Source organism: Diabrotica virgifera, chromosome 8, assembly GCF_917563875.1.
Source record: "Diabrotica virgifera virgifera chromosome 8, PGI_DIABVI_V3a".
NCBI classification, from domain to species: domain Eukaryota; kingdom Metazoa; phylum Arthropoda; class Insecta; order Coleoptera; family Chrysomelidae; genus Diabrotica; species Diabrotica virgifera.
The window spans coordinates 113,508,317-113,652,495 of NC_065450.1; positions in this window are offsets into that span (position 1 = coordinate 113,508,317).

The following is a 144,179-nucleotide window of genomic DNA, read 5'->3' on the forward strand; positions in this document are numbered from 1 at the left end:
AATAGAATACAAAGTGTATTTCGATGTGGTAATTTACAAATGCTCCGAAGAGTAAGTAGCTCATTCAATGATCGTTTTTAAGCGTACATAAATGTGTTAGGAGATAATTTTGAACACCTTATGTAATTAAATATTAAAAATATTTTATTAAAAGTAGCTTCTAATTTCTTCAAACATGTTTTTTTGCAAAATGTATTACTGATAAATTATGTTTCGTTCTTTATTTGTTACATTGTTACATTTACATACAAAAGTAGTGTTTAATTGTCTTCACAAATTATTGTATTTTGTGTTTGTGTGTTTTTTTGTAAAATTTATTACTAATTTTCTTTGTTTATTTGTTGCATTTACATAAAAAGATAGTTTTTAATTGTTTCAAAAATGTTGCATGTAGTGGTTGTGATTTTTGTTTGTAAAACGTATTACTAATAAATTATTTTATTGCTTTATTTGCTACAGTGTTACATTCATTACCGGATTGATAATCGGTAATCTTTAATTGTCAATTCAGTCATGGCTTACTTAAAATTTAGATAAATTTAAACACCTAAAATAATTTGCTCTGAAAAATGAAAATATCTCGAAAACTAATAAATTTGGGCATAGGGAATATTATATAAAAATTAGAATACGTTAATGATACTTTTCAATAATGATATAAAATACAGGGTGTTCCATTTAACATTACTGAGAAAATAATGTATTTGCGTTTTGACTCACCCTGTATTTGATATAAAGAAAATTAGCAATATCAATAATTCTTAAAAATTTTGACAATAAATAAAAATATGGCATTAATAGACCATTGCTGTTTTGCTTATTTTTATTTATACAGGAGTTGAACTTGTTACGATTTTCATACAAAATTGGTTATAACTTTGTAAATACCCTGTATAGCATTACAAACCTTTATATTTTTGTGATGGAGAAGTTAACAGGATTTCGAATATAAAATAAAACATAGGGTGTTCCATTTAAAAAACATAAGTTAGGTCTGCCACTGTGTTATCGAACACCCTGTAGAATGTAGAATGTAGAATGTAGAAAATGGGGCGGCCAATAGAGCCTGATACACTGCGACCTTAGTAGATCTATTGTGTTTCCCCTTTCTTTTAAAGCACTTCATCTAGCTTAGTCCTCTTAATGAGACTTAACAGCCTTGATAGTGGCCTTTTCATGTAGCCTGGTGCTTCCGGTTTTTCCTCACCGAGTTCTAGAAACCGCACTCGTGCGAGACCTTCGCAATGACACAGAACGTGTAGAGCGGTTTCCTCTTCTTCCAGACAGAACCGACAGGTGTCCTCTTCTGTCAGGCCTATGAGACTCAAGTGTCTATTGAGTCTACAGTGTCCAGTCAGCAGACCCACTATCATTCTGACAGTGCTTCGACTGCGCGAAAGTAAGTCTGTTGTAAATTTAGCCGAATGTCCTTTGATGAACTGTTTGGCCTGCCTCTGTCCTGGGGAGTTGTTCCACCATTCAAGAGACCTCTGTTGCGCCCATTTTTGTATAGCTGCTCTTTTTATCGTATTTGCGATTCCAAAGACGGGTTCCGGACCAACCAGTGGCGTAGATGCGCCTTCTCGGGCCAATTCATCGGCCTTCTCGTTGCCACGATAACCCTTATGTCCCGGCACCCAGGCAAGTGTCAATCTGTTTCGACTTCCCACCTGAGAGAGGACACTCAAACAGTTCCATACCAGCCATGAATCGACCTGTACCGAACTGAGAGCCTTCAGAGCCGCTTGACTATCCGAATAGATAACGATGGAGTCGTTATCTAGATTCCGACTGATTAGTTCCATAGCGCACCTTTGTATAGCAGCTACTTCGGCTTGAAATACGGTCGCATATGTCCCTAGACATACCCGGACTTCCGTCCTTGGTTTTAAGCCATATATTCCAGCCCCTGTACCTATATCGGTTTTGGAGCCGTCCGTATACCATATTGAGTTTGCCGTTATCGGCGGACCAGCTTCCCAGTCCTCTCTTTTTGGTATTGTGACTTGAAAATTTTTGTTAAAGCTATACCTCGTAACCATTCGGTCTACAGGCATTCCTAGAACGGGGTCTGCCTTTATGTCCTGGTATAGCCTTAAGTTATCAGTTCCCTGCATCATACTTATTGGAGCTTGGCCCTGGATCAACCGATGTACTGTTGATCTGGCTTCACTCTGTATGTATATATGTAGAGGTGGTAGGTTTAGTATAACTTCTAGCGCGTCCGTTGGGACTGTTCTCATGGCTCCCGTAACACTCAAGCATGCAAGTCTTTGTGTGCTACTGAGCAATCGAATCGCCCCGGACTGTTGCGTTTTGTTCCACCACGCCACTGAACCGTAAGTTAGCATGGGCCTTATAACCCTTGTGTATAGCCAGAGGTTCATTTTAGGATTTAACCCCCAATTCTTGCCACACATTCGTCTACATCTGTTCAGGGCCATAATGGCCTTCTGTGTGACTTTTTGAATGTGTGCATTCCATGTCAGCCTCTGGTCGAATATTACACCTAAGTACTTGGCCTGACTTGTGAATGGGATTTCTACTCCCTTGAGCGCTAGTGGCTGTAAGCCTTGCAGTGCTCTTTTCCTGGTGAAGGGAACAACGGATGTTTTTTGAGGGTTAACCTTCAGGCCTTCTTTCTCACACCAGCTGTCCACCATCCTCAGAGCGACTTGAAGTCTCTCTGAAATTACTTTGGTAAAGCGTCCTCGAACTACAATTACCAAGTCGTCCGCATATCCCAGACAGTAAAAACCCTCCCTGGACAGCGTGTTAAGTAGGTCGTCCATAAGCGTTGCCCACAGTAATGGGGATAGAACTCCTCCTTGTGGGCAGCCGCTTACTGCCTTCGCTTCAATGGTGGCTTCACCTAACGAGGACACCATGATCCTATTTGCTAAGGTCGTCTTTGTCCACTCGCATATGAAGGCAGGAACTCCTCTCCTTTTAAGCGCTTCCGTTACAGACTCGAAGGAGACGTTATTAAATGCTCCCTCCACGTCCAGAAACGTCGCCACCGCTATCTCTGTGTCATCTAGCGACTTTGAGAGCAGTCTGTTAAGATCATCCAGTGCCAAGTCAGTTGACTTTCCTGGCTGGTATGCATATTGACGATCGCTAAGTGGTTTTTCCATCAGCACATCGTCCCTAATATACCTGTCTATCAATCTTTCCAGCGTTTTTGCTAGGAAAGAGGATAGACTTATTGGTCTGTATGACTTGGGGGTCTGGTCCATTACCCTACCAACCTTGGGGATATATGTGACTTTCACCCTTCGCCATGCAGTTGGAATATATCTCCATGCCAAACTAGCTTTAAAGATCTTTGTTAGATGCGGGATAATCACATCCTGTCCCTTCTGTAGGAAGGCTGGATAGATCCCGTCCATTCCAGGTGATTTATATGGCTGGAATTTATTGATCGCCCACCTGACTTTTTCCGGTCTCGTGATGTCGGTAGCTAATTTCCAGTCCGCCTTAGTAGGCCTTCTGGGATAAGCTAGCTCTACCGGAGGATTATTGTCAATAGATGAGCCGGGGAAATGTGCCTTGGTGAGCATTATTAAGCTTTCCTCCAGGGTTTCCACATACGTTTCGTCCTCTTTCTTCAAGAGGCCGACCTGATTCACAATACCATCCTTAGCCAGGACCTTGTGGATTCTGGAGCATGCGGGAGCCTGTTCGACTTCCTCGCAGAACTTTCGCCACGAGTCTCTTTTGGCTTTTCGGATCTCCTTATTGTATTGCGTCAGTTTTTCTCTATATATGGACCACTCCTGGTTGAATTTTGCTTTATTGAATAGCCTTCTTACATCTGCCCTAAGCTTTTGTAAGTGTTCATTCCACCAGGGTGTGTTTTTCTTTCCTTTCTTTTCTCTCTCTGGACAATTCTCCTGGTAAGAGGCCAGAACAGCTCCGCTCACCGTTTCAATTGCCAGCTCGAGATCTTCCCTATCTCTTATGGTGCCGATTCCTCCCTCGAGAGACTTCTCGAGTGAGCCTCTATAGCCTTCCCAATCCGTCTCTCTCGGGTTCCTGAATCTTGCCACCATTCGAATCGAAGTAGCTAAATCGAATCGAATGTGCCTATGATCGGAACATGAAGGTTCCTCTGACACATGCCAATTCTTTATAGTATCATACGTTTTTTCACTGCAAAGTGTTACATCTAAGACTTCTCTGCGCGTGGCCGTAACGAAGGTAGGTTTATTTCCTATATTGGCTATTTCTAAACCCATGCTTAAGATGAACTGTAGTAAAGACTCACCTCGACTATTGATGTTCGTACTCCCCCATGCCAGATGGTGGGCATTGGCATCACATCCCAGTATTAGATGAAGGTTCTCCCTTCGACTGTAGGTTATAACGTCCTCTACTATGCCTGGGCGGAAGACCTTCTCTCCAGCGAAGTAGGCAGAACAGACCAACCATCTTTTACTACCTTCCTCGGTGGAAGCGGTTAGAATACCTGTAACAAAGTCTCCGCAGCAAAGATCCGGAATCAGTGTACAGTTTACTTCGTTGCCATATACAATGCATGCTCGAGGTGTCTCTCCTTTCGCATCGTATAGTAACTTACCTTGTTGCGGCTTTAAGCCTGCAACTCTCCCTCCGTGGAGCCATGGTTCCTGCAGTAGGGCCAAGTCCAGGCCTTCCATATCAAACCTTCTGCACAAAACCGCCGACGCAGATTTGGCATGATGTAGGTTGACCTGCAGGATCTTTATTCTGCCTTCCTCTAAATTGAAGGCTATCTTTCGGGTTTTCCCGTGTCCTCTACCCCTTCCATGGGAGAGACCACACGCTCAGTGGCTTCTAGCCTTCTGGGCGGGTCTGTAGCACTCCCCTGCAAGTCGGTGCGGACTTCTTCCGGGATTTTTCCTTCTTTTGCTCCTTCCCTTGACTTATCATCCTTAGGGGGAGCCTTGCTTTTGCTCGAAGTCTTGACCTTCTTTGACGCTACTTTAGAGCTTTGCGCCTCTGAAGGTTTGACTTCTTTTCTTTTTTGCTTAGACTTAACTGCCGAGGTTGTGGCAGTTACGCCTTGCAACCCCCTTGGTCCGGCCTCTGCAACCTTCTCAATGTGCCCATCATCCTTGACACGAAATTTAATTCTTCCTATGCCAAAGTAAGGACACATTTGAAGTTTTTTGAGTTCCTCAAAGGACTCTTTGTCCATTGAGAGGACCCATACCTGCCCTTTTCCTGCAGGTGTTTTGCCCAAAACGGTCCATAAAAGAGTGTTGAGCTTTCGGTTGCTGACCCTTAATCGAGTCAGCACACTTTCCGCCTCCAACCTCTTTCCGTCCTCGTCTGGGATGTAGACAGTGCAAGAACACGGCCTCTCGACTTCACTCTCGTCCTTAGCCTGGAGGTTTGCACCTTCCCAAGGCTTTAGAGCGGGAGCAGTGTCGATGAGCCATTGTGCGCTTGCACTATCCGCGCACGTCATTACCAGGTAACCGGGTTTGAACGTGCTCTTTAGCAGCCTGATTTGCGGCCCTCCTTCTGGCGTTCTCTCCAAAGCCTCCAAGATGGATGTTTGCACTGCCTTAAGCTTTGTGGGTTCCATCTTGACTTCGGGGAAGCCATCACATACTACCGCCACCTTTGCCGAGCAAAGGGCTTGTGTAAAAGTCATTTCTGACTTTCTCGGCCTCTTTTTGACTTCCGCTGGCGGCGTGCTGTGGTCCGACCTTTGCCGTTTCTTTGTAGGCTTTTGCGTAGCCATTTCCATTTCCAGCTTTTGCTCCGCCTTCTCTTTAGACTTAGCGGCACTGCCCTCCTGTCGTCCAAAGACCTTGGTAAAATTGGCCTTGATCACCGAGCGTTTGGCTTCAATGTAATCCTGGCCTTTTCCCACCAGATCTTTTACCTTCTTCTTGGAGGCCCCAGCCAGCCTGGCCTGAATGACCTCCTCGTCTGTCATCAGATCCACCTCCTCTAAGGAGGTGACTCTGACTGCCTTCCTTGTGGTCGGTTTCGCTATCTGCGTAGTAGTGCCTTCGGGGCTTTCTACTACGGGTTGTTCGTGAATATTGGTTTCCATATTTTTGTCCATATTGTTCCCACGAGTAGCTAGGGAATTGCAGTCCACTCCACCAGAGCCCCGCATGCCGGAGTAAGGCTAATTACTGTGAGGTGTCGCCTGGTTCCTCGCAGGAATCGCTCTCGACCAACTACGCATGGCCATTCATCCTTCGCCGCGATGTCTTCCAGCTTAGATTGCGGATTTTTTTAAAGCTGATTTTCTCCATCTGGACTCTTCTGTCTGGGTTACCATTCCATAGCCAAAAGGTCCCCGTTTTGTGGCGCCGAGAATTCGCCATTCATCCCCCCTGAGGGTAAGGACTAGTCGGTGATGCATGCTGATATGCAGTTGGGCTGGTCTTCTCTTCTACTGGTATTTGTCGGAGTCCCTTATTTGGCGTCAGTGATCCCACCAGTGCCCCGCCGACAATTTCCGAGCTACGAGCTTCCTGTGGGGTATGGGGGGTGGGGGGTGGGGGTGAAGTTGGGTTGGGTGAGGCATGTCGGCTACTCCTAGATAGTGCGTCGAGAAAGACTCGAAAAAGTGTGTCGGGGGCGAGGGCGGGGGCCCGCGCACTGACAGATGCGGCCAATGCGAACACCCTGTAACATTCTAACTAATTTTGTAATGTGAAGCTCAAAGGTGGCTAAAATTTTTGTTATTAACTTTTATTGCTATTTACTACTATAGCGGAGCTATTGAGCTTTACCCTACTAATCAATCACCCTGTATAATTCAAAAAGTGGTATTTCAGAATTCGAGTACACAATTACATAGGCTTACGTTTCTGACAACAGTTCTATTATGTTTCCTAGCTAAAACAGATTAAATCCTCCAGTTTCAAACATTTGTACCGAAAGATATTAGATAACATGATTATTATGTTCGTACAAATTCAAAATAGGAAAGCGCATTAACTTACATGGGTGTCCTAATCTAAAGTTTCTTGTCCCGACTTCACAACTAGGCTAATTATCAACAGATGAGGCTCTGATTTAGATTTAATTGTTAGTTGGCAAAAGTTACATCGCGAGATTTAGTCCAGATGTTTAGATTACAATTTGGAGAACGTTAACTACACATTTCCACTTGGCTTGCTCCTATGGGTTTATGCTTACGGAGAACTGAATCGTTTTAATGACGATTTTTATAGTCACTAATTAGAAGGCCTGGATTAAAAGATTTCAGACCTAATGTGAAAATTAAAGTTTCAGGACACTAAACTAAATATACAGTATGATGCAAATGTATGGAATAAATTCATTATTTCAAAAATAAATGACTTTAAAAATATCTTAAAACACGGCAATTTTAATTTTTGAATAAATTGCTATAATATGGTTGGTCATTCTAAAGACCGGATTATATGTTTTTTGCATATCGATAACCATCAAAGATACAATCAAACGCTTCAGGATGTGGACGAATTATGAAAATTAAAGGCGTTTGACATTAATTTAATTTTACATATTTAGAATATTTTCGTTTTTTTAAGATACTTGGATGGTTTGAACATATTTTCGACCTTTTGACATATTTTGGCATTATTTTAACAAATTTTAGCGAAATTTTTGTTGATGTCACAAGAATCGTCGCAGGCGCAGGCAATGCGTATTATAGTTCCATTTATTTTACGACTATGATTTATCATAATTTATGTTATGCCGGTTATTCAAGCTTCAAGAAATATTTCCCATTCAAAAATTGTCATTATTCAGAAACATACAACAAAAATGAGGTGCTAGTTGTATTATCGAGTGATTCTTAAAAATGCCTAAAGTGAAAAACTATTTGGTGGCCTCTTGGATCAAAACCGTTCCAGAATTAGTTTTGAACGAAGAAAAAGTGTTCTGCAAAGCATGTGCTAAAACAGTAAGTTGATAATGATAATTTTACAATTTTATTTGATATTTATTTTGCTAATTCGATTAAACAAGCTATTTAAATTGCTATAGTTTATGGGGCAAATATTATTTTTATTGTCAATGAATAATATGCTGAATTTATATTAAGGTTAAAAACTTATTTATCTACAGTAAAAATCATATTTTCTGGCGGATAAAGTTTACATTATATGGTTTCCTTTTGTAGATTCCATGTGAGAAAAAATCCCAATTAATATCTTTCAACTGACTTCATAAAGGAAGATGGCAAAAAATGAAACAGTCAAATCTGGCGAAAATGTCTTTAGGTCAGGCACTAATGGCAACATCTTCATCTACAAAAAGTCAGGGTGAACAACAAGTATTCAATTTCGATTTAACCAAAGCTTTGCTTGCTGCTAATATTTCACTTAATAAATTACAAAATTCGTGTTTTAAAACGTTTTTGCAAACATATTGCAAACATACTATACCTGACGAAAGTACTTTAAGAAAAAATTATGTTACTGATGTTTATATGGACATAATTAAAGAAATTAGGCAAACTATAAATAACAATTATATATATTTGATAGTAGTGAATATAAAATAAAAATGTATTCACGTCAGTTGCAATGGTGGGGGACTAACAAATGTCGAAAATTTTTACCTGGAGTAGAGATAGCAGCCTATGCATTCTCTGAAGAGCCTCTAACAAGAGGTGAAATCGTCGATAAGATTGCTGGTTGCGCTCTCTAAACTAAGTAAAAATTAAGACAGTTTTGGCTTCGCAATGCAACTGAATAAAAATTGAATACATTTTTATAACTAATTTTAAGTTTTGAAGAAACAACTATTGGTGCGATTTCAAAATGCAAATCAATTTTAGAAAACAAGTCACTGCACAATGAGCTTTGTTTTATTAAATCGAATTATGAATTTGTTTATAAAACCATCCTCAATCTTGAAACTGAATCGCTTCCTCTACAAGAGTCTCTTAATTTAATTCAGAAATTTAAGGAAAACGTTGAGAAAGTTTCTGGAAAAATTAGACAAAAAATAGTGATTTAAAATTATTACAGGAAGCAAACAAAATTCTTTGTGGCGATTTTGATGTTAATACCAATTTAAATGCGGAGATTATTAATGTTTTAAAATTTGCACCAATCACATCAGTTGATGTTGAACGAAGCTTTTCAACATACAAATTACTACTAACGGATAGGCGACATAATTTTTCTATTGAAAATATTGAAAAATATTTGATTGTGAATTGTTTTTACAAGAAGGAATAAAAGTAGAAACGTAAGTAATAGTAATAGGTACTAGATAGGTATACATTGGTATATTATGTATGTTAATTTTGTCAATATATGTACTTATCGTTATTTAATAAAACTTTTATATATTTTTTAATGCATATTTTCTTGTTAATTTAAAATGATTTTCACCTATTCCACATATTTGGAACATATTTTAAAATTTTAGGGAATATTTTCAACATATTTTACTCATATTTCAGACATATATAATATGCACATATTTCAGTCAAAACAGGAACATATAATCCGGTCTCTAGCATTACCTCATCAGTATTGGCGTAATGACGTAATTTTTGAAGTGAAGTCGTATTGGGCGCCCTTCAAAATAGTGACGCGAGAGCGTCATTAAAAAAAAAGCGTGACGCTAGAAGTTAGCTTGCGGTATATCATAATATAGATACGTATCCATATATGTAGTTATTTAAATTGAATAAAGGAATTATATATTTATTTACACTGCGCGTAAGAGAAAATGGGCACTGCACAAAATGGGTCATTTTTGATGTCTCCAATTTCCTAAAACTGTTGTGCGATTCAAGTGATTTTTTCAATATATTATAGCCTTATTCTCTAACAATATCGCTGTAACAATATTGTTGCTAAAAAGTAAATCGTCATTGCATCGGGTCTACCAATCAAACTGTGTTTTCTCTCAAAGTTCACCACACCCTGTGGAATATTCTAGCATTAATAAAATACAGAAATTAAAACGCAACTATAGTCATTAAAAAAAAAGCGTGACGCTAGAAGTTAGCTTGCGGTATATCATAATATAGATACGTATCCATATATGTAGTTATTTAAATTGAATAAAGGAATTATATATTTATTTACACTGCGCGTCAGAGAAAATGGGCACTCCACAAAATGGGTCATTTTTGTTGTCTCCAATTTCCTAAACCTGTTGTCCGATTCAAGTGATTTTTTCAATATATTATAGCCTTATTCTCTAACAATATCGCTGTAACAATATTGTTGCTAAAAAGTAAATCGTCATTGCATCGGGTCTACCAATCAAACTGTGTTTTCTCTCAAAGTTCACCACACCCTGTGGAATGTTCTAGCATTCATAAAATACAGAAATTAAAACGCAACTATAGCCTCAGGTTTTTTAATATTTTATTTTTTGATTCATTCCCTTATGTTGGATAATAAAAAAGTTAGGTACTGTAACAACTAGCCATGTTTTTCATCAATACAGGGTGTTTCTAAATAAGCGCGACAAATTTTAAGGGCGTGAAAAAATAATGGCAGTTTGCTTTATAGACATATTATGTCCGCAAATGCTTCGTTTCCGAGATACGGGATTTTGAATTTTTTTCTCTAAAACCCGTTGAGATATTTAAATTAAATTTATTACGCTTTAAGAGGTAGTTATTGCCCATTTCTTGACATGCAATCATTTGATATTCACCATTGGCGTGCATACGGGTAATACATACATAATACATTCATACCCGTATGGTCGCCGTGAATAGGTGAATGGTGAATATAAAATTCTTAATTTTATGTCAAAAAATGCCCAATAACTACCTCTTAAAACCTACCGAATTTCATTAGTATATCTCAACCGGTTTTAGAACAATAAATAAATCGTCAGTTTGTAAGAAAAAATTCGACATTCCATATCTCGGAAATGAATCATTTGCGGACATATGTTTATAAAGCAAACCGGCATTATTTTTTCATGCAGAATTACCCCTTAAAGTTTGTCGCACTTATTTAGAAACAATCTGTATTGATGAACTGATGAAGAACATGGCTAGTTCTTAAAGTACATAACTTTTTTATTATCCAACAGAAGAGAATGAGTCAGAAGACAGAATGTTAAGAAAACCTGAGGCTATAGTTGGGTTTTAATTTCAGTATTTTATAAACGCTAGAATATTCCACAGGGTGTGGTAAACTTTGAGAAAAAAACATACTTGGATTGGTACACCCGGTATACAATGACAATTTACCTGTTTAGCAACAATTTTATTACAGCGATATTGTTAAAGAATAAGATATTAAAAAATCACTTACATCTGACAACAGGTTTAAGAAATTCGACACATCAAAAATGACCCATTTTGTGGGGTACCCGTTTTCTCTGACGCGCAGTGTATTATTTGTATTTAATCAAATTTTTTTTATTGGGACCGTGCAAGTTCTGCAAAGCGACACCTGGTTTCTACGCTCAGCAACATTATTCGCACTTTTAATTATATTGGCCATTTATATTAGTCCTGGTTACTGGATAATTGTCAAGGCCATAGTCCGAAAAAATAATAAGAAGAAATAATAAGATTCAGGTTATGTTATTAAAACGTAAACAATTGTAAGTATTAAATAAGATTAGTTAATAAAATGTAGTACTGCAATCAAAATACAATTAATTAAATTTAGCTTTATATAATAATTGCATATCATATCAATATTGTGGAGCAATATATAATTTTTCTTCTTCAATGGCATTAGGTCTGAAATATACGTCAATTTAACAATTTCAATTGACAATATGAAATGAGTGGAAGAAAATAGTAACGAAAGCCAAGTCATATAACAAACTTTGACAACATACAAGTGGAATGCGGAGTGATTCACCGCAATAAGCGAATCTGAGAGCTCTAAGTAAGAGTGGCAAACATTCCACCATGGAATGAAAAGCCCTGATGATGAATTGACAATATGAATTATTTAAGAAAGTTGCAATATTTCTCCGCTATTCTCGCACGATCGTTTCTCGTATCCCCTCAAGTAATAATAAATTATAATGTAATGTTTGTATAGTATTTTTACTACAAAAGCGATATTACGTAGGTCAAAATTTTTGACGTAACAGAACTGTCAAAACATTAGAATGTGACTTTTCATTATTGCCATGTTTATAATAAACATGGCAATAATGAAAAGTCACATTCTAATGTTTTGACAGTTCTCTTACGTCAAAAATTTTGACCTACGTAATATCGCTTTTGTAGTAAAAATGCTATATATATAACAGCATATCCGTTGTTTACGTTTGAGTTTGACAGATACGTCAGAGGAAAACTAAATTTTAATTTAATTATTAATAAATATCATTTTTCATAGTGAATTTAATTAATATAAAAAATAAATAAGATGTTTAAAAATACAATTTGAGTTTGAGTATAGTTTGAAAGGAATTTAATAACTTAGGTACGTTAAAATGATTACTTTTATAACGGCTTCCCCTTTTAACGGGAGTAATAGACTCGTCCATGTACAGTGGAACCTCGATTATCCGTCAGGGCACCGGACCAAGGGTATGACGGATTATCGAAAAGACGGTTAACAGAACATTAAAAAAAATAAAAATGCATAGTACATATAGCTCACAAATTGTATTTGTATGTTTTATTTGACAATTTTATGGATTTCAAAACGTAAAAAATATGTAGGGTATTCCATTTGAAATAAGAAAGTTCACTAGAAATCGAGTTGGTGTAGTTGGTGATAGAGAAATGGAACGTAGTAAAATTTCTAAGAACGAGTGATAGAATGTCAGTAATATTTATACTTTTTTACTTAAGATTAGAAGTTTATATTTAGACGAAGTTTTCTATATGTTATTAGGAGACATCAGTCATCCAGCCTCAAAAGTCCACTGCTGAACATAGGCCTCCTCCCCTCGTTTCCAACCCCATCTATCCTGCGCCGCTCTCATCCAGTTTTTATTTAGCTTTCTTAAGTCGCCAGTCCATCTTTTAGGCGGTCGACCGACGCTTTCTCTTGTCTTCTCTTGGTCACCATTCTAATAACCTCTTTGTCCATTGCCCATCTGTCATTCTGGCTATGTTTGCTGCCCATCTACACTTCAACCTGGCTATCTTTTCGATGACGTCAGTCACCTTTGTCCTTCTCCTGATTTCTTCGTTTTTGATTTTGTCTCGCAGAGTTATTCCTAACATTGACCGCTACATTCTTCTCTGCTTGAATATTAGTTTGGTAGCCAAGGCTTTAGTTATGGTAAGTGTTTCTGATCCGTACGTCAAGACTGGGAGGACGCACTGATCAAATACCTTTCTTTTTTCACTTTTAAAAGTTTCAGTTTTCCAAATGCTGCCCACCCAAGACCGATTCTTCTCTTCAATTCATGAGTCTGGTTATCCCTGCCAATCGTAATTTCATGTCCCAGGTATTCATATCTATCTACGAGTTCTATTTCTTTCCCACCAATACTGATGTTCTGGTTGGGTACCAAATTTGTCATTATTTTTGTTTTCGAGATATTTATATTTAAACCTATATTTTCTGTAGCCACAACGAGTTACTGTACCATGTCTCTTGCCATACCTAGATCCTCAGCTACTACGAATATATCATCGGCGAAACGTAAGTTGTTTAGGTATTCTCCATCTATTTTTATTCCCTTTGTAATCCAATCAAACTCTTGAAAGCATGTTCTAAGACCATATTAAAAAGTTTATCTGACATTGGGTCTCCTTGGCTAACCCCCCGTTCTATTTTTATGCGATTACTGTTAGTATGCAATTTGCCACTGGTTGTTGCCTGTAAGTATATTTTGTATAATAATTTTGTGTACCTATAATCTAGCCTGCATTCTTTAAGCGCCGGTAATATTTTGCTAAGCTCAACTGTGTCAAAGGTTTTGTGAAAGTCGATAAAAAACAGAACTAGAGGTTTATTGTATTCCACTACTTTCTCTATTAGGGTTTTTATACTTTGTAGATGGTCATTTGTTCCGTAACTTTTTCGGAATCCTGCCTGTTCTCTTGGTTGATAAGTCTCTAACTTTTTTCCATTCTCTTAACTATTATTCGCGTAAATAACTTATATAAGTGGCTGAGGAGGCTAATCGGTATGTAATTCTCTAAATTGGCTTTGTCTCCTGCTTTGTGTAATAGAATCATAGTAGCGTTGTTCCAGTCTGTTGGAATATTGGCGTTATGAAGGCAGATATTGAAAAGTAGTTTAATTTTTTCAAGTAGTATATTTCCTCCAATTTTTAGTGATTCTGATACTATTCCATCTTCACCTGGGGTTCGATTGTTTTTCATTTTCTTCAGAGCCTCTTTGATTTCTGATTTTGTTATATCGGGCATTAAATCTGATCCTTGATTTAATACCCCAGTTTTTACTGTAATTGGAAGTTGCGTATTGTCATCTTTTTTTCTTGATTTGTATAACTCTGTGTAGAACTCTTCGACTATTCTTAATATTTCATCTCTGTATGTAGTTTCTTCTCCAGTTCTGTTTCTTAGTTTGTTGATTTCTATTTTTCCTTTTTGTACGCTTCTCTTCAAAACTTTCATGTCTTTATTTTGCTCTATTGCTTGTTTTGTTATTTTCTACATTGTAGTTTCTTATGTCTTTTCTTATTGCCTTTGTAATCGTCTTATTTATTTGATTTAGCACTTCTTTGCTGGAACTGTTATCTCCTTTTGTCTGTCGCCTTAGTTCTATACGGGTTTTAGTAGGTTGACTTAGTTTTTTATCTTTTTGGTTTATTGGACAATATTTAGTTTGAGCCTGTTGTATTGTGGTGATTATTTGTTTGTTCAATATATTAATGTCTGTTGTTGTTGTATCTTTCAATGTTTTATTAATATATTTTTCGAACTCCTGAATATTAGTTGGTTTTGACCATTTCCTTGGGTATTTCTTATATCATTTTAAGTGTTTCCTTTTCGATCTATATCGTTATTTTAGCTCTTACTAAGCTGTGATCATTGCTTGTACTAAACTGGTTTAACGCATTTATGTCTTTAAATAATTATTTTTTGTTTGTTAAGAAATAGTCGATCTCGTTCCTTGTTTTTTCATCAGGACTTTCCCAGGTCCATCTTCTGTGTTGTTTCTTTTTACAGAAGCTGTTCATTTGATAGAGATTGTTTTCCAAAAGGAAAGTTAACAGTTGTTTGCCACTATCATTTCTGCCTTCGCTTCCAAAATTTCCCAATATTATTTTGGAGGGTCTTCCTTGGTACCTATTTTGGCGTTGAAATCACTGCCTATTATTAAGAAGTGGACAGGATTTTCCTTGATTGCGCAGGATATTTGGTCGTAGAATATTTGGACTTCTTCGTCTAAATGGCCTGTAGTAGGTGCGTACACTTGAATGAACTTTAGGATATACATATCTTGTGCTCATTTTGATGTTTAAGTAGGCGACTCTTGTTGATATTTGGTTTATTGACACAATTCGAGACACAATCCGGAGTTATTGTCAATACGAGAGTATGCGTTCAACAAGCCTTGGCCTAAACGAACTGTCGACATAAGGCAGATGTCCCCTGGTGATATGTCCACCTTCCTGGAAATGGCAGGATGGGGACAACAACCCCCTGGGAAGATGCACAATGGGTTAATTGTGGCCTAAGTGCCAAGGGACTTGACTCGCCCTCCGTACTCTACAGATACAGATAGTTATTCGGAGGGAAAAGACCGGCCCTTAGACGTTTATTCGTAGCTGACGAACACATAATGACTTCGTCTGATGAAGAAGAAGCTCTTCTGTTATTGGCACTTGCCGAAAATGAAAAAAACAATGACGTATTTTTCGACACTGTATATTGGGAGTAATATACAAGGTGCTTCATTTAAAAATAGGAAATAGATGTTATTATCTTTATTTTATAATCATTAATCAAATATAATTTTTGAGAATGGATGACGACTAGTTCATGAAAATAATGCATTCTTACTAATTTAAAATATTCATTTTAATTTAATCATTTTCTCGTAATTCTGACCCTATACTGTCCCAGATTTTATCCTTTTTTCTTACATTTTTATAATCTTCACTTAAATTATATATAATATTATAGGATGTTGTTTCACAATTTCAATAAGTTTTTCTGTAACAGCCATTTTAATTCACGCGAAACTACAACGGCAGCGGAAAAACTGTGCATGCAGCCTTTTGTAGTATAGTTGGGACAATCTATAGAAAATATGTTTTATGTGGAAAATAACGTTATCAAAATATAATATAGGGTATTAGCCCGGCACGAAGACAATGACTCCTGACCGTGAATTATAAACGTGATATTTACATATTATGTCGGGTATAAAAATGCAGTATAGGTGAATTGACGAGGAGAGTTATTATTAGATACTTGATATGTACAAATGTAGTGGTATAGGTAATGAGTTGTACTTGTAAGCAATTATGGTTGAATCACCGATAGTACAATGTAAAATATAATGTTAGTAGAACAACATACTTTTAATTAATATGGACCAGAAAGACGTTATGGAACATATTTATGACACTTTCATGAAAACAACGCTGATCTGCCGCGACCGTTGCGGATACAGCCTCAACTAGTGTGAACAGGTTCATAAGATGCCGTGCCTATCGATTCGCCGCGATTCCGAGTAGGTTGCGAAAGCGATTCCACGTCAGTGTGGGGGATCCTTAAAGGTTCATATGGTTAAAGCATATTCAAAGTCGAGATATGAAGCACCCAATTCGAAGAATTGCTAATTTGCTAGTTTCTAAGAGATGTAGGAGAGGAAGATCAAAACATCACTGACCGGAGACGCTTAACGCCGACCACTCATGGTACTGCTGTGTCGTTCGACAAAATCGTCAATGATAACAATTGTGCAGTACTGCAGCAGATAGGCCAGTCTCTCTGTGATCAAATCGTAACGATTTTGTTGGATGGACGGACACGCGATCAAAATTTTTGTCAATTAGTCGAATTCGACAAAATTAAACGACGCCGCAGTATCGTGAGTGGTCGGCTTAAGCACGACATGTCGGTGAAAGTCAATGATATCGGTATGACTTAAAATAGAAACTTATGGAACCATATAAATAGTAGATCTAATCCCGCATAGAGATAAAACTAAAGAGAATAATGATAAATAAGGGCTTGTATATAAATTATTTTTTCTACAACCGTGTTGAAATAGTTATTTATGGAACAGTTCGTGAAGTATGCTTTTTGCGAACGCACGCAATATTTAGAGCACGAGCGACAACGGAGCAAGTGCTATACATCGCGTAAGTTCGCAAAAAGTACTTCATGCACAGTTTCATACAATATTTTATCTACGATAAACAAATAAAATAACTGCAACTCTTCGTCACTGTAATTCATTTTTATTTTACAATTTTTAGAACTTTGACATTTAAAAACCCTAACTACTTTCAACCCACAAAACTGTTAAAAATTTTGTTGTCATTGCTCATATTTTCGTACCATGACAACGCGAAAGTTAAGGACATTTGATCATATGAAAGTGTGCCAAAAACCCCATTAAAAGTGTGCGAAAAAGTAAATCCCATTTAAAATACATTGTTACTTCACGCACACTTTAAACCCTTCACGCACTGCTATCTATAATGACAGTTTTCACAAACAAAAACTTATACATAATATGGTATCTACCTATGTATGTTTGTGCGTGCATAAGTATTATGTATGTACGTAATCTTATTATATTTGGAATAGTGTAGCAAACAGTAATTGCTTTAGTGCTTTAAAATTTTTAAGGCAATGCAGTTAAAAGTGAATTGTCAAATTGTGAAACGTCAAAATATTTATATTTCATTTATTAACATTAATATTAATAGTACAAATTGCGCAATTTGAAAAAGGTGGTTTAAAATGTTTTTCAAAATTTAATTTAAACTGCATTATTGCATTTTTAACACGTTTGTAGAAAAAACAATTTTATGTAACGGTAGAATATTTTCGCTAAGAATTTTTAAACATTCCCCTCGAGTGTAGACCACCAGTTTTACCTTTTACGGGTCATAGGTTTCATGGTTTCAGCAATTAACAAAAATATTTTATTTTATAAATTTATAACGTTTGTAGAAAAAATATTGCATGATATACGTGTTAAAAAGTACATTTTTAAGTCACTCATGTGAACTGCAAACTTTCACATGCGTGCCTTAAAATTGTACTTTTAACACTTATATCATAAATAATTATTAATGTGTATTTTGCGGATTCTGATTTAAAATGTGTTTATCGGTTACTGGACTAATTATCTTAATTATGTTTTATAACACAATTATGATTAACATACCATTCAAGTATAAAAATTGCTTTATAAGAAGTTTAACATCAATTATCTATTATATGTAATTTTAATTTAAAATGTATTTCATAACTTCTTCATTTAACACTTGTCAGTCTTTATGTTGAATAATAATAAAATAAATATGCTAGAAATAGCTAATCAAAACCTACGAATATTATAAGCGCAAATAATGTAAAGTTGTAAAGAGTTAATTAAAGCTTTTCAAACCGATCTAAAAGCGACGAAAAAGAATACGAATAACTATGCCGTTATTTGGAAAACTTGTAAGTTTGAGGCTAATTTACGGCTCATTTTAACAATGCATTTCGACAAATTCGAGAAATTACTTGACCACATTTTTGAACCTTTGCCAGACCCGAGACCCGAAGTAAACACAGCGATTATCCAAATACATAATATGGACGGAAAAAGAGAACTTTTACACACAAGTAGTACAATTTATAGCTGATTGTTTTATTAATTTTATATAGAACAGAAAGGCATAAAACTAAAAGATTTAAGTTAGATTTTTTAAATTGTGCTTCTCAAATATTTCTTCTTCTGTTAGTTATTCCTTTGGAATATTAGCGATCATTCTGCATAGCTGTAATAGGCCTGGACCCGCGTACCAAAAAAATTTGATTAATAGGAAGCTGAAAATTTGTTAATAGCTTAACGGTGTCTAGTCGGACAAACTTTAATGTACGGAAACACTGGAACAGGGGAAGTTTTAATTGTGGAACGTGCCATCCTGACAAGTTTATGATTGTGAAAACTAGCCGGTTGTTTTTAAGTTTATTCAATAGCAAACTTTATATTATAATATATGAAAAAATTTGTATCCGATAAATATATTGGTCGTTTTAATAAGTCCGACACGTAGAATATTTCAATTGACAGGAATTATGTTGGTGATAAATAGCAGTCTGATTTTTGCATGAGAGTTTAATGAAAGGGTAACAAATCAATTGGAAGTTCTGTCCGACAAAAGACATGGGACGTTTTCGTAGTCTGACGTTCGAAACCTGTAACCTGTTCCACAATTAAAACTTCCCCTATTCCAGTGTTTCCCTTCATCAAAGTTTGTCCGAATAGACACCGTTAAGTTATTGACAAATTTTCAGCTTGCTATTAATCAACTTTTTTTTGGTATGCCGGATCCAGGCCTATAACTGCCGAACGATATGCCAAATACCAAAACTGTGGAGGAAAGCAAACGTCATAGCTATACTAAAACCTGGGAATGTCCCAAAAACGCGAAAGATTTATAGCCCTATACCGCTTCTTTGCCAAATGTATAAGCGTATGAAAGACTTGTCCTGCACCGCATAGAGAACGTGGTTAACTCAAATATCATACCACAGCACTTTGGTTTGAGATCTAGAAGGACCTACACCAGCCAAGTTCTAGCTCTGACGGAACTCATCGAAAACTGATTTGAATAAAAAACAATTACAGGCCTAGTTCTCGTCGGCCTAAGAGCAGCGTATGACACCGTTAACCACAGAAACCTGCTGCAGAAAGTTTATACTATTCTTAAGGACTATCAACTTGTCAAAATAGTGAAATAACTACTGCAAAATAGACAATTCTTCTTGAAAATCCACTAGGAAGAATTTCCTGTAGCTGGCTGTATACCATTAATTACAAGTAAAATTTAATAAAAAATTTTGGTCTTGGTAAAAGGTATATTATTTTAGTTGCCTGTCAGCTCTTGTAACATAATGACCTAATTTGTTACCTTTGACCCACTTACAACGTGTGGGAGTCATATGTTATCCTAGGGCCATATCCTTAGGGATTATATCCATCCTTTGGAATTTGCTATGTTAGCATTTTGATGTGACTTTTAGTCCATTTTTGAAAGGCTTTGACCTTCGTATTTTTTGGTTGGCTCACCATGTTCTTGCAACACTGATGATGCTCTTTTTAGAGCGAAAACGTTCTGTTCGATGTTTGTAGCCCTATAGGGCTTTTTAAAATAATATACCTTTTACCAAGACCAAAATTTTTTATTAAATTTTACTTTTAATTCTTCTTGAGTTTCGAGGGGAAAAAGTCTTTGGTGAATTCAAACAAATGGATTGACTCAGGGTAGCGTACTAGCAAGTATACTTTTAAACCTATACACCAATGATCAACCATCGCCCACGTGTACTAGAAACTTCTAATACGCAGACGACTTAGGCATCACAGCTCAAGGTTCAAGCTTTGAAGAGCTAGAACAAAAATTGAAAGCTGCTCAGAATTATTATAGTATGTCCAATTATTATAAAGAAATTCACTAAGACCAAGTCCAACCAAAACTCAGGTCTGCGCTTGCCACCTTCAGTACCAACAGGTCAAAAGAAAACTCAACATCACCTGGAATAACCCCTTGCTAGAGCACACAGAAAAGCCCATATACTTTGGAGCCACTCTAGATCACTTATTAACATGCAGGTTCCAGTGTGAACAAGCCCCAAAAAAGTTGAAAATAATTTCTTCTTTTTAAAAAGGATCGGATGGGAAACGAATATAATAATGGCAGATTCGTGTTAGTATACAGTCGGCTCTAAAACCAATAAAGGGATTATAGAGAAGACCAAGTCTTAGTGAAGGCTAAGCTAATCACGTAATCTCTCTACGGTCTTCCAAGCAGAAATTTCTGCTATAAAAATGTGGCACAGGAACTAATAAAGGGTAATGACAGGGGCAGATCTATAAAAATTATATTGGAGAGCCAGGAGATATTAGAGAAAGTACTGGTATCGAATCGAATGTATTCCAAGTTAGTTTGGAACTGTCTTCAGAATCTTATTCGGATCGAAAAAATTAACCAAGTAAATTTACTCTGGGTACCCGGATATACTGATATTGAAGGAAACGAAAAAGCGGACCTACTTGAAATGAGAGGGTCAAAAGAAACAGTCATGGGCTCAGAACCTGTCGTTGCAATACCAAAAAGCACATTCCAAAGAACAATATCGGATTTAGTGGAATGAATGAAACATGACCACTGGTAAAAGCAATTGGATCTACTAGATATGAATAGGAATGATTTGTGGAATATCTTTTTTTTATCATTTTATTAGGTGCAAATTTACAATCTGCTGTAATTACAACACAGAGTATTTAGCGAATAGTAGTAAATAGTCTTAAATCCTGGCATGCTTTGGGCACCATCCTTCGATGGTTCTCCAATACACCTAATCAGTTAGGTCCTCTTGCCATGCCCTTTTCAGTCTTCTTCCCACAAGTGGCAGCTGGCAGAGTTGTTAAATAGTTTTACTTTCGTGGGCGAAATTTCTTACTTGGGCTTTGTTTGCGTGTAGTTTAATAACATCTTTGATGAATGGGATTCCAAGGTCATTATGGATAGTTATATTGGAAACGTACCATGGTGCATTCGCTATCATGTGCAGCGTCTTTGATTGGAAGGTTTGCAGTATTTTAGTGTTGCTCGGTTTGCTGCAGCCCCATAACCCTATACCATAACTCCATATCGGCTGTAGTATAATTTTGTATAGTAATACTTTGTTTTCTAATGCTAACTGGGATATTTTACCTAGCAGCCAATACAATTGTCTGACTTTTAAGTTTAGTTGTGCTGTCTTGGTTTTGATATGGTTTTTTCATGTCAGCTATCGGTTCAAATGGAGTCCCAGGTACTTGACATCTGATTTTAAGGGGTTAGGAATGTTATTAATATGAACATGTGGGCAGTCGATCATTCTTGTTGTGAACGTAATTTGTGAAGACTTTTCACCATTTACTTTAATCTTCCATTTTGTTAACCAAGTTTGAAGTGAATTTAAATAGTTTTGCAATTTGTTAGAAGCTCTACTGGGTTTTCGTCTGATGTAAGGATTCCTGTATCGTCGGCAAATGTGGCCATAGTAATGCCATCATAAGCAGGTATGTCAGCAGTGTAAAGGAGATAAAAGAATGGACCGAGAACACTACCTTGAGGTACTCCGGATTGTATAGGATGATATTTGGAAAGTGAGGTATTTACTTTGATTTGGAAAAACCGCTCGCTCAAATATAATTTTAATATCAGGTATATTTCATTAGGCATATTCTTTTTCATTTTATACAACAAGCCTTTATGCCATACCTTATCAAATGCCTTTTCCACATCAAGGAATACTGCTGCACACATTTTCTTTCCCTCTAAAGTTTCTTTTACATAATTTACAATCCGATGGCACTGCTGTACTGTTGAGTAGTTCTGTCGAAAGCCAAATTGATGGTCAGGTATTATGCTATTTATGTTTATTCTTTCGACAATTCAGACTAAGAGAAGTCTTTAGAAAATTTTTGACATTATTGGTAGAAGGCTTATAGGACGATAGGAGGAGGGTTCTGTAGGCGGTTTGTCCGGTTTCGCAATCATAATGATTTGTGCGTATTTCCATTAAATAGGAAAGTGACACAGTCTTATCATGCTGTTATATACAATAGTTAGCAGGACTATCGCTTTCCTAGGCAGATGCTTTAGTACATCACCATTAATTAAGTCATAACCTGGAGCCTTATGAGGGTTTATTTTATTTATCGCCTTCCAGATCTCTGTTGGTGTACATGGTTTCATTGGTAACGATTGACTTCTGTATATAGACTAAATACCTGGGCGAGGTGTTGTGCTAATGTGTTTGATTTTTCTTCATCAGTTTTTGCCCAGCTTAGATCCGATTTTCTAATTGGTGGAATAGATGCTATAGGTCTCTTGAATTTTTTGGTCGCTTGCCATAATGAATGGTCATTAGGTGTTAGGTTGGAGATGTAATATTTAAAAGTCTCATTACGGGCCTGGATTAAAGCTGTACGCAGTTGATGTGTTAACCAATTTAGTTGTGTTTTATCCAGGGGATTCCTTGTCCGCTGTCATTTGGCCATGGCTCTTTTTTTTCATTTAAAATTTCTTTAATTTGTAAAGGAATGTTATGATCATGGGTGGTAATTTTTTTATCATCTGGAGTTGATTTGCATGCAGCATCTTGTATTACTTCTGTTAAACGTTGCACTGCTTTTTCAATTTCATGGGGTTCTTTAATTTGATGTTTTAAGTTTATATTATAGTTGTACTTAGTGTTATAATTATTGCAGTGTGATATGAACTTAAATCAAGACTGGGCTCTATTTTGTAATGTTTATTTGAGATACCTTTGATAACGGCAAAGTCTAGCAGGTCAGGAATCCTGTTTTGATCGGTCGGCCAATACGTTGGCTGACCTGTCGAAAGGAAGTTTAAAATATTTCTCTGCGAGCACCCCAATGAATTCCGACCCTTTGGTGTTATAAGTAAAGCTCGGATTATAGGCAAAATGCCTTTTTTGCCTATTTTGCCTATCATAATTGTTTTTTGCACTTTTTGCCTTTTTTCGTAAATTCCGCCTATTTGTGCCTTTTTTAAAATTTCATGGTACTACCCATGATATTATTCTATTACTTAACCATTCTATAATAAAATTTTGGGTCAATAATAAAATATCAATGGTTTGTTTATCTAACAGATTTCTAGGAAGATGTACCTGATCGAAACTTGAGGGTTAACTATTTGGAAATCCCTAAGCTTTATTAGTTTATTATCAGTTGTACAGTCGGTTACTGTATCAGAGTTTAGTCAAAAATTGCTATATCCTAGTTTAGTTTTGTTGCGTATACCGAAAAGCAAAGAACACGTTTTAAAACGTTTTATACATTTGTGTGAAAAGATGACATCTAAATTAAGGCTATGGATCGCACCTTATTCGGAACTTTCTCTAGAAGTAGATGGAGCATTTTGTAAACTATGCGGCAAATCGGTAAGTTTTATTTTTTATCTTTTTTTCTCGTCCCACAACATAACTAAATTCTAAAGCGGTTTTAGAATTCTAATTATTTTTTTTTAATTCTCAGATTTCAAGTAGAAAAAAGTACTTTATTGACCAGCATTGTGGAACCCCACTTCATAAATGTAATTTGGAAAAATTAAATTCCTCTAAGTTAGCCCAAATATCTCTGCGGGATAGTTTAAGCAGTTCAAAAAAAAAGAAGGAAGACGCATTTAAATTTGATTTATGCCAGATGATGATTGCATTCAACATTCCTCTATATAAAGTTAATAACCCTAGTTTTAAATGCTCTTTCGAAAAATATCTTAATAAATCCTTACCGGACGAGAGTACATTGAGAAAACATACTGTGGAAAAATGTTATGTGGAATATATTTCAAAAATTAAGCGGGAGTTAGATGGCAATTTTTGTATATTATCGTGGATGAAACGACAGATGTATGCGGCAGGTATATAGCTAATTTAATGATTGGAATTTTGAACGAAAACTTTGCGAGAAAACCTTATTTAGTTGCCGTTAAAGAATTGGAAAAAACAAACAATTTAACAATAAGTTGATTTATACAAGATAGTTTAACAAAGCTCTTTTTACCCAACCCTATACCAGTGAATAAAATAGTTTTAATGCTTTCAGATGCTGCGGCATATATGTTAAAAGCTGCTGTTAATTTAAAGATTTTTTATCCCAATTTAATTCATTGCACTTGTGTAGCCCACGGGGTAAATAGAATTGCTGAAGAAATAAGAAATCTGTTTCCGTTGGTAAATAATTCTATAAATTTTATGAAAAAAGTTTTTGTAAAGGCTCCGTTGAGGGTGCAAATATATAAAGAAAGACTTCCCGGTGTCCCTTTGCCACCTAAACCAGTAATTACAAATTGGGGAATCTGGCTCGAAGCAGTTTTTTTTACTTTGAACACTGCAATGAAATAGAATTAGTTATGTCAGAATTTGATGATGATATTTCCGAAGCCATTCGAGGAGCAAAAAAAAAATATTAAAAAATCCCAAATTGAAACAGGAACTCGCTTACTCTCTATTCGGTAGGGATACACCGGTCACGGATTAATAAAGAAACAAACGAATCGGCAGGTCGATTGTAATATTTTAGGTATACCAGTAACATAAGCGTAGATCTCGGGTGCGTAGAGGGCCAATATCTATTTAATTATTGAATTTTTAGTAATTTTTTGATTAAAATTTAATAAACAGGATAATTTAAGGAAAAATAATAAGATAAATAATAAAATACAATGCACCCTTGTTAGAAATACCTTTCTTAGCAAAAACTTAATACTAACTTAGGAGTAAGATTATGCAAAACACCTGACTAGAACATTTTCCCGAGCAGATGCGAAGAGACTTCCTTGACTAAAAGAACAATTAGGATTTACCCGCAAGTAATATTTTAAATACGAAAAAATATATAGATTAGTGCCGATTCGATATGCGGTCTACCATCCAATATGCGGTCTACCGCAGAGTAACTAATTCGTTATGTGGTCTATCACAGAGTAGTTATTTCGATATGCGGCCACCACTAAATAATGTTAATGCATTCAGTAAATTTTGCAACTACTCGTATATACAGTATGGTGCAAATGAAAGGAATAAATTCTTTATTTCGTAAACCGATGACATTAGGGAAAATCCCGAAACAGGTCGATTTTTGTTTTTAAATTATGATATTTTGAATGAAGTAAAAGACAGACGTACTCTCAATCATTTATTGTAACTTCCGACGACCGGTTTCGCTCTCTAAAGTATGCAGAGCATCTTCAGGTCAACGGTTACAAGTAACTAAATGATTCGGTTACAAGGAGGTACTACCTCAGTATTCATTAACATGATATATCTGCTTAAGTTATGCTAACGGGATATGGTGGAATAGACGGAGAATGTTGCAAAGGTAAACAAGTTTATGGAATTTGGGAATTTTTGAGGGTGAAGAGATAGTTGGTGAAAGACAACCAACAAATCTGTACCGGTTTTAAAGATTTTTATTTCTATTTATTAAAAGATTTTTGTTTTTATTTATATTTATTAAAGACTTCTATTTATTAGTGTATGTGTTAGTGTAAGACTAACAACGTTTGGATCAAAACGGGTCGATATCTAATATGTATGTTAGATGTGGACGTGCAGCTGTAACCTAAATTGTTAAAGTCAATACTCCTTGATGTTTTAATGAGAGGAGTAGTGGTCGTAAAAAGAATGAAAAATCGGAAAGCTTAAAAATTGTAGCTAAAAGGGTATATTAGCAGTCATATAGTAATAACAGTAATAAATGTGAATTGATAGACAACAATGTAGGTACATGAAATTGAGATATAAATTAAAGGGTGAGAATTAGAGTAGAAAAGAAAAGAAAGGAAGGGATTAAAATTCAGTTGAAAGTAATTGATTGTAAATTGAGACTATGTATTATTGATATAAGCAGTGAAGAAACATTAATAAACTATTGAAACAGATAAAAGAAAGGAATAGTAATAAAATATATTTTGGGGGTATACCTACATTGTGTTTTAAAATCTGTCAATAAACCCATTCAACATATGATATTTTGGCATATATATCATACTAGTGTCATCATCCATCTGGGGTGATGACGTAATCGATGATTTTTTTAAATTAGAATAGGGGTCGAGTGCTAGCTCATTTGAAAGGTCATTAAATTCACTATTTAGGCATATAAACATTTACACAATTATTTGTACAGGGCGTGCAAAAAAATTTTTAATGAAATTATTTGACAAAAAAGAAGAATGTATGTAGTTTATTTAATTCAAAATACATTTTACTGTTGCCCAGAAACAGAAAAAATGTTTATTTCAAAAATAAACATTGCTTTTCGATTAAATTCAATGTTCAAGCCAGCTCCCGCCAGCCACCTGTTTCTTAGGAAGTTTGAACATTTAATTTAAGCGAAAAACAATGTTTATTTGTGATATAAACATTTTTTTACTGATTTCTAACAGCAATAAAATGTATTTTAAATTAAATAAATTATATAGATTCTTCTTTTTTTGTCAAATAATTTAAATTAAAAAAATTTTTTGGGCGCCCTGTATAAACAATTATGTAAATGTTTATATTAATAAATAGAGAATTGAATGATCTTCCAAATGAGCTAGCACACGACCCCTATTCTCATTTAAAAAAATCATCGATTACTTCATCACGCCCATATGGATGACGTTACTAGTATGACATTTATGGCAAAATATCATAATTTAAAAATAAAAATCGACCTGTTTCAGGATTTTTCCTTAAAGTCGCCGGTTTACGAAATAACGAATTTATTCCTTTCATTTGCACCATACTGTATAGTATCAAAATAAAGCTCATTTTTTGACCTAGGTATTTTAATTACGGTACTGTCTTGGCATTTTAATTATTCAAGTGAAAGTACTTAATTACCCAAATAGGTGCAAAACCAAATTAGAGAAAGTATGACAAACTAATGCAATTTTAATAGGTAATTTAACTAAATGGGTCGACAAACAAATCAGGAATGCTATAAGAAACTATAAGGACATTTGTTATCTTCCAGTTGAATTTATTCTGTCGAATTGGTAACGCCTTATATTGTTAATTTTGTGAGAATCTGTTCGTGCTGTTTAACCGAAAATGCCAAGACGTGTTTTAGATGTAGATACTCTAATTTGTAACCTACATAAGTACTTTATTGCGGAAAAAAACAATGGTGGTCCTTTAAAATCGGTAACGTCTGTACAACAACGCGTGTGCGATGCTTTAGAAATTAGCGAATCAAAATTAAGATCTACAATTAAAAACGAGAATAGTGAAGTGCCGGAAAACGATCACCACCATACTCGCCTGTTATTAAAAACGAACAATATGTTAGAAGGACGAAAATTTCAAATTCGTAATATCATATATCAAATGCGTGCAAATAAGGAACATGTGACTTTAGGTACAATTTTACTTAAGTTAAAAGAGAGGAAATTTGGTCACATCGGCAGAACAAGTTTATGGCAAGTCCTACATAACATAGGATTCAAATTTAAAAAAGAGGATAACAGAAAAGCGCTTTGTGAAAGAAGTTCTGTTGTACACAAGAGAATTGAGTTTCTGAGAAAATAAATATAACATATTTAAAGAAGAAGGGTCAACTTTTGTATATTTAGACGAAACATGGATATTTTCTAAGGGTGCTACCAAGAGAATATGGCAAGATGACAACATAAAATCGATCAAGCATGCTAGTGGAGAAGGGAAGCGACATATAATTCTGCACGCGGGAGGGAAGACAGGCTTTATAGAAGGTGCTGATTTAATATTTTCGTCTACATCAAAAAACAGTGACTATCGTGACAATATGAACACGGAAATGTTTGTGAAATGGTTGCGTGAAAAACTTCTTCCCGGATTAAGTGAGCCCAGCGTAATTATTTTAGACAATGCGCCTTATCATTCAGAAATACTAAACAAAAGTCCAACAAATTCGTGGAATGTAGATAAGATTAAAGAATGGCTAACAAATGAACGCATATCTATTCCACAGCATATATTAAAGTCTGAGTTGTTACGTTTGGCAAAAGAACATGCAAAACCAAAAATCTTTGTGGTGGATCAGGTTACTGAAAGTTACGGGCATCAAGTTTTACGTCTTCCACCATACCACTGCCAGTTTAATCCCATCGAATATATATGGGGAATAGCAAAATAATATTACGACAACCATATTGGGCCTAATGGGTATACAGACGAAGCGGTTTGGGAAACTTGGCGAGAAGCACTTTCAATTGCAACTCCAGAAGTATGGCGGAACTGTATATACAAGTGCGAAAAATTAATTGAGGATTGGTGGATTCGTGAAAATAAAATTAACGAAATAAGCCCAATCATAATAACAATTAACGGTGACGACAGCGATGATGATGACAGCGATGGCGATGATAGTGTGAACAATAACGACTAAATCATTTTAGTAAAAAAAATTGGTACGTATATTGACTTAATAATATTTAGCATTTTACTTAAATATTTGATGTTTACATAATGCCCTGCTGTAGGATTTCCGGATCCTTTTCAAGGCGTGATTTGTTTGAAATCGAAACTATTTGTAGATATTGTAGGTACATACGTAATATTATAATATTGTTTTTAATAATTTTTGTTTTCGGGAAAAATACCCCATTATACATTTAAACTATAAAATATACATGACTAACATAGAAAACATGCGATCTGATAAAAGAATAAAACAAGCTCAAATTAGTTTACAATGTCATATAAACGCTTTTTACACGCGTCAATTGACTTTAATTTAAAAACATCCAACGTCAATATATCACTTAAATTGATTGTGACTTTATAGAAAACCATTTTAGAGATTAAATTAAAACATCAACAATACAGCAACGTTTAGCCTTCTACCTTTTATAAGTTATAATTTGTTTTATTTTTATTATATTGATATTCATGCAACAATTAATATTAGGTATATTGATTTTTGGCTACGGATAATGAACTGTTATAAAGAATCACGAAATTATGTCGTTTAGGCTTCTGAGGCTATACAAACACCTAAAATTTAAAATTATTTGATTTATATAAGAACCTCCTCAAATAAAAAATTACTGCGCCCATGTGTAAATAGTTAAACTACAGCGGACCAGTAAATTCGTTCATTTCTTTCTTAATCCATGACCGGTGTAAGTCTACCGAATAGACTTTATATCAATGACAATTATAAAATAATAGTTACCACAATTACCTTATTAGAAAAACAAGAGATAAATTTATGTGAGTCAGTAAAATTAATAGATAATTTAAAGACGAAAATTAAATCGGCAACTGGAAGTAACGGTCAATTAATTAAAAAAAAATGAAATATGTTTTCGACAATAATGAAGGTTTTTCGTTTTTATCTAATGTTGCTAAAGTTTTGAATGGGACATTTTCCGAGGAATTACAAATTATGCCAGATTTATTATCCGCTGTGAAATATGCTCCAATTACATCTGTCGATGTCGAACGTTCGTTTTCAATGTACAAATTAATTTTAAGTGATCGAAGACATAGTTTTAAGACCGAAAATATTGAAAAACATTTGGTTGTTTCTATTAATGATAAAATTTTAAGTGGTTACAATGTTTAATTACTAATTAACAGTTATTTGGTTACTAGTTTATTTATACTGTTATGATTATGATGTGTAAATATACCTGCCTTAAGTTAATATTACGTTAATTCACTTTGTACAATAAATAATAAGTTATATTCCTTTATTGCCTATATTTTGCCTAAATGTTTATATTCCTGCCTTTTTAATAAAAATCTTTGCCTATATAGGCGCCTTTTTCTTCAATTTTTGTTGCCTATAAATCCGAGCTTTAGTTATAAGCCTCAATCCCCATACGGTGTGTTTGGCATTCCGGTCTCCAGCTGCTATAAATTGGAGTCCTAGTTCTTGAAAGAAGGTCTCGTATTCTTCAATTAATATGGAGTGCCTAGGAGGACAGTAAATTGCTGCAATGGCAAGAGGCCACGTAAATGTTTCTATTTTTAGTATGGTTCCTTGTATTTTAGGTGTGGCGTAATTTTGCACGAAATAGTGTTTAATAGAAGATTTAATACTAATTGCTGTTCCTGCGTGAGTAGTTCCATCAGGATGATGGGTAAGGTACGTTGTGTATAAAGGGGATTTTTACACTGTTCTTTCAGTTGTGTGATTCTGAGATAAGAAGTACATCTAATTTATTTACTTTTAAAAATGCAATGATTTCCTGTACATGGTTTGGTAGGACGTTGGCGTTCCAGGCGGCTATTCTAATTCATGAAGCCATTAATTCGTTATTTTACTAATGACTGTTGTTAGCGCTATTTTGGTTTAGTAGTTGATTAAATAGATTTTTGAATTCATTTAAGAAACTTGTCATCATGTGTGTTAAATTTTCACCATTATTTGGTCCGTTGATGTTTCCTGAGGTTACTTGAGCATAATTGATTCCATTTTGCGCATATTGTTGAGTCATTTGATGCAGTACTGGATTGGGATTTATGTATCCTTTTGTGTTTCTAGGTCTAGTTACGTCGTTATTCCTGTTCTTTGCTTTTAATAAGTCTCGATAAACAGTGCAGCCTTTATAGTTCGCTGGGTTGTTGCCCTTGCACAGAGTACATGTTGCAGGTGTGTCTTTCGGTTTTGTGCAACTTTTGGTGTCGTGTGGTCCTCCACATTTAACACATTTATAAGGTTTAAAACAGTATGACTTGGAGTGTCCGTATGCCTGACATCGAGTGCATTGCACAATGGTGTTCTTGTGTTTCGGAGCTTCTACTCTAATTCTGGTATTGTATATAAATTCCATATTAAAAACTTTATTATTGTTGTTTTTTGGTTCCAAATCGACGAAAAATAATGGTAGTGGCTCTTTTGTTACTCTGTGCCGGATGTTGAAAACATTTCTGACTATGTGGCCTTGCTTTAATAATTTAGCTTGTATTTCCTCTAAGGTTATAGAATGGTGTAAACCTCTGAGGACGACTGTATATGCTCTTTCTTGTTTGAGTTAATAGCTATGGTGTACTATTTTTTCTTCTTTCATGTAATTTATTATTTTCCTATAGGAGTCAGGTGTTTTAGCATTTATTTTAACAACATTTTCAGAAAGAGTGGTAGTATAATAAGTTTTATCTTCAGTAACTTGCGCTATAGGGTCAGTCATTGCTTTGTAGTCTATTACTCCATAAACATAAATAGGGGGCGGCTTGGGATCTTTGGTTTGGGTATTTGGCTGGTCATCGTTTCTTTTACTGGTATGGATTTGGTTTGTGTCTGCGTTTTCTTCTGAGAGTGTTTGAAACCTATTAGATGTGCTTACTGAAGCACCTTGCTCAGTAGTTTCTGCTATTTTTCTACGTTTTCTTTTTAATCTCGACTCTTTTAGCTGTTGCTACGGACAAACATTTGCATCACTTTCCATGTTTTCATCATAACTTGATGAGGACGGTAGGGAATAATCTATTTTTTGAGTATATCTCTGGCTGTGGAGGAACTGAGTTTTGGCTCATTTGAGGTAAGGATAAGTTTTGGAAATTAGATGTATGAGCGTACATATTTGGAAGCGGTGGGAATTGATTTTGATAATAGTGCATCATATCTGCTGATGCAGAGTTGTGTTGTTGCATATATTGATGATTTGGTTGCATTGGTATCATCGCATTTGAGGGTTGATTCATTTGTGCATTATATATATTGTTGACTGGACCGGATCCGTTCCCATTTCCGGCCAAAAACATTTTTATAAATGGATGATTAATATTTCTTCACTAGTGCAATTGAATCGCACCCAAGAATAATAAAATAAAAACATTCGAAAATAAATTGTTTGTAAAAAGTCTATATAGTCTTTGTGTAATTCTAGTTCTAATAATTAATAGTCTATTTTGACACATTGAATTTTGCAAACACTTACCTAGCTAGTGGATAATGTAATGTTCTTGCTGGATCACTTTTACTATTTTTAAACTATGGGAATTCACAATTTTTGAGGTATTAGTACGGAGCAAACAATGACTGATGTTTACCATGTAGTGGGTTTGTGGAATATCGTAGGTACTGTTTTCTCAAGTAGCCCGATCAAAGAAGACACAACTTTACGAAAACATCCAAAAAAATGAAGGAAGGATGAAAGTGTGGGAATAGGTAGTTGAAATTGTATATTATTATATAAGAAAAAGTTTACAATAATTCTACATCCCCTACATTTTACAAAAATTGGAAAAAAGGGGTGAAAAATTATTCAAAATATGTCCGGAATTGGATGAAATGACTAATTCTTAGCAACTTCTTTTCTATAGACTTTTTTCACTAAGTCAATACTTTTAGAGTTATTTGAGAGTGACGGTTTTGGACGGTTTTTCGCAAATAACTCAAAGTGTTGTTCTGAAGCTATTTTCTTGTGGCATTTTTAAAATTTTAACTATTTATAATGGGAAATAAGCCACAATATTATTAAAAAATGATTTTTATTATATATAAATGAGTCAAATTAAATAAATTAGAAGAATTTTTTTACTAAACAACAACATTTTTGTTTATGTTAGTAGTATTTTGTATTTTGACAACGGCACCCGATTTGGGCGTCGAAACGTTAATAAAAATCATTTTTTAATAATATTGTAGCTTATTTTCCATTATAAATAGTTAAAATAATCACTCAAAAAGTAAGTATTTTATCCAAAAAAAGTTTTAGCAAAAATATAGCTTATAAAAAAGTGAAAAAAATGATGTAGTTATGAAGTCTGTAGACAAAGTAAAAGCAGAGTTGTAGCTAATGAAATATAGGTTCTTTTTCGTCAAATTCCAAATCGAATATTTCAACGTGAAATAACCAAAAAAACGGAGCACTTTTCGGAGAAAACTTGTTTAAAGAGTTTAAACAAAGGTTTATTTTTGTTTTTCAAAAAAACTTAAAACATAAAAAGTAAGTGAGTTACGCTCAAAATATTGTTGGTTCCTTTTATTTTTTGGTAAAAAAATAGCGAAAATCATCCCCTAACTAGCTTCCCAAATAAAATTAATCGTTACTGCTTCCCAAGTCACTTAACTTATGTATTGTTTATATGATCTATAAGTTTCATTGGTTCAAAATGTTCATTTTTGAAAAAATTTTATTTCAAAATATTTTTTTTTTATTTTGAAAAAAATTTAATTTTTTTTTTCAAAATAACTTAAAAATTATTAGTAATACCAAAAATCTCAAAGGGTAATAAAATGTATGTTTTGCTTTTCTGAATATTTTGAATTTTTTGTTTTCTAGTTAGACAAAAATTGGTTATGCTATGGCTGTTCAAAATTTGTATAAACTCGTGATGTTACTCGTTCCAGTCATTTCAACTACATCCTTTTCAAATATAAGTACTTTGAACCAATGAAACTTACAGATCATATAAAGAATACATAAGAAAAGTAAATTATGAAGCGGTATCAATTAAATTTATTTGGGATGCTAATTAGAGGGTGATTTTCACGATTCTTTTTACTAAAAAATAAAAGGGACCAGCAATATTTGGAGCGTAACTAATTTACTTTTATTGTTAGAAGTTCTTTTAAAAAACAAAAATAAATCTTTTTTTAAACACTTTAAAAAATTTGAAATGAGTTTTCCCTAAAAAGTGCTCCGTTTTTTGGTTATTTCACGTTGAAATATTAGATTCGGAATTTGACGAAGAAGAACCTACATGTCATTAGCTACAACTCTGGTTTTCCTGGGTCTACAGATTTCATACATACATTATCTTTTTCACTTTATTATAAGCTATATTTTTGCAGAATATTTTTTCCGGTAAAATACTTACTTTTTAAGTTGTTTGCGAAAAACCGTCCAAAAATATGATTTTTGTGTTAAAAATAAACATATTTACTGGCAAATAACTCGAAAAGTATTGACTTAGTGTAAAAACTGTATAGAACAAAAGTTGCTTAAAATTAGTCATTTTATCCAATTTCGGACTTTTTTTGAATGTATATTTTTCACCCCCGAGAAGGGGGTATTCCCCTCCATTTTTATAAAATGGAGGGGATGTAGAATTGTAAACTTTTTCTTATAAATAATAGACAATTTCAACTACCTACCTATTCCCAAATTTTCATCCTTCCTTTATTTTTTTTTTTGAGGTCAGATTGTCCTTTGATCGGTCTAAAGGGGCATAATATGAACAACATGAGACTGACAGAAAGCATCGATTGTTGATTTTATCAGGCTGAAGAAGACGAAACGGCAGCACACGCCCGTGTAACTGCCCATAGTTGGATAGAGTCAGGCTCAATACATTTGAGCATTATTAATTCGAGCCACACGACTTCGTAAAAGTGTCACCAAGGACCATAATAAACTTCGTTAAAAAGGCTGCGCTGAAAAAACAACTTTAACCCAGAGATTAGCCACAATATATCTATTACGAATATTGAAGGTGTCATCTCTCAGCAAATCAGAGGTCGAAATATCCTTTGCTGAAGTCCATTTTGGCTACGGACTGTTCGAAGTTAGCTGAACTAGCTTTAATAAAAGCTAGCCGTTTTTTTACATATACGAAGGTTAATAATTATTACGGCGTAATAATTAAAATAAAACACCAAGTTGATGTAGAAAAGTCAGCCGCAGAGAGTCAGAGATATACAAGGTGTCCCGAAAAGATTGGTCATAAATTATACCACAGATTCTGGGGTCAAAAATAGGTTGATTGAACCTCACTTACGTATACACCATAGTGCACACAAAAAAGTTACAGCCCTTTGAAGTTACAAAATAAAAATAGATTTTTTTTCATATATCGAAAACTCTTAGCCAAGCCGCACACCAAAGAAACATGAAACGAAAAACATGAAAAATGAAACGAAAAACATTTTTCATGAAAAGAAAACACTGCTAAACAAATCTCAAAGTCCGCCTACCAATGAAACGAGTGTGATTCATGCTCATGACACATTTTTATTTTCGGAGAGTTTCATAAATGGCCGGATATATATTTGTTTAGCAGTGGTTTATTTCCATGAAACGTAATTTACGTTTCATGTTTCTTTGATGTGCCTTAGAGGTCTTTTATTATTTTTTTTTTATTTATTTTTATTTAATGTCGTCCGAACCACTGGGGTTATAAACGACAACAATCGGAAATACATTATTAAAAATAAACAGTGATTACAATATTAAGTGCATACATATGAACTAACAAAAAGGAAACCTGGAAAATTTGTGGTACAATTAAATGTCTTTTGTTCCTATATCCGTTAAAACTGGATAATATTATTGATATTTTTATCGTCTCCAAGAAGCTCCGATATGTCTCTGGGAAGGTTAAGTTTACTTCTCGTTTGCTGGTATTTTTGACAGTCGGATAATATATGTTTAACTGTTACGTTTGTTTGACACTGCTGGCAGAATGGAGGATTGACTCTAGTTATGTTGTAGAGATGTGTATGACGGGTGTGACCAAGTCGGAGCCGAGTGAAGATAACTTGTTTTTTCCTAGGTAAAGAAAAGGCCTGTTTTTGTATAGCGTTGCCTTTAATTTGTTTTAGTTTTTCGGAACACTGCGACCACTTGTTTTGCCACGCACAACTAACTACGTTTTTAAGACACAATTTCACATCACTTGGCACAATTTTATTTAGATGAACTTGATCACTTGTTGCTGCTTCGTGAGCTAGGCGGTCCACAACCTCGTTACCGTGTATTCCAATATGGGATGGAACCCAGATTAATACCACATGTTTGTTTCCCTTTGCAGCATGCTGAAGTTCTTGATAAATGTCTTTATAAATAGGGTTGCAGGAATATATGTTTTGAATGTCACAAAGGGCGTTCATTGAGTCCGTTAGGATTGTGTAATTTCTCTGGTTCGATTTGTTGATGAATTTTAAAGCTTCAAGAATTGCATACAGCTCTGCATTGGAAATAGTCCAGTTGTTATGCAGCTTAAATTTAGCATTATGGGTATTGGAGAAAATGGCTGCTCCCACTCCGTCCGCTGTTTTTGATGCATCTGTGTATATCTGTTGGTAGTTGCTAAATCTATCCATAATCTCTTTGAAATGATTTAATATTATGGTTGGATGAGATTCATGTTTATTAAATCTTGATAGATCAGTAATAATTCGTGGTTTATTTACAGTCCATGGAGGAGGAGGGTTTTCGGTGGGATGGTATATGGTCGGGAATGTTATATGATATTTTTGCAGTAATCGGTTGATTCGTTCATAGAAAGGCGGATCGCATTGAGGGTGAGATGAGAAGTACTGATTAAAACGATTTGTATGTACATTATGGTAAACTGGGTTATCTGGAGAGGATAGAACTTTACAAGCAAACGACAAACTCAAAAAATCTCGTCTAAATTCTAGGGGGGATTGCCCTGACTCGCTACATATACTTAGTATGGGACTTGTTCGAAAAGCGCCCAAAGCGACTCGCAATCCCGTATTTTGAATGATATCTAGCTCTTTAAGAACATATTTCTTAGCTGAGTTATATACCACTGAGCCGTAGTCAATTTTTGATCGAACTAAGGATGAAAAAATTCGTAGAAGAGTTGACATATCGCTGCCCCAGGAGATGCTCGATAGTGTCTTCAAAATATTAATACTTTGTTGGCAAGTACCTTTCAAATTTTTAATGTGATTTTTCCAAACCAATGTTTTGTCAAATGTAAGACCGAGAAATTTTATTTCTTTTACAAAGATAAGATTCTTACCATTCAACGTTAAAACTGGATTATCCTCTTTTCGCTTTTTTGAGAAAAGTAGGCATTTTGTTTTTTCGCTAGAGAAGTTGAGTCCTGTTTTATCGGACCATTTCTGTAGATTATTTAATGTGCTTTGAAGGATTCTTTGGGTGGATTCTATATTTGTTCCTCTTAGTAGGAGAACTAGGTCGTCGGCATACAGTCTTCCTTTAACTGGCTGTTGACATTGTTCCAAAATATCGTTGATTGCAACAAGAAATAAAGTTACACTCAACACCGAGCCCTGAGGGATTCCGTTTTCCTGGATTCGAGTTGATGAGAGTGTTCCATTTACTCTTACCTTAAATGTTCTGAGTTGAAGAAAATTTTGAATAAATTTTAGAAATTGTCCATTAATACCCCAGAAGTGAAGCTTTTTTATTATACCATATCTCCATGTGCAATCGTAGGCTTTTGTTATATCGCAGAAAATAGCTAGGCAGTGTTGTTTGTTAATGAGTGCTTCGTGAACTTCGGATTCAAGATCAACTAGGTTATCGGTGGTTGATCTATTTTGACGAAAGCCATTCTGCTCCGGGATTAGCAGTTTTTTGTTTTCTAAGAACCATGAAAGGCGCCGGTTTATAACCTTTTCCAGTAGCTTACAAGTTGATGAGGTTAGGGATATTGGTCTATAGGATTGGGGATCTGTTTTAGGTTTTTGAGGTTTGGGGATTGGTATAATATATGATTCTGACCAAGATTTTGGAAAGTAGTGTTGTATCCACATTTGATTTAAAACATTAAGGAGGTATGATCTAGCGTTTGTACTTAGTTTTTGGAGAAAAATTATTGGTATATCGTCCGATCCTGGAGAAGAGTTTTTCATGCCGAACAATGCATCGTGCAGTTCTTCTGGTGAAATTGGAGAGTTCATGTAGTCATCCGTGTTCTCTGTGAGGATTAGCTCCATTTCATTTCTAAATTTGTATTGAAGAAAACTCGGAGAGTAGTTGCTGGTGCTGGAATTTTGTTCGTAAAGATCAGCAAACATTTCTGTGATTTCTTCAGTTGAGGTAATTAAATTGTCATCATATTTTAAAAAACTAATTTGAGCGTTTTGCTGTTTTCCAGATAGTTGACGAATTTTTCCCCAAAATTTAGAAAGGGGGGTGGAGTTATTGATGGATGCCACAAAAGATTTCCAGTTTTGTTTTTTGGTTTGCTTAATCTTATACCGCGATTCAGCTCTTAGTTTTTTATATTCTATTTGATTTTGTGTAGTTGGACATCGTCTGAATTTGTTAAAAGCCCGCTTGTATTTTTTGATCGCTTCGTCACACTCATTATTCCACCACGGTACTGGTGTGTGAGTTTTTAGGGTTTTGGTTTTTCCCACTGCTTTGTATCCTGCTTCCAATAGTATCTCGGAAAACTGTACATAAGTTGAAGCTATATCTGATGTATTAGGGTCAGGAAGGTATGACAGTTTTTGGTCTACTTCATCTGAGAAGAGTGTCCAATTGGCCTGGTTTAATTTCCATTTTGAGAGAGGGGTTGTTGATGCAGTTTGGAAAGGACGGGTTATAATAAGAGGAAAGTGATCACTACCGTACAAGTAGGGGTGGACTTCCCAATTTAAAGATGTTTGTAGGATAGGATCGCACATGCTCAGGTCGATAACTGAATGTTCTCCTGTTTGTATATTGAATCTTGTGGGTTCCCCTGTATTCAAGATGTTTAGATTCTTACTGTCAAGTAATTGTTCTAGTGTTTTCCCTTTTGATGATCGAAATTTGGACCCCCAGTACGGACTGTGACTATTAAAATCTCCTAAGAGTATACGGGGAGATGGGATCTGCTGAAGTAGTTCCTCAATTACGGCCGTTGAAAAATTTTTACTTGGTGGGATATAAATGTTGCATATTGAGATTTTTATATCACTATTAATAGTGACTGCAACAGCTTCTAAAGATGTATTTAAATGTATTGGTTCTGCTTCGTAAATTTGGTTGATATAGATTGCTACTCCACCACTTGCTTTATCTCTATTAGTCCTGTTTTTGTAAAAGCATTTAAAACCTTTTAACCTAGCATGGTAAGAATCTTTAAAATGAGTTTCTTGGAGGCAAATTACTGACGGTTTTTGTTGAGCAATTAGCTTTTGTAACATTTCGCAACGGGTATGGTACCCGTTAAGGTTCCATTGTATTATAGATGTGAATGTTAAGTATTTAAGGATTCTTGTGAAGATGAGAGTTCGTTGTCCATTGGTATCGGTTTATCGGGTTGATAAATTTGATGGTGTAATTTCTTTTTAATGTTTGTGATTTTTGTTTTTAACTTTTTTGAGCATTGAGGGTATATAGTGTCAAGATCATTAAGGAAACCTGGTACATTGTCTGTATATGTTTTAAGAAGATCCAGTATGTTCGCATTTTGTGGAGCTGCTTCGAAGAAATTTAAAGTCTGGTTAAAGTTAAGTGTAAAATTGTTTTTGGTGTCTTCAAACATTCGTTGTAATGGTTGCATTTCATCGTGAATGGGTTTGTCCGGTTTTATTTTCTTAGCTTTGGGTTTTTGAAATGTGGGTTGTTTTTCGAGGTCTTCGTGCGGCGGTGTGGATTCTGACATTTGTCGTTTAACGGAAACCGTTGAAGTTTCTTGGGGTATCGTTTCAGATGTTTTCGTGGATTCAGTATTCTCTTCGTTTTGCTCTTTGAAATGTACACTGACATCTTGATTGACTGGAGTTGTGCTAATGTTTTGGTGAGATTCATCATTAGACCCTATAGTGTTGGTGGCTTCTGTGCATTGGGTGAGAATATCTGATGAAGTTGGCTCGTTATGTGGTAGAAGTGGGCATACTGCGGCCAAGTGACCTGATTGTTTACAAGAGAAACATTCGGGATTGTCGGTTGCTAGGAAAATTCTGTATGATGTATTGTCAAAAATTTATGAGAAAAGAAGCTGGTAATGTTGCAATATTTTCCAATGAAGTAATATACGTTTGTTGGCGAAAACTAAGAATATGAGTAAATTCTGGACGAGAGGCATTTATTTTAAGAAAGTTGATAGGGCATAACAGATTTAGACCTAGCTTTATAAGCTTGGCTTCTAAAATAGAATGTGGTATGCTAGGGCACACATTGGATAAAACAATTCTCTGACTTGTAGTGATTAGTTTGCGGGCAGTGAGGATTTGATTGTTGATTTTAATTGAACCATAATTTTTTTAAAAGTTATCTACAAGTTCTTTTGAGGAGAAATAAATGCATACTCTATTTTGTGAAATTCGTGAAGCGAAAATGATATCTTTAGGATTTACAATACTGCCCAAGGCTATTAGATAGTCTTCGATTTTTACGTCGTCAATGGAAGTAAATAAGACGGCTTGTTGTTTATCAGGGAATTTTGAAGATGTTTGATTTTTTGTTGTAATTGATGCATATGATTGGGAATTTTGTTGGGTTGGGTGTGGTATGGAGAGACTCAGATGGGAATTAGGGACATAGTCCCCTTGTTTTTCGTTATCCATTATTTAAAATCCACATTTATAATATGTGTATTGGGCAAGTACGATCCTGTCCCTTGAAGAACTTAATATCTCAACTTATCAAGGTTGAGAAACAATAGTTTCGACAATAATTGTTTAAATATATGTAAACAAACTTTGTTTACTTACAGCTTTTGTAGAATCAAACGTTGATATGGATGAACTTGATTAAATCACTCAGGTCTTTTATTGAAAACGGACATGTGGCATTCTTATGGCAGCAACATATTAAAAAAAAATTAAAGTGAAATTTGTGCACCCCATAAAAACTTTATGGGGGTTTTGCTCTTTTAAACCCCCCAAACTTTTGTGTACATTCCAATTAAATTATTATTGTAGCATCAAATTAAACACAATAATTTTAAAACTTTTTTGCCTCTTAGTACTTTTTCGATAAGCCAGTGTTTATCGACATATTTTGAATATTTTTCGAATCCACCACATATTTGTATATGGTTAAGTACGATTATAGAGACCTGTTAATAATCTGAAAATTTATTAATAGAGCTCGGGAAATATGCACTTAAAAACCCTAAAATATGTATGCAAATATGCACAAAAAACAGTTGAAATATGTACTAAAATATGCTTTTATGCATTTAATGCATATAAATAAACGCGGCAATCTTTGTATTGAAAGTATTTAATTTATTTTATGCTAAAGTGACACAAATATTTATTGAAATTTCTACATCATTATATTCATGTATTCTTTATATTCATCATCGTCATTCTTTATTATATTGTTATTAAAGTTAAAACTATATATACATGTATTATTATTAAATGTTTTTTTAAATTGTCTAGAGAAAAACTGTGCCGTCTATATACTAATAATTGTTTATATGCGGAAAAACTTCTTTATATTTCACCCCTGTTGAGCTGGCTTCCCATCTTGTAAAAATTAAAATACAAATAGCGCTAAATTACGAGCTATTTATGAGATTTCATATACCGTAGATTAAAAATTTCGGACAGCATTGGGTAAAAATCTAACATTTTTGTGGGGGCTGCTGCAGCCTCCCTCCCTCTACTTAAAAAGAGAGATAATAAATTGAGCTTTGCGGCGAAATTACGAGCAATTTATGAGCTTTCGAAGTAATATACATAGTTTAGATTTTTGGGCTTATTTCCTTAAACCTCGAACAATATTTTAATTGATTCAACTCAAGAGAAAAATGTCGAGAAAAATTAAAATGTATTTATTTAGTTAAAATAAATTGAGTTACAACCCCTTCGCAAGAAAACCTCCCCATCTTCGCTCAAGAGAGAATTGTACTTAGAATTTAAAAAAATTATTATTTTGCGACTACATGTCGTTTACTAATTTATGAGCTGCAAAATATGTGCATTTCGATTATTGGATTGCAATTTCTTTTCTATAGGGCATCATTGAAGGTAAAAATCAACTAATGGCTTCGATTTCAGTCAACCTTCATCGATTTTCACGAAAATTGGTGAATGGTTAGACGATACCTCAATAAACAAGAGTGAAATATTGCCAACTTGCGCTTTATCCTGGGGGTGGATGCGACCCTTTATTCAGGGGTGAATATTACTTTATTAAAAATAACTCCACAAATGATAGAGCGACAAATTTTAAGGAAATTTTGTTACATAGAGTTATTAAAATAAATCAATAATTTTTAAGTTATCAAAGATCAAAGATTTTGATTTTTCGTGAAAAAATGCATGTATTAGAGCGGTTTTTCATAAATAACTCCAAATGCATATGCACTTATAAAATTTATCCAAAATATGCAAATATGTACTTAATATGCATTTTGCATATTTCTCGAGCTCTATTTATTAATAATTTACATTGTTAGGTATATTTTGAAAAAGAAACCGCATCTTGATAAAAGGTGACTTGTCAAAGAAAGACTAAGAGGAAAAAAGTTTTAAAAACACTGTGTTTTAAAATACCAAAAAAAACCAAAATACAAAATTATATGTTGAAAAATTGATTTTCTCGGCTTCCCATGGACTAATTTTCTTAATTTATTTTATTCCCAAGTAACTCGAGTAGAGCCACCTAACTAACGTACTCAGGGGCGGATTTATTCATTAGTGGGCCCGGTGCTAATTCTTATAGAGGGCCCTACCCAACTCTTTTTTGACAAGGCACTTTAAAAATTAAAACAATATAAACTTCAGTACATTTAAAATCATGCAGAAGATACAAGGCTAAGACAAGGTAACGCTTTTTTTCTTTGTTTATTTTCAACAAATGCTTTTATGACACTTTCAAAATCAATTTCCCCCAATACGGCATTCTCAATAGAGCAGATCGATAACGAAACTAATCTGTTCTCGCCCATTGATGACCTTAATTTATTTTTAATAAAGCTTAATTTTGAAAATGATCTTTCGGATTCGCAGTTCGTGATAGGTATAGTTAAATATATTCTTAAAACAATATAGGTATTTGAAAACACTGAAACAAGGTCTTTTTCGATAATAATATCCAACATGTCTTTAGGTGTTACTATAGAATTCTCGGAATTAGGAAGAGATAAAATAAAATTTTGAAAAAATATAATCTCTTCGATAAATGCATGATCTATATCAAGCGGGTACGTTTCGATAAGATTTCGCGCATATTGTTTTAATGTTTCACCTTCAATAGTGCGAAAATTTCCAAAAAATGCAAAAAGATTAGATACATAACCGTATGCTTCACGTCGATTGTCTAACTCTGTCACTAATGTATCGATCGATAAATAAAATGTTTCGACTTTAAATTTGTTTGAACCTTCTAAATGTGAAGAGGCCCCGTCTGGAAATTTTTTTTTTGAATCTGCTCGTTTTTTTGAATAATCAAATTTAACGTATAAACTCAATTTTTTTGCTTTTTCTTCAAAGTATTCAAAATTTTCACGGTGTTTTTGTATACTACTGTGTAGTCCTTGTAGTAGAAGTGTGCCAGTGTTTAGATCCAGACCAGGTTTTTGAAGAATGGTACTAACTGTTCCAAGTTGTTTTAAAATTTCGTTCCAAAATACGGTTAAAAAAGCAGTTTCAAATTTCTCAAGGATTTTTACTAAAGTTCCGCTTTCTAATTTTGTTTCCTTTTTCTCATCGGGATCGTCGCGAATAACAGTAAGACCATCGTGAATTTGATCATAACTAGCTTCTAATGCTTTTGTAGCATCCTCTCGACATGACCATCTGGTGGACGAAAGTGACTTCAGTGTAAATTTTGTACGATTTTCTTGCATCTTTCTTGTAAGAACATCCCACCGATGAGTTGAACTAGCAAAAAAAGCGTACAATTTTTGTAAAAACATGAAGAAATGAGATACTTCTGTAGATGTCTCTACGCTGCATTGACCCACTAGATTTAAAGAATGTGCAAAGCACGGCACATAAAATGCAAGGTAGTTCCTGTTTTTAATTTCGGCTTGAAGTCCCTTGTATTTCCCAGACATGTTACTCGCGTTGTCGTAAGATTGACCGCGACAATTCATAATGTTAATATCATGACGTTCTAAAAATTCTAAAACTACACTAGTCAAAGAAGCACCAGTATGACTAAATATAGGTAAAAATGTCAAAAATCGTTCATGAACTTTATTAGAAGAGCAATATCTAATAATCACTGAAAGTTGGTCGGTGTGTGATATATCGGGCGTAGAGTCCACGATCAAAGAAAAATATTTAGAGTTTTTAACTTCACCAATAATCTTGTTTTTCACTTCACCGCCAATAATATCAATAAACTGTTCATATATAGTTTTTGATAAATATGACACGTGTCCACTACCTTTACCGCCCTACCTTTCAATGTGTGTTTTAAGGAAAGGATCAAACTCAGAAATTAGTTCTAGTATTCCCATGAAATTTCCATTTCTACTATCACCAAATTTTTCTACGCTACCACGAAATGATAAGCCTCTTTCCGCTAGAAATTTTACGACCGTAACTACCCTTCTAAACACGTTCATCCAGTACTCAGTTTCTTGAATAAACTGATTAGCTAAGCTTTTGTCTATACGATTCTTTAAATTAAGTCTGTTTAACAATAAAAACATACTCTCACGATGTTCTACACTATTTTCGTGAGAAAGTGTGCTTTCTTCTGCTTTACCCCAGTTTGAGAACCCGTGGTGAGCAAACGCACTTACACTTTTTACCGAAAAAAGCTTACACGCGAAACAGTAGATGTTTCCAGTTGAAGGTGAATACATGATCCATTTTCGAGGTACAGTTTCTCCATTGCTTATTCTTTTTTGAAATAATTTACCGGAAAGACTTCTATTTTGTGTTTTGAAGTTACGCTTGGAAGCTACATACACGCCATCATTGTTTTGAAAATATTCTGAGCCTTTTTCTACACAACTTGATCGAAATGCATCTGTTAGACTTGTTGGCCACAATGATACATCATTAGAAACTAAAAACCCAGAGGATGTGGACGCTGCCAAATGAGAATCATTGTTAGAATTTTCACTCAACTTATCTTTTTCTGTCAAATGGGGTTTGCTTGTTGATGCAACATCAATTGAATCATTTATTTCCTTGTCATCGTGCGTAATTAACAGAGGTTTGGCGTTGTTTTCTCCTTGGTTCTTAAAAAACATGGTCAATTTCGGTAACTTTTGAACTCTGCTAAGTTTTTCTTCTTTTGCCTGAAAAAAATTAAAATTGCATAGACAGATTCGAACCCCGATGCAAATTTACTGCTTTTTGATCGATTGTTTTGAAGCATATATTTTTATTAAATCATACAATGTTACAATGAGTCACAACAAAAACAATAAATTTACTTAATGCTTTTATTCTTTAAATATACCAATCAAATAAAATTTCAATACATGTAAAACATAAGACAACTTTTCGTGCTTATTGCAACTTGCAAGGCTGTAAAAGCTTTTTTCTGTGTGTATTACCGACTATTACCCTATTTTTAAAAACCAATAATTCAGTGTTTATTGTTAATTATTTAAATAAATTACGCATGAAAACGAACTTACAAAGTCTCAAATTAAAGGTTGTCCCATTAGGTTTTTAAAGAAAAATTGTAAAAACCTCTATGTAATCATTAATTTAGGCTAAAGTTTAAAAAACCAATTTATAAGAAAAATTAACCTGCTTTTCCTTGTTGAAATAATTGTGCCGTCATCTGAAGCGTATCTATTTCAAAAATATCTTATTTATTTTGCCCAAACTTTGTTTTAAAAAAGGACAAAAACTGTTCGGAATTAAATTATGTTTTTTTATTTGATTAGGCTAAAAGTTGAGCTAATATAGATTAAGTAAATAAACTCACCTTTCGCTTAGCGGCTCCGCTTTTATGCTGCTTAAGTGACATTATAGGTATGTAGTTACAAGCGTATAATCGTAATGTATTTAAACAATATTAATTAGCACTCACAAACACTAGAACTAAAAATTAATCCGAACCGAATAAATAAAATTCACCAGCATCAACTCACGAGTCACAACCTAATGATAAATGACTAAAATCTAACGCCAACACAAGTAGGTATGAATTACTAATTGTCGTCTTTGACGTTCTTCATCTACTTTACTTGGTTGTAAACAAAAGCTTTACTTGTTGTTAAGCTTAAAGGGTAAAGTAGGTATATTTTATATTTCATTTCTTAACTTTATGGCACCCATTGAAAGACATCTATTTTTGTTAAACACCTTTAACATTCAGAGCGATTTAAAAGCATTGTATTGTAAGATTTCCGAAAAGGAGATGTAAAAGTATACCTGCTAATCTGTATGTCATGTCATAAAAGGGTGGTTATCGGGTGTTCATTTCCTTTTCTCTCAGAAAAAAGATTATATGAAATTGTCAATACAACAATAATTTCAAAGTAATTTTTACAATAAATAAGAGGAGTTTGGTAGGGTAAGTACGACGGCGCGTCAGAATGCCAAATACGTAATTTTAGACAAATGTGTAGGTCTTCTGGGGGCCCCTTCAACCTGGGGGCCCGGTGCTACAGCACCTCTAGCCCCCCCCTAAATCCACCACTGAACGTACTACTAAATGCCAAAGATGCTGAATTCTTGTTATAGTTCGTCCTTAATTTTAATTTAGGATATATAAATAGGATAGTGTTATGTGTGGTCTCTATCTATTACTATATGGCTGTGAGACCTGGACATTAACACAGTATGACGTCAACAAACTGAATTCATTCGAAATGTGGATGTACCGCCGAATGCTAAGAATAAGCTGGGCCAGCAGAACTACAAATGAAGAAGTACTGGAAATAATGAACACACGTTCTCACCTGGTCAATACAATCAAAATTAGAAAGACGTCATATCTAGGACACATAATGCGCCAAAGGGAATTTGAGCAGCTCCAGGTAATATTAGAAGGCAAAGTCGAAGGTAAAATGGGTATAGGAAGAAGGAAAAAATCCTGGCTCCGAAACATCAGAGATTGGACCCACACAACAGGGAATGACTTAATTGATTAAGCGCAAGAGAGAGAAATTTTCCTTATGGATCGCCAACCTCAATAGAGAAGGCACTTAGGAGTAGGAGGATAGGATAAGAAAAACTTCTATCCTTCCTCTTTAAAACAAAGTTTGGTAAAAGTCTTAGGATTTATAATTTCCGAAATATCATTTTTCGAAGTTCGCCACTCACAGCATTTTTACATCCACAGCCAAGTTTTATAATTTTAACGATTTTTGATATGTTTTACGATTATTTCTACTTTTTTTCTTCTACATTTAGGTATATACATTGCTGAATACAAAAGAAATCTTATTTTCTTTACTTTAAAACAGTGTATATTGTAAAAAATTCTAGGGCTATTTTTTAAATAAGATATGCTTTTACAAAGTTTGGCATATCCTCGTACACATGCAATAGGCCGGGCCGAAAAAGGACAAAAAAAAATTTTTTTGGGAAATTTTAAACGGGCTATTAAAAAAAATTTGTGTGTGGTAGTCCTAATACTGTGTACCAAACATAGGCCGAATTAAATTATTTTTGACCGGGCCCCCGGGGGCCTAAAAAAATTATTTATTTTTTGCTTTATTTTTGGGGCGGACTAGTGTGTAAGATATTAATATCAATGCTACTATCTTGTTAAAAAATTTTCATCATGATCTAAAAAGATTTAACCGGCCCCCAGGACCAAAAATATAAAAGAGGGGTAACCAATACATATTTATTTAATATTTTTGCGCTCTGAACTGTGCAGCTTTTTTCTTGAATCAGTATTTGGCACAAAAGGTTTTTATATTGAACTATTATGCACATATTCAACATTATTTCATATATTCATTTAACCCAGAACTCACCACGATGAAGTTGCCGCACGGTGAGTTTCACTCGCCTACCCTCCTTTGCTTAACATTTTTACTTACTCAGTCCTTGAAGCATAGTGTCGACATTTACTTTCAATTATTGCCTAATTCTTTCTGGCATCAAGTTTAGCTCGAATATAACCATCTCTAGATTCTTCACCACACACTTTTATTGATGCATCAGTAATTATCTTCACACACCTGTCAAACTTTGGAACTTGGTTCACCATGTCCCACAATTATTCTTCGTCTGCTAAATGCTGTATTAGAGGAGGATCTGTTACAGTACTATTCATCCAGTCTATGAGATCTATGTAATCTTCTGCATCGAAATTGATTTAGGGATTTGGGATACTATGAAAGCACAATTTTTATACCGGCCTTCCTACATTTTAAAATCCTTCTGAGAGCATCCTCTCTAATACGTTGACGTTAATCTGTTAACATACAAATTTGAATGATTTCCGGGTGCGAAAAGTGAGCATTGTCCTAAATAGCTTTATTGATAAATTGATGAGACATTATTCGGAAAATCTCTCTAGGGCTGCATTGATTTTCATAGATGCCTCGCACCATATTCCAATTTTGGCTGTGTTTTTATCTCAAACCTCATACGTGAATATACTTGTATTACAAACTCAGCTAAAATCTTTAAGCTTTCTCAAGGATCAGTTGTAGCTACATAAACTCTAAGAATGCGGTTAGCTGTCGTGAACCAACGTGTTTGTGCCATCTTCCCTGGACTTTTCTCTGCCAAACTTTGAGAACATATTCCATCTCCAATTATTGCTTAGGATAGTTTGGACAAATACTATTGATCTGAACTTGGATCATTTTCATTTAAAAGAGGCAGGACAGCTTCTATGGTGTTAAATTTAACAACAGGCATTTTTTCGTAATTGGGAAGAAGGGATTAAATCGGCTCAGAATATGAATAGAGACCTTTTGTGTGGTCATCTAGTTTTTGCAGCAAATATCGCAAGGGAAGTTCATTAGCGTGCAACGGGCATACACTCCACTGTACTGGTTTATTTACTCGCCTTTCTATAATTCGTATGATTCCACCTTCCAGCCCCGTATTTACATTTGAACATCCCATAACACCTAATTTGCTTAGATCTATATTATGGCTTTGTACGTAGTCTAATATTCCTTCGACAATATCTATGACATGAGACTGGCTAAGATTCAAGTACCCAAAATATAAACTATGGGGTCCTTCAATTAAAGCTATATGGTCTTTAGTTTTCATAATTCGTCTCGCCTTTCCGAATACCATGGTTTGATCTTTCCTTTCATCAAAGTGTAGTCTTTCAATATTGACTTGTTTAAATTTTTATTCCCATGCTGGAGTTGCCGTCTGTTTCCCTTAACTCATCTCCGAATTTTATTTTTGTCGATGACTAGCACTGTATTATCTTTGAAGATTTAGTTTAGATCTTGTAAAACGGTATTTAAAAGCTTAAGTATTTTTCCTGTCAACTGTATTATCTTTCTTTTGCTTAATAATATAATATGACAACAGAAGCTTTTTTAATAGCCCCAAACATTTTTTTAACAATATAAAAATTCTTTAACGGCCGGGGGGCCCGGTTAATTACTTTCTAAATCGTCCCAAATTTGGTATAGGATTATATGTATAAATACTAGTTAAAACTTTTAGCAACTAGCCTTGTACAAGAATTAAAAAAAAATTTCGACACAAAAAAAAATTTAAGGGCCCGGTTAAATATTTTTTAAACCGGCCCAAATTTGGTATAGGATTATAATATAAATACTAGTCCCAACTTCTGGCAACTGGCCGTGTAGAAAAATTAAAAAAAAATTTCGGCCCGGCCTAACACGCAATATGTCCCACTAATTTGGAACCACATGGAAAACTTTTTTATTATTAATTTTATGAAAAAAAAAATTATTCTTCATAAAATGCTCTCGATAACCTAAAACCTAAGGTGCAATCATCAGATATCAAATTTTATCAATAGTATACGAGGTATGTTAAAAAATATGAATTTCGCTGAAGAGTAAAATACATTTATATTTTACAATATGGAAAAGCGTTATTAAGAAAATGTATTTATAATTTAAAATTATCTTCTAATATTATTCTTCTAATATTATTCTAACGCTAATTCCGCTTTTCAAAATATAAATGTATTTTACTCTTCAGCGAAATTCATATTTTTTAACGTACCTCGTAAACTATTGATATTGCATAATATGCAATTATATTCTTCTACTTGAATAAAAAATTCAAAATTTTCCTCAAAATACGGATACCTTTGGATATCCTAAGGATATTTTTTTTAAAAAATAGTCATATAACTTTTGCAATATGTACACCATTTCAAAGTAAAGAAAATAAGCTTTCTTTTTTACCATTTAAATGGTAATTGACTTTTCTTCCTACTAAATGTACCATTGCATATACCTAGAAATGCGTAGAAAAAAGTTAAAGAACAATGCGAAATAATGGAAAAAATTGCCCAAAAATGCTGTGAGCGGCGAAATTTGAAAAATCATATTTCGGAAACTATAAATCATAGAGACTTCTACTAAACGTCATTTTAAAAACAAAAGATGAAAGATTTTTCTCTCTGTAAAGAAGTGCCTATACCTATATTACCGTAGAAAAAGTTATGGGACAAAAAACAAAATTGTTTTCTTTCATGTTATATTTGCTTTTTTGAATATATTTTTGTAAAAAAATATTTTTGACTTTAAAAGGTGATATTTCGATAGTAAATTTAATCTGGAACAATTTTTCTGTAGAGGTAAAAAAAGTGCATAGAATTCAGCCTAATGCACCCTGTGCCTAGGGACTCCTTCTTCACCTCTTTCTCAAAACGCACATCTTTAAATGGTAGGTAGCACTCCGCGGTTTTTTCATATTTAGAGGTCCATTGACCATATGAAACAATAAAACCCCGTTAACGTTGTAGTTCCTTTCTAAATTACATAATCAATAGCCTAATTATGCAGCAGATAATATTCTTTTGATTTCCGTAAAATTTTAATATAATTTTTTACCCGCTCTCCAACTGAAATTCAAGTATTTAAACTCAGTTTAAATTACTCGAAGTATAATGACAGAGATATTCAATTAGTAAAAATTTATTTTTAATTAAGCTAGTAAAGGTAACGTTAAGTTTAAACTATTAGCGTTTAGAAAAATTTATTATCATTTTAAGTGTATGTAAAAAAATGTTGTGTTGGTAAAGTGTATATCCTTTTATTTGCCGGACTATTACAATAAATCATATTTCCTTATTGTTACGCCAATATTGCTGACAATGAACATCGCTTACTCCCAAATCGGGAAACCTATGTCATAAATCAATTTGTAAAACTGTTCATTTACTCTGAGCAAATTAGGAAAAAACAAGGAAAAGTTATTTACCAGCAATTTTATTGCTGGAATCGAATCTTATAATTATCTACATTAATAATATAGGTATGCAAAGTCCGCAGATAGTGTGCCATTTTGTTTATAAACAAATTAACGTTCCGAAATCGTGTTTTTTCAATTAGTTCTCTGTAACTGTACTAACTTCTGCATAGCGATATTTTTCTCCCGATTTGTTTCGACGAAAATGTTTCTCGGAAAATCCGGGTTTTCCAAACAAATTCTTTTATTTTCAACTAAAATTTTAGTTAAGTAATTATTTATGAATAATTAAAGAACTTGGTCACATAAACGATTTTTTGGCATATATTTTATTTCCAGAAGCCGGTGGAAATAGAACGAAAAGGTTAGCAACAAATAAATTGATTAACCCTGCAATCGTGATGCATGGTCTCTCAGACCGTGTCTTTCAATAAATTAAGTTAATTATTTAACAGAATGCGTGTGCTGTCCATCCCAGTAGCTTCCTAAGGGTACGAACATGCAGAAGATACATGGATGTGCGCGGTGTAGGTCGCGATCGCGGTCGCTACATCGATGTCAAAACAAACCTTCATTTTCTTATGAGATCGCACATACCAAGGATGTGCCACCCTTCACCCTCACGACCTATCATCGCGGTTTACAGCGATGTCGATGCCAAAACAAAATAGTTTGTTTTACATCGCGATCGAGCTGCTGATCGCGTGGTAAATTAAAGGTTACTGGTGGTTTTTAAACCACGTGACATTCGCCGGAGATACGGCTGGTGTATTTATTCATTTCTTGTTGTAATCAGGTTGTGACAAGTTTTGGTAATATCGAAATCGCAAAGAACACTGAAAGGAAGCTATCTTCGGTATGTTCCCGTCATCGATGTAAACACACCGAGCTCATTCGTACCCTAAGGGTACGAACAGAACAAGTGGGTCGCGGTGGAGGTGGAGGTCGCGGGGGATGCTACTAGTTAAGTCGCGGTCGATGTCGACTGCACATAGCAAGGAGGTTACCTGTGCTGCTCAGTCGAGCTAGGGCCACTGAAACGATAAGCGTTCGAAATATCGTTACGAAATATGCAAGTCAAAATATTTATTCAGATAAGCAACTTAATAGTATGCAACCAACTATGCGCTGGCGTGTAGTAAGTATCACCTAGATTGATACTAGGTATTGGTATTAGTTTGGTAACGTTTTTGGTAAATTAGGGTTCTAACAGTTGGTTCGAGTGTCGATACCGCTTCCGGCTGGCGTGATTGTCATAGCAGCAAGAGCAGGTGGCCGTCACTTGGTCTTCCGCTTTTGTTTAGTAAAATTGCAAAATAATAGAAAGTTTGGTTGAAATATTAGCTTATTAGAAGATTAATTTACGTTGGAAGGAGTTTCTTGTTTTGGAGTTTGTGAAGTGAGAAGAAGACTTTGTTTCCAATCCTTGTTTGAAAGGCAATGGTTATTTATAAAGAAATGTCACGTAGCTATGTTTTTTTTTCATTCTTTTCCCTTTTAAAAAATAACCATTTTATTAGAAGCAAGACGCTGGCTAGAAATAAGAAGGAATGGGTCAAATTTGTACATAATATAAATGTATAGCAGTTATTAGTTAAATTTAAGATTAAGTTGTTTTTGTATTGTATTATAATGTAACATAATGTAATGTATTGTCGCCTTACACCACTATGTGGTAAAAAGGTTTTTTGAATATATATATATATATATATAAAATATGCATAAGATGGAATGCAACCACAGACACGTGTTTCTGACTTATTAGTCGTCATCAGTATGGTATAGCCAAACAGGAGCAACGCAACCAATTTGTGGCTGTAATGTTAGAAGACCCTCAGGATTCGAGAGCAACAACTAACACATCCACGGAGGAAGCTACAGCTACCTGAGGAAAGTAATGCCAAACGTTTAAAACGTTTTAAGATCAAACAAGGAGAGGTTAACGCGAGTTAATAGATATCGGCATGGCTCGCAACAATGAAAATACAAAATATGCATAAGATGGAATGCAACCACAGACACGTGTTTCTGACTTATTAGTCGTCATCAGTATGGTATAGCCAAACAGGAGCAACGCAACCAATTTGTGGCTGTAATGTTAGAAGACCCTCAGGATTCGAGAGCAACAACTAACACATCCACGGAGGAAGCTACAGCTACCTGAGGAAAGTAATGCCAAACGTTTAAAACGTTTTAAGATCAAACAAGGAGAGGTTAACGCGAGTTAATAGATATCGGCATGGCTCGCAACAATGAAAATACAAAATATGCATAAGATGGAATGCAACCACAGACACGTGTTTCTGACTTATTAGTCGTCATCAGTATGGTATAGCCAAACAGGAGCAACGCAACCAATTTGTGGCTGTAATGTTAGAAGACCCTCAGGATTCGAGAGCAACAACTAACACATCCACGGAGGAAGCTACAGCTACCTGAGGAAAGTAATGCCAAACGTTTAAAACGTTTTAAGATCAAACAAGGAGAGGTTAACGCGAGTTAATAGATATCGGCATGGCTCGCAACAATGAAAATACAAAATATGCATAAGATGGAATGCAACCACAGACACGTGTTTCTGACTTATTAGTCGTCATCAGTATGGTATAGCCAAACAGGAGCAATCCATGCAATGTGGTTGCATTCCATCTTATGCATATTTTGTATTTTCATTGTTGCGAGCCATGCCGATATCTATTAACTCGCGTTAACCTCTCCTTGTTATATATATATATATATATATATATATATATATATATATATATATATATATATATATATATATATATATATATATATATATATATATTGATGTGATCTTGATTATTGATATGAGATAATATTCTTATATGTTACTTAATTTAATCAATGTATTAATACTAATCCAATTAATTAACCAGATCACATATCAATATGTTTTCAATCTCAGGGCGAATTATAAATTAATTACTTACTTCCGTGGCTTCTAAATATTTCTTAATGGTTCCTAATCGGGATAGAAAAGAAAAGAGTAAAAAAAATACACATATGGGTTACAATTATAATCAAAATATTTTTTATTTTATTTAAAAGGCAATCAATGCTTAATATTTGCTATTTCTTATTATTCTTAAACATAACATTTACAAATGGGAATCTTATTTCCTTTTGGTTTTCAATTGAAAGTTTTTATTAACATTTAACTATTAGGAGTTATTAGGAACAACTCTATTTAAGTTTGATGAAGCTTTTCTGATATTATTGATTATGTTATTCAATTTTTTATGTGGAATTTAATACGAAAAACCCATACATTCATGTCCAAACAAATGAGACTGACCTTTTCCTGGTGAACTGAAAATGTCCTCACACAAGACCCTTTCCTGCTATCCTTGGCTGCGATCAAACCTCGTCCTGGCTTCCAGTGATGTTCTCCTTTGAAAAACTAGCTCGAATAGCTCTCGTTCCTGCTTTTGTCGTGATGCTGTGTTCTACCTTTTTCGAAACTGCTATCATCTACCGGGACACTCTGGGCTCAAGGAGGTTCTTTTACTCTCGACCTGGCCTACTTCTCGTTCCACGATAGATACTCCACACTCACGGAACTACACCGGCTTTCTCACTCCTCGAACACTACCGTCTACTACTCGACTTCACTTCTCGACAGCTCAAAACATTCTGCTCTCACTTTGTCATCCATTCCCCTACTTTCTAAATATCCCTTCCAGATTCACAAATCAATCTTCCACCACCAACTCTCATTCGTAATATTCCTCAAAACCAATTTTTAATCTTTCTAAATATGCTTAATGGATTTCAAAAGAAAATATTTAATTCCCATTCTAAAATACTTTCTAACTATTTACAAATTTTAATGACCTATTCTCTCTTTCAAATGAGTCTTATTTAGCATAGGCTAATGATCGAAACCTTCCGCGAAAAACGATAATGAACTATCATCTATTTCACTGAGTTTTATTTAGCATAGGCTAATGATCGACCTTCCGAGAAGAACGATAATGGTACGCGTCATTCACTTTGTTTATCTAAGCACATTGTTCCGAGTTTCGTACGCTTATTCTAATCACTTCTTAAAATTAAATATAACAATTTGTTGTATACAGGTTGTTCTAAATTTATATGCCCGAGGTTGAGAAAAGTAAAAATATTCTATATTAAAGTGAATTTTGTTTATAATTATCAAATTTTAATTTTTATATCAAATAGAAATATAACAAATCCCCGCCTTGTATTCGATAAAATTTATCTGCATTTTTAAATAAATTTTCTCGAGGCAAAACCAACTCCCTGTATATTTCCTTACTTTAATCTACGTCTTATATCCTAACTTACTATCTACTTCATGTAATTCTGTCTTTTATTCGTGATATTTGTATACATCGTGAATATTATAAATTCCTCGGATCTTTTCCGAGTTCCTGTGCCTCAACTCATAACTATTTATCCCATTTTCATTATTCACGATGTACGGGCCTCCGAAAACAGGCATCAACTTTGCGCAAATGCCGCCAGGAAGATTTGATACTCGTAATGCCCTCACGAGTACTTTTTCACCCTTTTGGAAAGTCACTGGTCTTCTTTTTCTATTTTGTTCCTGTCTTTGGATATATTTTTCGTTGCTTCGCCGTAATCTTCTCTGTACGGTTTCAATCACCTGTTGATATTCTTTTGGCTCTTGGTCTTCCCATGGCCTTATCGGCAATACACCCTTCATGATGTATTCTGGGGTCTCTTTTGTTACTGTGCTCGGAATTGTATTTAGATACCTTTCTATTTCCGCCATTTTCCTGTCCCAGTGGCGATGTTGACCATCTGTTGCAATGCGAAGAAATTTCGTCACTTCCTGTATGAATCGTTCCGAAGGATTACTCTGTGGATGCCTGATGCTGACAAAATTTGTCTCTATTCCTCGTTCTCGAAGTTGTCCCTTGAAACGATCATTTCGGAAATACGTTGCATTGTCCAGTAGGATCTTTTTTGGTGTTCCTACTATGGCTATAAAATTGTCGATTTTTCTTAATATTTCCTCCCCCTTTGTGGTGCGGCAACTATATAATTTTACGTATTTTGAAAACACATCCACCATTACCAGAATATGTTTGTTCCTTTTAGTGGTCATAATTAGATCGCTTAACATATCTATTGCTACAATGTCTAGTTTGTTTCGGGCTTCAATATTTTTGGCAACATTTTCGTTTTTGAAATTCCGACTCTTATATTTTTGACATACATCGCACTTCTGGGTAATTTCCTTTGCAATGCGGTAATCCTGTCGGCTGATGTAATTTTCCCTAAAAACGAGCCAAACTTTTCTGCTACCGATATGCCCATTGTCCTCATGTAATTTCTTTATTATCTTTTCGGCCAATGTCTGTGTCACTAAATATAGTTCCTTTCCGTCTATTCTCTTAAAATATATGTCATTTTCTACTTCCGCTCTTCTTTTCTCTCTTTCCTCTAGGTCTTCTTGGTTTGTCCTTATCTCATTTAACGAATATATCCCTTCTTCTTGTATTAATCTATTTAGTCCCACCTGTAGAGTAATTGTTTCCTTTTTTCCCGTGTCCTCATCCCGTGTTAGAGCGTCGGCTATTATGTTGTCTTTTCCTTTTATATATCGGAACTCAAAATCATACTCCTGTAATAATAGAATACCTCTATGTATTCTATTATTTACTAATCTATTCTTCATGATATGTACTAAAGCTGCATGGTCTGTTTCGATTGTGAATTTTGCTCCCAATAAGTAAAACCTCAATTTGTTTACGCAATATAGTACACTGGCAAACTCCAATTCTGTAACACTATATTTTCTCTCATGTGTTTTAGTCACTCGCGATATAAAACATATCGGCACTTCTTGGTCGTTTTGTATTTGAGACAGAACTCCTGCAAATTTTTGTATGGACGCATCAGTTCGGAGTATAAAAGGTAAATTGTAAATGGGGTGGTATATTTTCGTTCCTTTTGCGAATTCTCGTTTTAATGTTTCGAAAGCTTCCTCCTGTTCTTCTTTCCAATTCCATTTTATTCCTTTTTTAAGCAACTTTATCAGAGGGATTTCCTTTTGGCTCAAATCGGGAATCAGTTTTTTAAAATAATTAATCGTGCCAAGAAAACCTCTCAATGTTTTCAAATTCGTTGGTCTTGGGTATTCATCTATGAGCTTGACTCTGTCTTCGGATAATCTTACTGTTTTGGTGTCCAATTGAAAACCCAAATAAATGACTTCTTTTTGAAAAAATTGACATTTTTCAATGTTTAATTTCAATCCCGCTGTGTCCAATTCTTCCAGAATTATTTCTATGTGTTTCAGATGACTCTGAGTATCTTGTGAAAAAATTAATAAATCATCGATATAATGAACTATGAAATCTTCGTGGCGATTCAAAATGGTATGTAGAGCTCGGACGAGTGCAGCACAAGCACTCTGTAATCCAAACGGCACTACCTTAAACCGGTAGACAATACCATCAATAGAAAAAGCGGTGTAGTTTCTACACTTTTCAGCTAACGGTATCAACCAAAAACTGTGTTTTAAGTCAATTTTCGAAAATATGTGTGACCCGGTGATTCTTCCAAAAATGGCCTCGATGTTTAGAGGTGATTCATATTGTGATACAGTGTGCTGGTTGATATTCCTGGCATCTAAACATAATCTCAATTCTCCACTGCTTTTCTTTACTATCACAATCGGGTTAACATACGGTGAATCACATCTTTCGATGATTTGATCTTCCAACATTTTATTTATTTCTTCTTTCACCTCTTGTCGATACTTGTATGGAATCGGGTAAGTCTTTGATCGAAAATTTCCCAAGTTTTTCACCTCAAATGAATGTTCGTACTTTTTAGCCACTCTGTTTTCCTCATTGATCAAATTTTCGTAGTTTCCTAACATCAACCGCAATTCTTTTTCTTTCCCTTCTCCACATATCAATTTTCTGTCTTTTTTCTCAGATTCTTCACACATGTTTACCGTGCATTCTGCATCCTCGTTTGCATATACCTCCTCTTCAAATACCACTGTTTCAATCATATTGTTTTCACTTTCATTTTTTAGCTTTATTTCTTCTTCTCCTGAGCCCGTCTCTTCTTTTGAGGAATCCCAGGTTTCCTTTGTTTCTGATACTCTCAAATTTTCTTCTTCTGGGCTCAACTCTTCTTTTGAGGAGCCACAGGTTTCATTTTCTTTTATCTTTTTCTGACCTCTTCTCCTTTTTTTTTCTTTGTCCTTGCTTCGCTGCCAAATTCATTTCCACTGTTTGTTCTTTACCTGATTCGTCCGTATTTTGTTTCTCATGTTCCTTGTCCTGTTCTTTTTCTTTTTCTTCTGTTAGTTTCATCGTATTATTTTTAAAATCTATCACTACATGTTTTTCTGCCAATTCGTCCACTCCTACTATCATGTCATGTGACATGTTTGGCATTATTACACATTGTAGTGCATACATATTCTTGCCCAGTCGTACCATTACTCGTATGCCTTCATTTATAGTTGCCAATGTCCGTTTGTTTGCGCCCACTAAATTTACCCTAGGTATTTTATAAATTAAATTTGTTAAGTTAACTTCTTCTATTAGTTTTCTGTTGACCAATGTTATTTCAGATCCAGTGTCTATCATAATTTTAATTGGTTTCTCGTTGATAAATCCATCCACAAATTTTAAATTAACTCCATTTTTCTTTTCGTTGTTTCCTGCCAATTTAATAAACTCCTTGGGGTGACAAAAGATTCCTGTTTGATTTTTGGTTTTTAGTGAGCGCCGTCGTGAAAAGACGCCGGTTGCTCATCGTTGTTTATATTTTCGTCATAATGTCTCTCTCCGTCATATTCATCTGTCTGGGTATTATTTACTTCTCTTCTATTTTCTCTTGGTCTGTCGGATCTGTTTCGGTTTTCTCGATATCCCTGTTCATTTTGTCTACCATTATTTCTGTTTTCTTGATTTGAGCGTGTGGTGTTTCTATTCTGGTATTCTCGATTTCTGTCCTCATTCCATTGCCTATTTCTTTGTTCATAATTTCCTCTTCCGTTGTCTCTATTTTCGTTTTCCCTTCTGGGATTAAAATCTCGTCTTGTATAGTCCCTCCTATTTTGATTTCTATCTCTGTAATCTTGTGTTTCTCGGGGCCTGTAATCTTCTCGCGACCTTCTTGATTTTCTTTCTCTTAGACGTGATTCTCTTATTTGTAGGAATTGGCATAAACTATCTATGTCTTTGTAATTTTGCAATGTGATATGGTCTTCCAGCGTTTCCTCGAAATGTCTTGCAATCAGTTCGACTAATTGTTCCGATGAGTAATTATATTGTAAATGTTTTGCATTATTGTAAATTTGCAAAGCATATGTCCTTTCTGATACACCCATCCTATCATTGTATTTCCCATTTTGCAATTCCTTGTTAATTTCCAATTGTTGGACCTTTCCCCAGAAATAATTCAAAAATTTTTGTTCAAATTGTTGCCAATTGCCGAATTCTTCTTCTTTACTATCGAACCATAGGCTTGCTTCATATTTGAGATGGTTTCTGATAGTTTCTTTTGCTGTTTCGAAATTTCCGATGTGCTGTATTTTCTTTTTCAGGCTATTTATGAACGGCACTGGGTGTAATCTTCTTACGTCCCCGCCAAACCTTATCTTCACGTCATCTGTGCTATGTATAACCATTTCTCTTCTTTCTCCGACATTTTGTTGAGTATTGATTTCCGCAATCTTTCTTTCCACTTCTTCTATGTCTGCTTGAATAGCGTTTTGCAACTTGTTTTCCAAACTTTCCATTTCTTTTTTCTGGCAATTCGTTATCTCCTTTATTTTATTTTGAATTTTCATTTCTTGTTCTTTCATGTGATCCTTAATTTTCATTTCATACTTTTCTATGCGTTCCTCCATTTTCTTGTTGTTCTCTTCTATGGCTTGTTTTGTTTCCTTCTGATTTTCTTGCATTATTCTTTTTGTTTCATCCATTTTCTGTTGTGTTTCATCCATTTTTTTTTGTGTTTCATCCATTTTTTGATCCACTTTATCCATTTTCTTTGATGTTTCTTCCTGATTTTTGTCCATTGTCCTTTTTGCTTCATCCATTGCTTGTTTTGTTTCTCTTTGATTGTCATCCAGTTTTTGTGACTGGAGTTGCATCAGTTGTAATAGTTTATCTATTCCTGATAATTCTTGCTGTTCTGATGCCATGATTGTCGTGTCTAAAATATCTTCTTGGTCTGAATGTTCTTTTTGTTTTTTGTTATCCTTGCTTTGGCTTCTTGTCACAGACATTTGTTTTCAAGAAGTATTATCCCCGCCAAATATGAAATTTTACTAGTATGTTACCAATACGACTTTTTTTTACCCAAATATTATAAATTGTCAATAAATATATCAAATGTAAATATCGTAAAAATAAAATATTAAATCAGTTATGTAAAATTTGTACCTAAAGAGATCTAAAATTTTATGTTATCAAATGTAAGTATCTCACTTTTTACCACAGGCATATAAATTTTCAAATACCGGCTTTACTCTTTCTATCCTTCAAATTTGCCACTAGAAATACTTTACAATGCTTTCCACGTTGGACGACAGTTGATGTGATCTTGATTATTGATATGAGATAATATTCTTATATGTTACTTAATTTAATCAATGTATTAATACTAATCCAATTAATTAACCAGATCACATATCAATATGTTTTCAATCTCAGGGCGAATTATAAATTAATTACTTACTTCCGTGGCTTCTAAATATTTCTTAATGGTTCCTAATCGGGATAGAAAAGAAAAGAGTAAAAAAAATACACATATGGGTTACAATTATAATCAAAATATTTTTTATTTTATTTAAAAGGCAATCAATGCTTAATATTTGCTATTTCTTATTATTCTTAAACATAACATTTACAAATGGGAATCTTATTTCCTTTTGGTTTTCAATTGAAAGTTTTTATTAACATTTAACTATTAGGAGTTATTAGGAACAACTCTATTTAAGTTTGATGAAGCTTTTCTGATATTATTGATTATGTTATTCAATTTTTTATGTGGAATTTAATACGAAAAACCCATACATTCATGTCCAAACAAATGAGACTGACCTTTTCCTGGTGAACTGAAAATGTCCTCACACAAGACCCTTTCCTGCTATCCTTGGCTGCGATCAAACCTCGTCCTGGCTTCCAGTGATGTTCTCCTTTGAAAAACTAGCTCGAATAGCTCTCGTTCCTGCTTTTGTCGTGATGCTGTGTTCTACCTTTTTCGAAACTGCTATCATCTACCGGGACACTCTGGGCTCAAGGAGGTTCTTTTACTCTCGACCTGGCCTACTTCTCGTTCCACGATAGATACTCCACACTCACGGAACTACACCGGCTTTCTCACTCCTCGAACACTACCGTCTACTACTCGACTTCACTTCTCGACAGCTCAAAACATTCTGCTCTCACTTTGTCATCCATTCCCCTACTTTCTAAATATCCCTTCCAGATTCACAAATCAATCTTCCACCACCAACTCTCATTCGTAATATTCCTCAAAACCAATTTTTAATCTTTCTAAATATGCTTAATGGATTTCAAAAGAAAATATTTAATTCCCATTCTAAAATACTTTCTAACTATTTACAAATTTTAATGACCTATTCTCTCTTTCAAATGAGTCTTATTTAGCATAGGCTAATGATCGAAACCTTCCGCGAAAAACGATAATGAACTATCATCTATTTCACTGAGTTTTATTTAGCATAGGCTAATGATCGACCTTCCGAGAAGAACGATAATGGTACGCGTCATTCACTTTGTTTATCTAAGCACATTGTTCCGAGTTTCGTACGCTTATTCTAATCACTTCTTAAAATTAAATATAACAATTTGTTGTATACAGGTTGTTCTAAATTTATATGCCCGAGGTTGAGAAAATTAAAAATATTCTATATTAAAGTGAATTTTGTTTATAATTATCAAATTTTAATTTTTATATCAAATAGAAATATAACAATATATATATATATATATATATATATATATATATATATATATATATATATATATATATATATATATATATATATATATATATTGTTATATTTCTATTTGATATGAAAATTAAATTTTGATAATTATAAACAAAATTCAATTTAACATAAAATATTTTCAATTTTCTCAACCACGGGCATATAAATTTAGAACAACCTGTATACAACAAATTGTTATATTTAGTTATAAGAAGTGATTAGAAGAAGCTTACGAAACTCGGGACAACGCGCTTAGAATAAACAAAGTGAATGGCGCGTACCATTATCGTTTATCGCGGAAGGTTCGATCATTAGGCTATGCTAAATAAGATTCAGTGGAAATCGATAATAGGTCATTATCGTTGTTCGCGGAAGGTTCGATCATTAGCCTATGCTAAATAAGACTCAGCTGAAGTAGATAATAGGTCATTAAATTTTGTAAATAGTAGAAAGTAATTTTAGAATGGGAATTAACTATTTTTTTTGGAAATCCATTAAGCATATTTAGAAAGATTAAAAATTGGTTTTGAGGAATACTGCGAATGAGAGTTGGTGGTGAAAGTTTGATTTGTGAATCTGGAAGGGATATTTAGAAAGTAGGGGAATGAATGAAGAAGATAGAGCAGAATGTTTTGAGCTGTCGAGAAGTGAAGTCCAGTAGTAGACGGTAGTGTACGGAGAGTGAGAAAGCCGGTGTAGTTCCGTGAGTGTGGAGATCTATCGTGGAACGAGAGGTAGGCCAGGTTGAGAGTAAAGAACCTCCTTGAGCCAAGAGTGTCCCGGTAGCTGATTGCAGTTTCGAAAAAGGTAGAACACAGCATCACGACAGAAGCAGGAACGAGAGCTATACGAGCTAATCTTCAAAGGAGAACATTACTGAAAGCCAGGACGAGGTTTTAATCGCAGCCAAGGATAGCAGGAAACGGGTCTTGTGTGAACACATTCTCAGTTCACCAGAAAAAGGTCAGTCTCATTTGTTTGGACATGAATGTATGGGTTTTTCGTATTAAATACCACATTATAAATTGAAGAACATAATCAATAATATCAGAAAAGCTTCATCAAACTTAAATAGAATTGTTGCTAATAAATCCTAATAGTTAAAGGTTAATAAAAACTTTCAATTGGAAACCAAAAGGAAATAAGATTCCCATTTGTAAATGTTATGTTTAAGAATAATAAGATCTAGCACATATTAAGCAGTGATTGCCATTTAAATAAAATAAACAATATTTTGATTATAATTGTAACCCATATGTGTGTATTATTTTACTCTTTTCTTTCCTATCCCGATTAGGAACCATTGAGAAATACTGAGAAGCCACGTAAGTAAGTAATTAATTTATAAAAAGCCCTGAGATTGAAAACATATTGATATGTGATCTGGTAAATTAATTAGATTATTATTAATGCATTGATTAAATTAAATGACAAATAAGAATATTATCTCATATCAATAATCAAGATCACATCAACTGTCGTCCAACGTGGAAAGCATGGAAAAGTATTTCTAGTGGCAAATTTGAAGGATAGAAAGAGTAAAGCCGGTATTTGAAAATTTATATGCCTGTGGTAAAAAGTGAGATACTTACATTTGATAACATAAAATTTTAGATCTCTTTAGGTACAAATTTACATAACTGATTTAATATTTTATTTTTACGATATTTACATTTGATATATTTATTGACAATTTATAATATTTGGGTGAGAAAAAGTCGTCTTGGTAACATACTAGTGAAATTTCATATTTGGCGGGGACAGTACTTCTTGAAAACAAATGTCTGTGACAAGAAGCCACAGCAAAGACAATAAAAAACAAAAAGAACATTCAAATCAAGAGGATAATTCAGACCAAGAAGATATTTTAGACACAACAATCATGGAAACAGGAAAAAAAGAATTGTCAGAATTAGAAAAGATATTACAACTTATGCAACTCCAGTCACAAAAAATGGATGAAGCAAAACGAACAATGGATAAAAATCAGGAAGAAACATCAAAGAAAATGGATGAATCAAATCAAAAAATGGATGAAACATCAAAGAAAATGGATAAAGTGGATCAAAAAATGGATGAAACACAGCAAAAAATGGATGACAATCAACAGGAAACAAAACAAGCCATAGAAGAAAACAACAGAAATATAGAGAGTATTAAGAAGGAAATGGTTAAAAAAATACAAGAGATTGCAGAAAAGAGCGAAAAACAGGAGTTAGAGATTAAAGAAATCAAAATCAAAATAAAGGAGATAACGAATTGCCAGAAAATGGAAATAGAAAATTTGGAAAACAAGTTTGAAAACGCTATTCAAGCAGACAGAGAAGAAGTGGAAAGAAAGATTGCGGAAATCAATACGCAACAAAATGTAGGAGAAAGAAGAGAAATGGTTATACATAGCACAGATGACGTGAAGATAAGGTTTGGCGGGGATGTAAGAAGATTACACCCAGTGCCGTTCATAAATAGCCTGAAAAAGAAAATACAACACATCGGAAATTTCGAAACAGCAAAAGAAACTATCAGAAACCATCTCAAATATGAAGCAAGCCTATGGTTCGATAGTAAAGAAGAAGAACTCGGCAATTGGCAACAATTTGAACAAAAATTTTTGAATTATTTCTGGGGAAAAGTCCAACAATTGGAAATTAACAAGGAATTGCAAAATGGGAAATACAATGATAGGATGGGTGTATCAGAAAGGACATATGCTTTGCAAATTTACAATAATGCAAAACATTTACAATATAATTACTCATCGGAACAATTAGTCGAACTGATTGCAAGACATTTCGAGGAAACGCTGGAAGACCATATCACATTGCAAAATTACAAAGACATAGATAGTTTATGCCAATTCCTACAAATAAGAGAATCACGTCTAAGAGAAAGAAAATCAAGAAGGTCGCGAGAAGATTACAGGCCCCGAGAAACACAAGATTACAGAGATAGAAATCAAAATAGGAGGGACTATACAAGACGAGATTTTAATCCCAGAAGGGAAAACGAAAATAGAGACAACGGAAGAGGAAATTATTAACAAAGAAATAGGCAATGGAATGAGGACAGAAATCGAGAATACCAGAATAGAAACACCACACGCTCAAATCAAGAAAACAGAAATATTGGTAGACAAAATGAACAGGGATATCGAGAAAACCGAAACAGATCCGACAGACCAAGAGAACATAGAAGAGAAGTAAATAATACCCAGACAGATGAATATGACGGAGAGAGACATTATGACGAAAATATAAACAACGATGAGCAACCGGCCTCTTTTCACGACGGCGCTCACTAAAAACCAAAAATCAAACAGGAATCTTTTGTCACCCCAAGGAGTTTATTAAATTGGCAGGAAACAACGAAAAGAAAAATGGAGTTAATTTAAAATTTGTGGATGGATTTATCAACGAGAAACCAATTAAAATTATGATAGACACTGGATCTGAAATAACATTGGTCAACAGAAAACTAATAGAAGAAGTTAACTTAACAAATTTAATTTACAAAATACCTAGGGTAAATTTAGTGGGCGCAAACAAACGGACATTGGCAACTATAAATGAAGGCATACGAGTAATGGTACGACTGGGTAAGAATATGTATGCACTACAATGTGTAATAATGCCAAACATGTCACATGACATGATAGTAGGATTGACGAATTGGCAGAAAAACATGTAGTGATAGATTTTAAAAATAATACAATGAAACTAACAGAAGAAAAAGAAAAAGAACAGGACAAGGAACATGAGAAACAAAATACGGACGAATCAGGTAAAGAACAAACAGTGAAAATGAATTTTGCAGCGAAGCAAGGACAAAGAAAAAAAAAGGAGAAAAGGTCAGAAAAAGATAAAAGAAAATGAAACCTGTGGCTCCTCAAAAGAAGAGTTGAGCCCAGAAGAAGAAAATTTGAGAGTATCAGAAACAAAGGAAACCTGGGATTCCTCAAAAGAAGAGACGAGCTCAAGAGAAGAAGAAATAAAGCAAAAAAATGAAAGTGAAAAGAATATGATTGAAACAGTGGTATTTGAATAGGAGGTATATGCAAACGAGGATGCAGAATGCACGGTAAACATGTGTGAAGAATCTGAGAAAGAAGACAGAAAATTAATATGTGGAGAAGGGAAAGAAAAAGAATTGCGGTTGATGTTAAGAAACTACGAAAATTTGATCAATGAGGAAAACAGAGTGGCTAAAAAGTACGAACATTCATTTGAGGTGAAAAACTTGGGAAATTTTCGATCAAAGAATTCCCCGATTCCATACAAGTATCGACAAGAGGTGAAAGAAGAAATAAATAAAATGTTGGAAGATCAAATCATCGAAAGATGTGATTCACCGTATGTTAACCCGATTGTGATAGTAAAGAAAAGCAATGGAGAATTGAGATTATGTTTAGATGCCAGGAATATCAACCAGCACACTGTATCACAATATGAATCACCTCTAAACATCGAGGCCATTTTTGGAAGAATCACCGGGTCACACATATTTTCGAAAATTGACTTAAAACACAGTTTTTGGTTGATACCGTTAGCTGAAAAGTGTAGAAACTACACCGCTTTTCTATTGATGGTATTGTCTACCGGTTTAAGGTAGTGCCATTTGGATTGCAGAGTGCTTGTGCTGCACTCGTCCGAGCTCTACATACCATTTTGAATCGCCATGAAGATTTGATAGTTCATTATATCGATGATTTATTAATTTTTTCACAAGATACTCAGAGTCATCTGGAACACATAGAAATAATTCTGAAAGAATTGGACACAGCGGGATTGAAATTAAACATTGAAAAATGTAAATTTTTTCAAAAAGAAGTCAATTATTTGGGTTTTCAATTGGACACCAAAACAGTAAGATTAGCCGAAGACAGAGTCAAGCTCATAGATGAATACCCATGACCAACGAATTTGAAAACATTGAGAGGTTTTCTTGGCACGATAAATTATTTTAAAAAGCTGATTCCCGATTTGAGCCAAAAGGAAATCCCTCTGATAAAATTGCTTAAAAAAGGAATAAAATGGAATTGGAAAGAAGAACAGGAGGAAGCTTTCGAAACATTAAAACGAGAATTCGCAAAAGAACGAAAATATACCACCCCATTTACAATTTACCTTTTATACTCCGAACTGATGCGTCCATACAAAAATTTGCAGGAGTTCTGTCTCAAATACAAAACGACCAAGAAGTGCCGATATGTTTTATATCTCGAGTGACTAAAACACATGAGAGAAAATATAGTGTTACAGAATTGGAGTTTGCCAGTGTACTATATTGCGTAAACAAATTGAGGTTTTACTTATTGGGAGCAAAATTCACAATCGAAACAGACCATGCAGCTTTAGTACATATCATGAAGAATAGATTAGTAAATAATAGAATACATAGAGGCATTCTATTATTACAGGAGTATGATTTTGAGTTCCGATATATAAAAGGGAAAGACAACATAATAGCCGACGCTCTAACACGGGATGAGGACACCGGAAAAAAGGAAACAATTACTCTACAGGTGGGACTAAATAGATTAATACAAGAAGAAGGGATATATTCGTTAAATGAGATAAGGACAAACCAGGAAGACCTAGAGGAAAGAGAGAAAAGAAGAGCGGAAGTAGAAAATAACATATATTTTAAGAGAATAGACGGAAAGGAACTATATTTAGTGACACAGACATTGGCCGAAAAGATAATAAAGAAATTACGTGAGGACAATGGGCATATCGGTAGCAGAAAAGTTTGGCTCGTTTTTAGGGAAAATTACATCAGCCGACAGGATTACCGCATTGCAAAGGAAATTACCCAGAAGTGCGATGTATGTCAAAAATATAAGAGTCGGAATTTCAAAAACGAAAATGTTGCCAAAAATATTGAAGCCCGAAACAAACTAGACATTGTAGCAATAGATATGTTAAGCGATCTAATTATGACCACTAAAAGGAACAAACATATTCTGGTAATGGTGGATGTGTTTTCAAAATACGTAAAATTATATAGTTGCCGCACCACAAAGGGGGAAGAAATATTAAGAAAAATCGACAATTTTATAGCCATAGTAGGAACACCAAAAAAGATTCTACTGGACAATGCAACGTATTTCCGAAATGATCGTTTCAAGGGACAACTTCGAGAACGAGGAATAGAGACAAATTTTGTCAGCATCAGGCATCCACAGAGTAATCCGTCGGAACGATTCATACAGGAAGTGACGAAATTTCTTCGCATTACAACAGATGGTCAACATCGCCACTGGGACAGGAAAATGGCGGAAATAGAAAGGTATCTAAATACAATTCCGAGCACAGTAACAAAAGAGACCCCAGAATACATCATGAAGGGTGTACTGCCGATAAGGCCATGGGAAGACCAAGAGCCAAAAGAATATCAACAGGTGATTGAAACCGTACAGAGAAGATTACGGCGAAGCAACGAAAAATATATCCAAAGACAGGAACAAAATAGAAAAAGAAGACCAGTGACTTTCCAAAAGGGTGAAAAAGTACTCGTGAGGGCATTACGAGTATCAAATCTTCCTAGGGGCATTTGCGCAAAGTTGATGCCTGTTTTCGAAGGCCCGTACATCGTAAATAATGAAAATGGGATAAATAGTTATGAGTTGAGGCACAGGAACTCGGAAAAGATCCGAGGAATTTATAATATTCACGATGTATACAAATATCACGAATAAAAGACAGAATTACATGAAGTAGATAGTAAGTTAGGATATAAGACGTAGATTAAAGTAAGGAAATATACAGGGAGTTGGTTTTGCCTCGAGAAAATTTATTTAAAAATGCAGATAAATTTTATCGAATACAAGGCGGGGATTTGTTATATTTCTATTTGATATGAAAATTAAATTTTGATAATTATAAACAAAATTCAATTTAATATAAAATATTTTCAATTTTCTCAACCACGGGCATATAAATTTAGAACAACCTGTATACAACAAATTGTTATATTTAATTATAAGAAGTGATTAGAAGAAGCTTACGAAACTCGGGACAATGCGCTTAGAATAAACAAAGTGAATGGCGCGTACCATTATCGTTTTTCGCGGAAAAATCGATACCGTCGCGTTTTCGATCATTAGCCTATGCTAAATAAGACTCAGTGGAAATCGGTAATAGGTCATTATCGTTGTTCGCGGAAGGTTCGATCATTAGCCTATGCTAAATAAGACTCAGTTGAAGTAGATAATAGGTCATTAAATTTTGTAAATAGTAGAAAGTAATTTTAGAATGGGAATTAACTATTTTTTTTGGAAATCCATTAAGCATATTTAGAAAGATTAAAAATTGGTTTTGAGGAATACTGCGAATGAGAGTTGGTGGTGGAAGGTTGATTTGTGAATCTGGAAGGGATATTTAGAAAGTAGGGGAATGAATGAAGAAGATAGAGCAGAATGTTTTGAGCTGTCGAGAAGTGAAGTCCAGTAGTAGACGGTAGTGTACGGAGAGTGAGAAAGCCGGTGTAGTTCCGTGAGTGTGGAGATCTATCGTGGAACGAGAGGTAGGCCAGGTTGAGAGTAAAGAACCTCCTTGAGCCAAGAGTGTCCCGGTAGCTGATTGCAGTTTCGAAAAAGGTAGAACACAGCATCACGACAGAAGCAGGAACGAGAGCTATACGAGCTAATCTTCAAAGGAGAACATTACTGAAAGCCAGGACGAGGTTTTGATCGCAGCCAAGGATAGCACATTCTCAGTTCACCAGAAAAAGGTCAGTCTCATTTGTTTGGACATGAATGTATGGGTTTTTCGTATTAAATACCACATTATAAATTGAAGAACATAATCAATAATATCAGAAAAGCTTCATCAAACTTAAATAGAATTGTTGCTAATAAATCCTAATAGTTAAAGGTTAATAAAAACTTTCAATTGGAAACCAAAAGGAAATAAGATTCCCATTTGTAAATGTTATGTTTAAGAATAATAAGATCTAGCACATATTAAGCAGTGATTGCCATTTAAATAAAATAAACAATATTTTGATTATAATTGTAACCCATATGTGTGTATTATTTTACTCTTTTCTTTCCTATCCCGATTAGGAACCATTGAGAAATACTGAGAAGCCACGTAAGTAAGTAATTAATTTATAAAAAGCCCTGAGATTGAAAACATATTGATATGTGATCTGGTAAATTAATTAGATTATTATTAATGCATTGATTAAATTAAATGACAAATAAGAATATTATCTCATATCAATAATCAAGAGCACATCAATATATATATATATATATATATATATATATATATATATATATATAGTAATGTTTGAATAACGGTAATTCGGTCAGTTGAAAGAAAACTCTATTTGTTTTAAGTCTCAATATTTCGTCACTATTTGGTGACTTCTTCAGGAGAAAACTGCAAATTTATTAATGTTAGACATGGACAAACTTAAATATTTCGATACTTACAACTATAAGAGTAAAAATTTAAATTTCTTTAACATTATTTTGAAAATTTATTTAGAAAATAACAGATTTTATTTTGACTTATTGGGGAGTTATGGTAACTGCAATATATTTTATGTTAATAGAATGTTATCTGATATATACAATTTTTAGTGAATAGGTCAAAGTAAAAAAGGAAATTATACATTTACGAAATTTTAAGGTGAAAAGGTTATAGTAGAAAACTAAGAAAGGACCTAGAGTAAGTTAAATTGATTTATAAAATGTAATTGATGGTACTTCATGAGTTAGTGTAAGACTGGTATTTAGAAATTTAAATAAAATTGAGGTAGATTAACTATTAGAAGATAAATTGGGTAATTTGTTTATTTAAATGTTATGTATTAGTTAGAATATTACAGTAGATACTACTCAAATGGTTAGTGTCAGTCTTATAATTAATTGATTCTGGAGTTTTGTTAATATGTACCATCTCAAGGAAAAGTCGCTTTTTATAATTATCAACTTGTTCCAATATTTTTACATTATTAAAATCAAATTTATGTCCTGTATTTATGTGGTGATCTATTAAGGCGCAACAGTTTTTTCTTATATTGCAGTCACTTTTATGTTGAGTGACACGTTGCTTAAGCCATTGTTTACTTTGACCAATATAACAACCTTGACATCCAATGCAATTTATTTTGTAAATTATGTTGCTCTTCAATGTGTTTGGAGTATTAGCTTTAGTTTTTGAGAACAAACTTGAATTTAGAAGTGGATTGTACTTTACTAATTTGATGTTGGGAAAAGTTTTAAAAAGTGGGACAATTTGGTCTGTTAAATTTTGGAGATAGGGTATTTTTTTGTAAATAACTGGTTGTGGATTATTTATCAAAGGTCTATTAGAGGAGTTGGTGTTATAAATAAGTTTTTTTAAAATGTGTTTTGGGTAGCCATTGTTTAAAAACATTTCAAAAAGTTTATTAAGATTGACATTTAAGAAACTTCGATCACAAATTGTCGTTACTCGATTTTTCATGGATATAATTGTGTTAAATTTTTATTTCTAGGATGATTCGAATAATAATTTATAAATCTGCCAGATGCAGTATCTTTTTGATACCAATCTAATATGATTTTGTTATTATTTGTTCTTATGACTTTGGTATCTAAAAAAGGTATACTATTTTGATTTTCATATTCGACAGTGAATTGAATATTTTGATTAAGTGAATTAAATATTGTTTGCACTGTCTGGATGTGGTTAAAGGGTACACTGCATATTATATCATCAACATATTTATAAATAAATGCTAGTGAAAACGGCAATTTTGAGATTCCAATATCAATTAAATGGTCTAGAATAATTGCTGCTAGGATAGGGCTTATGGGACTGCCCATTGGAGTTCCAAATATTTGTTTATAGAATTTATCAGAAAAGCAAAAATACGTGTTATCAAATAAGAATGTTATTAATGACAGAAAATCTTTTCTAGATAAAGATGTGAATTGTTCTATTTTTGACCATTTTTCTTGTATGATTTCAATTGTCAACTTAATAGGGATGTTAGTAAACAATGACACTACATCTAATGAGATTAAAACATAGTTATCTGGTAGCTGAAGTCCATTTATAGAATTTACAAAAGAAAATGTATCTTTTGTATTAAAACTTGGCTCATGTTCAAATGTTTGTTTAAGTTTTGAAAATACAGTCGAACCCGCTTATTGGAATAGCCTTCGTGCCAAGCAAAAGTATTCCTATAACCGGGATATTCTAATAACCGATCATTGGTGGCTAGTAGAAACGTTTTGGTACCTCAAATTTCTATTCTTTAAAGCGGGATATTCCTATAAGAGGTATTCTTATAAGCGGTTTTGACTGTACTCTAAAATTCAAATATCTTAGGAGGCTCTTGAACGTCCTTTTATTGGTCCGACGTCACGGGCCACGGGCTAGCAGTCGGAAACAATGCGATTAGGGTAGGTATCACGGGTATATTACACTTTAATCGTCTTTAATGGAAAATTCGTAGGTATTATTTATGTTCATCTTATATATTGTAATAAGTAGTTCCCAATCAGCTTAGTTTTAAACTAAAATTGATAAAGTTGAGTGGTACTTTGTAAAGAGTTTAAAACGCATAATATGACGGACGAGGGTAAATCTGACAAGTTACCTACCGTTGATGTCTTCATGGTGGCAACTTTTATAGAACGTAGTGAAAGCTATTCTATTGGAGAAATGCGAGGTGTCAAGGCAAATAAGTAAGAGTTATTAATAAGCATGTTTAAACCATTTGTAACAATAGTTTGGTACCATTATATTATAGTATACGGTTTACCCCGTGGGTTTGATCTACCTACCTCTAATCGAAGGATTTCGTATATCCTGGAAAAGATTACGGTATAATTTGCATTATAATAAAGATTATATTTTATTGTAATGTTTATTAGTACCTACTGGAGCCTTTCATTATTGTGTTCAAAGCCTTCTGAGAAAAGATTATGGTGATTAGCAGACGTACTGATAGAACGTGTACATAGCCAACAAAATCCTTCTTTACAAAGTTAATAATACGCATAAATAAGAAGAATCATTATTTTAATTTTACAAGTTAATATCTTTATCATCTCAGCTTATACTTACACCGCATCCCTCGGTAGACCGCAAGCTATAGTAGAAACCCGACTGTAGACCGCATACTATAGTAGCACCAATACTTTTTAGTTACTCTTACTTTTATTACTAAAAGTTTTGTTTATTTTTAAGTTACTTGTTTACTTGTTTCTTCTTTGTTCTTCAACACAAGAAACAAAAGTAATTTCATAAAAAAAATCTTTTTGATACATGTCAACAGAGATAAAATGTTAATATTTTGCCTGTCACAGAAAAAATCATTTTTGCCACAGAGTAAAGCAAGATATTTTAACTATATTATTTATCTATGGGCAAACTGCATTAAATGCAATAGCCCACCGAACGGGCAAACGATACGAGTGGCCTATGACGTCAGACCCCAGCTCTCGCTTTTGAAGTTGTTTGAAACGGAAATTTTAGGCGCGGAACTTTGATCAGATGTTGTACGTACACTATTCATTGTTAAGACGTAATATTTTGAATATAACATTTTAAAACATAAATTAACAATTTTATGCAAAAAAATTTTTAGTGCAAGTTCCCTATTATTGATCTTATGTAAGCTCTATAGAAAATTATTGCTGTTTGAGGTTCTGCCCCCCACCAACTTCGCATGATGGAGATTTTAAGAAGTTTAGTCCTTTGTTACATTTTATCTCTATTTGTTCGATATGTGGTTTCCAGGTCAGTTTTCTATCTAATATAACTCCTCTAATATAACTTCTATCTAATATAAGTATTTGGCATTGGTATTCACTGGAAATTCTTTTTTATTTAGTTTGATTTTCTGCATTAGTTTCACATTATGCCTGGTGAAGATTACGACTTTGAATTTTTCAGCGGAGATTTGTAGTCCTAAATCGTTCATGGATCTTCAAAAGAGTTCTGTGCTGGAGTTTAAACGATTTATGCATTCATGCATATTGCATTTATTTTTTATATTAAAAAAATTACTTAAATCGGATATCAGGTTTAGGAAATACAAGTCATTAAAAATGGCCCATTTTTTAGGGTGCCCGTTTAAACGATTTATGCATTCATGCATATTGCATTTATTTTTTATATTAAAAAAATTACTTAAATCGGATATCAGGTTTAGGAAATACAAGTCATTAAAAATGGCCCATTTTTTAGGGTGCCCGTTTTTTGTGCCGGTGAGAGTACATAAATAATAACTATATGCATTAAGTTCACTTAATTTTATTAACTAGCGGGTTTATTGGTTGAATTTGTCTGTCGATATTTTAAGTTTCATGTCAACTAATATATTTTTTATATTTTAACAATTTTTTTAAATTTGGACTTTGTTGGCGGAATTTCCCCATCCCCCTTCGTAGATCCGCCACTAATTCTCTCGAAAAATTGTAGGAAATCGCAATTGCAACAGTTTTAGTCCTTATAGTTTTTGTCAAAAAGTTGAAAATGGCCGAGATATTAAACAAAAACAATTGCAGTAAAGCCATACGGCTTGTACGCTCGCACCTTTACCGCATACGTACTACCTTAAGTATTAATTTTAGCAAAAAAAAATCAAAGAGATCAAAATTATGTAAAATTGAATTCTCTTTATTTTTGTATATTTACATTTTTTGTCGTAAAACTGATAATAAACGAGATAATTCAATAATTATGCTCTAACTGTCACTATTTTCCGCCATAACTCGGAAAATATCGACCGAACCAAAAAAATTGTAATAAAAGAAATTGTAGAAAATCACATTTTCCAATTTTAGTTGCTATACTATTGTTGAAAAGTTGAAAATGGTGAAGATATTGAGCAAAAACGTTTCTCATTTAAAATCAAGATGGCGGCTAATGCAACGGTGGAATTCAGTCGAGATTTTAAATTTACACTACTATTAACCCCACCTAAAGATTAGAAAAATAAAATGTGGGGCAGCTTGTAATGCAAGGTTAGGCCTGTTATTCGTCTAACCCGACTGGACTAACAATCTGATTGAATTCCAGCAATAAAATTGCTGGAAAATAACTTTTTCCAAGAATTGCCTATTTTCCGATAATCTGCCCAGACTAATTGTAAATACATTAAGGGCTATTTCTCACATCGGTTATTACTATGTAGCATTATATACAGATAAATATTTTACATATAAATATGCGCAGAGTGGACCAACACTCTGGAAACGCTTAATATTATTCCTTAAATGGATGGCCTGAATTGTAAAAAAAAACGGGACACGCTCATTCTGCAATATACAGTAGGTCCCTGTAAGTTGTATCCATATGGAAAACTTTTTTATTATTAATTTTACGAAAAAAGTTATTCTTTATAAAAAGCTCTGCATGGTCCAAAAGCTAAGATTTAACCATCAAATATCAAATTTTTTGAATATTATACGAGGTATGTCAAAAAGTTTGAATTTCACTCAAGAGTAAAGAAGCTTTATTTTTCGTAATATTGGAAATTGCTATTATGAAAAGTTGTTTGGAATTAAAAAACTATATTCTAATATGCAATTACATCCTTTTAATTGGAAAATTTTTTTTTGGAGAAATTATGGATAACTATCATTATTTTTTCAGTAATTTCAATTCTGATAAATCTTTTATTATTAATTTTACGAAAAAAAGTGATTCTTAATAAAAAGTTTTGAATGGTCTAAAACTTAAAATACAACAATATTATATCAAATTTTATCAATTTTATACGAGGTATGTCAAAAAGATAAATTTAGATCAAAAGTAAAGTACCTTTATAGTTCAGAATATTTCAAATAGAAGGATGTAATTACATACTGAAACATAGTTTTTAATTCCAAATAACTTTTCATAATAACAATTTTCGATATTGTGAAAAATAAACGTATTAATTTTTTTCTTGAGCGAAATTCATAGTCTTTGACATACCTCGTATAAAATTGATAAAATTTGACAAATGATGGTTGTATTTTAGATTTTAGACCATGCAGAACTTTTTATTAAGAATCACTTTTTTTCGTAAAATTAATAAGAAAAGGGTTATCTGAATTAAAATAACTGAAAATAATGTTAGTTATCCATAATTAAAAAAAAAATTCAATTAGAGGATGTAACTGCATACTAGAATACAGTTTTTAATTCCAAACAACTATTCATAATAGCAATTTTCAATATTGTGAAAAATAAAGCTACTTTACTCTTGAGTGAGACAGTAAGCTAGTGAGACAGTAAGCCAACAACATAAGCTGCTTTTTCTGGACATCGAAGTAAAACCGAAACTAAACAAAAATATCGGAGAGGACCACAAAAAGTCAAGTGGTGGATGCTAAAAGGTCTATTCAGGGAAAGAGTAGTAGAAAAAATATGTTGGAACATGAAAAGAAGCCCTAACACAATTTGGAGAAAAATGGCCAATATTATTAGAGAGATGGCTATTGAAATACTTGGGAAAACGTCAGGAAAGAAGTTTGAGGATAAAGAGACTTGGTGGTGGTCAAATGAAGTACAAGGAAAAATAAAAGAGAAGAGAAAATTATATAAAAAGTGGCAAGAAACCAGATCGGACATAGATCTTCAAAAGCTAAAGCAGAGGCATATTCAAACCTATACCATCAACTTGATACCAGGGAAGGAGAAGCAATATATAAAATAGCCAAACAGAGAGCAAAGAAAGCAAGAGATTTTAACCAGATTAGATGTATACGAGATGAAAATAATAAAACACTAATTTACGAAAAGGATGTCAAAAAGAGATGGAGAAAGTATTTTGACAGTTTATTAAATGAAGAATTTGACAGACAGCCTGTGGAGTTAACGGAGACAGTAACAGCAATGGTTACCAGAATAACAAACGAGGAAGTGGCTCAAGCGCTTCAAAAAATAAAGAAAGGAAAAGCAGTCGGACCAGATGATATTCCTGGGGAAGTATGGAGAGCATTGGGAGAGACAGGAATAAGTTGGCTAGCAGGTCTATTTAATAGAATTATGGAAGTTGGACAAATGCCAGACGAATGGAGAAGCAGTATATTAGTACCTGTCTACAAAAACAAGGGAGACATACAACAATGCACAAATTCAGGGCTATAAAACTATTTAGCCACACCATGAAAATATGGGAGAGAGTAATTAATAGACGGATACGTGAAGAAACCGATATATCCGATAATCAATTTGGCTTTATGCAGGGCAGATCAACAACAGATGCAATTTTCATTGTAAGGCAACTGATGGAAAAATACAGGAATAAAGAGACCAACGCTCATATGGTATTCATTGATCTTGAGAAAGCATATGATAGAGTTCCTCGAGAGATTCTGTGGTGGGCACTCAATAAGAAAGGAGTCTCTGGCAAATATGTAAAGATTGTGAGAGATATGTATGAGGGAGTAACGACTAGTGTTAGAACAGATGTGGGAGAGACTGATAAATTTCAGGTGAAAGTAGGATTGCACCAAGGCTCGGTGCTTAGTCCTTATTTATTCTCATTAGTTTTGGACCAGATAACAGCGAAACTACAGGGTAGTATTCCATGGTGCCTAATGTATGCTGATGATGTAGTGTTAATAGGAAATAGTGAAAGAGACTTAGAACAAAAACTGGAACAGTGGAGACAAGCTCTGGAGGAAAAAGGTTTAAAACTTAGTAGGACAAAAACAGAGTATTTGGAATGTTCATTTAAAGATGGAGCTACTACAAATAAAATGGTATCTTTGGATGGTGAAATGATTGTGAAAAGCAATAGTTTTAAGTACCTAGGATCGGTATTACAGAGTAATGGAGAAATAGGTGGAGATGCATCCAGTAGAATTAGGGCTGGATGGATGAAGTGGATAGAAGCGAGTGGTGTGTTGTGTAACAGAAAAATTCCAATGAAGCTGAAGGAAAAATTCTATAAAACAGCCATAAGACCGGCCATAATGCACGGAACGAAATGTTGGGCAGTAAAAAAGAAAGAGGAACAACGAATGCATGTGGCGGAAATGAGAATGCTTAGATGGATGAGTGGAGTGACAAAGAAGGATAAAATTAGAAATTAGTATATTAGGGGAAGTCTAGGTGTGGCACCAATTGATGCCAAAATGAGAGAGCATAGGTTAAGATGGTTTGGTCATGTTCAACGTCGAGACGTTAATCACCCAATACGAAGAATAGCTGAAGTGCAGATACCTGGAAGGAGTAGGAGAGGAAGACCAAAGAAGACCTGGGGGGAGACGATAAGGCAGGATATGTTGGTAAGGGCGATTAACATTGATATGTCCCAAGATAGAATTGTGTGGAGAAATGCAATTAGGGAAGCCGACCCCGAATAGGGATAAGGCAGAGAGAATGATGATGATGAAAGCTACTTTACTCTTGAGTGAAATTCAAACTTTTTGACATACCTCGTATAATATTCAAAAAAATTTATATTTGATGGGTAAATCTTAGGTTTTGGACCATGCAGAGCTTTTTATAAAGAATAACTTTTTTTCGTAAAATTAATAATAAAAAAGTTTTCCATATAGATACAACTTACAGGGACATACTGTATATGTAGATTTCAAATTTGAAACTTAAAATGTTTCCCGGCTTCTCATTTTTCTGATATCATTAGTCACTTCGCTTTCTTAAACAGAATACCCTGTATATTGTATTATTATTGGAATCCTCGCTTCAATACGAGTTTTTCGATAACACTGGTATTTTATCTATGTAGTCATAAATGTTACAAATAAATAAAAATTTTCACTGCCAAATAGTTTTGAAGTAATCCAGTAAATACAGAACTATGATTTTGACATTAATAATTTATAACATTAACAATAACTTGACGTTTAATGAAAAGTTTTGTAAAATAAATTTTATTAACAACCGAAGCTGATAGTTGTTTTATGTGTTTTTGAAAGCTTTACAATAAATATTGTTTTGATGAAAAATATCGAATTACTGTTTTAATGATGAAGGGCTATGGCGATAGAAAAAAATGTAATAGTAAAGTAGTCAACTTGGTCACATACACAGGACATACGGACAAACCCTACAAAATCTGATTGTTGAACGAATTAAATGAACATGATTGCGACCGTAGATTACTATTTAGTGAGGTACTGATGAATTAAATTGTAACTGACACACCATAATATTAAAATATACACACCAGGTCATTTTTACCATTTTGGATCTAACGTTTTATGGCGTTAATAACAATACTACTTGGTCTAGAGGTTGTTGCTTCCTACTGAAATTCTTCTTCATAAAATTTTTTGTGACTTCCATCAGATGTAGTTTTAAAGAACTAGTTCTACTATTTGTCATTTCATAAGGCTGTTCTTTATTTTTACATAATTTGCACTTTGCAATTTTAATTGTTTTGGAATTACCTGCGCAAAATCAAGAAAATCAGTATATTTATTTTTCTTGTTAATTAATTCTGCCTCGTCTACAGATTTTTCTCTTAATTTTTTCACTGTTATCTTATCTCACTGTCAAAATCAGACTAACTTTGTTCTGGTGCGTACTCTGAGGCGAAAAAGATTCAGGTTCAGACATTATCATACAAAGCACACATAGTTCAAAACGAACGTAACAAGCCAATCGTATACTTCTAAATATGAACTATAACTAATTTGAGGAGCAGCAGATTACAGGTTCACACATGTCCAAATAAGTCAAAACAAAAGGCGGTACGCTCTCAATTAGACTTGGAAAGAAACACGTTGCGCTATATGATATTCAAACTTCAAACTGTTTGAAAAAGTTTGATTTTGAAGTCAAACCTAAAGATATCAAAATTAAGTAAAGTCAGACTTTTTTACACAAAATTTTGGTTATCAAGTCAAGTCAAGTTTGTTGAGTAAAATCAAACTAGTTTGACTTGATGCATCTCTAAACGAAATTGTATCTGCTCTGAAAAACAAGTTTGGAGCCACTTTTAATGAGATATGGATTGAGTAAGACGGAGCTCGAGCTCACTTTGGTGTAAACGTTCGGCGTTATTTAGATCCTAGGTTTCTCGGACGATTGATTGGTAGATTAGATATTATTGAATGGCCTCCTCGGTCACCCGATTGTAATCCTAAAGACTCTTTTAACTGTGGATAATTAAAAAGTAGAATTTATATAACTAAACCAGAAATTATTGAAGGGCTAAGGCAAACAATTATCGATATATCCACACTAAGCTGTAGAGAAACATGGGGAAATGTAATAGATGCATCATACCATTTTGAACATTTTGAATACTTGACTAGGTAGACATTAATTTAGAATGTTGTAAACTTTTAATTATTTTTGCTCATATTTAGTTGTAGATAGTTTTAATCAAAAAAGTCATTGAGATGATTAGGCGTTCTTAGGCTTTTGTTTTATAATTTTAAGATATTCCTGAGTACATAAAATCGAAACTATTGTATACGTTTGTAATGGTATTAAAGTAGAGACTTCAATAAAATTAAAAATAAACAGGGTATTATATTTAAAAAACCAAAGTGACAAGGATATCTGATAAATGGTAAACCTGGCAAAGTTACAATAATCAAATTTTAAATCTTCATATTGCAAAATAGTTGTATCCCTGGTGTGATCAACAGTTGTGACAAAGTCCGTTGTATTTGTTATTAAAGCAGATACCAAAAAAGTATTTTCAAAAATAGGAGGTAGCTAGAAGCTTGACATTTTAAAATTGGTACAAATATACAGGATCTTCCATAATACTGTACCGCATCACAGATGTGCTTTTTGAATGAAACACCCTGGACATATTTTATTTTACACTTGAAAGTTATAACTATAAAAGTTGTAACCAAATTTCAATGAAACCCGTTCAAAATTCCGTATAATCAATGAAACCCGTTGAAAACAAATTCAAAATAATGTATAATTAAAAAGGGATAGGTACAAAAGTAACAACCTGTTGTAGCCATATATGTAGGGTCAATACAGATTTTGACTTCGGAAAAAATCAAACAAGACAGAATTTTTGTAGTTTGATTAAGAAATGTTTAATAAACAACATATCAAAAAGTTCTCCAGAAGTGGGTGTTTCATTTTTTATTAAACAAATGAACTGCTGAATTAGTTGTTTTTTTAAATAACTCCGAAAATATAAATCTTAGAAAAAATTGACTAGACCATTGAAAAATTCAGAAACTTTTCCAAAAAAAACTTGTACAAAGATTTTTCTAAATAGTCTAGGCGCCAGAGGGGTCACCGTGTCATATTCAATTCTGATGGACAAACTCAACGGTTTATTATGGATTTTTGGCTGCTGATTACGAATTTCGAGGGGGGATTTCGATCCGAGTGGTCAAAAAATTGTTGTAAACAATTTAATTGTTTATAAATTGTTTATAAGGCTCTGTCTCATAAACTAAAAGAGATAAAAAAATGTTTTAAATAAAATTTGTTCCTTAATAAAAAACGAAGAAAAAACCGTTTACTAAACTTAAATCCGACAATTATAACTCAGGATATTGTAAAATTAGTGCACAATGCAAATTGCAAATTGCAAAATAAGTATTTTTCGAAGCTTTATCGATCGTAACTCGGCTTCTACGCACGCAAATGAGCCTCAGAAGGTGTCGTTTTAAAGCTTAATTAACAGGCTTCCAAAAAAGTTTGTTAAATTACTTGATCTTCATTTGTTTTAAAGTTATACCCGTTTGAAGTTACAATTTTCTTAAAAATATTGTACATTCATTTGTTTATAAGGGTTTCAAGCAAATTTGAGCTATAAACATTTATACTTTAATGAACAATAATGATAGAAAAACTCAAAAGGAACAATTTGAGGTTATGAAAATGTTCATAAGTTTATTTTTGGCCAAGATGTCGATATTTTAATGGCGCGCTATGAGGCGGAAGATCGGCTTACAGTCAATTAAGTATTTTTCGACTCTTTATCGATCGTAACTCGACTTCTACGCAGTAAAATGAGCTTTTCATGGTCTCATTTTAAAGCATAATTAATAGACTTCCAAACAAAGTTGTCAAATTACTTTATCTTCATTTGTTCTAAAGTTATACTCGTTTGAAGTTATAATTTTCTTAAATAATTTGTACATCAATTTTTGTATAAGGGTTTTTAGTAAATTTGAGCAATAAACGTTTATACTTTAATTAAAACTAATAATAGAAAAACTAAGAAGGTGTATTTTGAGCTTAGGAAAGTGTTCGTAGGTTTATTTTTGGCCAAGATATTGATAATATAATAGCACGCTCTGAGGCTCAAGATCAGCTCACAGTCAAGTAATAAATATCATGGTAAATATACCGATCGACTGTTCTCGTGTTACACTATTTTGCTCAGGAGGCCTTGACTATTCTTATATGTCTATAAATGACTACAATAATATAATATACTACTGTCAATTCTGTCTAATTGTTACAACAAAGTCAATGTCCCTTAATAGTGTAATGTGATATTGAATCGTTGCAATAATGAATAATTTAGTTAATAATAAATTATGTATTATATGTCAAAAAAATATCAACATCAAAGTGTCTTCTACTGAGAACGGTTGTGCACGTATAATTGAAAAAGCAAATATTCATAAAGATCTTGTATTACATAGATTAAATCTTTTGGGTAAAAATGGTAAGTTTTTAATATTATTATATAAACTATATAAATATCTTTATAATAGAGTTAAGAATACTATAAAATATTTTATCTACTCTATCTCATATTATGCATAAGTTTTTAGTTTGTGAAAACTGTCATTATAAATAGCAGTACGTGAAGAGTTTAAAGTGTGCGTGAAGTAACAATGCACTAAATGGGATTTACTTTTTCGCAATGTTTTTTGCACACTTTTTATATCAACTCACTTTTTTGTTATATTTCTGAAATATTAGTTTTTAATGTGTTTTTTTCTCATTTATTACAAAAAATAGAAGACAAATTAAATAGAATGAAAGGTGATACGAGATACAGTATGATGATTTAATTACAAGAAGTATATGATAAAATTTTATTAGGATCTTCAAAAACGAAAAATGGAGATAACGTATATATACATAGAAATCATAATTTGCATCGAGATCTTAGCGAGTGAATCGTTACGCTGTGAGCCATTCTTGCGCCTCATAGCGCGCCATTAAAATATCGACATCTTAGCCAAAAATAAACTTACGAACAGTTTCTTAAGCTCAAATTGTTCCTTTTGAGTTTTTCTATCATTATTGTTAATTAAAGTATAAATGTTTATAGCTCAAATTTGCTTGAAACCCTTATAAACAAATGAATGTACAATATTTTTAAGAAAATTATAACTTCAAACGGGTATAACTTTAAAACAAATGAAGATCAAATAATTTAATAAACTTTGTTTGGAAGCCTCTTAATTAAGCTTTAAAAGGATACCTTACAAGGCTCATTTGCATGCGTAGAAGCCAAGTTACGATCGATAAAGCTTCGAAAAATACTTATTTTGCAATTTGCATTGTGCACTAATATTACAATATCTTGAGTTCTAATTGTCGGATTTAAGTTTAGTCAACGGTTTTTTCTTCGTTTTCTATTAAGGAACAAATTTGATTTGAAACATTTTTTTTATCTCTTTTAGTTTATGAGCCAGAGCCTTATAAACAATTTATAAAAAATTAAATTGTTTATAACAAATTTTTGACCACTCGGATCGAAATCCCCCCTCGAAATTCGTAGCAGCCAAAAATCCATAATAAACCGTTGAGTTTGTCCATCAGAATTGAAAATGACACGGTGACCTCTATTTGGCGCCTAGACTAAAAAGTAAATCTATATCTTCTATAATTTTTTATTTATAACGGTAAAGTCAGCTTTCTCACAAACATTGGCGCACTGTAAACTAGCGTTCGGCGAAGTTCACGGTTGAGTTATTTTAACATAATTCTTTAACTAATGGATCAAATGAAATTTTACAAATTGGACATGAAAGAAGAACAATTAAGCTATGTTATGGTTATAATAAAAATAACTAGAAGTACGGTGTGGGCGAAAACTGAGACTTACATAAATTTTGTTTGAAAATGATTTAAAAATGTGTAACTAATACAATTTTACCTATAAAACTCGTACACTCGAAATTGGCAAACGTACCTTTCAAGTATCTTACTAAACGATGTTTCATTCAAAAAAAATCTCAAAAATTTAAAACAAATTATACGACGACGTCTCAAAAAAATGTAATTTTTGAAAACTTCGTAGTGTTACAGAATTACTACCACTTTAAGACGGTCGTGATGAAGTATGTATATAATATAAAGTACAAAGGATAATGTTGAACTACCCAAAACAGGATTATCATGCTCGTAAGTTACGATTTATCTTACAATGTGCTATTTTAGACACGAAATAAGATGATAAATATTAGACTTTGAATGTTTTAGGTACAGATTGAGATGTTTCGAGAAGTTATGTGAAGAGGACCAAGTTGAAATTTTATGCAGATTTTTTTAACATAAAACATCAAAATACTTCTTATTCTTTAAAATTAAATCATTACTTATTATGCTTGTGCATAACCCTAGGTACCTACCTGTTGTTTATACTGCTTTCACAGATACAAACGTTTGAAATGTATCTTACCAAAGCTAAAAACACTATGGACGAAAATTAGCTAAAACACTATGGACGAAAATTACGATGAAAGACGTTAATTACAACGAAATTGAAGGCGTCAACTTTTTCCGGATGAAAATAGGTATCGTGACACCATTCTGACTGACAGGGAGTAATTAAAGGTAGAAACATATTTTTCTATACTTGATAGAGTTACGATATAATTGGAAAAAATATATGAAGCATATGAAAATATTTTTAAAAAATTTAGAATCTTTTTTACCATCAAAGAAAGTTCTCACTCACAGTTAATAGAAAGTTCCGCAGGTACCTACAACAATGCTATCAGGACGATCTGGAAGATTCCTTTCCACAAGAATGTTTGCCTTTCTCCGAATTATTAAAAGATAATTAGTCCATTTTTCACGGTTTTTGCTCTAAATTTTAAAGAACCGCTTGGATTGACATGAAATTTGGCATGCGTATAGCTTACATGTCAAAGAAAAAAAGTGATATTGTGCCCATGTGTGCTTTTGCCCTGGAGGTGACTTTCACCCCCTCTCGAGGGTGAAAAAATATATGTCCAAAATAAGTCCGGAAATGGGTAAACTGACTAATTTTAAGTAACTTTTGTTCTATAGAGCTTTTTCGCCAAGTCAACACTTTTCGAGTTATTTGCGAGTGAATATGTTCATTTTTCAACAAAATAACCACATTTTTAGACGATTTTTCGCAAATAACTCAAAAAGTAAGTATTTTGTCGAAAAAATGCTTTTAGCAAAAATATAGCTTATAAAAAATTTAAAAAAATGGTACGCGTTAGGTCTCTGGATCTCGTAGAACCAGAGTTATAGCCAATGAAAAATATATTCATATTCACCAAATTTCAAATAGAATATTTCGACGTGAAATATCCAAAAAATTAAGCACTTTTTGGGGAAAACCCATTATAACTTTTTTAAAATGTTTAAAAAGGCTTTATTTCTGTTTTTACAAAAAGTTTCTAGCATTAAATTTAAGCAAGTTGAGCTCAAAATAAAGTTGGTCCCTTTTGTTTTTGCAAAAAAAAAAATCGGGAAGACCAACCCCTAATTAGCAACTTCAATGAAATTAATCGTTACCGCTCCACAAACTATTTTACTGATGTTGTGTTTATATGATCTGTAAGTTTCATCGATTCAAAGTGCTTATTTTTGAAAAAAAATGGTTTCATATTAAAATTTTTAAAAGTTTAAATTTTGAAAAATATGCTTTTTTCAAACTTACAAATTGTTAGAGATACCAAAAATCTCGGAAAACAAAAAAAGTCAGATTTGCTTTTCTGAATATCATGTATTTTTTTGTTTTTCTGTTAGACAAAAATTAATTAAGATTTGTTGTTTCTAAATTTGCATACATTCGTGATCAGTGACTCGTTCAACCCGTTTTAACTACAGCCCTTTCAATAATAAGGACTTTGAACCGATGAAACTTACAGATCATACAAACAATATATACACGAGTCAAGAAACTTGTGAAGTCGTAACGATTAAGTTCATTTAAGATACTAATTAGGGGATGATTTTCTCTATTTTTTTACCAAAACCAAAAGAGACTAACTTTATTTTGAGCGTAACTTGTTTAATTTTGATGCTAGAAATTTTTTTATAAAACAAAAATGAAGCTTTTTTTAATCACTTTAAATAAGTTTTAATGAGTTTTCCCCGAAATGTGCTTCATTTTTGGTTATTTCACGTTAAATTATTCCATTTGGAATTGGACGAATATGAACCCATTTTTCATTAGCTATATCTCTGCTTCTACTAGGTGTAGAGAAGTGATGTATACACCATTTTTTAAAATCATTTACAGGCTATATTTTTGCTAAGAATGTTTTTTTCGACAAAATACTTACTATTTGAGTTATTTGCGAAAAACCGTCTAAAAGCGTGGTTATTTTGTTGAAAAAATGAACATATTCACTGCCAAATAACTCAAAAAGTATTGACTTAGTGAAAAAACTCTATAAAACAAAACTTCCTTAAAATTAGCCAGTTTATCCATTTCCTGACTTTCTTTGGAAGAATATTTTTTCACCCCCAAGAGGGCAAGCGGTTCTTTAAAATTGAGAGGTTTTGCAATATTTTACCGTTAAAGAATGGACTAAACGTCATTTCTGAAAAAAATACTCTATCAAATATGCTATTATATATTTGAGCTCATAATTTGGAAGCCGATTTTCCTAACGTCGAAATCGCCTTGCGCATATTAAATGTCTCAATTGCTGTCACAGTTTGCTCGGCGAAGCGTTCCTTCTCAACACTTAACCGGTTAAAAACGTACTTAACCCTCGTAAGGCGGTGCAAGGTGAAGCTGCACCCCAGGCCTCGTTTTTCTTACCTATCTTTTCTAATATTTTTTTTTATTCTTGTCCATTTTTTTATTCGTACCAAATTCAATTCTAAACGTATTCCATCCATTACTGCATTTAAAACTCTTTGCGTTTACGTGCTTTTTTTAAAAAATGACTTTGGGTGCAAATGATGATTATTTCGTATCCTGAATTGGACGTTTCTGATGTTCCACCTGGAGCTAACAGAGCTACGGGACAAGGTCGGTGTTACTAATGTCAGAGAAAAAAGACCGAAAGTCCCGGCATACCTGTATTGTGTGTAAAAACTTTGTGTTGCTCATTCTGTGAAACATTTCATGTGTTTGTCTTGCGATGATAATAATTTTTTTTTTTTTTTTTTTAGAAGAAATGAGTACTTATTTGTACAATTATGTTTCGTACTATAATAAATAGGTCCTAATTATATTTCAAATTAATTTTCCCGGCGTTCACATATAAAAAATGGATATACAGATGGGGTGCGAATGCACCCGCACCGTTGTTTACGTAAGAATCTAAGCACCGCCTTACGAGGGTTAACCCGGGAGTTGTCGCGCTCACTTCTGTGACGTAAGCAGTCGCGCGTAGAGAAAAAATCTCACAATACGAATTTAAATACGAATTTAAAATATATTTCTATTTTATAACATTTTTATTCACTTGTTATGTTAAAAATATTTATTTCTAACAATTTTAAAGCCAATTGGTTCTCATCAAAGCCATAAACTCCACAAAAAAAAATAAGAAAATATAAAAAAATTCCCACGCATTACTACAATCTTCTTCGAGGCACTTACGAATAGAAAGTTATGTTGCAAAGTTTTTCATCAATTTATCACGGAAATGGACAAAATGTTAGATTTTTTCTAACGGCGAGACTGCTCCCGGGTTAAGATCAACCGTGGATCAAGACAGACTCAATTCCTTGACAATATTGACAATAGAAGCTGATTTAACAACAACCTTAGATTTTTAGAGGATTATCAAATAATTATTTGCATTCATGATATCTCGACCATAAGAGTAATGTAGTGCAATTATTATACTAATCTACATGTATTTTTTGAATAAAAATCTAGTTTGAAGCGTTGTTTCTATTTACTTAGTTATCTTGGGGCGGCATTTTTAACTAGCGTAGAGCGGAAAATTGACAAATCCGGCACTGATGAAAATGCGATACTTTTATGTAGGTTTTAATTATTTGACAAACATATGGCTTCCTATGTTTCCAGTACAGGAAATTTATTTATATTTTCATTAGCATAATTAATTAATACTTAAAAATTGCTTTAATTCGCTAACTGATCTGAATCCTGCTCTGGAAAAGAAAACAATTGTTATTGCCTTGCACATTTTTCTTTTTCATTTATTTGTCTAATTTCCAGTTCATTTCGTTACAACCGATAATGTTTAAAGTACATTTTTGATATAACTAAATAGATACTGAGCAGTTCAAAAGCGAAACAAACACGGAACAATAGCTTATACAAGTAAAGTACGAACTGCACGGTACATTCGTTTCTTTTGTTATGAACACAATGTTAATTTACACTTGGCGGCTTTGTATTCTAGCGATTTGCGGTAACACCACAAAAGAAGTTTTAATGCATCTCAATTTTAAGAGATTTATCACAAAGTTTCTAACGTCAGCTGTTTTCCCAGAAAGTTACTCTTGTCTTTGCAAAGTTCCTCATCTGGTAAAATATGACGCTAAAAAATTGTCTTTTTTTGAAGTGAATAATTTAACGGTAATTGGTGTTTATTTGCATGGTAATTTAGTGGAATTTATGATAAATTATTTTATTAAAATCCTAAAAACTTAGTAAACTAACGTTTAAAAATAAAAATAGCAAAATAAAGAATATATGTATTGATTTATATACAATAAAATGTAGAGCATAATAAAGATGATATTATTTATCTAATTCGAAATTTTGAACCAACTCTGCACTACGAGCGTCTTTGATATTTGTTTACAAAAGAGTATATAAGTTGGCTAGTATCTTTGTTTCGAGTGGGTATCAGTATGTTTCCATAGGGAAGCCGCACACCAAAGAAACATGAAACATAAAACATGAAACTTGAAACGTGGAACATGTTTGATGAAAATAAAACACTGCTAAACAAATAGAAATCCGCATACCCATGACACGAGTGTGATTCATGCACGTGAAAAATTTTTTTCTTCGGAAGGCCGCACACCAAAGAAACATGAAACGTGAAACACGTTTCATCTATGAAACGAGTGTGTTTCATGCCCATGAAACATTTTTTTCTTCTTGGAACGTGTTTGATGAAATAGGTCGTGTTATATTTTTCGGTTTCAGTTTCATTGTTTTGAATAATTAATTACGTGCGTAAAATGAATGCCGACCAAGAATTTAATGTTGCATTGGTTTCTGTGGTGGAGAGAACGGAAGAATTTTTCCAGTGTTCCCTGAAACCACCCAAAAAAAGGAGAATTAATAAAGAAAGTGGTTTTATTGGAATCCTTCACACACCATGCCCCTTATTAAAATGCTTCATATATCACTTTGTGCACGTTCTTATTACCCATGCATGGACACCAAAAGCGATTTCCTGGTGCAACCGCTGTGGCAAAAAAAATAAAAATAAAACGGGGGGTTGAAAAAATGTTAAATAATTTAAAGGCGAATTCCGAATTAAACAAATTTATTTTAATAAAAAGGTACATCGATCTGTATATCATGAAACACCAATCTCTGATGACACTTTATAATTATAGCTTAAACTATTTCGGCCTCTCTGCTGTTATTGTAAACATCTTAATTTCTATATTGTAAACATCTTATCCCTTATGTCATCCGCCAGGGTAGGCATCGGCATGATATTATTTACAAAAAATTTTTTTTCGCTTTTTGACTCATATGGGCCTATACTCCATCGATAGGGTTTTTCATAAATACAGTGCGGTGGAAGTGTTGCCCCCCCTCTGTTAACTTGTTTATTTTAAGAATATAAGCAAAACGCTCGGACAGGTCGATTTTTAAACTAATCATAGTATATCATAGCATCAACGTTTCGAACTTTACGCAATCCCTCTTCAGGTGACAGGCAAAACTTTGATTTTGTTAAATGGTAAAGTACATCATCTGACACCTCATTTAACAGCTTTTAAAATACTGATTTCAAAAATGTATAATACTTTAATTCTTTTTGAGATCGCAGGCCCAAAATCGAACTCTTTTTAAACGCATTTATTTTTTTCGAATTCTGAGAAAACTAATAAGTATTTTTGAAAAATTTAAACGCAGAATGAAAGATTAGATTATTCCCGAGGGCTGACAGTCCCCTAGAATAAACAAAAAGTTTCTTTTGAATGATATATTTGAAATTAAAAATCACACTAAATTTTCTCTTTTTTCCACCACTGTGACTTATTAAAATAAACATTATAGGAGTTCTCAGGGACTTTGGACCATCGAGAATACTGTAATATTTCATTCTGCGTTTAAATTTTTCAAAAATATTTATTAGTTTTTTCAGTATTCGAAAAAAATAATTGTATTTAGAAAGAATTCGATCGAAATTTTGCGCCTACGCTCTCAAACAGGATTAAAGTACTATATATTTTTGAACTCAGTATTTTAAGAGCTTTTAAATGAGGTGTCACATGATGTACTTTCCCATTTAAAAAAATCAAAGTTATGGCTGTCACCTGAAGATGGATCGCGTAAAATTCGTAACGTTGATGCTATAATATACTATGGTTAGTTTAAAAATCGACCTGTCCGAGCGTTTTGCTTATATTCTTAAAATAAACAAGTTAACAGGGGAGGCAACACTTATTCCACCGCACTGTAGATATGGTTATTGCAACATCCCTGCGAAAACTACACCTATCCCTGAAATTAAGTTTGGCGAGCATGTTTTTACGATTTTCTCATTACCAATGTTTTTTTTTTCAAACAAAACTTCTTATATTTAAGAATTAAATACCATTATTTGCTCTACACATAAGGTCCTATGCATTTTTTTCGTATAACCAACCGTTACGGCCAAGTGGTGCTGTAAACTTCAAAAATGCATTGGCGGGCTCCAGTTTTTGTTTTTTTTTTCGTCATGTGTTCTAGAAGAGCGACACACCCCCCAAAAAAACGCTTATTTCTCGAGATACTGACCACGGAGAGGTGAATGGCCAATTTTGGTCATATTGTATATTTTTGATGGTGCTGAAAACGAACATGAGGTTTGTTTTGAATCTTATGTGGGAGAACATTGTCAAAATCAAAAATTTTTGAGTTTTGTTTCTACAGTTACAGTTTGTACACTATATGTTGCTCACCTTTCTGAAGATAATGTTATATGTTTCAAGTTTTTAGTCTTATGCTAATAGGTTATGAATTTTATATAGTAAAAGTACAGATTTGTGCATTGCAAAGTTCAATCGCAAAAGTTGAGTGACGAAATTTAAAGTTTAGCTTTTTAATCACATTTATGTTGAAATATAGAGTTCAAGGAAGTTTTCTGGAAATTTCTGGATCAAAATGTTTTATAAAAAAAAAATAGTTCAACTTTTAATGTTGACATTAGCAATTCCCAAAATAACGTTTATTTTTTGAGATACTGACCATGGGTGATAAATGGTTAATTTTCATCTTATTTTATGTTTTTGATGGTGCTGAAAACGAAAATGAAATTTGTTTTGAATTTTAGGTGGCGGAACATTGTCAAAATCGAAATTTTACCATAATAATAAAAAAAAATACACCACGTTTTTCCTTAAAATTAAAAGTTGCACCATTTTTTTTTCTATAACATATTTAAACGTAAAACCCCCATAAAACTTCTTTGGGCTCTATAGTTTAACATAAATATGATCAAATAAATAAATTTTCAATTTTGTCACTTTATTTTTGCGATTTAAATTTGCAATTCACGAAACTGCACCTTTTATTTTAATAAATTCATAACTTTTATGAGAACAAGAATGAAAGTCTACAGCAGTTTTCATAGTCTTTACAATGATGAGAAATATATGCTGTAAAGATTTCAGAAGAAATATTAAAATAGAACAGAGATGTAGTGAGTTAAACCGTGATTTCTTTTTTTTTCACTTTTAGGTTAAAATTGCAATTTTGACAATGTTCCCTGATATAAAATTAAAAATAAACCTCATTTTCATTTCCAGCACCATCCAAAACATAAAGTAAGATTAGCCATTCACCGCCTATGATCAATATATCGAAAAATAAGCGTTATTTTGGGGATATATTATAACGTCTATATTAAAAGTTGTACCATATTTTTTCTATAACACATTTGTGTCTAAAACTTGCCAGAAAACTTCTTTGCACTCTATGATTTAACATTAACGTGATTAATAAAATAAATTTCAAATTTCTTCACTCAAGTTTTGCGATTAAACTTTGCAATTCCCGAATCTGCACCTTGTACTTAAAAAAATTCATAACTTTTACAATAATAATACTAAAAGTTTGAAATAGTGTCTTCAGAAAAGTGAGAAAAATGTACTGTACAAACTTTAGAAAAAAATGTAAAAATGGACCAGAGTTGTAGCGAGTTAAACGCAAAAAATGTCATTTCTTTTTTTTATTTTTAGGGTAAAATTGCGATTTGACAATATTTCCCCATATAAAATTTAAAATTTAAATTTAAATTTAAATTTAAATTTAAAATTTAAATTTAAAATCAATTTCATTTTCGTTTTCAACATCTCAAATACATAATGTAAGATTAAAATTAGCCATTCACCACCCTTGGTCATTATCTAGAAAAATAAGTGTTATTTTTGGGGATTTCTAATGTCGATATTAAAAGTTGCACTATTTTTTTTTTCTATAAAACATTTTGATCAAAAACTTTCCAGAAAAATTTTTTGTACTCTATGTGATTAAAAAGCTAAATTTCAAATTTCGTCACACAACTTTTGAGATTAAACTTTGCAATGCACAAATCTGCACCTTTTACTTTAAAAAATTCATAACCTTTATCAGAATAAGACTGAAAGGTTTAAAGAGGTATCGTTGTCTTCATAAATGTTAGTAACTCTATCGTAAAAAATTTCAGAAAAAAATTTTAAAACGGAACAGAGTTGTAACGGGATAAACTCAAAAAAACGTGATATAATTTTTTTATTTTAGGGTAAAACTGCGAGTTTGACAATGTCCCCCCACATAAAACTTAAAATAAACCTCATTTTCGTTTTAAGTACCATCAAAAACATACAGTATGACTAAAATTGGCCATTAACCCCTCTGTGTTCAGTACCTGGTCATTTTGGGGGTACCTGGGGTAATAACACTTGTACATGAGTAATAGCTGAAAGTTTTTTTATGTTAGCATAAATGGTTCAGATGGTATAAAAAGGGTTTTTTTTAATTTAACACCCTGTAATTAAAAGATGGGCAATTGCCCTTAAATAAAACCTGTATCAAAAAAACAGCTACTTATTTGTGATTAATTGTCGCTGGGTTTCTTCTTGCTTCCCGTTACAATTAGGGAAAAATAATTTTTTTTAACATCTTTTTTAAAAACTTGTCCACTTTGGGGCGCCACCCTCGCTAAACGGTGGGTGATAGCCATATGCTGTCGCGGAATAAAAATTATAGGAAATATAGACCTCTTCATATTTCTATTAAGGAGTTTCTTGCAAAAACGTACGGAAGGGCTACGTTTCGCAAAAACCACAAACTACCCCCTTTAACCCTTAAACGCCCAAGGGTGGGTAAAAAATGTCCACCTAATGCGTATTCCCTTGTAACATATTTATTACGTGTTTAAAATTTTTCCAAAAATTATTTATTGTTAAAAACACAGCCTTTTATCGAATTTTAAATTGGTTCTACCGATATTTTTGAAAATAAAAGTAATATCTTGAGTTCAATATGGGTGGGCATAAAAAGTACACACTTGGTAAAACTTATTACTAAAGGTTTGTATTAAATTTCTCATTTATAATAATTATATATATATATATATATATATATATATATATATATATATATATATATTATGGTATAATTACAAAATCCACATAATTATCCGCCAATGAAGAGACTGAAAGGAAGAATGTGGAGAAAATCGACAAATCTGAATTACTGGCTTTTACTGGTATGTTAATTTTGATGTACATTGTAATTTTGTTGTAAGGTTTGTTAATTGTTCATATTAATATTTTAGAAGACACTGTGTTTATTAAGCGTAAGATTCTTAAGTTTAATCCATTTCCAACAACTCTTAATAAATATATTATAGCTATTTTCGAGGTGGACATTTTTTACCCACCCTTGGGCGTACATGGAACCTAAAAAAGGTTGGGCGTTTAAGGGTTAAAGGGATGAAAATGGGTGTTCCGGGGCGAAATATTTTAAGAAAATGTTAGTCTCATTAATAGCACCCCTTGATATACCAGAAAAAAATAAAACCGGACTTGTGTCGAGTTTGAGAAGTTCAACCTCTGTTTCCTACACTATATAACATGAAACGGTTTCGTTCTTCACAATAATTTATTTGTTTCATGTTTCACGTTTCATGTTTTATGTTTTACGTTTCTTTGATATGCGGTCTCTCTAAAAAGCAATAAAAGAGCTGTGCCGACAGCAGCGACCACGCCATCACTTTCCATTGTCGACTATACAAATTTTATTTTTGTTTCTTCGATTAGTATATCACATGAAACGGTTTCTTTTTTTACAATTTATTTGTTTCATGTTTCACGTTTCATGTTTCTTTGATGTGCGGCCTGGCCTGCCTAAAAGTGAAATCTATTAGCATCAGCTCGTGTCATATTAATTTTAAACTTTAAGAGGATCGGTACGTATTTTCGACTGCAATGCTATTCAAATGGGGATTAATTTTTTTCGAATCCTGAGAAAACTAATAAGTATTTTTGAAAAATTTAAACGCAGAATGAAAGATTACGTTATTAGCGAGGGCCGAAAGTCCCTGAGAACTTCTATAATGTTTATTTTAATAAGTTACAGGGGTGAAAAACTAAGAGAAAATTTAGTGTGATTTTTAATTTCAAATATATCATTCAAAATAAACTTTTTATTTATTCTAAGGGACTTTTGGCCCTCAGTAATAATTTAGTCTTTCATTCTGCGTTTAAATTTTTCAAAAATATGTATTGGTTTTTTCAGGATTCGAAAAAAATGAACACAATGCCGTGGTAATATTTTCCAAATATATCTTTGTCTTACAACGCACTCAGCCGAATATAATATTGTCAGCATATATTGTCAGTCAGACACTGACAATCAGTGACAATTTTAAATATTTGACATTGCATCGGGAATATGTTGAGTTATTGATTAAATATTATTGATATAATATAGTGTATTTGATAAATAATTGATTTAAGACGTGAACTTAATAAAAAGTTATTTATTGTGTATTATTTGTGGAAGATCCAGGCAGAGAATACATCAGGATAATATATTCTGTGATCCAAGTATTTTGTTGTTAAAGATGTTCAAAATTGTAAGCGTTCCATAACAATATATTATTAAAAAATCACTTTAACACTTTTCCTCTTTTCTCGATTGAGTATTAGTCTTTGTTGTACAAATAAATTATTACAATCACTGAATACGTAGTTAGTGAAAAAATAATTTGCAATTATAAAAATAACAGTTATCCAAGAACATTCAAAACCCATCTCTTTAAATTAATGATGACATTTTCAAGTAGAATGACATTCTAGTAATGTTTACATATCCATACCAGTGTGAATTTTACTACACGTAATTTGCCGTGTAAAGACAGAAAAAGTAGGGATACACGTAAAATATTTGGTAATTTGACATTACTATGTAGCTAGTTTCAATTATTAACAAGCAATAATTGGACTTCGTAATTCCTAGGTTTTCACCAAATGTGACCGGTAGTGGATCTGCAAGTCGATATTTGAACAGTCCGTGTAACTTTTGATTTATATACGATTTCATTAATTTTCAGTCATGTTTGCCAAACTTCATAACTTATTAACCGAAAATGATATTAAAACCGGGACTAGATATTCGAGCTTGACTTTTTAATACGCGATGATTGATATAAGTATACTATTTACTATTCGTGCGACTATAATGTGGTACTTCCGGTTACACCTTTTTAACTGGAAGTGATATAAAAACCGGAAGTATATATTTATTCTTGTCTTTCTAAGGCGCGTCGAATAATATGGTTGCAACTCTAAAACCGGAAGTTCGAGGTCAAATTTCTGACATTTATTAACTCCTTTGGTTGCTAAGCTTTCATTCGACATCTGATTTGTCATTTTATATGTTTTAATAACGGAAGAGTTGTGTTTACAAAGTCCCTAGTACAGACGAACGTGGATAATTCAACGTTTTCACATTTTTTTTTTCAAAATATGTGAAACAGTATGTTTTTACTGAAGATGGTCTAATACGGTCGTAAACTTTTCATCCGGTTAGATATTTGCAATTTTATAAACATTTTAAAATCAGCCTTTAGGTTAATAGCCCAATAAATGACCGTTTTGGAGTGTAATTTCCAGGGGCAACTCCGAATTGCATGAAAATTTGGATTTAGGTTCTACTTACCCTCCACTTCAAAGTTGAATTTGTGCCGTTGGTTGCTTTTACTTGGGGGGTGACATTTACCCCTTCTCGGGGGGTGAAAAACGCGTGTTTAAAATAAGGCCGGAAATGGATAAATTGACTTACTTTAAGCAGCTTTTGTTCTATAAAGTTTTTTACGTAAGTCAATACTTTTCGAGTTATTCGCGATTTAAAATGTTGATTTTTCGACAGAAAAACTACGTTTTCAGACCGTTTTTCCCAAATAACTCAAAAAGTAAATATTTAATCGAAAAAAATATTTTTAGCAAAAGTGTAGCCTATAAGAAAACGAGAAAAACGGTGTAGTAGTAAAGTCTACAAATTAAGTAGAAGCAAAGTTGTAGCTCATGAATAATACGTTCTTATTCGTCTAATTCCAAATCGAATTATTCAACGCGAAATCACCAAAGAAAGAAGCGTTTTTCGGGAAAACCTTATTAACATTTTTAAAGTAACGAAAAAAAGCTTATTATTTGTTTTTTACAAAAGTTTACAGCATCAAAAATAAACGAGTTACACTGAAAAAAACAGTTGGCCCCTTTTTGGAAAAATAAATCGTGAAAACCTCCCTCTATTTAGCCCCCTAAATGAAATTAATCGTTTGGCTTTACCATCTGTTTTAACTGTATGTGTATTGTTTATATGATCTGTAAGTTTGATTGGTTTGAAGTGCTTTTTTTTGAAAACATTTGGTTTTATATTAAAAAAAAAAATTTCTAAAAATTTTTAAAAAATTTCATTTTTTCAAAATAACTTAAGAAGTATTAGCGATAAAAAAAATCTTAAAGAGTAAAAAAATGTAGGTTTTGCTATTATAAATATGCTAGTTTCATTTTGTTTCTCCGCAAGACAAAAATTTGTTAAGATATGGCTGTTAAAAATTTGCATACACTCGTGATTAGTGACCCATTCAAGCTTTCTCAATTATAACCCTTTCAAATAGATAGGTAAGTAAATTGTTTGTAAAGCGGTAGCGATTAATTTCATTTGGGGAGCTAAACACGGCGAGATTTTCATGATTTTTTACAAAAAAAAAGATGGCCAACTTTATTTTGAGCGTAACTCGCTTATTTTTAATGGTAAAACTTTTGTTAACAATTAAAACAAAGCTTTAATAAACACTTTAAAAAAGTTTAAATGGGGTTTTCCCGAAAAGTGCTTAATTTTTCGGTGATTTCACCTTGAAATATTCGATTTGGAATTAGACGAATAAGAACGAATTTTTCATGAGGTACAACTTTAATTTTATTTAATTCATAGACTTTACTGTTACACCATTTTTTTTGGTTTTTTATAAGCTACACTTTTGCTAAGGATATTTTTTTCGATAAAATATTTACTTTTTAGTTATTTGCGAAAAACCGTCTGAAAACGTAGTTTTTTTGTCGAAAAATCAACATTTTCAATGGAAAATAACTCGAAAAGTATTGACTTGCGTAAAAAACTCTATAGAACAAAAGTTGCTTAAAATCAGTCAATTTATCCATTTCCGGTCTTATCTTGAATGTATGTTTTTTCACCCCCGAGAAGGGGTGACTGTCACCCAGTGGCGGCCCGGGAGGTAGTGCCATAGAGCCATGGCACTACCTTGCTAACTATGCAGAAACCTATTTTTTATCTTAAAAACATCTTAATGCCTGTTAATTCTTTTTTGTGATTATTTCTGTGTAGCGCAATGCACATCTAACCACCGACTCTGGCCACCCACAGCTGACCGGATAAGAGATGAAGATAATGAAAATCCCGGTGTCGAAAGGTATAGTGGCACGTCAGAAAAGAGAAAGATTGTATGAGCATCCTATGTAAGTGACAGAGATAGAAGCGGTATTGCACTTTTAATATACGTTTAAATTGGACTCTCCGTGCCAGGCTCGAAATCTCGAAAAGTAGATCTTGTTTGATACAATGTTTTAGATATATTTCTATATTATTGTAGATACAATGTTTTAGATATATTTCTAGTTTCTTTACGCGTTCGCTTGACGCTATTGTGTTTATTATCTAGTACTGTATTGTATATTTGTGTTTATACTCTACTATATTTTTTAATTTGTAATTATTAGTGTGTCGTGGTCGTGGGTGTCGTAGGTATATAAATAATAGTTTGATTATTTTCTACGTTTAATTTATTTATTGACAATGAATCAAATTATTATATTAAAAAACTCTTTTGGTGGTTTTCCGTTAGAAAAAAAAACTTCAAAATAAAGAACTCGGTCGTCATTTACCCGATTAAAAAATTGAAAATCAAAGTGGAAATGGACAAAAACTTCGCTGTCGTAAGTTTAATAAAACTATTTATGATAAAAATAGCTGGTTGTGTGGTTGTGAACAAACTAATAAACTGTTCTGTTTTTTATGCGTTGTGTTTGGAGGTGACGAGATATGCGATGCAGTTTGTTGCGAATAAAAACAAGGTTTACCTTCTCCGGACATTTAGTTGGTTCTCATTTATTTATGTCAGAGTTTTCTGCTTATAAGGATAATTTCCTCGAATCATTTCTTAATTAAACATGCACACAATTTTTATTTTTAAACAAAACTCATCTTAAAACTTAATTACAAGTATTGTATCAGCGAGACGAATTAAGTACTACCTCTGGGGCTGTTCCGTTGTCAGTTTTATTAAATGATGAAGGATTAAAATGTACATTTGAAGAAACTGTTAAACTTTTAAGTATATTAATAATCATTCCCATGTCAACATCTGAAGCAGAACGTTGTTTTTCAATGCTAAAACGAATTAAGACATTCCTCAGAAATACCATGAAGCAAGAACGACTAAGTGCTTTAGGTATGCTGTTTGCAGAAAAAAATTTTGTAAATGGCATTGACAATTTTAATAATAAAGTCATTGAAAACTTTGCCACAAAAAAAAAGAAAGATGATGGACTTCACATATCGTAAACTTTAACAGTGATATTAAATAACTTTGTGCGTGTGTGTAAATAATAGAATAGTGTTAGTTTTATAATTTTCTAAATAGGCTCTAGAGACCAAATCGTAACAACAAACTTCAAGTACATCAGCAGTGGTAGGAAGAATGAAAGATTGACAGCATAGGATTAAAGGACGTGGTGGTCGGATGAGTGCGAGAGACGGAAGCTGATGCGTGATGACGAGCGACTGAGAATCGGGCAAAAGAAGGACATCGGGGAGAAATCATGCCCTAACGGGCGATTCCACCTTGATGCCCTAGTATGAGAGGGGTGGGGTTTAGCTGGTCCCGGCCACATCGGAGTTACGGAGGGCAGGGAGGTCCGATTTAGGGCTAAACTGGTCGACGTGACACTGATGAGGTTTCAGCTCAGGAACCCAGCACTGTTGGAAATGTTTACTTCCGACGTCTGTTTGCAGATTCCCCACCTAGTGATGAAAAAAAGTACATCAGCAGTAAATACTGGTGGTAAGTTGAGTTTTTTTTATTGTTAATTACTTAATTTACGGAACTGTTTTGATAAATTTTGGTCAATTTCTTGGCATCCCAAAAATAGTAATATAAGATAAAAATATCTGCACCTATTTTTTTTAATTTCTATTTTATATCCTTTTTGACAATATCGTGAAACCGTCACTAAAAATTAAGGCAGCTGCCCGGATTATGGCACTACCTTCCTAAAGTTATACGAGCCGTCACTGCTGTCACCCCCCAAGTAAAAGCAACCAACGGCACAATTTCAACTTTGAAGTGGAGGGTAAGTAGAACCTAAATCCAAGTTTTCATGCAATTCGGAGTTGCCCCTGAAAATTACACGGTATCGCCGAATTTCCCGTTCATTTACTGGGCTATAAGCCTTGACAGTTATTTAGGCTGATTTAAATAGAAGATGTTCCTTAGCATGGGTAGCATTTGGTCGATTACAAACAGTATTTAAATCAAACTTACCAATGGTAGCGGAGCCCAAGCGGGGATTTTTGCAGTTACTCAAGCGCGTCAGATTATCATATGGGGAGAAACCTTGTACCCTACAGATGTACCTCTGCCATATATTGGCTCTCAACACAGGGGAGTTCGTTAAGGAGGGTCCGAAAAAAAAATCTATCCTAAGAAAAACCCGAAACTGTCAGATTAAGGTAATAGGTATGAAAAATATCCCGCGTATGAAAAAAAAGTTGATTAATAGCAAGCTGAAAATTTGTTAATAGCTTAAGGGTGTCTAGTCGGATAAACTTTGATATATGGGAACACTAAAACAGTGGCAGTTTTAATTGTGGAACAGGTTAAAAATTTGGAACGGTCAGACCACGAAAACGGCACATTTATTTTGTCCGACAGAACAGACTTAAACTCTCCGAACAGAGATTAAACTCTCATGCAAAAATCAGACTGCTATTTATCACCTGTCAGAATTCCTGTCATTTGACATATTCTACATGTTCCACTCATTAAAACGCCCATTTGGTGATAAATAGCAGTCTGATTTTTCCATGAGAGTTTAATCTCTGTTCGGAGAGTTTAAGTCTGTTCTGTCGCACAAAATACATGTGCCGTTTTCGTGGTCTGACCATTCCAAATTTTTAGCTGTTCCACAATTAAAACTTCCCCTGTTCCAGTGTTCCCATATATCAAAGTTTGTCCGACTAGAAACCCTTAAGCTATTAACAAATTTTCTGTTATAACCATGTATTTTGTTTTTTTTTTGAGGAAATTAACATGTTAAGAAGTTGTTTACTTTATTCTAAAGAAGGGTACGGACATACCGAAGATACATGGATGTGCGCGGTAGAGGTCGCGGTCGTGGCCGCTACATCGATGTCAAAAGAAACCTTCATTCTCTTATAAGATCGCACATACCAAGGATGTTTCACCCATTCACCCTCGCGGCCTATAATAGCGGTTTTCAGTGATGTCGATGCCAGAACAAAATATGTAGTTTGTTTTACATTGCGATCGAGCTGTTGATCGCGTGGTTAATTACAGGTTTCTTGGTGGTTTTCAAACCACGTGACATTGCTTAAGTGGTGTTTCTTAAGTTCTTTAAATGTGTGATGTTCATTTGATCCATTAGTTAAAGAATTATATTAAAATAACTCAACCGTGTACTTCGTCGAACGCTAGTATACAGCCAATGTTTGTGAGAAGGGTGGCTTTAGCGTTATAAATAAAAAATTATAGAAACTGTAGATTGAATTTTACAAAAAATTTTATATAAAGTTTTTTGTGTAAAATTTTCTGAATTTTTCAATGGTCAAGTTAGTTTTTCTCTAAGATCTATATTTTCGTAGTTACTTAAAAAAAATAATTTTGCAGTTCATTTGTTTAATAAAAAATGAAGCACCCACTTCTGGAGTAGGACTTTTTGATATGTTGTTTATTAAACATTTCTTAATCAAATTACAGAAAGTTCTATTTTGTTTGATTTTTTCCGAAGTCAAAATCGCAATTGACTCTCCTATTAAACTTATTTTGTGATCATCACGTTACATATTTCCAATTTTTATATAATTATTACAAAAAGAGTTGAATGTCCTTGGAAAAAGTGCCTGGCGGTGGTTGAGCTTCAGGAAGTAAATTTTTATGTAAATTTTTAAGTAAATTTAAAAAAATAGGACTTAACATTATTATATCTGACTATAATCGCGTCTTATTTGAATAGCAACGCGAGCTATTAGCCCTTAATGGATATACAACCACGTTGTCGCGGGCCAAAATTAGCATCCGACCCAAGATTCTACCTACAGTGTACGAAGACACAAGGTTCGCGTTGATGAATGTGGACCCGTATTCTTAGTGAAAATTATTGTGTACACGGAATAATTTCCTGAGGAAGGGCCAGACGAGCCCCATGAGAAACTCTGCTCTGGTAATAATAAAGCATGATTATTCGTGGAAAATTCGTTGATGTGGAAATTAAAGAGGACCCTTAAGTGCTAGGTGGATGATAAAGGGTATAGGGGCTTTGTTGTCTGATATTTGTTTATCCTTCCATTGACGTGTATTTTTTGTTTGTGAAGAAGGGTCCCTTAATTGAATAGCTTATTGCTTAAACATTAGAGAACGGGTTTTAAGGGTTATGAAAAGTAAAAACAGAGATAATATAATAAATGTACATTTATCTTAATTTACTTTACTCTGGGCTAATTAGCAAAATACAGAGAAAAGTTATTTACCAGCAATTTTATTGCTGGAATCGAATCTTATTATTGTATGTATTAATAATATAGATATGCAAAGTCCGCAGATAGTGTGCTACTTTTTTTATAAACAAAATGGCGCCCGAAAATCGTGTTTTTTTCGATTTTTGCTCTATAACTCAAAAGATTTTAACTTTAGACCAAAAACACTCAAATAAAAATTCACCGCAATTAAATTCTGCATAGCGACGTATTTTTTCCGATTTACTTCGACGAAAACTTTCCCCGGAAAAAGCGGGTTTTTCCAACAAAATCTTTAATTTTCAACTAAACTTTTAGATAAGTAGTTGTTAATCAATAATTAAATAACTTGGTAACGTAAAAGCCCTTTCAGTATATTATAATTCCAGGAGTCTATGGAAATTGAATTAACAGTTTAGCAACAATTAAAATGTTAATTAAAAATTTACGGTCGCTATAATAACGACAATAATTATGACGCATAAGAATAACTATGATTTTTTCATAAAAAGACACTATACCTATCTAATGTACTTTACAGAATTGAAATTGGACTATTTAAGCGGCCTCAGGAATATTTTAAAATTATAAACAATTTTTTGGTTTATAAACAAATAGAGTATCTCGGGAAATATTAAACTAAATGAAATTGTGAAACCGATATTCAAAAGTCAGTGGCAGGACGCTTCTTTTAAAAGAAAAAACGTTTAATTATGACGAGTGGTTCCTGAGATACAACCGGTCAAAGTTGACCGGAATTTACGGCAAAGGTATAAACAATAGGATCATAATTTTCAAACCATCACCTTTTTATTTTTGTCCTCTTTTCCACACCAATTTTCATATCTTTAAAATCCTCATAACATATACTATTATAATAAAAACTATCGATAATACGTGTGAAAATTGCCAAAAATAGCAAAATTTCAATCAAAAATTAGGTTGAAGAAAATGTAACCCTCAAAGTTCAAAATCGGTATACGTTAACAAAATGCATTTTCTCGGCTTCCCATGGAGAAATTTCCTTCATTCTTTTTTTGTTCCCTAATAACTCGAGTAGAGCCATCGAACTAACGCATTATTAAATGTCAAACTTGCTTTTGTTTTGTTATAATAGATTAATTTATTTATAAGAACAGAAAATTACAGATTTTCTCCAGTTGTAGGCTTTTTTTAGATAAACTTACTACAAGTGTACCTTTTAAAGTTAGAAACATAAATATTCTCATTTGAAAGCTGTATAATTATTTAAACAATAATTTTTATTTAAACAAATTAAAATATTGTGGTATAATAAATAAATTAATTTATTATAACAAAAGAAAAGCAAGTTTGACATTTAATAATACGTTAGTTCGATGGCTCTACTCGAGTTACTTGGGAACAAAAAAAGAATGAAGGAAATTGCTCCATGGGAAGCCGAGAAAATGTACTTTTTTTAACGTATACCGATTTTGAACTTTGAGGGTTACATTTTCTCCAACCTAATTTTTTTTTGGAATTTTGCTATTTTTGGCAATTTTCACACGTATTATCGATAGTTTTTATTATAATAATATATGTTATGAGGATTTTAAAGATATGAAAATTGGTTTGGAGAAAGAGGACAAAATAAAAAGGTGATGGTTTGAAAATTATGATTCTATTGTTTATCTCTTTGCCGTAAATTTCGGTCAACTTTGACCGGTTGTATCTCAGGAACTACTCGTCATAATTAAACGTTTTTTCTTTTAGATGAAGTGTCCTGCCGCTGTATTTCGAATACCGTTTTCACAATTTAATTTAGTTAATATTTCCCGAGATATTCTATTTGTTTATAAGTCAAAAAATTGTTTATAATTTTATAATATTCCTGAAGCCGCTTAAATAGTCCAATTTCAATTCTGTAAAGTACATTAGATAGGTATAGTGTCTTTTTATGAAAAAATTATAGTTGTTCTTATGCATCGTAATTATTGTCATTATTATAGCGACCGTAAATTTGTAATTAACATTTCAATTGTTGCTAAACTGTTCATTCAATTTCCATGGGCTTCTGGAATTATAATACATACGGAAAGGGCTTTTACGTTACCGAGTTATTTAATTATTGATTAACAACTACTTATCTAAAAGTTTAGTTGAAAATTAAAGATTTTGTTGGAAAAACCCGCTTTTTCCGGGGAAAGTTTTCGTCGAAGGAAACCGGAAAAAACACGTCTCTATGCAGAATTTAATTGCGGTGAATTTTTATTTGAGTGTTTTTGGTCTAAAGTTAAAATCTTTGGAGTTATAGAGCAAAAATTGAAAAAAAAACACGATTTTCGGGCGCCATTTTATTTATAAAAAAAGTAGCACACTATCTGCGGACTTTGCATATCTATATTATTAATATATACAATCATAAGATTCGATTCCAGCAATAAAATTGCTGGTAAATAACTTTTCCCAAAAATGGCCTATTCTCCGATAATCAGCCCAGACTACTTGCCTTATTTATATACATCAGAAAAGTCATCGGGATGTTTTTATAACATAATAAAATTAATAAAATTAAATTCATGTGGTGGTTTCATTTCAATTTAATTTGTACAGTTGCTCATTCTGTACCGCTTTGTGAGTAAAACAAAAGGGCAAACGTGATAACGAATATTTAATAACGTTTTTAACAGGAGAGGAAAAAACTATGCTTTGTATGCTGCAGTAAATATTGTCGTAGTTTCGATTTTGTTCGTGCTAAAATGTTTATTTGCATACTATTATATTGCTTGTATTTAACTTTGGATGAGATCAATAGGGTTGTAGGCCTTCTTCGAGGTGACAAGCGGGAAACTAAGGTACATGGGAGTCTTCCAAAAGGGTATAAGTCGATTGTAGTGGCGTTTTTGTGACACTGAAAGTTTAGCCGACCGCTATCCAGGAAGTGAGTGCGCTACAACTGCAGGTTAATATTGATTTCTCCATGAAGCCAATCTTTAAAGTCGAAGGCCATTGAGATGTCCATCTATCTCAAGAGGCAAACGCGCTGCGAAATTAGAGTGGTGTCCGGAATATAAAAACTGTGATGAAAATGACTAGTTTTATTATAATAAATATATATTAAAAAGATAAAATATATATTTATTGCACTTAAATGCTTTCTGGTTATTGCTGATATTTCAGTAAATTTTTTAATATATTAAATACTATTAATCACTACAAATCGATTATGTATTATTTATCCAAGACAACTGAACCAGAAATTACGTCTCTTTCTAAAAATATTCCTAGAATTTTTCGATGTGTCTACGAGTGTAGGTACGTACTTCATATTATGTAGAGCTTTAAAACAGGACATTTAGGCCCAGAGTACTTCATATTATCGTATATATTACCAGAATAAAAAACCGCTAAACGCCGTAAAAATGAGTGGCGCATACAATATTCCAGCTACAAAAGATCTGATATGAATATTACGTGGCGCGAAAATGTGTTTTCATTTTGATGCAAAACAAAATTCTAGTTTTATTTTAAAAGATTTTTCCATAATATTTGCTAAATTTGAAGTAAACGCGCCACAAAAGAGTAACTGATATACTTTGAATTTTGAAACTCTTTTGTGGCGCGTTTACTTCAAATTTAGCAAATATTATGGAAAAATCTTTTTCCACCTACCTCTACCGAAAGCATACTTTTCCGGACCTGATTGTAGGGAGCAAAGTTGTACTTTTCCTCCCTAGGGAGAAAAATATTTTTCCTCCCTAGGGAGGAAAAGTAAAAGTGACGTCATGGTATTTCATTCATGAAATATAACTTATTGACGCCCTGTACAATATCTATTTTCTATTACGTAAGTATCTATACATTTTAACGTTTATTTAAAAACACTCTGTATTTTGCAGAATGGTAAAAAACAGTAAATTGGTATTCTGATTTAACAATGTTTACATTAATAATTTGACTTATATTTGACAGTTGACAGTTATATTGTACGTACTTGTTAGTTTTAGTTCTAATAAATTTTGTTGGTTAGTTACATAAATAAATTAAGTAAAAATGAAAAAATTACTTGTTATTTGAGGAAGGTGGAAAAACCATATGTATAACATGGGAGTAAAGTGCCTTTTCCTCCCTTGAATGATTACTGCCCTCCGCTACGCGTCGGGCAGTAAACTTCATTCTCGGGAGGAAAAGTAGCACAAGTTTTATATTTTACTTTGTAACAATTTTTGTGATCAAACATCATACTCATCTTAAGTCTTATTTGATTGGCGAATTCGATAAGTTTAAGACCATTTATATTGGATATTTCATCTCCTAAAATTACCAATAACCAGCTTAAAAATACTTTGAAAATACTTTGTTTACCCTCTTTGTTTACACTCTTGCATCAAAATCGTCTTTCTTCTTCTTCTTCTTCTTCTTTTTCTTCTTCTTCTTCTTCTTCGATTTCGACTTCAATTTCTAATTCGCTAGCATGACTTTATTGATAGCAGCTAATTAAAATCACTACAATTTTCATGTCACAGTTCTGTATTTTATTATATACTTCTGCTAGTTTTTCGTTACACTGTGCTTTTACTTTAATCTCCTTATCTTTAGTGTATGCATGTGGATTGGTGATAATAATAATAACATTTATGTACCTTGCTAGTAGCCTTATTTTGCATAGTGTATCAGAACTTACCTTCCCTTTGGCTTTGAACCAAATTTTATAAAATTAAAATACTGTTTTTTGCGCCAATCTAATATTTCTTAGTTATGGTAAAACTTTTAACCACATCTGTGTTACATCTCGGAATAATTCTAATTCCTAGTGGTTAGTAAATGTTAAACTTCAGGGGAACTAATATTATGCAAATATTGTAAATTCGGTATTTTGGTACTTACTTTACTTTATCGTGTCCGGACATGTCATTCATATAATTTTGGGCACAGTATCGGGCTACGTCGCGTCGGTTCCATCCGCCGCTAATATGTTACAAATGTTATACCTATTTCTGAAAGAATAATAATAATCCAACTGAATACTAGCCCCGTCAAATTGAATATATTACAAGTGTATGCCCCCACGAGCGATAAACCAGAAGAAATCTAGAGCAATTTTGCACCGCATGTTTCATTGATTACCATAAAGCGTTCGATACAGTAAAGCACGACAAGCTGATGGAGATATTAACCAATATTGGAATTAACACCTGTGATTTAAGGATTATCAGCAATCTGTACTGGAATCAAACATCCTCTATCCAGAGAGAGGCAGGAGAATCCGACAATATCAAAATCAAACGTGGGATCCGTCAGGGATGTATACTGTCCCCACTGCTGTTTAACATCTACTCTGAGGAAATCTTTCAAGCAGCAGTGGATGATGTTTAAGCCGGAATTCGAATTAACGGAGAATGTATCAATAACACAAGATACGCAGATGACACTGTGATATTCGCTGACAGTTCTGAAGCCCTACAGGAGTTAATGAACAGAATCGCAGAAGTCAGTCAGAGATACGGATTTTCACTAAACACTAAGAAAACAAAATGTATGATTATCTCTAAGAACAAACAGCAATTTGGACGAATCAGTGTGAATGGTCAACAAATAGAAAGAGTAAAAACATATACCTACCTTGGTACCCACCTTGGTACCTTGTTATGGAAGCTACCCACGCCTAAAAATTTGGGCACGGTACTTAAAGAAGAAGACCTTGGTACGAACGTCAATGAAAATTGGGACAATTCTATAAAAATCAAATGTAGGATAGAGAAAGCAAGATCTGCATTTCAAAAAATGGCAAAGTTGTTCAAATGTCATGATTTGTCGATACCCATAAAAGTCAGATTACTACGATGTTATATCTTGTCTATACTGTTGTGCGGAGTTGAGTCGTGGACTCTCACAGACGCCACCTTCAAGAAAATTGAGGCTTTTGAGATGTGGATTTATCGTCGAATCCTGAAGATATCTTATACCGACCACATTACTAATGAGGGTGTTTTGCTGAGAATGCAAAAAGAAAAAGAGCTGTTAATCAAAATAAAAACAGCCAAAATCGAATACCTCGGTCACATCATGAGGAACAGTGAAAGATATGGACTGCTGCAACTGGTCTTACAGGGAAAAGTAGAGGGAAAGCGAGGACCAGGAAGGCAAAGGATTTCGTGGCTGAAAAATCTACGTACGTGGTTCAACACGACCACTAAAAATCTTTTCAGAGCAGCAGTGTGCAAAGTACAGATTGCCATGATGGTCGCCAACATCCGAAACGGATAGGCACTACAAGAAGAAGAAGAAGATTCAACTTGGGGAGGATAAAATATTCGGGCGGTTCATCCTTTAATATTCCAATGAAGCTTTTCCTGGATTTTAGTCGCTTTCGTGGTGTTCGAGCTGTGTATAGGGCATGCCGCTCGTCTGCGATCTGTTTAGTTTTCTCTATGTGCTCTGCAACATCTCTGTGTTTTGGGGGTGTTGCAAAACCCGCTGCTATATATAGATTTGAGAGTGGCGTTGGATTCATGCACCCCGTTACTATCCTGCATGTCTTATTTAGCGTAGTATCAACTTCAGCAGTTGAAAAACACAATACCTGTGCCGTTGTTCTTAAGACGCTAGGGCATGCACTCCATTTACTTCCCGTTAGCTTTCTGAGTATGCTCTTCCTAGTTGTTACTTTCCCTCTTGTTTTTATGCAATGTTGTATGTAGGTGGTGGACCGATCCAGAGTTACTCCAAGATATAAAGGTTGGTCTGTGTGTTTTCATGTATTACCAAACCACGCAATTTAGAGTTGTCCAAAGAACTGGATCTCAGGGAATTCTGCAAGTAGTACGCCGTCATTGTTTTAAGGCAGTTTAGAGTTTTTTCTCCTCTTCTTCAAAACTATTTCCTTGAGCACATATTGGAAGATTGTCAGCATAGAGGATGCGCTTGGTTTCAGTCGGCGTGGGTTGGTCGTTTGTACCTATTTATTGAAAATCATTTTTTGTGATAAAACACTTCCCTTTGTGAGCCCATTCTTTTGATCTCTCCACCTACTTATTTTACCCTCCAGCATGCCGAAAAAACATCTGTTTTTCGGTAAGGAATATATGACCTTACCTAGTTGGTGGTCATTGAGGGTGTCTTACAATATGTGGATCAATGTTTTGTGCCTTATTCTGTCATAGGATGCCATCAAATCTACGAAATCTACGAAAGCAGTATGTTGGTGTTTTGTTGAACCTAAATTGTATTAGAGTATGAAGAGTTTTTACGCAGATCTTGATAAGTCTGACTTCACTTGTAATGAATATTTGCTAAGTTATCCCATACAAAGGGGGAGTACCTGATAAAACTAATTATTACATAATCTCCTTAAGATATGGTTTTTGTCAAGTTGTAAGAAGAATCGAGTAGCACCTAAATCTATTTCTTTGTTTACGAATATTAACACTAAAACCTCATTCAACACCATTAAGAAAGCCAAAGACATCTGGTTACGGGAGGAAATTAAATCTTTATATTCAACTTTAAATACTTGTAATATTAATTTAAAGTTTCTTTATTTTCGTTTAAATGAAGTTCTTACACAGCTTGAATTTCTTGTCTTGGATTGGGGATGAAGTGGAGGATTGGACACATTAGGGATGAAGTGGAGGATTTTGGTAAGTGCAAATTTGATAGTCTTAAAAGTAAACTTCACAATCTTATTAAATTCAAAAATAGTAATAATTTTGCCCAGAACATCTCAGGTCACAACAATAACGGTATCCTTGAAGACCAAGGCACTACTACTCTTTCAGATTTTAAATTTCATCCAAGAGTCTTAAATCTCAAATCCTATAACTTTGATCATAATATTACTGAAATTTTGAACTTAGGTCTAAACTTCAATCTTCATTCTAATAATTTTAACAATGATCTTAAACTCTTAGCGATTGATTCAGACAACATCATTGAGAACTTAAATTATAGTTTAAGCAATACTCAAGCTCCTTACTTTTCCAACCAAAAAGATGTTATTAGAGCTGACATTTCATCAACATTAAATAACATCCATCGTTCTCATAACTATAATCCATCCTCTTCCATTCATAAAAAACAATATAAATACTTTAAAGAGTTAAAAAAGATTTGTGAAAGTGAGAGTTTGACTATAACTAAAGCTGACAAGGGTAATTGTATAGTAATACTCAACAAACCAGATTATATTTCTAAAGTTAACTCTTTTTTGGAATCAGATTCTTCTTTTCAGTCAATTAACCAAGTTCCTACTATTAAATTTCACTCATATTTAAGGAATTCTCTAAAACTGTATAAGTCATGCCTTCAATCCTTAGACAGTTCACCTTTGCGCTTAACTACTACGAATCCTACCACCCCACTCCTTAGAGGTTTGCCCAAAATACATAAACCAAACATTCCTATCCGGCCTGTTGTTAACTTTTCAAACTCACCTTGTAGCAAATTAGCTTCCTTTTTAAATTCCAACTTGAAAAAGCTAACTAATTTTACTAACCCTTATTCAATACTGAATTCAGTAGATCTTGCTAATAAAATAAGAACACTAAGGTTCCAGATAACGGCATCTTACTTTCGCTGGACGTTACCAATTTATTTCCTAGTATTCCACCTTTTGAATGTATAGAATTAGTCAGAACTTTACTCTTCTCAAACAGTGTTCCAACACACAATACTTTGGATATTTGTTCACTTGTAAGTTTGTGTTTAGAGCAAAATTTCTTCAAGTTTAATGATAGCTTTTTCATTCAAAATACAGGCTTATCCATGGGCCATCTGTCCCCTCTTTTGGCAGAGATTTTTATGAATAATCTAGAAACAGTTTTTCTACATAATTCTGATTTCAAAAATAATGTTGTCTTTTACTTTAGGTATGTTGATGATTGTCTTTTTCTTTGGGATGGTACTAAAGAAGAAGCTTTAAAATTTCTCAATTATCTTAATACCTTACATGACAGAATAAAGTTCACAATTGAGTTTGAAGAAGAGCTCTCACTTCCTTTCCTAGACCTTCTTATTACTAGGAACCCACCTAACAAAACCCTCACTTTTGAAGTTTACAGAAAACCAACAACCACTGATACTTTGATCAATTATCTTTCTAATTATCCATTCTCACACAAACTTGCCTTATTCAACTGCTTTTTTACTCGTGCCTTAAAACTACCTCTTTCTGACACAGCTTTCAATAAAGAAATTAATATAATTCGACAATTAGCAGTTAACAACAATTTTCCATTACAGTTAATTGATAAGCTCTTGCACAGACTTCATAATAAGCTGAATTTAACATATATACCCTACTATAACGACTAATACTACTTCATCATTTTATGGTTCATTACATTTTCTAGGTCCTCACTCCTATCAAGTTCAAAAAAATTTCAAAAAATATGACATCCCTATTGCTTTCAAAACTAATCATAACCTTAGTTCCATAGTTACTTCTAAAGATTCAGTTCCACCTTTTCACAAATCAGGAGTATACAAACTTTGCTGTTCTTCTTGTAATTCCGTTTATATTGGACATAGTGGGAGACGTCTAGACACCCATTTTGCAGAACATTTGAAATTTATTGAAAAATATAAAGACACGGATATCGTTAACACTAATTCTGCCTTTGCTAATCACATTCTAACTACTAATCATAATTTTTCTACCTCTGACTTTCAAATAGTTCATTCTTGTAATAAAGGCAATATATTAAACATACTAGAAGCTTTTGAAATACATGAAGCTACCAATAACACATCTTTAAATGTTCTTAACGAACAACTCCTACCTACTGAACCTTACATTTGTCTTAATTTAACGTTCAGTCACCAAGATATTTGATCTTACCCATATTCTCAGTTAATATTCTCTCATTCTTGATTTTAACATAATCTGTGTCTTTTCTCTTTTCAATAAACAGACTCACAGGATGCTTCCTCCCATAGAACATTTTTTCATAAAATCTCTTACACTAATCACCTATTCATAATACACACATCTAGGTATATCCTCTCATTGATCCCATTCTTCACCTCTTCCTTCCAGCCAGGTAAATCCTTCCTTTTATTTCAGTATACTTTAAAGATCGTTCGTGGCGTTGTCTGAGAGTTTTTTTCACTTTTTCAACTTGCCTTCTGAGTGTACTGGGTGTTATTACGGTTTTTTAAACCATTTTACCTCAACAGATATTGTAATATATAATATTTAATTTACTTTTCATCCCTGACTGTGATACCTAATTCGGAGTATTATCTTATTGTAATTTATTTGGTGCTACCGTAATATGTTTTGTCCTGATTGCAACTTTTTGTTAACTGGCCTACTTCTATCCAACCTTGCTTGGTCTCGTCCACCTCAGTAGTTACTTACATAAAGGTCATTGCTATTCAACATTATTTCAGACATTCTCTCGTCGTTTACATCTCTGTCACACTTTAAAAAAAGTCTCAGTTTCCTTTCCACTCAGTTCAATCCACTTAAATTAATTCTGACGTTTATCTTCTTCTTTTTCTTTTCTTAGTTCGAACGGTCTCCTAGTTACAAAGTTTACCATCATTAATGACACTTCATTGTTGAGTACTCTATGTCATCATTGACAGTAATTTGACTTTTCACCGGAAGGTCTTTACAGCTGACCGGCTCACATGATGGTTCCTCTACATGCTGAAGTTCTTCAAGATTTTACTATACAATAAGAACAAAATGCTATAAATAGCTACATACTAATGATGAAGTGTGTACATCTCTATACTATATAATGTAAACTAGCTGATTCTTCCTCCTTCCTGTTTTCTGGTAAGTTCCTTAACTGAGGTGGGCGTTGTCACCACTTGCTTTTTCTTATGTGTAATGTTGGATACTTTTACATTGTAGGTCAGTCCGTTGTTTTCTATGTCCTGTATTTAAGCTGATGATGGCTTGTAAAAGCCGAAACGCGTCCTTTTATGTTTTTTAAGAATAATAAATAACCTTGTGGTACCTCTTCGAGTTTTTTTGTAACTGGTTACCTCGAGACCACATTTGAGTAATATGGATACTTCTCTTCATGTTAATTATTACATAGTTAGTTTTCCTTATTTTGGTCTACAATTTAACCTAATATCTCTATTTTGGTTTATATTTATGACAAATATACGAGCTGTATAATACTATATACGAGCTGTAGTCATTTTTTCTAGTCGTTGAAATAAATGTTGTATTTTATTGCGTTGTTTAGTTATTTCCTTCACCGTACGTATAACAACAAAATATTGTTACTCGACGACAGCCTTGTAATACAATAATTAAAACCAGCGTTACAAAATATTATTTTATACTATCGCTAACATAAATCTAATATTCTCTCGCCCTTTAGAATTTACCTTTAAATGTATGTATATGTCCTACTAAAATATTTATGTTTTTATGAGGTACTGTAATAAAATATACATAAATATTAAATTATGTACTCCGTGTGTTTATTCCTTAAAATAATAAATAATACGCTTCAGCTAGAGAACTTTAAGATCTTTTATTCATAACTAACAGAGGGTAAACCCGGTTTAAAGTTAACACAACATGGGATAATATTTAGTAGGGGTTAAGGAAAAGTGAAACAAATTTAACTAGCAACGTCTATAAATTATTAACTCGAGATCCAGTGGACAATATACCTTATATATTACCCTCTAGGTGTTTATGTTTGCTTAACTACCATCCTTATATTAAAAGTTGTACAATTCATTTGCTACTATAATTTATTGAGAACTAAGAATAAGTAAATAATTGCTATGATATATGAGTTTTACTATAATAATAATTAGCGCATCGAGCCCATGGCTTGTTTGAACATTCTCCTCCATCCGTTCTTGTCCATTGATTTCATCCCCCAATGTGTGACTTTGATTCTTTTTAGATCATCTTCTACATCCATTTTCCACCCTGTTTTGGGTCGATCTCTTCTCTGACGTTTTCCAATAATTGTAATTGACAGTAGCACAGTATAAAGAACCACTGTCCGAAAAATTGGAAGTAAAATATATAGTCGCGCATGGCGACTGCGCAATGTTTTTAGTCGCTTTTGCCCCACTCTCGCATTGCTAGTCGCATAGAAACTGTAGTATCCTCCTCTATTTATAGTAGTTGTTATGTAGTGTTATATATAGTTATGTATCCTCAAAAACCCGACGTTTAGGTAGGATTTTTTCCGCCCAGAATTTTCGTAAATTCCAAAATTTATGCTTAACTTCTGAGTGGCAATTTCCTTCTATAGACGTGGACTATAATTTCAGTGTTTTTCTAGATAAGCTTCTCCACATCTTCAATAAGGCATTTCCTTTAATTCCTATTAAGCCAAAACATCGGAAACCTTGGGTTACGAAAGGTATTCGCATATCAGCTAAGAATATGCGTTCACTACTATACATCAAGAAATTTACTACCAATGTTGCTGTCACTGAATATATCATGAAGTACAGGACAACATATCTAAAACTTGTCAGGTCAGCTAAAAAAGCCTATTATCAAAATCGTCTGGGAAGCTCTAAAAGTGTTGCAAAAGAAACTTGGTCTATAATAAACGATCTTCGAAATAAAACTCACACAGCTCAATCATTTTCCCTTCCAAATCCTGAAAGTCTAAACGACTACTTCGTTAATGTGAGTAAAAATATAACATCAACAATTTTGCCGCAACAAGATCCCATTTCCTATCTTCCTAATTCAAGACAGGTCTCGAATTCATTCTTTTTACGACCAGTCGATAACTCTGAACTTATCCAAACAATCAATTGTATCAAAAGCAAATCATCCTGTAGTACTGATGGACTATCTATAAAAATTTTCTCTAATCTCACAGAAAATGTGTTGGAAATCCTCCTCTCACTAATTAATGATTCCTTCGAAAAAGGTAAATTTCCAGAGTGCCTAAAGACAGCCATTATTATTCCTCTTCATAAGGGTGGCAAAAAATCTGATGCCTGCAACTATAGACCTATTGCCTTACTACCGGTACTCTCCAAAATTATTGAGAGACTCATTAAAACTCGACTTATGTCCTTTATCGTTGATAACAACATTTTATCACAAAATCAGTTCGGCTTTTTAACAAATAAATGTACCACTGATGCCATGTTTTCTGTACTACATGAGGTTTACCAAGCACTAAACAATAATCTTTATACTGCCACTGTTTTCGGCGACTATGCCAAAGCTTTTGATTGTGTAAATCACGACATCTTGATTACAAAACTAAATTTCTATAGAATTCGAGGTATTTCTTTGAATTGGTTCCAATTCTACTTGAATAATCGGAAACAACTAGTTAGAGCAAATGATAATGACTCTAGTCTCAAAAACATCGTATGTGGAGTACCACAAGGTTCAGTATTGGGTCCTATACTGTTCCTTATCTTTATAAATGACATCACTCATTTAAAAATCAATGGGAAAATTTTTCTTTTTGCTGATGATACCAGTATCACTTGGAGCAACTCAACTATTGCATCTCTTCATGAAACTATAACTTCGGATCTACTGACGATAAAGACCTGGTCTGACTCTAATTTACTCTCTTTTAACGTAAATAAAACAGCAGCATTATCCTATAAAGGAGCTCTTCAACCTTTGCCACTTCATAACAGCCAGATCAGTACCGTTGATTCTGTAAAATTTCTTGGTATTTTTTTAGACAGCAACCTCAAATGGTCCCTTCATATCGATTCGTTAAGTAAGAAACTCGCCTCAGCTTGCTATGCAATACGATCTGTCTCAAGGGAACTCAATTTAGCATCTTCTAAAATAACATATTTTTCGTTGTTCGAGTCTCATCTTCGATATGGTCTTCCTTTTTGGGGTTCTAGTACAGCTGCTCAATTTGATGTCATTTTTAGATTGCAAAAGAGAGCAATAAGATATTTGTTTGGCCTCAGAAGATCTACACATTGCAGAAGTTATTTCAGAGATCATGAAATTTTAACACTTCCATCTTTATATATTCTAGAAACGGTTTGTTTAATTCGTAAACACCTTCATGTCTTTCCATCAAGGCCCAATCATCTTTACTCCACCAGAAATTCAATTTTTGATATTTATTTACCGATTCCATCTACTGAGTTAGTAAAGAAATCTATATTATATTCCGCAAAGAAACTGTACAATCATCTTCCGTTACAACTTAAATCTGCAACATCTTTTCCTAAGTTCCGTAAAATGACAAAAGCCTATCTATCCAAAAGACCATATTATTCAATAGAAGAATTTCTTAATGAATAACTAAGAAAATTGGGTTCCATGCGCAGTAGCATAAACTTGTCAGTTCCTTATGTTGTACTTATTTTATTTTATTTGTTGTATGTTCAATTTGCAATTTATATATATTTTGCAATAAATTGTTTTTGTCTTGGCTTTTATATCTTATACTGTACATTATTGACGATTTATCTAATTTTAGTAAATTGTAGTTGTTATTTGTTATTTATATTATGTTTTTCTTTTGACTGTATGTAAGCTTTGTCCATAAAATTGTAAAAATTTTCAGTGACAATAAAGCATATTTCTATTCTATTCTATGTCAGTTCATATTTTTATTAGTTGTCAAAATATATTTATCGAAATGTCCTACTTATTCAATCTGAAGATATAATAAATTGGCGACGGGGTAAATCATTGAATAACCAGACTTTTAAAATACATATTAAACATGGATCCAGATCAATTCAAACAATTTATGATGGTAAACCAGGAAATTTTTGATCAACTGCAGAAAAGTTTGGCAAGTACTTCAAATTCGACTATTAATCATTTTATACCGTTATTCGAAAATTTTAATGAACAAAAAGAAAACTTCAAAATTTACATAGAACGTTTCGAAAACTACCTTAAAATCAAACACGTTTTCGATGACAAGAAATTTGCTTTAGACTTACTATTGAATTCTATTGGCTTTGCAACTTTTTCAATGCTTTCATCCTTAGTTGCACCTCACAAAATTAGAGATTTTGATTACAACACGGAATCGCCTGAATCCAAAGAAAAATATTCTTGTGTTGCAGCATAAATTTCTTTCCTTATATCAACAAGAAAATCAGTCAATTTCAGCTACTCTTGAATGTGAATTTATCTCTACGTGCGAATGTCAGGCAAACATTTCTGAACATTTTTTACGAGCTCAGTTTATTCGAGGCATCAAAGATAACTTAATTAGAAAACGTCTACTGGAATCCAATGAAAAACATTTGAAAAATTAGAAGAAAAGGCTTTAATCTTAGAATCTTCAATTATCGACAGTAAAGAATTTTCATCAAGTAACAATTCTTTAAATATCAACCAAATCAATCAATCTAGACAGAGACCAAATTCAGCGTTTTATATTAAGAAGCGTTTCCAGTCTAGATCAAGAATCAATTTTCAAGAATTAGAGATAGACAATCGATGTTTACGATGTGGTCAGCAACATCTTGTTAAAAACTGTAAAATCAATCCTAAACGACTTCAGTGCAAAGGTTGTGAAAAAAATGGTCACGTCATTTCAGTCTGTATTTCAACGCTTTTAGCAAACAAAGATAAAACTAACTCGACCCATCATCTAATTAATGAATATCAACCATCAACCAGCGAAACAGAACCAGAGGATACTTTTGGCATTAATAAAATTATAGATATTTATGAAAATCAATCTTACACGGATGCTCAAAAGTTTTATGTGACAGTCCTTATTAAAAACGAACCGGCAACATTTGAAGTTGATTCTGGAGCAGGATTTACACTCATCTCAGAATCAAAATTTAAAGAACTAGATCTTGATTTACCACTTCAAAAATCCGATATTGCCTTTAGATCATATACAAAAAACGTATTTTATCCCCTGGGGAAAGCAAAAACATCAATACAATATCAAAATAAAATTTCAACAGAAGAACTTTACGTGGTTCCTGATGAATTAGACTCCTTATTAGGGCGTGTATGGATAAGACATTTAAACATTAACCTTCAAGACATCGATAGCTTAACAGGAATCAGACAAATAAAAAATATGCCAGCTAGTGAAGAAGAATTTGTTCAAAAATATTCAGACATATTTGAAGAATCAATTGGACTTGTATAAAATTTTAAAGTAAATTTGCAACTGCGTAAAAATGCCAAGCCAGTCTATTTTAAAGAACGAGATGTACCGTATGCACTCAGGGAGAAAGTTGAGAAAGAACTTGACAACTTAGAAGCTCAAGGAATTATATCGAAAGTCAACCATAGTGATTGGGGTTCACTACTGGTAGTTATTCCAAAAGCTGATGGAGGTGTGAGACTTTGTGTATATTACAAAATTCTTGTTAATGAGAGAATTGTGTCCGCAAACTATCCAATTAGAAAAATCGAAGATATATTGAACAGCTTAAAAGATTCACGATATTTTTGTCGATTGGATCTGTTCAAAGCATATCTTCATCTAGCAGTAGACGAAGATAGCAGCATTATCCAAACTATATCAACATATCGACGAACATATCGAATGCATCGACTCTCTTTTGGAATTAAAACTGCCCCTTCAGAGTTCATTCGAATTATTGATTAAATTCTATCCGGTCTATCAAAATCTCACTCATACTTTGATGACATAATTGTTCATGGATCCAGTAAACAAGAATGTCGACAAAATCCTGACGCATGCCTTCAACGACTAAAAATGTTTAATCTACACCTTAATCGCAAAAAGTGTGCTTTTTTCGAAACCAGTACAGAATATCTTGGTCATCTTATCAAGCCCAACGAAATTTTAAAGTCTCCAAAAAAGATTCAAGCTATTCTCGACATGCCACGACCCACAGATGTGGATGGAGTTCGAATTTTTGTTGGTATAGTAATGTATTATACCCGATTCATTCCTAATGCTTCAACTAAAACATACCATCTACGGAAGAAACTTTTACAGAAAAGAGCAAAATTTATTTGGAATAATTCATGTGAAACAGCTTTCAACAAATTAAAAGAGGAAATTGCGAGTGATCAAGTTTTAATTCCATATGATCCAAATTTGCCCGTATTATAAGCTTGTGATGCAAGTCCAACCGGTGTTGCAGGGGTACTATCTCATGTTATTGATAAAGGCCTATCGTATTTGCTTCAAGATCTCTTACCAAATATGAACAAAATTATAGTCAGTTAGACAGAGAAGCACTTGCAATTATGTTTTCAGTAAATCACTTCTTCATGTATCTTTTTGGGCGTAAAATTAAACTCATCACTGATAACAGCCCTCTAACGAGAATTTTTCATCAAAATTCAAAATTACCTTCAGTGACTTCTGCTAGACTACTTTGATAAGCATCATTTTTATCAGGATTTGATTACGAAGTCGAATACAGAAAATCTTCTAATCACGTTAACGTCGACTGTTTTTCTAGAGCTTCTATCAATCAACCTTCATCTTCTTTAGAAAAAATTCTCAACGAAGAAATTAAATCTATCTGTCATGAGTCAGCAAAAGAAATTTCAACATACGATCTAACCTATCAAAATATCAAAGATGCCACAGACAAAGATCCCATTTTATCGAGAATTAAATCTGATTTAAAATCACAAAATCAAAATGAACATGATTTCACTTTAGAAGACGAGATCCTTTTTAAAGGTCAGAGAATTGTTATTCCAACTCAACCCCAACGACTGGTCCTATCAGAACTCCACAGAACTAACATAGGCATTACAAAGATCAAACAACTTGCAAGAAAGTATTGCTATTGGAAAAACGTAGACAAATACATTGAAGTTATGGTCAAGTCATGTCAACCTTGCGCTGAAATTCGAAATTCACCTTCAAAAGCTCCACTACACCACTGGAATACTCCAACAGAAAATTGGGACCGCATCCATATTGATTATGCGGGTCCATTCCAAGGTTTTTATTTTTTTGTTGTGGTTGACGCTAAATCACGATGGGCTGAAATCAACGTTCTTAGGGATGCGCCAGCATCAGAAAAAAACATCGATCTTCTGTTAGAGATATGTTCTACTCACGGATATCCTCAAATTATGGTATCAGACAACGCTACAATTTTTGTAAGTGATCAATTTAAAATTTTTTTAAAAACTCATGGTATTTTTCAAAAGTTTATTGCATTTGGCCATCCTGCTACAAACGGCTTAGCTGAACGAAACGTTCAAACCCTAAAAATGAGACTAAAAGCTATGTCTACTGATCGTTTACCCATGAGTAAGAAAGTACAAGAAATTCTTTTAAAATATAGAGCGACACCACTTTCCTGTGGAAAATCACCAGCTGAAATGTACCCGAACAGATGTTTAAGAATCAAACTCGATGCACTACGTCCACAAAAACTTAGCAGATCAGAAAATCAACCCAATGATGCAAGACAATTAAATGTGGGGGAGAGAGTACAAGTACGGTATTACCAAGGTAAACAGGAACTTTGGAAATTTGGCACAATTGTTAAAAAGTATGGATTGTTACATTACCAAGTCCAACTTGATGATGGCTATTGTTTAAAACGTCACGTTGACCAAATTCGTAAAACTATGGTACCTAAAAAGAATGTAACCTTTGTAAACGAACCAGACATAATTAACTATCAGCCACAGTATCAAGAGCCGCCTCTGCATCTTCTGCCATCTACCCAACCTCCAGTATATTTACATCCAAATCCTATCAACGAAAATGTAGATCCAATGATAGAACCTGATCATCCTGATAATGAACTGGTACCCATTAATGAACCTGATGCGGTACCCATTAATGAACCTGCTGGTGAAGAACGTATTGATCTTCCACAGTTAAGAAGATCAGAACGGATTCGTATTTTCAAGTCAAGACTTTAGATTTAGGTTTTTAATTCTTTTCTGTTTAAGTTCAAAATAAATTTGGAGAATAGAGTATCCTCCTCTATTTATAGTAGTTGTTATGTAATGTTATATATAGTTATGTCAGTTCATATTTTTATTAGTTGTCAAAATATATTTATCGAAATGTCCTACTTATTCAATCTGAAGATATAATAGAAACGTACGGCTTTTAACAGGGAAAACCCGCATCCAACACTGGTGAATTACTAATTGCGTACTGCCGGTATTACTTCCTGAGATCAAAGCGCCGACAGAGGAGTGATTTTACTGTAGAACCTCTATATACTGTGACAGTAGCATGTTCGGTAGTCTACCCTCTGGTTTCCTCTGTATGTGACCTAGCCATCTTAGTCGTAAGTATTATTACCCCTAATATGCTGGCCTCCCCATATACCTCTCTCAGATTTTCATTTGTCCTTCTGATCCAAATGCCGTTCTTCATTTTTTAACCAAACATTTTCCTTACCTATTACTTTTCGTTTCCATATCTGGACCATTTATTTTCATTTAATGTCCATGTTTCTGATGCATAAGTTACTATAAACCTAATAACAGTTCTGTATATTCTTAGTTTAGCAACTCTTGATGTGAATTTATTTTTTAATAAAATATTTAGTGCATAAACATACTTGTTGGCTTTATTAGTTTATTTTGGATTTTTCTTCTCATTGTATGGTTTTCAGCGCACGTTAATTCTCCTACAAGGATTACGAAAACTACTTCTACCACAATCGATTATATTGTCTCAGATTTCTCACTCCTTGGTGTCTGCTCTACAGTTATTAATGCGGGACTATCTGATCATGAAGCAGCGTATACGAAGTTTAACATCCTCAACAAATCTTCCTCGAAAACCCGACGTTTAGAAAGAATTTTTTCCGCTCAGAATTTTCGTAAATTCCAGCTTAATTTCTGAGTGGCATTTTCCTACAATGGACGTGGACTATAATTTCAGTGTTTTTTTAGATAAACTTCTCTGTATCTTCAATAAGGCGTTTCCGTTAATTATAATTAAGCCAAAACATCGCAAACCCTCGGTTACGAAAGGTATCCGCATATCAGCCAAGAATATGCGTTCACTACTATACATCAAGATATTTAATACCAACGTTTCTGTCCATGAATATACAGGGTGTAACAAAAATACAGGTCATAAATTAAATCACCTATTCTGGGACCAAAAATAGTTTGAATGAACCTAACTTACCTTAGTACAAATATGCACATAAAAAAAGTTACAGCCCTTTGAAGTTACAAAATGAAAATCGATTTTTTCGAATATATCGAAAACTATTTTAGAGGTTTTTTATTAAAAACGGAAAAATTATAGTGAAATTTTTGCACCCCATAAAAATTTTATGGGGGTTTTGTTCCCTTAAACCCCCCAAACTTTTGTGTACGTTCCAATTAAATTATTATTGTGATACCATTAGTTAAATTCAATATCTTTAAAACTTTTTTGGCTTTAATATTTTTTCGACAAGGCAGTTGTTATCGAGTTGCGGCTTCTTTTCTAATATATTTACATAAAGATTTTATGGGGGTTTTGTTCTTTTAAACCCCCCAAAGTGTTGTGTACGTTCCAATTAAACTATTACTACGATACTATGGTGGCTCCTGCCTTCTGTGCCACCCTGGATACTTAGGTGTGGTTACCCCGAAGATGAGGGTTGATGTAGTAAATATAGTTCGTTGTTAAGTCATTTATTTACACGTTAACTATATCACAGAAAGTAACTGGTGGTATGTTATTTACTTGAATTCGATGTTACCCCGTCGAATCTCAACTGCTCATTCATTTGTCTGTTCTCGTAAAAATATAATTAAAGTCGGTTATTGTTTATTTACTGTTTTGGTAAGCCGAGGTGACCGTGATTTAAAGTGCTGACTGTTAATAAACACCCACTGAATATTATTGCAACTCGACCTTGTATCAAATACTAGGATGCAAAACTAGGTTACTCGTATTTCTTAAACAAACATTACCACGGGCATTTAATTATTAAAAGGTTTATTTGTAATATGATGTTTATTGAGATGCTGTGTATCCCAACACATCTTCCCCTTCCCCCGAAAATTTTCTGACTACGGAAAAGGAAGAAAATTTTTCTAATAGTACCACTAATTACTTGCTGCGTTTTACGAAGTACAATATATACATTTTTCCTATAAATACTAATTTAATTAGATACAAAAAATAAAAGTGAAAATGTTCGTTATCTAGACTGTTCCCGTTTCACTTGTCACTCACGGTGTTCTCGGATTGTAAGCATATAGTCTATTCTTATGTATTTCCTTGATTTTATTGTTTTCCGATCTGATCTTACAATTAACATTATTTACCTCTGTTATTGTGAAAGGGCCTACATAAAGACTATCAAACTTACCATTCTCTTCCCTTTTTACCAGGACTAGGTCTCCTATTTTAAATTGTTGTGGTGTTGCTTTGAGCTTATTCTTTTCTTGTCGCTCTTTTTTGTGCTTTAGTAAGAAGGTTCTAGCTCTCTCGTGTGCGCTTTGTAGTTTGTAACGTAACTCATTGTAGTAAGCATCTATATTGTAACATGGTTGAACCTCCTGTGTAAGGTCTTCTGGTAGGTTAACCTTCCTGCCATATAATAGTTCAAACGGTGTGTAACCATGGTACGCGTTAGGGGTTGTATTGTAGCAGTATGTGAACATCCTGCAACACACATCCCAATTTTCTCTGTCTTCATCTATGAATGCTCTTACGTACTCGTTTAATGTTCTGTGTAGTTTTTCGCAACTTCCAATGGACTGTGGATGGTATGCCGTTGAGAAGTTGTGCTCTATTTTTAATAGCTTTGTTAATTCCTGCATTACTTCATTTTTATATTCTGTGCCTTGGTCTGTTCTTATTTGCTTCATGAGTCCGTATGTTGGTGTGAAATGATCAAAAATTCCTCGGGCTATTGTATCTGCTTCTTTATTGCACACGGGTATGCTGACCGCGTATTTAGTAAGTTCACATAACATTGTTATACAGTATCTATTACCTTCGTTACTGTTAGTGAATGGACCTATCGTATCTATATATACTATGTCCCATGGTTTGGAAGAAGTGTCCGATATCACGAATTCTTTGACATGTGTTCTATTCGGTTTGTTAATTTGACATTTATGGCATTGTTTAACGTATTTTCTTACGTCTTTTTCCAAATTTTTCCATCTGAACTTTGCTTTTAGCTTCTTTATTAGTCTATTTTTCTTTAAGTGTCCTCCGAACATCGGATGATTGTGATATTCTTCTATTAGCCTGTGTTTTTCTTTGTCTTCTTCTATTGTTTCTGGTACTTCACATATGTATATTTCAACATTCTTTAATATTTTGTTTCCTTGTTTAATAAATTCCTCAATTGTGCACACTTTAAAAATAATATCGTTTACGTATATTTTTACTTTACGTACTGCATTCTCTACCGCCAGCTTATCAAGCTGTGCCAACATTTGGTTTAAATCGAAATGATTGAATCCTGTGGCTATGCTCTTGCTGCACTTTATTTTGTTTTTGACCCTAATGCTCAGCCTTGGTGAGATTAGTTCTGCTCCAAAAGACAAAATTGGTAGTCTATGCGCCTCTAAATTATTTAGTACCTTTCTTACTGTCTGTTTGTGGGCTTCTGGCTGTAGTGCGAGTTCGCTTTCTGCCTTCGTTTGCCTTGCTTCCTTCTTATTTTCTCTTGCTTGAGCTCGTGTTATAGCTAATATATGGGTATTGTCTATGTATAGGTTCTTTAGTTGATGTAATGTTATTCTTGAAAGACTATCTGCATAGTTATTTTTCCCTGTTATGTATTCTATTTCGAAATCGTATTCCTCTAAATCTAATCTGATTCTTGTAAGTTTCGAAGTTGGTTCTTTCATTGCAAATAAATGTGTTAGTGGTTTATGATCCGTTTTTACTAAAAATGTTGGTGCTCCATATAAATAACATTTGAAATGATTAATTCCCCAATGAATCGCTAGTAATTCCTTAACGATTATAGGTTTATTACATTCTCCTTTATTAAAACTTCTTGATGCGTATGCTATAGGTAGGTCTGTTCCGTTATAATCTTGACTTAAAATTGCTGAATAACTCTCGTTGGATGCGTCTGTTGTTAGGATGAATTGTTTATTGAAATCTGGATATTTTAGGATCGCTGGCTTCATCAGAGATGATTTAAGCTTATTGAATGCTTTTTCACATTCTTCTGACCAAAAAAATTCTACTCCTTTTCTTGATAATCTGTTGAGTGGTCTGCATATTTCAGCAAAATTTTGAATAAAACGTCTATAATAGTTACAAAATGCTACGAATCTTTTTGTTTCTTCCGCTGTCTTAGGTGTCGGGTATTGTTCAATCGTTGCATATTTTGCTTTGTCTGGTGATACTCCTTCCTGAGAAAGATCATGTCCTAAATATGTTACTTCTCTTCTAAAAATTTGACATTTTCCTGGGTTAAGTTTCAAATTGAATTTTCGACATGTCTCAAATGTCTTTTTCAGGTTGTCTAGGTGATGTTTTTCAGATATTCCTATCACTACTATATCGTCCATGTAAAGAAATGCTTTGTCTGGTGTTAATCCCGAAAATGCTATTGACATCATCCTTGAAAAGCTATTTGGGCTTACATTTAATCCAAAAGTTAATCTGGTAAATTGAAATGCTCCATTTTCTGTGCTAAACGATGTGTATTTTCTCGATGATTTTTCTAATGGTATCTGGTGAAAACCTGACATTAAGTCTATAACTGAAAACCATTTTGCTCTTCCTAGTTGATCTAGTATCGAGTCTATCCTTGGTAAAGGAAATTTGTCTGTGACTATTTTCTTGTTCAGTTGTCTAAAATCTATGCATAATCTCCATGCTTTATTTCCATCTATCGCCTTTTTCGGTACCAGTACTACTGGGCTGTTGTATTCTGATGTAGACGGTTCTATTATTCCTTGGTCTCTCAGTTTTTGCACTTGCCGGTTTAATTCCTCTGTTTGTGCATGAGGTGTCCTATAGTTTTTAATGCATACCGGAGTTTGGTCTTTAACTCTCAGTTTCTGCTCGTAGAAGTTGTTACATGTTAGCATGTCGTGCCTTAGGGCGAATATATCTGAATAATCTTCACATAAAGATACTAACTTATCGCGTATGTATTCTGGAATGTCTAACTTCAATGATTCCCGTAATTCCTTTTTCCTATTCTTGCTGTCGTTGATCAGTCTATATATGTTGAATAATTTAATGTCTAATGTTTTGATTTCGTTTGTCTCTACTTTTACTGTTTCGTAGGTTGTGTTCAAAATTTTGATGTACGGATTATTACTTGAAATAATTGCTCTCGCTATGAATATTCCTGGTTGTATTTCTTGTTGTTCCACAATCCTGTCGTTCTTCAGCGTTTGAAAAATTTTTACGATTCTGTAAATTTCACATCTGGGCGGTATTGTTATCGTGTCATTATCTATATTATCCAAAATGTTTGTACTAATGTAACAATCGTTGTCCTCTTTAATGTGCATTTTAAGGTTAGCATAGTCTAGTATGCATTGAAAATTTGAAATGAAGTCTCTCCCAATGATTCCGTCGGTTGGAATAGGAAAGCTAGGTTCCACTAATTGAAAGATATGCTCAAATCGAGATCCTTTTACTTCTAGTGTTGTTTCAACTTCTCCCATTGTTTGTAATTCTCCTTTAGTTACTCCTTTTATTTTCGCTTTTGTGTTTGGTTTCACATGTTCCTTCATAAAATCTTGTGAACATTTCAGTATTGAAATATCAGCTCCTGTGTCTATGATAAAGGTATTTGTGTTTTCTAGGATTCCTGTTTTCATTCGTACAAAATTTGTTAGGTTTAAGTCGAAGTTGTAAATATTATATTCCACTTCTGACTGTGTACTTTCCTTGTTTCGTTCATTCAAAACCCCAACTGCTGGTTTTCTGTTTCCTCTTGGCTGTCTTCTAACTCAAGTAGCCTTACGTTTCTGTTTCGTCCTCCTCTCTGGTTTCCTCTGCACGTTTGGTTGTTGAATTGTCTATATCCTCTGTTGGAATAATTCCGTTGGTTTCCTGTTTCTTCTCCTTCGTTCCGTTGTCCGAAGTTATTTCTTCTTCCTCTGTCGTATTTGTTGTGGTATCCTCTTCGGTATTGCTGTTGTCCTCTCCTATTTTCATAATTCGTCCTATAATTGAACACTCTTCCCTGTGTGTTCTCCTCTGTCGTATCAATCGATAAAAATTTAGATACTACTTCCTGCGGTGTTGTGAAATTACCTGCCTCCAGTATTAACTTTGCTCTATCCGTATTAACGTTTCGCTTCATTGTTGCTACAACTGTTTCCGTTGTGTATTTTTTCGCTAGCTCCAATGGCATTCCTTCCGCTATGTATGCTACTTTCAACTGTTCCGCTAATTCCTCTACTTCGGATGCGTACACTGCTGCATCTTTGTTTCCTTGCCTTTTCTTTGCTAACTTGTCTATTATCGTTTTCGGATTGTCACCTCTTAATTCCTTCTTCAGTGCCGCTGCTATAAGTGGGATCGTATCCTCTGTAGTTATCAGATTTCTAGCCTTATTAGTCAATCTTGTTTTTATTAATGTTATTGCTGTTTCTTCATGTCCTTCTGCTATTTTTCCAAGTAACTCTAATGCGTCTAAAAATGGTTGTAATTTCCCTGCGCTTCCATCAAACTCGTTGGGCAATACCTTGCTTGCAATATTCAAAAATTCGTTGATTGTCAGAGCCATGTTTAATATTTTTATCTCTTGTTTTATGTCGCTTTTTCCCTCTTTTATTTCCTCGTCAATTTTTTCCTCTATCTCCTCGTCACTTTTTTCCTCTTCTACTTATTCGTCGCTTTGTTCTTCCTCTATTTCCTTGTCGATTAGTTGGTGTATTGAACTTGGAACTACTGTCCTTAAGTTTACAGCTTGAAATGAGCGTATAACTTTGTCTCTTATTTTTCCGAAATATTTGTTGCACGCTTCTCTTTGTTTGTCCGATAGCGCTTCCCAATTTTTCTTCGTTAAATGTGTGAATTTGTTATACAATTTAATTAGCTGTGTCGTTACTTCTTCTTGTATATCCTTAGATTTAGGTACTTTCTTCTTCAAGACCCTTCTACTTTGTCTTGTTACTTCTTGCGTAATCTCCTCAACTATTTTGATGAAATCTTCCCAAGTAACTTTGTTGCTACTCATTTATTCATAATTTTCTTATTCCTGTACCCGTAACGAACGCATAATGGTAGGGGAGCAAAGTATGCTAAATGTGCAGTCACTCGAGCGCTTTGGGGACCTATTGGGTTGTGAAGAGTAGGTCCTAAAACCAAAAAAAGTTAAGTAAAGTTTTCCATTTTAGTGGGCGCTTGCCATTTTTTAATTTAATTTTCCATTTCCAACAATCGTTTTTTCCGATTATAACGCCATCTGTCCATAATTCAAAAAAATGTTTCGAATAAAAGTTACTTATTTTTACGTAAGGAATCCAAATCTGCAAAAAAAATGAGGGCTCCTATTTAAGATTTTAAAGTAACCCCCCACCCCACATCCATGGGGGGTCATGTTTGGTACCATTCGATAGATTTTTCAAAAATATTGAATAAGTGTATTTTACAGTTTTTCGATCTGATGTTCATTTCGCGAAATATCGCGGGATTCGTATTTAAAATATTAAATTTACCCCCCACCCCTCTCCGCGGGAAGACGTGTTTGGTATCATTCGATAGATTTTTAAAAAATATTGGGCACATATTTTTTAGTTTTTCGATCTGTCATTCATTTCGCTAAATACTCGCTTTTTTCTTGTGAAACTTTGGGACTCACCCATTTTCTTACGCCAGGCTCAAATCGTCAGATTTTTGAAATATACACTCTTTTGCATGTACTTAACTTACCTTATCTTAATCTGACAATTTCGAGTTTTTTTAAGGATAGATTTTTTTTTTCGGGCCCCCCTTAACGAACTCCCCTGTGTTAAGAGCCAATATATGTTAGAGGTACATCTGCAGGGTACCAGGTTTCTCCCATATGCTAATCTGACGCGCTCGAGTAACTGCAAAAATCCCCGCTTGGGCTCCCCTACCATAAATTTGACAGTCTTACGCGGTATAGTAAATATATATGAAAAATATTATGTCAAAAATAGTAAAAATATAGTAAATTGCCATAAAAAAATCAGTATATCACTCAATATAAATCACCATTAAAAAGGGGTCTACTGCTTAGCCAATACAAATGTAATAAAAATCAGTAGTCAAATAATAAATGGATAAAAATCAGCAAAGATAAAATATATTGGTAAATATATAAAAAAATCATATAAAAATCAGTATCAAATAAAATGTATCATTACGTCCTATAATAACTAATATCAGGGTTAAAAAAATTCTGTATATTTTGATAAATATTGGTATCATAAGGAAATTAAAATATAATAATTAAATAAAAATAGGTAAAACTTAAAAGGTAATGTGCGTCTTAAATGATAATTACGTTAATATTACTTTATACTTTATATTTTATATTATACGAATCAGGAAATACCATAAAAATAGCTAATATGGACTTACCACTTTAAACGTCTTTGTTCGTATCACCCAAAAGTTCTCGCTGCACGTTCCGTACTACTGTCCATTTTCCATTGTCCCACGATATTCCATATGGTAGTTCCGTCTCCATTCCATTCCATTCAGCTCCGCGTCAAGCCTGACGTCTCCATTATTTTCCATGTAGGTACCACACTGTTGTCTAGGGTGGTCTAGGTGCCTGAACATTGACGTTTTTCTCCATTTCTATACTCGTCCTAGACTGCTAGTTCTGAGTTCTCGCCTGGTCTTGGATCGCCATATGGTGGCTCCTGCCTTCTGTGCCACCCTGGATACTTAGGGGTGGTTACCCCGAAGATGAGGGTTGATGTAGTAAATATAGTTCGTTGTTAAGTCATTTATTTACACATTAACTATATCACAGAAAGTAACTGGTGGTATGTTATTTACTTGAATTCGATGTTACCCCGTCGAATCTCAACTGCTCATTCATTTGTCTGTTCTCGTAAAAATATAATTAAAGTCGGTTATTGTTTATTTACTGTTTTGGTAAGCCGAGGTGACCGTGATTTAAAGTGCTGACTGTTAATAAACACCCACTGAATATTATTGCAACTCTACCTTGTATCAAATACTAGCATGCAAAACTAGGTTACTCGTATTTCTTAAACAAACATTACCACGGGCATTTAATTATTAAAAGGTTTATTTGTAATATGATGTTTATTGAGATGCTGTGTATCCCAACACAATACCATTAGTTAAACACAATGTTTTTAAAACTTTTTTGGTTCTTTGTATTTGTTCCATAAGGCACCTTTTATCGAGATGTGGCTTCTTTGCTTAATATGGTTCAAAATATACCTAAAAATGTAAATCATAAATAAATTTTCCTATTATTATCAAGTCTCCATAATCGTACTTACATACAAATAAACTTACATACAAAAAAACTTACATACAAATAAACTTACATACAAATATTGATGTGGTGGATTTGACAAATATGCAAAATATCTCGATAAAAACTGACTTTACGAAAAAGTACTAAGAGGCAAAAAAATTTTTTAAAACATTGTGTTTAACTAATGGTACTACAATAATAATTGAATTGGAACGTACACAGAAGTTTGGGGGGGTTTAATGGAACAAAACCCCCATAAAATTTTTATGGGGTGTCTAAATTTCACTACAATTTTTTCTTAAGATACTACTACCATAAGAATGCCACATGTTCATCTTCAATAAAAAAACCTCCAATAGTTTTCGATATATTGGAAAAAATCCATTTTCATTTTGTAACTTCAAAGGGCTGTAACTTTTTTTGTGTACTAAGGTAAGTTAGGTTCAATCGAACTATTTTTGGTCCCAGAATACGCGATTAAATTTATGACCTGTATTTTTGTTACACCCTATTATCACGAAGTACAGGGCAACGTATCTAAAACTTATCAAATGAGCTAAAAAAGCCTACTATCAAAATCGTCTGGGAAGCTCTAAAAGTGTTGCAAAATAAACTTGGTCCATAATAAACGGCCTTCGAAATAAAACTCACACAGCTCAATCATTTTCATTTCCAAACCCTGAAATTCTAAACGAATGTTTCGTTAATGTGAGTAAAATATAACATCAACTATGTTGCCGTAACAAGATCCCATTTCCCATCTTCCTAATTCAAGAAAGGTCTCGAATTCGTTCTTTTTAAGACCAGTCGATAACTCTGAACTGATCCAAACAATCAAAAATAAATTTCCAGAGGGCCTAAAGGCAGCCATTATTATTCCTCTTCATAAGGGTGGTGAAAAATCTAATGCTGGTAACTATAGACCTATTGTCTTGCTATTAACATTTGTTTTACATTTGTAAAATTTAAAACACTCCCCTTCGGGTCGTGAAATTAAAACTGTCAAAGTGTCACTCGGGAAAAATTCGATAATTTTAGAGCTCTTGTGCAATTACTACTGATTATTTCATTCATAGGAGATTCTGACTAATAGAAAGCTACAGAAATAAAAATTGAAGTGATAATTTTTGATAATATTTCGTCGTCAGTATATTACGTCAGATGCCCTTCGTTGCTACGAAAAAATACATTCAGTAACATTAATGAAAATTAATGTTTTAAAAATTATAAAAGTGATGACTTTCAACCGTCAAATATTTATAACAACTATGTATTTTTGTACTAAATTGTACTTACATAAATAGATTACAATAAAATTTTGGTTTTGAACAGTTTTATTCATGAAATAATCGCAGCAAATTGCACTCGATCTCTAGAACTATTATCGAATTTTTGCCCTCGTGACACTTTGACATAATTTCAATCCTCTTCGGGTCGTGAAATTAAAACTGTCAAAGTGTCACTCGGGACAAATTCGATAATTTTAGAGCTCTTGTGCAATTACTACTGAAAATTGGAGCAAAATGGAAACTTCATATGCAGCAGCTTAAAGGTATTCAATCAACGCTTAAAGTTGTTAGTTCATAATGTTGTATTTTATTTGTTGAATGTTCAATTTGCAATTTATATAAATTTTGCAATATATTGTTTTTGCTTTTGCTTTACTTTAATACCCTTATATACTGTATATTGACGATTTATCTGATTTTAGTAAATTGAATAATTTGTTACTGTTATTATTTTTTGACTATACGTAAGCTTTGCCATAAAATTGTAAAATTTTCAGTGACAGTAATAGTATATTGTACCGGGTGTCCCAATAAAAACGGCTCGTCCATATCTCAGGAATCGTTTAATGTTCAGCTTTGAAAAAAAAATATTTATAACAAAAGTTTCCTTGGGAAAAGCCTGGAAATTATTTTCATAATTGTAGGTCCACCGCTATTAAATTAAAAAATAAATTTTACAAAATTTGTCTAATGAAGTGGCACTGGCGTACTGGAAATCCAATCATCGTATTCTTCATAAAATTCTGCACATATTTGATTTCACAAGTTAAAGTATACCTTTGCAAATAAGAGCTGGGGGTGAGAGGGAACCTTCTTATGAAAAAAATGGCTGTAAGTCCGGTTCTGCTAAATCGAATTTTGCATACTTGGTCTTGTTGAAAACAGCTCTTTTTCGTCAATGTAAGTGTATTATTTTGGAATAACCTAATAAGTAATATGCAAGCTAGGAGGCGTTATTTAATTATTTTCAGAAATCTAGTTTTCTTTGGAAAATATTAAATACAAGTATGCATTTTTAATCCCGTATTACAAAATTAGACCAAATTAGCAACATAACACCAAAAACTGCATGTCGATACCTTTTTTCTATCTCGAGATATCTTAAGAAATGTGTAAATTTTAAACATAACTGTTACTGTCACCGGTAAACGAGGTTAAGGAAAAGTAGTGTGCTATGGGAGAAACAAACAAACATTTTCCAGATGCAAACGTATATAATTAACTAAAACAACAATAACATAATCAACACTATAAAATATAACAAAGAAATAAAAGCAACTACTTACTCAGTTTTAGTGACTGCCTAAATGTTAAAATTGTTGCCCATCACTTTGAATGCAAGCATTTACTCTTTCAAAAGTAGATTGAATAGCAACAGATTTAACTGTGAAATAAATGTCGACTCGATTCTAGTTTTCTGTTGACCCAGATGGCCAGATATGAAAATATCAAAAGGCACCGCTAGGAAAATATTCCAAAAATACGGTTCAGAGAACCTATATGAAACGAGTCTTTGTACTCTCATACAGAGTATGGCATTAGTAAAAATACAAAAATAGACGGTCTTGTTTTGATTTAAATCTGTCTCTTGCCATCCCCCGATAGCGCTATTTCTAGGTCTACCTGTTATCAAGGAGGCTATGCAAGAAGGTAAATTTACATCAAAACTTCCATAGTTCTCGGTATACAATAAAACTATTTATACCGGAGTAAGGTTAGAACGCCGTCTAACGGGGAATAAGTAAAATAAATGTCGACTCGATTCTAGTTTTCTGTTGAACCCAGATATGAAAATATCAAAAGGCACCGCTAGGAAAATATTCCAAAACTGCGGTTCAGAGAACCTATATGAAACGAGTCATTGTACTCTCATACAGAGTATGGCATTAGTAAAAATACAAAAACGCTGGACGGAAGGGCCGCCCGAGAACTTTCTCGTACCGATCTATTGTCGTTATGGTACTAGATACTGGCATTCTATAAAAATAACAAAATTACTCGTTATTTTGATATTTTAGAAACACCTTCTGTACCTGAAAGTATTTTATGGTTCTTACTTACTTACTTAGTCCTAAGCCTTTCTACCTTTAGGTGTAAGGCTGGTGGAGTTGAGTTTGGCATTGTAGTCTCCATGCTTTCCGATCTTGCGCTAGGTTTCTTGCACTTTCCAATGTCAATCCCTTCTTCTCGACTTCTTTCCTGATTTCATCTACCCACATAACTCTTGGTCTCCCTCTTTTGTTTTTCCCCTGCACTCTCGTTTCGAACACTCGTTTTGTTAGCCTCTCGTTCGACATTCTACACACGTGCCCGAACCATCTAAGTTGTCCTTCTACTATTTTTTCATTGATTGGTTCTAGTTTTAGGTTTTGTCTAATTGTTTCGTTTCGTATTTTGTCTGTCCTTTTTCTGTTTGCTATTTTCCTCAGGAACCTCATTTCCATAGCATTGACTCTGGATTTTTGTCTCCCCGTCAATGTCCATGTCTCGCTGCTATACATGATTGTTGGTCTAACTACTGATTTAACGACTGCCGTTTTTACTTTTTCCGGTATCCCTTTTTTCCCAAAAAATGTTGTTTTCATAGTGTTAAATAAGCTTCCTGTTCGTCCCATTCTCTCGTTTATTTCCATGTCTTGTTTACCATTTGATTCGATTATTACTCCTAGGTATTTAAAATATTCCACTTGCTCTAGTTGTTTCCCGTCTAATTCTATTGCGTGTGTCTTCCTCGTATTTGAAATTATCATTGTTTTTGTTTTCTCTGTATTAATTTTCATATTTATGTTTGATAGTTCTTCTTCTAGGATTTCAAGATTGTTCTGTAAGTCTTCTCTGTTTTCTGCTATCAATACCATGTCGTCTGCAAATAGTAGCTCCGATAGTTGAGTCTGTTTCATTTGCCAGTATCCTAATGTTAGTTTTCTCATTCTTCTCTTGGCTTTCTTTATCGCTTCATCCAGTACCACTGAGAATAGCAGTGGACTCAGCACGCATCCCTGTTTGACGCCTTGACTTGTAGAAAATTCTCTGGATTCCTCGTTATTGGTTCTTACTGTATTTGTATTATTTTTGTACATATCCTTTATTACTTCTATTATGTGTCTGTCGACTCCCCTTTCTGTTAGTGTCTTCCAAACGTCCTTTCTTCGGATTCTGTCAAACGCCTTTTCCAGGTCAATGAAGCACATATGTATCTCTCTATTTTTCTTGATTACCTTCTCACTTACTTGTCTTAATGTGAATATTAGGTCTTGCGTGCTTCTGTCCTTCCTGAATCCACACTGTGTGTCTTCCATAGTTGTTTCTATTTGTGTTTTTATTCTTGTCTCTAGTATTCTTGCTAATACCTTCCCAGGGATACTTGATATGGTGATACCTCGGTAATTATTACAGTTTCTCTTGTCTCCCTTTTTGTGTATTGGTAATATAATGTCTTTCTTCCAGTCCTTTGGTAATTCTGCTCTATTTATGATATCATTCATTAGTTCTTTCATGCTATCCATTCCCTCTGTCCCCATGAATTTTATCATTTCCGGGGTGATATGATCCTTGCCTGGTGCTTTGCCCAGTTTTACTCTTTCTATTGCTTTCTCTAATTCCTCTCTTGTTATGGATTCCACTTGTTGTTCTTCATTCCTTTCTTGTATCTCCCCTATGTTGTCCTTGTCTACATGAGTTAGCTCTTTGAAATGTTCTCTCCATCTTTCCATTATTTGTTTTTCTTCTGTTAGTACATTTCCATTCTTGTCTTTTATATTCGGCATCGTGTGCTCTTTCTTTTGTCTGAGTTGTTTTAATGCGCCGTAGAAGAGTTTTTGGTTTTCCCTATAATTTTTTGTCATTTTTTGTCCAAATATCTCCCATGACCTTTCCTTTCCTGCTTTCACCGCTATTTTAACCTCTTTCCTTTTTTCTTTATATGCTTCGTAATCTTCCGGGTGTTTTGTGCTTAGGTATCTTTTCCATTTGTCTTTTTTGTTCTTTATTTTCTCTCGTATTTCTTCCGTCCACCATTCTATTCTCCTCATGTTAGTGTTTGCTATTTTTGCTTTCCCGCAAGTTTCCTCAGCTGCTTTGATTATGCTGGTTTTTAGATATTCCCATTTTTTTTCTATATTTGTATTTTTTGCCCTACCTTTCAAAGTATTATCTAATTTTTCTTGGAATTTCTTCTTATATATTTCCTCTTTTAATTTGTAACTTTTTATTTTTTCATTTACTACCTTTCTTCTCTTTTCTTCTTTTTCCTCTGTTGTTCTCATTCTCATTATTACTAGATGGTGGTCACTGCCAATCTCCGAGCCTCTTTTCACTTTCGTATCCTGTACTCTTTTCCATTTGTTGCTGCTTACCAAAAAGTAATCTATGATTGATTTTTCGTTTCTGCTGTCTTGTACTCTCGTGTATTTGTGTACTTCTTTATGTTTAAATTTTGTATTTGTTATAACTAGTTTATTCTCCATACATATTTCTATTATTCTTTCACCATTTCTGTTTAGCATTTCTTCTCCTTCTTTTCCCATGCACTCCTCTATTCCGCTGTTGTTGTTTCCGACTCTACCGTTTAGATCTCCCATTACAATTATGTTTTCTTCCCCATTATCAATTTGCATTTGGAGCTCCTCGAAAAATTTATCTTTCTCTTCCTTTCTTGCATCTTCATTTACTCCGTAGGCTGTTATTATTGTCCATATTTCTTCGTCCATCAGTTTAATTTTCACCGATAATATTCTCTGGTTAACATATGTTTCTTCTATAACGTGTTGTAGTCTATTCGGTGCAATTATTATCCCGACTCCTTCTTTTGCTCTCTCTTTTGTATCCGCTCCTACCCAAAGTAACCAATATCCTTTGTGTATTTTCTTAAGACCTTTTCCTTTCATCTTCGTTTCTGTTATTCCTAGTATTTCTATTTTTTGTCTTATCATATCTTCTACCAGTTCTTCCTCTTTTCCATTGATGCTTCTCACATTCCATGTTCCCATTTTTATCTCTCCTTTTTTCTGCAATCTAGCTTTCCCCTTTTTCCTATTTTCATCCTTGTTTACCTTTGCATCATCTTTTTCCCTATCGCTTTTCCCATTCATTGCCTTGGTTGTCATTGTTGTGGGTCCGGTCTCATTATTTTCTTTTAGTTTTTTGAAGTCCCTTCCCCGATATTTCTGTGAGTTAGTATAAATTTCTCTTTATTATGGTCCCATTTCCACTCCTTTCCATTAATCTCCAGTTTCATATATCCTATCTTCGTAGTATTACCTTTGTCTTTTTCTTCTTTTGCCATTTTCCTAATTTTTGCTTGTATTTCCCTTTCCTTTCTTGTTAAATCTGATTCTATATACACCTTTTGTCCCTGTAGATTTTTCAGTTTTCCTTTGTTTTTTAGTACACTCATCTTATCCGTTAGGTTTTCCATTTCTGCTACAAAGATTTGGTCGCCGATCTTCACCGCTCCTCTCAGTCTGACCTCTAATTTCAGATTTCTTCCTATGAAGTGTTCTACTGACTCCTTTACAGGCTTTCCGTCGGTAGCATCTAGTGTTAGGCCTTTTAATACTATATTATTTCTCCGTCTATCTTTTTCCAATTGTTCTATTCTATTGTTTGCCATTTTTAAACCTTCTTCCAATTTTTCGTTTTTTTCTTTCAGCTCCTTAATATATTCCATCGTTTCTTTTTGGTCTTTCCGTATGGTTCTTATTTCTGCCATCATTTCATCATTTTTCCACATAACTTCCCGCATCATTTTTATCATCTCTTCATTTGTGTCGTTGCTTTTATTCGGTGTTCGTCTCGTCAGGTTACTCTTTTCAAAATATAATTTATCTTCTTTATATTTTTTCTTCTTAGATTCTTCGTCGCCACTATCAGATAGTTCTTCATTCTTTCTATAGGTTTCCTTTCGGATTGTTCCTGTTCCGCCACTGGCCATTTTAAATTAAATGTTAACCTCAGCACTAATATAAATATTATTATTATACACTTAGAAGTTTATTTTTATTTCGCACAAGAACGCTTTTTAAGTTTAACGATTATCGATAACGATAGGTCTTTTAAAAAACCGGTGTTTTTATTGTGATAGGTTTCGAATTCGAAATTACCTTATCGCCAATACACCTGCCACACGACCTCTCGCCTCGCTTGCCAAACTCGTCTTACCATTTTTATCAAGGAGGCTATGCAAGAAGGTAAATTTACATCAAAACTTCCATAGTTCTCGGTATACAATAAAACTATTTATACCGGAGTAAGGTTAGAACGCCGTCTAACGGGGAATAAGTAAAATAAATGTCGACTCGATTCTAGTTTTCTGTTGAACCCAGATATGAAAATATCAAAAGGCACCGCTAGGAAAATATTCCAAAACTGCGGTTCAGAGAACCTATATGAAACGAGTCATTGTACTCTCATACAGAGTATGGCATTAGTAAAAATACAAAAACGCTGGACGGAAGGGCCGCCCGAGAACTTTCTCGTACCGATCTATTGTCGTTATGGTACTAGATACTGGCATTCTATAAAAATAACAAAATTACTCGTTATTTTGATATTTTAGAAACACCTTCTGTACCTGAAAGTATTTTATGGTTCTACGCATCATTAATTCCTGCATTTGAGAAAATGTTCGGTGCCATATTTCGGGGACACACTATAGATGTATAGATTATTGCATAAATTAATAGAATATTATAATCATACTTTCATTTCAAATTAGTTCATTTTTCTGAGAAATTAATAGTTTAAAATATTTGCATTTCATTCCATTTCGATTACGCCAGTCAATGAGCGAGATTAAGAACAAGATATTATCTCCGAATTCTATCCTACTGCATGGATTTTAATGAAATTTTGGGAGTAGCCCAATCTCCTAATTCAAAGAGATTGCTCTTAATTCAAAGTCTATCCTGTATACTATGACGATTTTATCATGGTAAAATATTTTTATTTTCGAATTACATGGAGAAAAAGGAAGATTTTTAAGAAAATTTAAAAATTAATTCTATAATTTGATCACATTTTTTACAAAAACCATTTATTTTAAACCCGTTCAACTTTTTGAAAGTGGAAATAACACTATATTAAAAGGTATTGCAAAAGAAAAACAATGCATTTAAATTATGGTGGATGGGGAGTTAAATGTATATTATACTTTTCGTTTTTCCTTAAAGTACATTAGTCATATATTTTTTTGCACCATATCTCGCTTAGTTTAACCGACATGTATGTAACCGACATTTAACGGTGCTCGTTTTAAAGGCCTTTTCGAACACTACAAAAGGTGTTGGTAGCATTATATACCTAAAACCTACCGTTTCTCTGTTATTTCCAGTTGAATACCCCAATTTGAGCATGCACCAAAAAACAAACTATTTTCACCTACCATATCTCTTTTTGTATTATAAATAGAACATTTACGAAGATTTAGATTTATTCATATTATTTATAATCTAAAAAATGTTCTATATAGTGTTTTTAGTTCGATGTATAGTTTTTAAGGTATTCACAAAAAAGCCGTCCGAAAAGGTGTCATTTTTCAATGAAAATGGCCAATTTTCAACTACGCATATCTCAAAAAGTATTGAGTTCCCAAAAAAAAAGTATAGACCAGTTTTTGCTTAGAAATAGGTTCTTTAGCCACTTCCGTGCTTATTTTGACCAACAAATTTTCCACCCCCTTGAAGAAGTGGGAACCGCCCCAAGATAAAAGCGCCCTAGTATATAGGGTATATTTTGTTTCTTGAGCTATTCCCTACTTACTGTGAAAATATCAAGTACATCAATGTAGTAGGATGGAATTCGGAGCCAAATACCCTCATTGACTGCCCTACAATAATGCTCTGCTATGATCGCGTGAGAGAGGACACACATAAGAGTATAGCGAAATTTCTATTTACAGTAACTTTTCGAGTTTTTGAGCTATAGTAATTAGTTTTATGTCATTGGAAAGGTAATTTTACATTCTTTCAAAATATGTAAAAATATACAGGGTGTATCTAAAAAAAAAAAAGATTTTTTATTCATTTCCGGTTCAACTGGAAGCCATATTTTTGGTAAAATTTATTGCGATAATAGATAATAAAGTACCATATATGTCTGCAAAATTTCAAATTTTAGTTTCTATTAAGAAGGAAGTTACGGGCACTCGAATATTTTTTTATAAAAAAGTCATAACTCCCCTTCTATGGGGAGTTAAGAAATTTGACTAATATCATTCAATTTACCGATAGGATATCAAAAACATATCAAAAAATAAAAAAATTCCTTTGGAGCCATTTTTGAGAAAATCTAGTTCAAATTTATGTCAAATTTTGACCCCTTAAATATAGGCAACCCGTAACTTTTTCTGAAAAACGATAATATCCTTCTTATAGCCCCATCTTTGGGCTATATAACGAATTTTTCAAATTAAACTTATCTTAAACAAGTTTTTAGATAGGTAGGGAAATGTGTCGGGTGGGCGGTCGGCCATGTTGGCCGCCATTTTGAATTTGGAAATGTCAAATTCCGTATTTTTATAGACCTATCGATGAGCTTACTGTGAGTTGAATTTCATTCATTTCAGTCAAAATTTGCAAAAATGGGCCCTAAATAACCCCCCTATTTCGGCTCCCCTTTGAGAGGATTTTTTTAAAAGCTTAGTTTCTCGACAAAATTCTCTTAAACTTACTCATACCAAATTTCATCAAAATCGGTCCGGTAGTTTTTGCAGGGCGGTGGCGACATACGTACGTACGTACAATCGTACATACTTCCGACATGTTTTTTTATTTGCTTTTTAGACTCAGGGGGACTCAAAACGTCAAAAAAAAGTGAAATCTGAAAAAAAATTGTTTGCACGATCCTATAACTTTATCTATTTTACTATACTACGTATATAGTACGATAAAGTAAAATAGACGGTTTCGTCTTGATTTAAGTCTGTCTCCTGCCATCCCCCGATAGCGCTATTTCTAGGTCTACCTGTTTTCAAGGAGGCTATGCAAGAAGACAAATTTACATCAAAACTTCTGTAGTTCTCGGTATACAATAAAACTATTTATACCGGAGTAAGGTTAGAGGGCGTTCTAACCTATTTTATCGTTTTATAATATTTCATTCTGAGCAATCTTCTCTGATATTATTATTGAACTTATAATAACCGATTGATCTTATAATAATTGATTGATCTAATAATTGAAATAATGGAAAAAATTAATGTAAATCTCTAAATGTTTACAATATAACTTTCCCCTTGTTAAATAAAATAATTTGTACATCTCTGCTGTATAAGCCGCTATTGAACGAATTCAATTACTGTCAGAAAATAATAACGTAAATCACATTAACGTAAAGGATTAACATTAACTGCATAAATCGGTACAAATATCATCAAAAGAATCAAGTAATTTTAATTTTAAATAAAACTCTCCGTCAAATAAAAATTTAGTTTCAATGCCGCAACAAAGCAATTAACTTTTAGTTTAAATGAAATGCGCTAGCCTAGCGGCAATTGCCACTCCGTCTCACTCGGTTATCCTGACATTACCATTTCCGACACAAAAGAGCGCTCTTGTAACGTAAATACAACTACTCTATTAAATACGGCAGAATTAGAATCATGTTTCTATAATAAACCAAACAATAATACCTACCGCTATTTTGCTAAGGGGGTTAGAGCCCTATGCAGGTGCGCCGCAAAGTTGACACTAAAAATAGAACTGGGTCATTTTATCAATTTTATCATAATTACGTTGAGGGTGTCGCTCATGTTATTCTCCAACTTTATTATAAATTATGTTGCATTACGAAGTTCATAAGGAAACTTAGCCAAGCCGCACACCAAAGAAACATGAAGCGAAAAACATGAAACATGAAACGAAAAACATGTTTCATGAAAAGAAAACACTGCTAAACAAATCTCAAAGTACGCCTACCAATGAAACGAGTGTGATTCATGCTCATGACACATTTTTATTTTCGGAGAGTTTAATAAATGGCCGGACATATATTTGTTTAGCAGTGGTTTATTTCCATGAAACGTAATTTACGTTTCATGTTTCTTTGATGTGGGTTAATTAAACATAATAATTAAATTGGGCATTTAGTATGGTATAGTGAGACCCAAACCCAGACATCCAAAGTGAAAGTTATCCTCCAACACCAAATTGTTCTATATGGTCCACATAATGTTCAGAAAAAAGTCACACCATTTTGAGCGTCGGGTTTGGGGGGGGGGGGAGAGATGGGGAGAAATCTGCAAATTCGTAGTTTTTTAAGTTTTTCGTCAATATTTCTAAAACCAAGCGGTTTAGCATGAACAACCCTCTAAAATTGTTCTACATTAAGTTTGAAATAAAAAAGGCCCTATGCATAACCCTTCTAAAATGAACGGTTCCAAAGTTACGGAGGTACTATAGTATAATTGGTCCAAAAAAAGGCCTAACCCAGACATCCAAAGTAAAAGTCTTGCTTCAACACGAAATTGTTCTATATGGTCCACATATTGTTCAGTAAAAAGTTACACCATTTTGAGCGTCCGGTTTGGGGGGAAATGGGGGAGAAGTCGGTAAATTAGTAGTTTTTTACGTTTTTCGTCAATATTTCTAAAACTATGCTTTAGCGTAAGAAATGTTCAATAGAAAAATGTTCTACATAAAATTTAAAACAAAAAAGGTTTTATACAGAATTGTTATAAAATCAACGGTTCCAGAGTTACGGAGGGTGAAAAGTGGAGGTTTTCGATACTTTTTATATTTACCGATTTCTCCCCCCTCTCCCCCCAAACCCGGCGCTCAAAATGGTGTGACTTTTTTCTGAACATTATGTGGACCATATAGAACAATTTGATGTTGGAGGATAACTTTCACATTGGATGTCTGGGTTTTTGGTATAGTTATATCATAAATATTGCCCAAAAAATATAATAAGTATCGAAAACCTCGACTTTTCACCTTCCGTAACTCTGGAACCGTTGATTTTATAACAATTATGTGTGGAACATTTTTTGTTTTAAATTTCATGTAGAACATTTCTGTATATAACATTGTTTACGCTAAAGCATAGTTTTAGAAATATTGACGAAAAACTTAAAAAACTACTAATTTACTGGATTCTCTCCCATCTCCCTCCCAGACCGGACGCTCAAAATGGTGTAACTTTTTACTGAATAATATGTAGACCATATAGAACATTTTGGTGTTGAAGGAAAACTTTTACTTTGGATGTTTGGGTTAGGCCTTTTTTTGGACCAGTTATACTATACTACCTCCGTAACTTTGGAACCATTCATTTTAGAAAGATTATGCATAGGGCCTTTTTTATTTCAAATTTAATGTAGAACAATTTTGAATAGAAAGTTGTTCATGCTAAACCGCATAGTTTCAGAAATATTGGCGAAAAACTTAAAAAACTACGAATTTGCCGATTTCTCCCCCCTCTCCCCCCCAAACCCGACGCTCAAAATGGTGTGACTTTTTTCTGGACATTGTGTGGACCATATCGTCGTCGTCACGGCAAAACTCACTAAGTCCACTTTTGTCAAAATTGAGTTGTGTCCTGATCGATTCACAATATCAATAATTTTCATAGTCTGGCAAAAATATCGAAGTCCTAGAAAGTATCTAGAGATGGTTGCCCAAGTCACCGAAT